Raw genomic sequence first — 144,179 nt, 5'->3', positions numbered from 1 at the left:
AGTGTATGTTTCCAGAAAACTTTCAAAGAAAAGACGCGAAGGAGGTTCGGTGATGTTTTGGGGTTGCTTTACTGGAGTTTACTTAGTACCTGCCTCTGATACTCTGGTACTGGAGTTTACCAAGCGATTTTGTAGCGCAATGTTGAACCCAGTGTCAGAAAACCGTGTCCTGGGTGACCTGAAACACACTAAATAAAAAGCACCCATAAATAGTTCAAAACAAAAGGTTGGACTGTTCTCAAGTGGACAGCAATGATACCAGATCTAAATCCCATTGAAAGCTCGTGGAGAGATCTGAACACAGTGGATGGAAGAAAGCACCCTTAAAATCTCAAAACTAGCGCAGTTATTAAAGCTAGCGTCCCAATAATTTTGTCATTGTCATTTCTCTCTACTTTACGATTCGATATGTTGAGTTCTGAATCAGAAACAAACAAACAAAATTCTCTATACTAAAAGTGAAATAGCAAATTGTGGAGACCAAATGCTTTTGTCAATTCCAATGTATTTTACATGTATTTTTTTCTTAATGCAAGGACACCCATAAGTTCGGCCACAACTTCATCATTACTCAATTAAAATCAATATCACATAGACAGTGGAACTCATGAAAAATGACGTGGTAAGAACATGGCATGTGTTTTGACAGGTTCCAAAAGTTCATGTGATAGGAAGTCAAACTTGGGATCACAAGTTTGAGAGTGTATAATTATACATATTTTATCTTCAGCAAAAACAAATAATACAGTTTAATTTCATATAAGTATGTAATAATTTTATATAAGTGTCATAATAAGTATGCATCTATGTAAAAACCTGTATGTATGTGTGTGTGTGTGTGTGTGTGTGTGTGTGTGTGTGTGTGTGTGTGTGTGTGTGTGTGTGTGTGTTGTGTGTGTGTGTGTGTGTGTGTGTGTGTGTGTGTGTGTGTGTGTGTGTGTGTGAGAAAAGCCGTAAACATGACAAGCCTCTAATAACACTCTTGTATATGTGTTTCTATATGCATTTGTATGCATGTTGACTATGTTTCTGTGTGCACCTGTTTGTGTACAGTTAAAAATTCAGCCTACTGTAAATAGCCAACTACAAAATTAACATTGGAAAATAAATCATAAACTTAAGTAGTGGATACGTTTTTTTAAGAAAAACTAACAAAAAAAAACAAAAAAACAACTACCAACCCAGACAGGGGGAAAAAAATAAAACATGCTGGACCAAATCTATTCACAGTTTTGATTAAAATGTGCATCTGCCGTAGCGGGAACAGTTATCCCTAAAACATTCAACACACCTGTCTAGTCTAGACTTAGAAACTGTTCATCAGGAATTGTGTACTTTATGGTAAAGAATCAAGCAGGCCCCTTTTTTCAGTAAAGATTCTTAAATAAATTATTAACTGGCTAAGCACTGGGCAGAAAATACTGGTCACTGGTTACTGCCTTGTTGTCTACATTCAAGAATTGTCAAGAGGAGAATGCATTCCTTTGACACCACACCCTATGTATTGACTTGATCTTTTTTTTATGTTCCCCGAAATCAAACTGGAGTTCAAGGAAAGAGACTTGGTGAGATTCCAACCATTCATAACATTGCGCAGACAGCACATTAAGGCCCAATAAGTAACATTGGCAACAATGGGTGTGTCAGACCCCATACACTTTCCACCATTTACATCTACAGGTCATTAAGAATCTCCAATTAGCCTGATCTTAGAAGGGGGAGGAATACCATACAAACATGGCGGTAACACGTAAACTCATTGCCTGCAATGAAATTCGAACCCAGCCCTGCGTTACAAATGGTTCGCCCAGCGTACTATGTGACTTCTTATGTGAGTTAAAAGAACAATCGCTTTTCAACACACTACGTCATTATATCACCACGCCACTTCCATTCAGCTCGTTGTTGGCCAAAAATTCCAGCAATGTAATTTCTGGCCATTTCAGAGACAGCATGGGTCGCTGGAGCTGCAAGGGAGCAACATTAAGCATTTAAACCTTTCCAACAACAAAAGAAAAATTTAAATGTACAAGCATTTATTGAAAGGGTTTTCTAACTAACCATTTGTGTGTGGTGATAGGACGGCCGCAACAGGTATGATCCTGATATTAGGGATGCACTGGGATCTCATATTGGTCGGATAGTGTGTGAAAATAAGCTATTGTAATGGAGAATATAAAGATATCAAGAAAATGTGATTGTATGTCAATAACTGGGCGCCTGCAGGGTGTCCCCATTACGCACGCTTAAGCATAGGGCGTTTTTTTGTTTCCTTCCATTCGAAAAAGTGAAATAAATAAATCGACAATAAAAATATATTTTTTATTTGCTTTGTTTGGAAAAAAGAACACTTTGATCGGGGTCGCGGATCAGGCCCTCTGCTGCGGAGCTGCTCCAGCTTGCCTGGGTCTACCGCAAACCGCGATGCTCAGCATAATGCTATGGTCCACTTTAGAGGTGCCTGAAATCGTATTACATTATCTTCCAGGCATGAATATGGGAAAGATATTGTAATGTTTACAATTAAAGGTAAGACAGATATCTAAATGTTTCGATTTTGACCCCCCCCACCTGTTGTTTTTACCTCTTATGGGGGGGTCCAAGTCTTAATTAGTGGGGTCAGACCCCCCCAATCCACCCCGTAATTTCAACCATGGCATCAGATATGGATTTGCTTTTTCAGCACTTAATCACGTGGCACCGTGTTTGCGCTGTGTCCTTTCAGCACCACAATTGCACGGACAAACTTTACGCCGCATATTTTGCATTGGACTGTTTTTTCATGTAGTTTGATGAAATTGTCCCACACCAAACCCATATGCAAAGTTGACCTATTCCAGCACCGAAAGTGAGAAAGCGAAACTCTTGCAGTGCTCCCCCTACGGGCACACACTGTGCACCCCGCATGTGCCGTTAGTTTTTTTATTTTATTTTGCACATTTAATAAAGTTTTTGAATGTTTAAAAAATAAAAAAAGATTTTCGATTTTACTCGTCGACAGATAAGTCGACGCATTTTAACATCCCTAGTATTTGTGGCTGGTTGGTGCACATTGCTGGTTTATCTGTCCTTCGATTAATTTCATGGCTGTTTAGATGTACTTGTGTCTCTTGAAATAATATCAGAATTGTCGGCCAATGGTTTATATTTTACATAATCAAAAAAAGGGTTTGCTAAATTTACAATTTGCAACCGTCCAATCTCACATTTGCCCAAGGATTTAAGGAATGTTATGGTAGCATCATGCACAGTAGCTTCACAGAAATCCTTTTCGCCCAGATACACATATCAGCTGTTCAGCTCTGCAATTTAAAAAAAAAAAAAAAAAAAACATTTTCAGCCGAAATTGCCCCCCCAACCTCATAGTTTTCTTTTTCATGAGACTCGACCCCGATGTCCACAGAACACCGTGGGTTCACGTTCCTTGTCATATCCTCTTTCGATCGCTGCTGTTCTTCCCCTTCTGGCTGTCTTTCTCGGTGCCCAGGCACCTCACCCCTTCCAGGAGCATCGGAGTGCCGTGGTGAGGGTCTGAAAGAGGGAGAGGGGGATAAAAAACAAGGTAGAGTAGGTTAAGTTCCTCCTGGAACAATCTTTCAGAGACTATTTTGAACAAATGTCAGCCAAGCCATCCCTTACTGCAGGGAGGCAAACTCTCTTGTAGGTACCACACTGCTCAAATTATTTTTCACAGACAGTATACTGTGTAAGTCATTTTTCCTATAGCAATTTAAAGCGATAGCTAATAACCATTGAGCTTGTGCGGTTAAAGAAGTCCAAAAGCAGTTTACCATAACCAAAACCTGTATGATTTCATAAAAAAGAAATAGGGGTTCCCTTGCCAAAATTGCCATACAGGCCAAGGGAAATAAATCGGAGGACCCCCATGAAATTTCCATTGTCAAAGCGGCCAAATGTTTTTCTGCACTGTGATCAAGTGAGTTGTAGTTTGCACTAGGTCCACTAGTTGCCGTACAACTTTTGTTTTGTGACTATTAGTTTAATTACAGCACTATCTATTAGTGTAATCGAATCTTACCTTACTGGGCGCTTGTTCAGTGTGACATGGCGAGGCCAGCTGTCTGTGCCTCACAACCTCACCACAGGGGTGCCCCAAGGCTCGGTGCTAGGACCCCTCCTCTTTGCCATATACACCACCTCACTGGGCCCGATCATCCGCTCACATGGCTTTTCATATCACTGCTATGCGGATGATACTCAACTCTATCTGTCCTTCCCGCCCGACGACCCCACTGTCTCGACGCGGATCTCAGATTGTCTCGCTGACATATCCACATGGATGAAGGATTATCATCTTCAACTAAATCTGGCGAAAACGGAACTGCTGGTCTTCCCGGCCAAACAAGGTATTTAACATATTTAACATTGATATTAAAATCGACTCTCTATCTCTTGTTCCTACCAAGGCTGCAAGGAATCTTGGTGTCATTATTGATGACCAACTGACATTCTCGGACCATGTTGCCGCCGTCTCCCGGTCCTGCCGCTTCGCACTACTCAACATCCGAAAAGTCAGGCCGTACCTGACCCAATATGCCACTCAACTGCTGGTACAAACCCTGGTGATGTCCCGTCTCGACTACTGCAACGCCCTCTTAAAAGGCTTGCCGGCCTGTGCGGTGAAGCCACTTCAGATGATACAGAATGCGGCGGCGCGACTGGTGTTCAACCAGCCAAAGAGGGCACGTCACTCCGCTGCTCATCGAGCTCCACTGGTTACCTGTAGCCGCCCGCATCAAGTTCAAGTCTCTTATGCTGGCCTACAGAGTGATTGCTGGGAATGCTCCCGCCTACTTAAATGCTCTTGTAAGAGCACATGTTGCCCCCCGGATGCTGCGCTCGTCAAATGAGCGTCGCCTGGCTCTGCCGGCCATACAGCCACGGCAATCCAGGCTATTCTCATTTGTAGTTCCACGTTGGTGGAACGAGCTGCCAAAAATGACCAGAGCGGGGACCTCCCTCTCTGTCTTTAAGAAGCACTTGAAGACCCAGCTCTTCAGTGAGTACCTCCTGTCCTAACCTACAATTACTTTGCACCACCTTGCAGTATTTATTGTTACACGAATGTTGTTGTTACACTAATCTCTGTCGCAATGTAGCTGAATGTTATTCTCCCTTGTAAGTCGCTTTGGATAAAAGCGTCTGCCAAATGACTAAATGTAATGTAATGTAAATCTATATCACTCTTTTGTGAGTGAGTTTTTTGCAGGTCCTGTTAAAAGATAGATCAATAGATAGATATTGGATAGTAGATGTGCTGATAATTAGACTGGATTCCCAACATGCATCATGATCAGAGATATTTTTCCAGAGGAAATTCAAGGTCGACCCAACTCCCAAATCCCAATTGAACTCCTGCCTACACCTGGCATTAAAAGCGCTTTAAAGAAACGATTGCACGATTCGGTGATTCAGTTTGATTTGTAATGCTATCGGTATATTTCGCATGCTGCAAATTGGATTTGTTCACTGGCCTATGTCTGAAAGCCCACTGCTCCAGATGGCGATCCATAAAATGTGTGCCATTGATGTGCTCCCTTCTGTACACCCACAGACAGAAAAAAACAATGGAGCCATAAACTATGATCACCTCATCTGAGCAGGCTATTCTGTTAGATTGAAAGGGCTGTCATTCCAATGTGTGCTTCCTGCATTGCCTTCACTTTATAGTGAGTGCCTAACTTTGAAATTTCATTTAAAAGGACTATGTGTAATGGAGGTTGACAACAAAACAGAGGTTCATGTTGTTACTACTTTGTACAATCTGTATTTAAAGTGACTCCTCTGTTTGTATAACTACCTATGGATGGAGGTTGGTGTGGTGTTTAGAGTTACTAAATAAATTGATCTCAATAGTGACAATGACATTTCCCTACATATCTAAATGAAATGCAGATCAAGATAGAGGAAGGTAGTGAGAGATATTTGGCACAAAGAGTTTCGGATGTATGTTACAACAGCTGTCATAGGTTATGGTACAACATTTCAGGATGTATTCTGCTATAGTAGAAGTTTAGTACACAATTTAATGTTTTATATTATTGCAGATTACTGGATATGAGCTATAAAGGATGTCAATATGATCTCCATGCATGCATTAATGACCAATGGTGGTGTACAGCTATAAGATCAGTGGGGAGAGGTTGCAGCCTTGGCGGCGGCGCTGGTGCTGATGGTCAAGGGGTCTGAGACGCGCTTCCCAAGCTTCATGTGCTGACATCTGTCAGTTAAGAAGCCAGTGATCCACCTACAGGTAAAATCGGGCACACTAAGCTGGAAGGGCTTGTATTGAAGTCCACCAACTTGATCCTGCCTAGGTGCCAGGAGAGTCCAGGTGATGGATGATGAAGTGGAGAGCCATGTTGACTGCATCATCTACAGACCCGTAGGCTCTGTAGGCAAACTGCAGTTGGTCCAGGAGGTGGTTGGTGATTGACTTAAGTTGATGTACCCCAAGGCGTTCAAAAGTTTTCATCACCACAGAGGTCAGAGCAACGGGTGTGTGATCATTAAGACCAATGGTTAAGACCTTGGCTATTTTGGGACAGGGATGATGGTGGAGGCTTTGAAGCAGGCTGGCACCCTGACAGTACGTGAGGTTTCCCAGTGCAGCGCAGGGAACAGCAAGATACATGCTGTGGACAGTGCTCCACAGCAATGATCTAGCATCTTCTCCTCTCTCGTCGGACAGTTAATAAGCTGCTTGTATTTTGTGAGTTTGTGTCTTAAATTCCCTTTGTTAAAGTCCCCGCAGATGATAACTAGAGAGTCTGTGTGCTTCTCTCCACATCCAGTATCTAGTCAGTGAGCAGCCACTGTGTGTTATGCACATTGGCTTGCGGTGGAATGGAAACATCGAGCAGAATGAAGGATGTGAACTCACGGGGGAATAAAAGGGTTTCCAGTTTGTGATGAAGGATGATGTCCGCAAAATCACTTCTACGTCACTGCACCAGTCATCATTCACGTAGAATCAGATCCCTCCACCTTTAGTTATGCGCGTCAGCTCTGTGTCGCGGTCGGCTCAGAAAAGTTGGAAGCCGGGCAGCTGCAGCGGAGTCCGGAGTAGTTCCACACAGCCACGACTCCGTGAAACACAAAACCAAAGATGGAGAAAAGTCTCTGTATTTTCCCACCATCAGCAGCAGCTTATCCATCCTGTTACACAGTGAGCACACATTGTCGAGGAATATGCACAGGAATGTGCGTAATCCCACGTGCCTGAAGTGCACTGGCGTTTCCGAGTGCTTCCCTCTCCAGCGTCTCACTGCCTGGCCAAAGGCCACAGCTCCATTCACCACATTGTCCAATATTTCCAAGGAAGGAGCAAGAAAATTGGGAATAAATCCAAGGGAGTAGATTCCCTGATTATGGATCTCTGTGAAGACAATCCGTATGCAGTTCCCAAAAAACAACATTTACACAAAAAGCTACCAAAACAGTGAGCACCAATTCAACGTGGCTGCCATTCACGGCGCCATCATGTTGAATAACACAAATATACTTATATATATATATATATATATGTATATGTGTGTGTATATGCATGTATATATATATATATATATATTTATGTTTAAATATATATATGTATATGTGTGTGTATATGCATGTATATATATATATATATATATATATATATATATATATATATATATATTTATGTTTAAATATATATGTGTGTGTGTATAAATATATATATATATATATATATATATATATATATATATATATATATATATTTATGTTTAAATATATATATGTGTGTGTGTATAAATATATATATATATATATATATACATACATATATATATATATATGTATATATATGTGTATATATATGTTTAGATGTATATATACTGTATGTTGTATGTATATATATGTTGAATATATCTCTGGACATGCTGCAACAGTTCTTCATTTTTCATTTTTTCAAGACAGAGTTTTGCTCATTTGGCACATTTAGCTGTAGTGCGCGCGTACCTACCCATGACCCTGGCATGAAGCCTGACCTTCAGACAGCTGTCTTTCCTTCCTCTAGTCACCAGAGTGAGTTCCTCCTGGAGAACCCCCTCCTGTTGAGTCCTGTACTCGCATATCACTTTGATCCCTCCTGAGAGAGAGAAGTTGGACATGGAGAAAAATGGAAAGAGGTGAGAGATAATTGCTTCTATTTTATACATGTTTTGAATGACTTTTCATATTTATTCTGTCCTAGTCTCCCATAGGATTTGTCAACAATGTTATTATGTTTAGAATGCATCAGACTATGCAGTCTAACCTGGCGGTGATGAACAGAGTGGAATTCTGATATTTTCTGGATAGCAGATATGTAGTAAATATCTATTTGTGTGTGATAAAAACCTCTTTTACACCTGAAGGTGTCTTAGACAGGTAAGGATGCATGTCCAGACTGAGACCATGGGCCAGTAACCCAGATTCACTCATTTTAGATATTACCCAGGTATTACTATTAATGGTTCACCAGGCACTAGGACAAATTCTCTAAATTCTCAATAAGGCAAGGTGTCAGGAACTAGGTAAGCTGCAGAAAATGATTAAAGCACAGGATGAAAGGAAGCAAAGGAAGAAAGAAATGAAGCTCATTTTGAACCTGTGCTGAAGCGACAGTAAATGGACCGTCATTGGTTTAAAAGACTACAAAAACAAACTGATTTGCTGAAATATGACAGAAAACTATAACCATGGAATAAACAGACACAACAGACATCAACTAGCTTCAACTTACATAATAGGGACAGATTATGTGTACCCAGTGGTCAGTACACACTTTTCAAAACCTAGACAGATGGAAGGACTGAGTGTGCGCGCATGTGTGTGTGTGTGTGTGTGTGTGTGTGTGTGTGTGTGTGTGTGTGTGTGTGTGTGTGTGTGTGTGTGTGTGCGTGCGTGCGTGCGTGCGTGCGTGCGTGCGTGCGTGTGTGTGGCTGTATGGTGTAACCCGAGTAGACCTATTGATCTATTAAGTCTCCCATGGTAGCTGCCGGCTGGCTGATGATATCAACACTGCTCTGTCCTTCGCGTCCTTGCCTGATTGCTTAAGCTTCTTCTCCCTCTTGTAGACTCACATTTATCCGGCTGTTCCTTTAAAAGAGGAGCTGGGTTCCCTTGATGTGAAGAAACTGCGATTGGTTATATTGGAGGGACAAGCTTGCACTTGAATGTGGAATATTATAATGTCATCGTTGCCTTTGTGTTTGTCTGCTCGACTAAAGTTGCCTCTGCATCATTTTATAACTTTGATCCCAAAGGACTTAAGAGTCTGCTGACCCAAGAGTGGTTAAAGGGCAACTTGCAGGTTGGCATACAGTACCCAGCAAATGAATGTGTGTGGAAATTATGTAACAATTCAATTTAAGAATTATTGTCTTTTTTTCAACTTAGAATTACAGCTGGACTAATTTTTTCTAATGCAATTAGCCACGCCCACCTAAAAGTCTGAAATTGCCAACTCGACTGTGACGTCACATAGGGGAGACGGGAGAGAGCTGGACAATAGTCAAGTCAGTCAACTTGGCAAGTAGAAGAGATGCAGAAAGGCTCAAAGTTTTTATTTTAGATTTAGATTTATTTCCAAGTTTCCTATGTGTATGAAACGAAAAACGTAAAACTCTGCTCCGTAAACATCTGTTCCATCCCACCGGGAGCACAGAGCCCCATCTATCCAGGGAAAGAGTGACTCTCGCGGAGATCACCCCGGATACACGCTCGGTAGCCAAGGAGATCGCCGTGAGAGACGCTGAGAAATACTGTGTTTTTATTTTATTTTAGATTTAGATGTATTTGTTTTCCTTTGTTTCCTATTTAAACGAAATTCTTTGGATTTACTGGGCCCACAGTAGATGGGACTTTTTTTGTGTAACTACAGTACTTACTTACACAGTACTTCCCCATGCTTAATAACCATGAAACAAACTGACTGGCCTGCTGACTGACTTCCACCCCATTACGGCTCTGTGGCAGAGACGACGTCACCGACCAGGATGTAAAAACAAAATGCCTTTTTTACCCGTTAACTTAAAACACCTACATTTCCTGTGTTTTTGCCCTTTCTGTATGTAATTTTTCTTTCAAACCATCGTCTCCATAGGCCCAAGATTGTTAATTCATAAAGAAAATAATAGTTGTTCTCAAAATGATGGCTACCTTTGGACAAAAACACGCTAACCACACAAGCACTTTCAGGAGACACCCTGGACATTAGCTGGTCAGCCAGACAGCGCATTGATAAGTGAGCCAGACACATAACAGATTGATAGACGGTGAGGCTGGTAGCCAGCCAGGCAGTCAGGGATACTTTGTATTAGTCTAGTGTTTCATGTATCTGTATTCAATTACACTCAGATGTGGAGGCAGTTTATCTTTGAAACCATCCACCCTTTACCCTTTTGCCTGCCACCCAGTCCCACCAGCCTGCGTTGGCCAGGTCTCCAGCTAGTGTAAGGATGGACAGATGGTCCAATAAGTGCAGTAGAAGCTCATTCAACAAGCTCATTTATTCAAAACCCAATCGGAATGATAATAGATCGATAGATCCCATACCATAAAGAAAGGTGGAAGTACTGACAAACAGGAACTGAGTGACCTTAGACGACCTACCCTCCAGGGTGGATGTGATGCGGTCGACCTTGAGACTGCCAGGTGCTGAGGAGGGGAGAGAACACAGCTCCTTGCCCAGGGTGGGGACATCAGGGACAGTGAAGACCACCTCGTAGCAGTGGTGGCTCCTCAGGAAGCCCGCCTGGAAAGGTTAGGAGGGAAGGAGGGAGGTCAGCAAAGGAAAACAGGTGAGAAAAATTGATAAAGAGAGAGAGATCCAGCTAAGCCAAGTCACCATCCTACATATTTTGTATGGAATGTAACGGCTGAATGTAATTAATGTAATTAAGTGAAATATTGTCAATCATGCATACATCTGTTGCACATGCGCACGCACGCACACACACACACACACACACACACACACACACACACACACGTAAACACACCTTGACCAGGTAGCCGCCATCCTTCTCAGGGATGGCCATGAGTGTGGAGGGGGACGACTGGTCATCCCGTCGCGTTGGAGAGCCCGGGGGCTCGTCATTGTCCGGGAAACGCACCCCGCTGCCCTTGGATGTTGAACCTGGTTGGTACAAAATATAAAAATAATTTATTTCTTGTATACATTCATAGGTATCACATCTTAAAGAATCCAGTGGAGGTGAACTATATTTAACCTATTTGTGAAGATAAGAAGAGACTAAAATCCTTTTTCAACCAAAGCTCCCTCAAATACTTTAGAAGTATAGTAAGCAATTTCAGGTCTCATAGGTCATAGGCCAGGTCAAGCATGTATCAGAAAGTTCATAAAGCAGTTCACTCCTCAAACCAAAGGACCATGTTAATCACCGCCATCATCTTCTCAGATAAAGGCCAAAATTAGTTTGTTTGTTTCATGACAATATAATACCAGTAAACAACGATGAGTCTGAATAATATGGATTCATTGCTCGGCCCCACCATTAACATGTGCTAACTTGCTTATGGTGGTTCATCGAAACACACAGACACACACACACACACACACACACACACACACAGACACAGTAGGTGAAGTACCCACCTTTTCTGCCTGTTGCCATGGCAGTGCTGTTAAGAATCAGGAAGTGTTGGAGAAACGCTCTGATGATGTCATCACTGTCCTGTTGAAAGCAAGAGAGTTACATAATGCTGCATTTATCTTTGACCTTTCCACCCCCCCATCCTTCTCACTCCCTTTCTCTTACTCTCTCTATTACTTCATCGCTCTCTCTCTCTCTCTCTCTCTCTCTCTCTCTCTCTCTAAGGCTCTGTCCATCTTTCTGACCTGTGCCTTGAGTTTCAATCCCGCGCATGCATTTACACACAGGCGTGAACTGGTTACTATGGTGTGGATAGAAAGCAGTCCAGTGCTGTACTTTCCCCAATGCAACAGGCTTTGTCAAATTGTGCTGAGTTGTAGGCAGTTTCTGTATATTGTGTAATTCATTTATATTCTGAAGAGACCTGCTCCAAATGCCTCATTTTCATCTGCCCTCAAACCCTCCTGTCTTATCCTCTCTGCTTTTGTGGTTCCAGTTTTCGTCATCTTGATACCATTCCAGCGTCAAGCCCAAACAACAGGTGCTTCTGCTCCATCCCATACAATTTAATAGGTTTTGATTTTGAAAATATGCTTATAGTCTGGGCTGAATTTGGTCACATTTAGTCTTAACAAGTGAAAGTTTCTTAGGTGTCTATGATAAGAGTGGAAATCCCCAGGTAATTTGTGATACAATACGATCACAATATATTTCCCACAATAACAATGTTACATAACAACTGAGCTAGTGCATTTTAAAGGGGAATAACAACATATTTTCAGCATTAAATGGCCAAAACTATACCCCGCCTTAGAGCCAGTGTTTTAGGGTAAATCAGGAAATACAGACGCATACGTCACAGCCAAGGTGAAGACAAGGTGAATAGTTTTCAAGATTCAAGATTCAAAAAACATTATTGTCTATCACATGATGACAGAAAATTGTCTTAGGTTAGGGGCTTGCAACAACATAAAAACATGCCCCCATGTAATACTCACATTTGACCATTTTAACACTAAATATTGGTGGTATTCCGCATTAACTGTGGTGCGATTCACAGAATCACAGAATTTTTGCTGGGTAGATAGTAAATAATAAATAATGATAATAGGCAATATATGGCACAATAACAAATCACTAGAGGAAGTACCTAATGCATTGTGCCACAAATGTAATGGTTCAGAGTCAAATGTTTGACTCTGAAACGTGAGTTACATTTCAAGCTGCCGACAGATTCTGTTCCATGCCACAGCATTCAACTATTCCAGCACCTCTCTGCTGTTGCACAGCAATCTCAAGGGCGAGGGATCCCCTTTTCAAAATCGAGTCAATTGTAATTTGAGGCACATTTAAAAACAATTAGTGTTGACGAAAGCGCCGTACAGCATAAAATAATGAAATAAAAATATAACATCTTGGAAAATAACACACTTTGTAAAGGCTTTGTGTATAAGGGATAATGCACAGGATTATTAAGGATAAGAGGCTTAGTGATAAGCACATGAACCTAAGCTGCTGGAAGGGAGGAGAAAGTGTAATTTTTTGATGGTTCGAGCACTCACAGGGCATTGGTTCGAATTTTCAGAAAATTTCCCCCACCCTCGGCGTTGCAAGGTTATGTAAGCTGTTGAATGTGTAACAGTGGAGGGGGTAGAAAGAACAGCCGCAGGATCTGACTGTAGCTCCAGGAACAGCTAAAGAAGTGAAAATTGTAAATGCAGCAAAATTCATGTTATTGTGAATATCTATTGTCGCTGTATGTCTATGGCAGTTAGCCATATCCTTGAATGATATCTGCCTCATTCTAGGCTTGACCAAGGTCCCAGATTTTCGGGGCTTGTCGGAACTAGTTTAACAATACTTCTGTTTCCATATATTCCCAGGGAAATTCTGAGTGGAATTGACAAAACAATTGGCATTGTGATATAGAGTTACATCTGAGACAGTGTTAAAAGTCTCGTGGTCATCATCATCATTGTCAAGACAGGGACGTACTTCAAGAAATTTCGATAACTTCCCCCATCTTTGTGTCATTGCTTTCTTTTTAATTGTCCCCTGACCCTGTTCTGCATTTCATTTATCTTTTTATGTGTAACTGACTGAAAACCTTAAGTACATCCCTCTGTACATCTGATTTACGCTTCTGTTTACTGCTCGCTACTGCCCCCTATTACCGCTTCGTCAAATGCCGTTTGTACCGCCATATTCCACAACTTTACGACTAAATCACCATTAACTGCAACCACCAACTCGACTCTGGCTCTTGTTTAACATCTGCTTTCTCTCCCGAGAGCATCCAATCACTTATAAAATACTGATCACACCAAATCCAGCCCTTTTTTTTGACAAACATGTTGTCAGACAGGGAAGTGCTTAAGTTTGTATTTTTACCTCAAACATACCCAAGATGGCCAGAAAGCACTTTCGTTGTCCATGCTGTTTTTTTCCAATCAATGGGGTCAAATGGGTTAATGGAGGCCGGCGTCCAAAATATTGCAACAAAATAACATTGTTGTCCGATAGTTCGATTGATATTTTGAGCTCGAGAGATAGATAAAAGCGTGCCTTGTTCTGGCTTCTCCATGGTAGATGGGGAAGGCGTGGAAACGAGGTTGGCCCCATTCTATTTCATTCTGGTATGAGTGTAGCAGCCCAAAACCTCTGGGGTTTGTCTAAATTGCTCGTGTTTCAAAGAGGGATTCTCAGATCAGGTTAGGACACAACGATGACTTACACTGTGCAGATAAGTGGGATATGTAAAATGCAGGCTTATGTTTCATACTGCTGGAATGAAGCATTTAGCATGAAAAGGAATACAATTACACACACGCAGACTAGGTGAAGCTGTGGAATCGTATCTGAAAAGACAGGGACTTTTCTTGTTGTACTTGTTATTTTTAAATAGCGTGGTCCTTCTATTAATTGTTATCCACCAGGTCTGGCATCTAGCTCAGCGGACAGAAAGACTTGTAGGCTAGGGTTGTCACGATCCGATTCCAAATCAAAAATTTAATTTTGAACTTTGAAATCAAACACAGGTTTATGATTCTCCCCGTATTTTTGTTGGTAAAATTGTACGACATGGTCGCCATATTGGGGCGGTTAATTTCCCCCGGTAAACAAATGCAGTGTGCGCCAGGCCTTGCGGTCCCCTCCACGGAATCAACTGCGGCTCCTGGCTCCGAACCGACTTTCATGAAGTTTGGTTTGAAGTTGGGCGAGCTGCGGTTGGCTCCACAGAGGGGTCTGCTGCACCACATCCCTCAACACCCACTGCACCCGCCCATATGTGGATCTCGACCGCTCCAATATGGTGGATGCACAGACTCATAAGGTGAGAGTTGAGTCGCTCTTTAGAAAATGTAGAAGATAGACACAGGTAGTAATTTGCCTTTTTACTACCTCTGGCAAAAATAGCCTCTGTTTTTGGTGAGTAACTAAAAAGTAGTGTATAAGTAACTCATTGTTTATTATTCTGAAGTCTAGTTGTTTCAATAATAGTTATTATTCAAGTAAAAGTTACTTATTGAGAAACAAGTGTTTTTCCTTACAAATCATTTAAAAATAAATGTTGCTCTTGGTTAGGGTTAATTTTCAAAATTTGCAATTTGCAGTAATGTTTACTTGGGAGGATTTAAAGCATATAATAAAAAACAATAGCAGGATGAGAAAAAGTCCCTAAACTGGGAAGCCCGGCCTGTTGTCAACCCACAATTTGGGATTTAAGAGCCTACTTAAGCCTACTTATTCATTTATTGCGACAACTTGGCATACAGCTGAGAAATATTTAAAAGGGACCTATAATGCTTTTCCTTATTTTCAGTCATATACAGTATATATATTGTTAGAATGTCAGATGTTTGTATTAAAAGTGGCCAAAGTGTCAAATAATGAGGTAAACTAACCACAAAGTCATCACTGTGAACAAAATGCTGAGGCTTCCGACCCCTCTGAATGCTCGGTTTTCAAAGTTTTTTTGTACTGGATTTCTTTATATGGTCATCTGCTTCATCCGATCCGCTGTGCGTTTCTCCAAACAGAACCAATAAAAATACTGTGTTTTTACTGTGGATGTATTTATTTATTTTCTGACGTTTACATTAAACAAAACATCCCTGTACGTGTATTTTCAGCAAAACACATCAAAAACATGTATTGGGGACCTCTTGGGATATCAATATTAATTTGTGTAAAAAGGAGCATAATAGGTCCATTTTAACATCATTAAATGTAACCTTCTTTTTGGGTTGTTTATTTTATTTAGTAAATAAAAAGGAACCCCAATTTTAAATGATGTCTGTACTTAAAAAAAAAAAAATCATCAACCTCACCCTTCAGTAGCCAATGGGATGCAGTTCAACAACCTTGCATGCATTACAGGTATTCCTCACTTAACGACCTAGCTGTTTAACGACCGTTTGGACTTAGGAACAGCTCTCCGACCAGTCTGTATTGTGTGCTGCGTACAATACTGCTGCGTGCGCGGTGTCTCAGCATCAAGCATCTCATTGTACATCATCCTTTATACACTATACTGTAAATACTATATATACTATATACACTATATACACTATATATACTATGTACGCTATATATAGTATATATGCTATATACGCTATATACACTATATTCGCTATATATACTTTATATACTATATACACTATATATACTATATATACTATATACACTATATACACTATATACGCTTTATGTACTATAAACACTATATATACTATGTACGCTATATATACTATATACGCTATATACACTATATTCACTATATATACTATATATACTATATACACTATATACACTATATACACTATACCCGCTATATATACTATATATACAATATATACAGTACTAAGACTAACCTTAATCTTGTTGTGTTGTTGTGTCTATTGTTGTTGTCTTTTTGCACTTTCATGTTATATGTTGTGTGTTACAAATATTACTTGCACATTTGGAGTATGGGGAAACGCAATTTTGATCCTCTGTATAATTACTTGTTGCATGGTACGTTTGACAATAAAGTACACTTTGAACTTGAACTTTGAACTATACTATATACACTGTATACATCTCATCACCTTTCTCAGTCTCATTCCCGCAGTCTGTCAGTATTCGCTACACTAGCGTTCGCAATGGCCACGCCCCCTTACCGTGAAATAACACGGGTCCTCGCTTAACAACCTGGTCCTAGGAACGGAACTCGGTCGTTAAGTGACGAGTAACTATAATATGCTGCATTCCATCGCAACTGGGAAATCAGTAATTCCGAGTCATTCATTCCCACTTCCGAGCTAGATATGTGCTATTGCCTCTGTTCGGGAAAACAGTAATGCTGCAGTAATTTTTTGTTTGTTTGACACACTTGTGAATTGTACTGGCTACAAAAAATATGTTAAAATAACATTACAAAACGACGGTATTTTCGATCGAAGTTAGACGTGTTTTCAAATGAAAACCCATCCAAAGGGTACATTGCTCGCTGTTAACGATGTGTGTCGCCATGCTGCCATACCGTCAGATTTGTTATCTCGGTGAACTCAAAATCTGCCCCCGGAATTGGGAATTGTAACGTGGAATTTCGATGTAAGAGTGTCCGTTCAACAAGTTGCTTATTTTGTTTCGTCCAATAAGGAACGCAGTAAAATAACAGCGGTGCACAGTTTGCGGGCACTCCATCGCTGGCGCGCCGATGGGATGGGCGTTGAGCGGCCACTGGGCCCCGGTGCAACTGCACACACACACCGGTTCCGCGGACACTGGGCACACGGGGCTTTTTTTTGTTTCGTTCTATTAGCAAAATAGTTAATACGTATAAAATAACAGAAACACACTGTTTTTATTAGTTTCATTTGGAGAAACGGGAAACGAGCATGCGCAGCGGAGCGTAAATGCGTGTTGGAGTCTCCATTTACGCATTTACGCCGCTGCTCTACGCTTGCCTGTTTAACCAATTATCAGTGTTCAATAAATATGCAATTTTAAATCATCGTCGCACAGTAGTTATTTGGATTTAAAGTGTATACATTATTATTACATTGTAGTATTACACTGTAACCAGGCCGGAACAAATTCACTTTAACGTATTTCTGCCTGCAACTCACTCTCTCACTCTCTCTCTCTCTCTCTCTCTCTCTCTCTCTCTCTCTCTCTCTCTCTCTATATATATATATATATATATATATATATAAATATATATATATATATATATATATATATATATATATATATATATATATATATATATATATATATATATATATATATATATATATATATATTTCCCCTCGTTTTGAGTTGACCGGTCCTGAGTCAGGATGGCTTCACTCCCAAGTGCTGGGAGTAAAGCCTGACAACAACAAAAAAAATACAAAAACAATTCCCTGCTTATCATCCTATAAAAAAAATGAAATACAGAAGAAAGAGAAATAAGAAAAACAAAGAAAACCGAGCTCAGTTCCATTGGCTCATTCTAATGTGAAGGACAGCCAGCATGTCCAGTGATGGATGCTGGACGGGAGCGGGGCAGTCACGTTTTTACATCCGATTTCGAGGCGAGATACCGTCCATCACACACCCGCCCATTCCCCATCCCCGAACTCAGGCATTTGAAACGATGTGACGATCAACGAATACTCAAGACTTACCGCTCGCGGAGGTGATCAGCTCAGTGGCCGAGCCTCAGGAGATGCCTCCTTCTTTTTCTCTAGTGCTTTTGTTCACAGCGAGGGGAAGCGTTGCTCCCTCCGGGAAAGGATGGAGACGAGGAGGATTCTATCCAGTGCCGAAGGGTCCGTGGCCAACTGCCCAGAGAGAGAGAGAGGGAGAGAGAGAGAGAGAGAGGGGGGGGGGGGGGCGAGAGAGAGAGAGAGAGAGGGGGGGGGGGGCGAGAGAGAGGGAGAGAGAGAGAGGGGGGGGCGAGAGAGAGAGAGAGAGGGGGGGGGGCGAGAGAGAGGGAGAGAGAGAGAGGGGGGGGCGAGAGAGAGAGAGAGAGAGGGGGAGAGAGAGAGGGGGGGGCGAGAGAGAGGGAGAGAGAGAGGGGGGGGGCGAGAGAGAGAGAGGGGGGGCGAGAGAGAGAGAGAGAGGGGGGGGCGAGAGAGAGGGAGAGAGAGAGAGGGGGGGGCGAGAGAGAGATGGGGGGGGGCGAGAGAGAGAGAGGGGGGGGGGGGCGAGAGAGAGGGAGAGAGAGAGAGGGGGGGGCGAGAGAGAGAGAGGGGGGGCGAGAGAGAGAGGGGGGGGGCGAGAGAGAGAGAGGGGGGGGCGAGAGAGAGGGAGAGAGAGAGAGGGGGGGGCGAGAGAGAGGGAGAGAGAGAGGGGGGGGGCGAGAGAGAGAGAGGGGGGGCGAGAGAGAGAGAGAGAGGGGGGGGCGAGAGAGAGGGAGAGAGAGAGAGGGGGGGGGGCGAGAGAGAGGGAGAGAGAGAGGGGGGGGGCGAGAGAGAGAGAGGGGGGGCGAGAGAGAGAGAGAGAGGGGGGGGCGAGAGAGAGGGAGAGAGAGAGAGGGGGGGGCGAGAGAGAGATGGGGGGGGGCGAGAGAGAGAGAGGGGGGGGGGGGGCGAGAGAGAGGGAGAGAGAGAGAGGGGGGGGCGAGAGAGAGAGAGGGGGGGCGAGAGAGAGAGGGGGGGGGCGAGAGAGAGAGAGGGGGGGGCGAGAGAGAGGGAGAGAGAGAGAGGGGGGGGGGCGAGAGAGAGAGTGGGGGGCGAGAGAGAGAGAGAGGGGGGGGGCGAGAGAGAGGGGGGGGGGCGAGAGAGAGGGAGAGAGAGAGAGAGAGGGGGGGGGGGCGAGAGAGAGAGAGAGAGAGAGGGGGGGGCGAGAGAGAGAGAGAGAGAGGGAGAGAGAGAGAGACGACAGCAACTTCACTGGGAGCCACACCCATTGGAGTTGCCCAGAGCACGATCGATGGATCGATTGTCAGTAGTCGTTTGTTGAAATAGATGGTATATTTTGAAGGGTACCGTATAGTTCTCTGTTCTCTGAGCTTTAACGTCCTACATGATAATAATGATAATTTAAAAAAGTAATAATATTAATTCATATAATAATTATTATGAATAACAAATATTATTATCGTTGTTGTTCATAATAATTATATATATTTATACATATACACACACACACATATATACACACACACACATTTATACATACATATACTGTATACATGATATACAGTATATATACATACTGTATATATATACACTGTATATATACTGTATGTGTATATTTATACTGTATATGTACGTATACCAACTGTATATATGACCTTGACAATTCAGAGTTTGAAACTGTATCCTACATCTCAGAATGCTTCCTGGGTGTGGAAATCGACGATCTACAATTAAAGGTAAACATGCTACATTTCAAGAGTACTTTGACTTCACTGGTTTAAGATGGATAGGATCATCCATCAATGAATACTAAACAGAAAGTTTGTTTTTATTCTCTGTTTATTGGTGACCATTAATATAATAATTATTATTTATAACAAATATTATTATTATTGTTGTTCATAAAAATTTTAAACTGTATACATATAGATAATATACAGTATATATATACAGTATACTGTATGTGTACATATACACTGTGTATGTATATACACTGGATTAAGATGGCTTAGATCATCCATCGATGGATACCAAAGACAAAGTTTGTTTTTATTTTCTGTTTATTGGTGACCAAAATATATGTACGTCAAGATCAGCGCGGGAGATGGGAGTTTGGAAATTTGAGAGGGTGTCATGAACGAGGCAGAAATTACCCAAACGCAGCACACACCACAAGGAAAATATAATGTGTTTATTTACAAAGGGGGAATATAATGATGTGGTAATGGAATAAAGGGCAGGTGGGTCATTCGGGGTCTGGGCGGGCAGGCTGAAGGCACAGGGCTCAGAGTGTGGACCGGCCGGTGGTGAGGAATAGGCAGGCAGGCACAAGGGAGGTTTTCTGGAGACGAGGGGCGGACAGGGTCAGACAAGGCAAGGGGCAACAAATACATACAAATTCACAGCGAGCAGTCTGGAGAATACCATACTAGGTGACAGTACGATCAGATGAGGTCTGGATGAGGAGCTTCTTATGGGGAATGGTGATGAGTGTGATGAGGAACAGCTGTGCCAGCCAGACCTGGAACTAGGAGCCACATCCACTCTGCACTGTCAGGTATAGACATGGACATACTAGATACAAGAGGGAAAGGGAGGAAAGACACCTAAGGAGACCAGGGGACAGAAAGGCATGGCTGGGGCTGTGACAGTACCCCCCCCCCTAACAGGGGAGCCTCCAGGCGATCCACCAGGTCTTCCCGGGAGGGCTGCGTGGAACTCCTGGACGAGGGAAGGGTCTAAGATGGAGCGCTGCAGCACCCATTTCCGTTACTCAGGGCTGTAGCCCTCCCAGTCCACTAGGTACTGGCGGCCCCGGCAGCAGCAGCAGGCGTCGAGGAGCCGGCTGGCGGTGTAGGCGGGGTGGTCCTCAATGATCAGGGCGGGTGGCAGGGGAATGGTCAGGGGGCAGAGGGTGCTGGTGGAGATGGGTTTGACCTGAGAGATGTGGAAGGTTGGGTAGATGGGCATAGTGTGTGGGAGATGGAGCTGGAATGCGATGGGGTTGATTATTGGTTATTTCAAAAGGGCCAAGGAACCGGGGAGACATTTTTTTGCATGTGGATTTCAAAGGGATGTCTCGTGACGAGAGCCAGACCTGTTGACCGGGTGTGTAGTTGGGGGTTCCGCTGGGCAGTCTAAAGCAGAGCAGCCTTGGTGTCCCTCCAAAACTTGCGACAGCGCCGGATGTAGAGCTGCACCGACAGCACTGCCACTTCCTCCTCCTTGGCCGGAAACAACAGGGGCTGGTAACCTATGGAGGACGTGAAGGGAGAGAGACCAGTAGAAGAGGATGAGTGGGAGTTGTGCGCGTACTCCACCCAAGCTAACTGGGAACTCCAAGAGGAGGGGTTGGAGAATACAACACAGTGGAGAGCCGTCTCAGGGTCCTGGTTTGAGCGTTCCTACTGCCCGTTGGTTTGCCGGTGGAAGCCGGATGAGAGGCTGACCGTGGCTCCCAAGGCCTGACAGAACTCCTTCCAGACCTGGGAAATGTACTTGGGGCAACGGTTGGAGACAACATCTAGACATGGCAAGACATGGCAGACCATGAGGTCGGCGGTCTCCCGAGTGGAGGGAAGTTTGGGCAAGGCAACGAAGTGAGTTGCTTTAGAGAAGCTGTCGACCACCGTCAAGATGACTGTGTTTCCGTCAGAGAGGGGCGGGGCCTTACTCTGAGCGCAGATGGTACACACCAGGACATACTCCCGGGGGTCCGTAGCCATGGAGGGCCACCAGAAGCTTCTTCTTAGAAGGGAGAGGGTCTGTCCCTCACTGGGGAGAACCTGGGAATGAATGGAGCCCAGAACAAACAGGCGGTTGGGAGGCCCACCTCCAGGGTCGATTGTGCTCTCTGAGCATCCCGCACCACCGACTCAATCTCCTAAGACAGGGCCCCCAGAACACAAATGGAGGGCAGAATGGTGTCAGAAAAGGATGGAGCCTCTCCGAAGTCAAAAGGCCATCAGGTGGGAGAAGGCGTCAAGCTTGACGTTCTTGGACGTCGCGATTGGCGATACGTGAAGAAAAATTTAATCGTCCAAAAAACAGGGCCCAACAGGCTTGACGTGAGTTCAGTCATTTGGCAGACTGAATATAGGCAAGGTTCTTGGCCTGTACAAACTATGAACGACTGTTCAGCTCCCTCCAGCCAGTGCCTCCACTCCTCCAGGGTGTGCTTAATAGTCAGTTGCTCCCTGTTGCCGACATCATATTTGTGCTCTGCCAGGGAGAGACGACATGAGAAGAAGGCACAGGGATGAAGCTTGGAGTCAGGACCACAGCGCTGGGAGAGAATGGCCTTCATTCCAACGTCGGAGGTGTTAACCTCGATGACGAATTGCCGAGAGGTATTGGGCTGGAACAGAATGGGAGCTGAAATGAAGCTGTGGTGTGGGGATGGTGTGGTTTGATCAGCCACACCTGACCTGGGTCTAGGTAATTGGGGACCCAGGATCAGAGTGGCTGCATACCTCTTGCTCGTTGGTTGGTCTAACGAGCAACAGGTAAAACCCCCACCCCCCCCCCCACACACACACACTCAGGAGAGGAGCCCTTGTCATGACACATGTCCATCTGCTCCTGGGCTAATTCCATATAGCCCGCTCTCTACAATAAACTGTGTGTCTGAAACCACATCGTCTGTGTCTCTATGCTGGATGTCCAGCTACTCCACCCAGCAGCCACTCCCAGGACCATCCAGCAGCCTAGCAGCCAGGCCACCGTTCCAAGCAGCCCCTGCAACAGCCAAGTCCGGCCACGCCTTTACCAGCCAGCATAGTAGCCGAGGCCCCATGCTCCGGAAGGAAGGAGGGGGCAGTCTGTCGTCACCCCGGAGGAAGGAAGCCGGCTTAGGCCAGGTATTCTCCCTGGCCTCAGTTTGGTGTCGGGGGCCAGGATCAGAGTGGCTGCATATCTGTTGCTTGTTGGTTGGTCTAAAGAGAAACAGGTAAAATCCCCATCCCCAGACACACACTCAGGAGAGGAGCCCTTGTCATGACACATGTCCATCTGCTCCTGGGCTAATTCCACCTCGCCCACTTTCTACAATAAGTGTCTGTGTCTCTGTGCTGGAGGTCCCTGAAAACACCACTTGGATGGCATGTGGTAGGTGAAACTGCCACAGAAGCGTTCTCTGAGCCAGCAGAAGGCTTCTTCAGCAGCGGGGATCCAAGCGAAGCGAACCCCTGGGGAGGTGAGTCTGGTGAGAAGGGCTGCAACTTGGCTGTAGTCCCAAATAAAACGGTGGTAGAAGCTGGCGAAGCCCAGGATCTGTTGCAGTTTCTTTTGGGTGGAGGGAATCGGTCATTCAGCGGTTCACGCGGAGTTTCTCCGAGTCCGTCCACGCCTGCCCAGACTCAATGATGAAGCCCAAGAGGCCCACGTGGAACTCGCACTTCTCCACTTTCCCAAAAATGTTATTTTCCAGGAGCCTTTGGAGCACCCGGCGGACATGGAGCTTGTGTTATGACAGGTCATGGGAGAAGATCAGAATGTCGTCTAAGTAGACGAAGACGAAGCAGTTCAGGAAGTCCCTGAGCACGTCATTGACGAGGGCATGGGCCTGGCAGAAAGGCATCACTAAATACTCAATGTGGTCTAGCGGGGTGTTGAATGCCATCTTCCACTCGTCCCCCTCCCGGATGTGGATCAGGTGGTAAGCGTTTAGTAAGTGACAGAGGGAGCTCAATTTTGTTAAAGTTCAGTGGATGGTGGAGTGTAATTGGCCTCATGTTTGACCCTCAGCCGTCTTATTTTTGGTTTGTAGACAGATAGAACAAAGTATTTAAATAGTGAGGAAAATTCCCCAGTATCATCATAATAAACTCTTCCATACTCCCCAGCCGTAGTACAGTTATGTGTATAAAAGTGTGTTGTGTACATAAATACACATATACATACATGCATATGTATATATGTATATATGTTTGTGTGTGTGTGCATATATATATATACTGTATATACACTGTATATATATATATATATATATACAGTGTATATACGTGTGTGTATACAGTATATATTTATATATATATATATACACACAGTATATACTGTATGGATATTATATATACTGTGTATATATATATATATATATATATATACGTATATACACACACACTGTATATACTGTATATATATATATATATATATATTTATACACACACACACACACACACACACACACACACACACACACACACACCAGCCACAACATTACAACCACCACTAATAACCTCTAATATTGTGTCGCTCCCCCTCGTGCCACCCAAACAACTTTGACCCCTTTGAGGCATGGAAGTAGGGACTAGCCACTGCATACTGGGAACACCCCCACAAGACCTGCAGTTTTGGAAATGCTCTGACCCAGTTGCCTAGCCATCACAATGTGTCCCTTGTGAAAGTCACTCAGATCCTTTTGCTTTTCCTGCTTCCAACACATCAACTTCAAGAACCGACTGATCACTTGCTGCCTGATATATCCCACCCCTTGACAGGTGCCATTGGAACGAGATTATCAATGTCATTCACTTCACCTGTCAGTGGTTTTAATGTTGTGGCTGATCTGTATATATATATATACACAGTATATTCTGTAAATATTGTTTATTGAGTATGTATATATACGTATTATATACAGTACAGACCTGCCAACCTTGGGAAAATATTTTGAGTACTACAACAGTGTAACAGGGAGTTTCCGTGGCGTTTGAGTTACTGCAGCTAAATGACTCCATCAGTTATTCATGCTGTAGTCGTCTTGTAACAAGGCCAATCACATCATATGTGAGCTACTACGGCTAACTATATATGCCTTGTGGTATATATAGTAGTATATGATCTTATGAGGATATACTGCTTGAAACGCAACATCTTGTAAAGTTACCGAACATGTTTACCAACTAGAGATGCACCGATTGCAATTTCTTGGCCGATTGCTAAGTCCGATTTCCGATCTGCTGTACGTCATTGAGAAATACATCCCGTGATCTGATCGGGCTCACATTGGACAGCATTGTTTATTATTGTTCATTATTCACTATGGAACAATAATAGAACATGAAACTGTCACTGAGTTCCAATAAAACAGAATATGGGACTGTAACCAAGTTTCCGTATAATTCAAGCTGTAACTCCCACTGACCTTTAGTAGAACACAACATGTAACTAACACGGAAATGTCCAGTCAAACTTCAAATGAGTCTCTTTCACTTAAAGTGCAAATATAGAATTATATTTTATTTATATGGTACTATGCAAATAAATTGCAATCATTACAAAAAAACCCAATAATAATAATAAATCTTCTCGCTCTCGTTCACTGGAAGTCCTCTTTCGCTCACCCTGCATAAAACCAAGTGAATCAAATCGAATGACTCGTTTTACTGAGTGATTTGTCAAGAAGCAAGTCTCAAAAAAAGTCCAAACTTTTCATCACGAGTGGTGCTCCGCTGTGACAGCGGTAGAAACGCAGTTTGTACAATGTTAGAATATTGTCAGGAAAAAATCAAATAATTATCTAATCTTCTTTGTTTATCTTGAAGTACCTCCAATCAGCCGACATTTTCTTTTGCTCTCTTTTTTTAAACATCATTAGGCAACTACATCTCATTAAGTTGGTATCGGGTTTAAGGAACACCTTCAGCATGATAAACTCTCAACACAAACACGAAGACGAGCAAGAAGAATAATAAACCAGCTTCTTTATTTGATATTAGATTATTGCACGCAGGTTTCTAGCCATAAATAACAACCGTAAACACAGTGGCTTCGACATGTGGACAATGAGATAAACGTTAGCTTGTGAGAATACAGAGCTTTCGGCCTTTCTCTCTAATGTACATACACACACAGTGTGCGGAATGATCTGTACAACAAATAGTCACACCTGGGGACGTTACAACACAGGACACACACACATACACACATAAAGGCAGTTAATGGAGGAGTAAGCTATAGAAGCCAGAAAGACAGATATTATTTTTGTCCTTTTTTCTGTGATGCACCATATAGGGAAAGTCAAGTACTCCAAACAGTCCAAAAATAAACCTGTTTCTCTGTTTTGCTCACAAAATGTCCCCCCTTTAAGCCCATCAAATTATATGCATGTAATCATCAGATGCTTGTGCGTGCGCACGCGCGCGCGCGCGCGCGCACACACACACACACACACACACACACACACACACACACACACACACACACACACACACACACACACACACACACACACACACACAAGCTGCTATAAAAATGTAAGTATATCACAAATTTTGTTTAGAAACATTCCCCCGTAGCTACCCTAAATTATAGATTATTAAATAGCAATGAATAAAAAAAACTATAACAGTGTTTTCATGTATGGTTATGTTCCCTGTATTCATACTGTACTGGCACAAGAAAACTCTGGAAACAATTTTATCCTTTGATGTCCCCATATCGAATTTGAATGCACAACCAGGCCAGTCCAGCAGGCCAGTCCAGTATGAATGAGCAGTTACTTACACTATATTTACTGGCAAAGCCCACGGTAGGACATTGTCGTCAAATGTAAGACATTTATTTGATCTCATTCTTTGGCTGACCCAAAATAAATGAAGCTTGAATATTGTTTTTTTTTTTTAGCAAATTTAAAAGACACAGGATCACAATCTATCACAAAATACTCCCTTATCCGGCACAGTAGCAAAAATCCTCATGAAAGGATGTCATGTAGCAATGCTGTGGTACAAGACAGTGCTCAACAAAGTTTTATTAGCCCTGGATGATGCGTTCTTTTTCAGTGTAGATCCAAAACGAAAATAAATGTTGATGCATCAGGGCTACTACCGTAAAGAACAAATTTAATTTGTTTATGAATTTGGTTAAGTATATGTATTCCGCGGTCCTGTTTTTGTTTTATGTTCAGTCTGCTTCAGCTTGGTGGGGTTCACTTGAGTCTTTTCTCTGACTGTCCCTTACTAGTTTGCAATTCTGTTGAGGTGACCCCCCAGAGCATTTCTTTCTAAAACACATTGTTCACGTTGATACATTCACACCGCTTACAGCACACTTGTTGGTTTTCTCGGAATTAGTTTCAAACTGCAGCATAACAACAACTAGCAAAACGCTCGCTTGCGAGAAGCCAAAACTTAGGTGTGACCTTTTGGCTTTTAAGTCTGAGCCTCGGGCAGGGGCAGGCCAGGCTCACATGGCGCCGGCGTGGAGGCCACTACAATTCCGTTCGTGCCGCGGCACAAAAGAGCTTTGGTTGTGGTGGCAGCCGCCGCCGAGGACGAGGCGTTGCTAGCAGCCAGCGAGCCATTGAGGTTGCAGTGCGGTCGTTGCCGCGACAGAGAGACCCTTCGCCACGAAGTGGTGGCAGGCACAGCCGCCGAACCGCGGAGGCACACAGACGGGAAACTCATACCCACCAGGCAGCAGCCAGGACAGGAAATGACCTCGTCTTGCTCCGTCTGGGCTTGGACTGGGCCATGGGGGTCTGAGGCCAGGATTTGGCCACTGCGGTAACCACAAGTCCGCCCCCTGCCAGCTCCCCATTGCACTTGTCGGCCAATTGCACGGGCCAGGCTGTTGTTGTTGTCCAGTCGTGGCAGGGGGGGCAGGGATGGCGGGCCGTTGGAAACCGGGAGGGACCAGCCGTTCGTTCGCAGGGCAGAGAAAGAGGTGGAGGTGAGGAGAGGCATCACTGAGGGCAGGACTCCCTCTGCCGTTTCTGGGGATTTGGTGCAGTCCATGGGTTCTGTCAGGCTCACCTCTTCCTCCTCCTCCTCCTCAAGACGCTCCAGAGACACCATGTCGAGCTCCAGAGGGAGACCAGAGTCCTCCTCCAATGCCCTGACCCCTTGGTCTTCCTCTGCTGTCCCCGTCTCTCGCCTCTCCCTCCACTCATTCTGCGCGGCCTCCGACCTTCCGCCAGTCTCCTGTGTTAAGCAGCAGTCGAACCCGCCTTGAACTTCTACTCCCTCCTCCTCGTCCTCCTCCTGGCCCCTGTCAACGTCTATTGATGCTGTTGCTGTGGTCCGACCCAACTCTGGGGTGCAGGGGAGCGACTGGCACCTCCTGGGGGGAGCTCTGGATGTCCCCGATCCTCGGAAGCTTGGGGAGGTGAGGGGGTTGTGAGGCGCTGGCAGGGTGAAGGTCAGGGAGATGACCGACTTGCTGGGTGTGTCCAAGAGCTTGCAGCGCCCGCCGTTGAGGTCCTGCCTCAGGGAGAAGGGGTTCACGCGAGCTGGGGTCCCGAGTAGGATCGGAGGGGGCAAAACGTCCGACTGGCTCCGCGACAACCGCTGCAGCTGCTGCTGCCGGACGTGATCACCCTGACGATAGGGAGAGCTATGGCACCGATAGGGGCTGGTGTCTACTGCTAAGGGCTCTGTTGAGAGAGAGAAAGAGGGAGTTTTAGTGAGGAAGATCTCCAAAACAGTGAAGTCTCTGGCCTCAGCAAAACTGGCCAAGTGCTGCATCTCTGCCTTTATGTCACAAAAACAGCTACCACTAATGTAATGTCACTCTTCTCCTTGGAACGCTAGATGCCACCCAAGGAGAAGAGTGTCCTTTGAAACAATAGAAGACACTGTTCCAAATCAATGGGAAACCTAAATGTATGACAGAAAAGACTAAGTCTATCATTCGGATGTAGGAGTCTAATAATTGGTAGTCTTTTGCTTTATGTATCATAAATATCCAAATACCCTTGGAACCTTGTGGTTGCCATGCCATCCCGGAAGGGGGAGTCAGGGCTATTTCCTGGCCTACACATTAAAAGAAGAAAGCAAAATCCCTCAATGCCGACCAAGCCATTGTATTCCTATGCCAGCCGCACAGCGCTCAGACCAGGGTGTCCTAGTGCTTCACTTTGAAATTTAAACACATTTGAACTTTGACCCCCGTTAAGTGTAGGACTCTACACCTGTCACGGAGGAGCTACTGGGCGTTGTCCAAATGTCCGAAGCCCTTCGAGACTGAATGCCTTTGCAAATAAACAGAACTTGAGTTGAGGATCTTTCTTTAAGTCCCGCTTTTTGTGAATTTCAGCTATAGAATGCATATGTGGTAGTTCTTGCCAATATGGCCAAAATTGTTATAGCCATTAAATATTACATAACGATATTTATCACAACATATATCAAATTCACAATTTCTGTTTAACGCTAATTTATTTTTAAATGAAGAAGACAGTTGTATGCCATTGTACATTTTTCAAAACTATTTACTTATGGAGTTAACTTGTTCAAAAATGTTATATGTCATCCACTGCCTATTTTAGGGACACATTTCAAAATTTGACACATTTTTTTCAGAAAGTACAGAATCAGAGTTTCAAAACAAGGTATTAATTGTGGGAATCAAGCACATATTTTGGAAGCTATGACATATTAAAGATTAAGGTTTTGGAAACAGAAGTTTTGTGAAATCAGTATGTAACGTTTTAGAAAGGATTTACAGACTTTTTCAGCACAAAATACACATTTAGAAACACAATTAGTGCTTGAAATGGTTACATCTGGATAGTGCTGTATTCCTTCAATGCGATAATGTTGAATGTGTTTTTCTGAAATAATATTTGAATCATTAATTTATAAAAAATATTGGAAAATGCATAATTCAAGTTAATCCTTTAATTATAAGTGTACCTATTTTTTTTTAATTCTAAATGATTGCTCACTGAACTAGCAAGACCCCTCTATTTATTCTGTAAAATCAAAATATTCCCATTTCCTGCATTTTAGTTTTAAAAAAGTGTCCCGTTTCAGATTGCGCACATGATAACCTATCCCAGAACGCAAATGTCTGGAGGATCCCTTTTGCCTTTTGCATTCTGGGTATTCTTGTTCTCTGGGGGCACCCCTCTCCGCCGCCTCCCATTGCCAGCTGCCAGTTCCGCAATATGATTGAGAGCTTCTGCCACCCTCTTCTCATAATCCATAGAAACATTATTATATGTTTTCACAGAGAAGTGAAATTTCTTGCTTCTGGTGTTTATTAGTTCTTATTTGTTTAAACCTTCTTTAGGGAAGTGACTTCAGCTCTTCTTCGTGTCCTCTGAGGCGGCATCAGACCAACATTTTTTTAGTATGCGAAGAAGACCTGGTAGTCATTCAAAAGTAGATACAATGACTTTGTTTTATCAAAATGGTTTTGACATTCTGCCTTAACATCACATGGAATATCAAAGGACGATCTTGATCTGCATGTTTACATTAAAGGGAACCATAAGATCGCTGTTTGTTTAACAATTTGAGTTCAACATCAGTTCAACAATGTGGTGAGTAACTCAACTAATGCTGATAGAGCATGAAGCCGCAACCTTTTAATATTTATGTGATGGTTAGAAATCAAACTGAATTTTGAAATTCAGGTGAGAGAGAGAAAACATATTGAGGAACATAAATCTGCTATAATCTCAATTTTGACCGAGAAAGGAATTGGTGTTTTTCACGTGCAGCCAACCTCCACCGCACTGGGAAATACACCGAGTTAGGATGTGGTGGGTCCAGAGTTTCCATTAACTGGTAATTACCATTTTTTTACTGGGAAAATCTGTTGAAGTCGGACAAATTTAAATCTCTCCGGTCATAATGTGAAAACAATTCCCTCTAAGCACAATTTGAATTAGTGCTGCGTTATAAAACGAAAACGATAATTATCACCATATTTTTTTCCTCGATGTTAAAATAAAATAGACTCGATCATTTCGATAAAAAAATCCGCATACGTGTTCATTTTCGCATTGGCAAGTTGCAACGCAAATCCAATCAATTTGGACGATCTACGTAAAGCTGACCTTCACCTCTAACCAATCACATTTGTCGATATAGAAATAAGGCCCACACCCTCCCCCCTGGACAGGTTGCGCTTGTAAACACACACACGCACACACACACACACACACACACACACACACACCCACACACACACACACACACACACACAGACACACACACACACACACACACACACACACACACACACACACACACACACACACACACACACACACACAGACTGAGCAGCGACAGCCCGCAGTATCCAGAATTCGGAGGTGAAGCAGAAAAATGATGTATCGTTGACAACAGGGACACATATATCCATAGTTTGGCAGGTTTTTTATATGAAAGTTCCAACGCAAAGCAGACGGTAAAAATCCATTGTGTAAAATATGTTGACAAGACGTGCAACACCACAAAGCTTTATTATATATTTAGACCTGCATGCCACATTTATGTGGTTTATGGTTTTGATAAAAATCATATTTAAGTGAAATGTTAATTAAAGCAGCTGCACTTATTACTTATTGATTACGAAAGTAAATTATTCGATTTCAAGGAGCAATATGCGTAATATTTATGTATTTATTTTTAAAATGGTTAACTGTTAACTGCAGTACTTTTTTTATTTTGAATATTCAATAAACAATATTAGAACCCTACATGCGGTCGTGATTTCATTCTTTATATAGTGTGCCTATTGTTTTTAAGCTCAACAAATACTTTTAATTTAATTTAATACAATCATTACTTTTTTCAATTTTTCTAACTGAAACTCTGGGTGGGTCACATATGATTAACATTGCACATCACTCATAATGTAAGAAGAAGTGAACAAGAACTGACAAGTGCAGCTGCTTTAATTAACATTTCACTGAAATATAATTCAGATACAATCAAAAAAATATATATATATGACAAGGAGTCCTAAATCAAAATCTTCGTCGACATGTTTTACAATGGATATTTGCCGTCTGCTTTGAGTCAGAACTTAAATATCTTAATAACACCCCAAACTATTGATGGATGTGGCCCTATTGTCAATAATATGTCATCTTTCTGATTTTCCTTCGAGTCGCTCGCTTTGGACAGTGCCGCTCTGTCACTGCTGCGTTGTGTTCACAAGTGCAACCGATCTAGGAGTTAGAGGGTGGGCTTTCTTCCTATATCGACCAACATGATTGGCTAGGTGTGAAAGGTCAGCTTGAGATAGTTTAAATTGATTGGCATTTCGTTGCCACGTGCCGCTTGTATAAATAAATAAATTCGTGAAAGACAGGAATTATCAAGCTTATTTTATTTCGACAACTAGGAAAAAGTTATCATGACAAGCACAGCCAGTGGTCGGATGCATGTGTGGTTTCCGATCGGATGCTGGTGAGGTTTTTAGCGGATGTACCACTGAAACAGAAAGGTCCCCCGAAGGGTTTGGATATTCTAGACACAATATTTTAAAGTGCGTTTACCTAGCGCGATGGGCTTGTCCTCTTCTGTTTCTTGGTCCATCCCCTCCAGCGTGAACACGGTGTCGGAGAAAGAGGGACGCCTCTCCGCACTCATCTGAGGAAGTACAAGAGAGCAAAATAAGGTGACAGCCCTGTGCAAAGGTTTAAGTATTAGATTATGTGAAACCATCTGTTAAACTATATGGGCAATTAAAACGTTATTAGCTGCAGCTTTTTTTTTCCTGAGCACAGTTTACTTACATTGCAGCAGGTGACAGCCAGGCTGAGAAAGGCCGGTGGACAGTCGCCAACCATGTTCTCAAAGGCCTCGACATCCAGCCCAAAATCCTATACAAACACACACACACAAATATAAGAACTTGACTTGAGGAGGGTGAGAAGTGGGGTTTTAATCAGATCAATGATAAAATATTCACATTCTTGCATTGCCGCAATAGCTCAAGGGAGGTTAGTGACATTATCTGGCTCGATGCTCGCAAGTGCCTAATGATGGGTTTGGGGGCTAACGCTGAGCAAGGATGTCTTTTATCACTGTGCATCAACAGTGTGGTTAAGATTAGTGAAATTGTCTATTTGACCTAAAGTATGAGAAAGATTTTGTGTTGAGCAGAGAAAAGCGAGAAGTCCCACCAGGAGAAAAAAGGGAGTTTAAACAACTGATTCTGCCTTGAAATCGCTTTAAAAATGTACATTTGTTTATTGAATTGAGGCCAGATGCATGGTAGTCTTTTTTAGGGCCGTACATGACTCAGAATTTTTTCAGTCTAATTGGATTTGGCTGTTCAATGCGAATATTCGATTATTGAGCGGGGGGGCACGGAGGAAGAGGGCATGAGCGAGGGTTTAGTACTGACCGACCCGGTATTAAATGGGTCCCGGGGCTAAATTATTAAAGACTGTAGTAGCCATAACTTCCAACGTTACCGGTACTGTTAACGGTATTGGAGAAATTAAGAAAATTGACTTTCTATTCCTTTAGGCTATATAACCCATGTCTAACTTGCAATACGATTAAGATCTTCGTCTAAGAAGCATTTTCACTATTATCAGAACAGACATCTTTCCTCTCTCTGTCTCTCTCCCACTCTATCATCGGAAAGGAGATATGGGATGGGGGCAGCTCCCTCTGCCTGGCTTGCACACACACAAGGAGATGAGGGCGCAGATTGCACCCCCATCGCCCCCCCTCCATGCATAATGCACAGAAAAAGCAGTTTTAATTCTGCTCTTAATTTGTTTCAGTTAGTTTAAGAACGGGATTGATAAGCATTTTCTGTAAGAGTAGTGGTACCGTTAAAATGTTAACGATACCCATCCCTATTTGCGCTCTGTTCCTCTGTGTCCCGTTCCTCCAAATAAAACAACTAAAAATACACTGTTTTTAGTTATTTTATCTGGAGGAACAGGGCATGGCGATAGGTGCACACGGAGAGCTATGTGTGAACGCATAAATATAATACATTAAAATACATTTATGATTCCCCTTATTTATAATTCCTCATTGAAATGTTATCCCTGTGCATCTTGTAAGCTTCTATCTGTTTTATCCTGTTATTGTAATGCATGCCGACTGAAAAAACAAAACAAAAAAAACGACTGCTAGACTTGAAGAATCTCAGTCGACTGACAGGTTTCCAGACCTGCCAACCTTGGAAAAATGACTCAATCAGATATTCACACTGTTGTCGTCTTGCAACAAAGCTAATCACATCGTATGCAAGTTACTACGGCTAACTATATACAGTATACAAATTCATCTCATAATATATTATATATAATGATTATAGATATATATATAATTATACCCCTTGAAATGCATCATCTCGTAATTTTACCGAACATGTTTACCAACTACAGATGCACCAAGCAATTTCCTTGGCTGATTCCTATTTCAGATATTTTAAAAGTCTGACCTGCAGATTCCAATTTCCGATCTGCTGTACGTCGATGACAAATACATCCCGTGCTCTGATCACGCTCACGTGACTGGACAGCTACAAATACACTACTACTACTGCAATTTTCAATTACCTCAATAGTGAGAGTGTTGATTTTGACAGTTTATTATTGTTCATTTTTCACTATGGAACAATAATAGAACATGAAACTGTAATCGAGTTCCAATAAAAAAGTATATGGTACTGTCACCAAGTTTCAGTATAATTCAACCTGCAACTCCCACTGAGCTTAAGTAGGACACAACATATATCTAACATGGAAATGTGAAGTTCAAACTTCAAATGAAAGTCTTTTTCACTTTTAAGATGCAAATATACATTGCAATATGGTAATTGCCATTCCCAAATAAATTGCAATCATTAAAAAAATAAATTAAATAAATGGCCGACTCGTCTCACGTTCACTGGAAGTCTTCCTTCCCTCACAGTGAAATAAACTAACTGAATCAAATCGAATGACTCCGCTGTGACAGTGATAGATACACAGTCTGTACAATGTTAGAATATCTTCAGGCGCTAAATAAATAAATTAATGATGTAATCTTCTTTGTTTACTTGAAGCACCTGCAATCAACCAACATTTTCTTTCTTGCACTCTCTTTTTTGAGCATCAACTAGGCAACTACTATTGGCATGTAAATTTGACCAGCACAGAATCTGTAAATATATCTGACACTGATCGTCCGATCACAAGCCATGGCCGATTTAGCTGAAAACTGGCCGATGCATCTCACGTTCTTTTTTTTTTTTTTTTTTTTTTTTGCGTAGTTTCAGTTGGCATTTTGTACCTGTGTATTTTGACCAAGAATTGCAGGGCTGGGTTTTTGACTGATGATTCAGCCCTAGCCTTTTTGTTTGTTGATATACTTTTTATATGTAGTATTTCTAGGGTATTTCAAGGTCAGACCACTCAGTGAAAGAAATGAGCAAAAATAGCCCTTTATTTAACAAAGAAACCAGGGAGGCGCTTTGGACTGATTAAAATGAAAGGCCGTTTTACTGATGTTTTGATAAGATTAGTTGACTTTTCTAGTAAATCGGGCGTAAAAACATTTTGTGGGCAAAATAAATAATCAGTTTATTTAATACACATGAAACTCTTAAAAATTGTAATTCTATGCTTCAGTAGCTGCACATACAGTATGGATTTTTCATTTTAACATTTCACTGTTGATGGGGCCGGGAGGTAAGTGGGCAGCACACTGACCCGCAAATGGTGATAGTAACTCCTTACCTCAGTTCTGGGTAAAAAGTCCGGATCCGCTTCGATCCTGGCAATAATTTCGCACAAGATGATTCCATATGCAAATACATCCACCTGAGGGGGGGGCAAAAATATTATAGCATTGGGTGTTGGGAGTAGCAACAGTATAACCGCTGACCAGATCGAATTATTGTGAAATTTTGGCATATGAATAATAACAGACAAGCAAAATGGTCACAAGATTTATACATAAGGTCATACATATATGCAGTGATATGCCATGATACCCTGTCATTACGCACAATAAGCTCCAAAAGCTCTAAAAATACTAGAAATACTAAAATGTGCGAGTTCCTGGTCTAATTAGCCAGAAGCCTCAGGGGGAGTTTGTTTGTTTATATTTTTCTGTTCACAATTGAAATATTAATATGATCAATCTGTCATTGCCATTGTGCAGGACACCCCGACCTGCAAAAAGTCACCTTTTCATTATAGAACTCTCCACGGAGAACTTCCGGGGCCATCCAGTAAGGGGAGCCCACGATGGCCAGAGGCTGCTTCTCCACTCCATCACTAAGGTACAGAGGGGACTCAATGAAGAGTTTCAGAATTTAATTCTCATTATACACCATCCCCTCTCCAGCAAGAACTACAGTGAGCGAATGCTCAATATTCGTTGTGAAAAGGTTAATAAGAGGAATTAAAGATTTGTCGAGTCTTCTGGGAAACATTGGGCCATGCTTCGTGCATATCTGAAGTGGTTGAAATAGTCTATGCAGTGCTCTAGATATTCACAGATATTTGTCTTCTGATTTTGCCTCAAGCCTACAAAACTCAGCCAACACAATCAATGGACGCTGCAATCTGTTCTGCGCCCTTGCTTGGTCTTCCACTCCTTTTCTCCATCATTATACACCATTCCATCTCCAGCCACCAACAAAATATTTGTTTGAAAATGGCTCAATTGTCCGAGGGGAATTTGTCAAAACCGAGCATTGAAGACAGTGCATGTGCCCACAATCTCCACAATTATCATGGTAGCTATGATTCAAGAGGTGTATGTGACAAATAAACTTCAATCATAGCAGTGTAATCAGACTTGTAGCTAGCTTGTATCATTACTTATGGGTCCGTTCCTTTTATATATGCCAGTGCTCCATATACTGTTGCTGCTACAGATGCATAATAAATGTTAAAGGATCAGTTGGCTATTTTACAACCCAGAGCAGTTTCTCACTGTCCATTTGAAAAATGTGAAATTCGTGTTACAGTCATACGTGTCTTAGTGTATTTTTGGAACATGTGTTGGATAACAGTCATATCAGCTTTTCTTTAAAACGATTTTTTGGAATTTCCGCAGTACATCCGATGGGTAAGGTGGCCAAAGGTTGCCTTCACTACCGGGGAGAAAAAACAAAGCAGTGAAACTTCCTGTTTCTAGCTAGAGAGAGCGAGAGAATCGCATTTCTCATTTTACCGGCACCCCCATCCACACTACCCACCTGTAGTCCGGAATCTTCTCAGCCAGGCCGAAGTCTCCCACTACGGCAGTGAAGACACCCCCTTCGCAGCGCACCAGGCAGTTCTATGTGAGGGTTAAGGAAGGATGGTGTGCGTGTGAGGGGTTAGTAGGGGTGCAACAGATCACAAAGCTCACAGCTCGGATCGTATCACGGTTTTGGAGACAAATGTAACTTTGCTTTCCATTTATTCTGTAAAACACTTAAATCAAGGAATTTTTTCCCATGGTCTTAAATGAAAATAACATATGAGATGTCCAACGTTTAAATAAAGTCTTAAAATATATAAGATACTACAATACTCAATTGTTAAATTAAAATGAGGCATGCATGATAGGTTCTTCCTTTTAAGTGAATGAAAAAATGTCAGATCCGCCCTCAGTAACTGACTTTATTCCCAATAAGTAACCAGTAATGTAGCAGCAACATGGCGCTTTAGAGAAAAAACAGCGCCCATCTGTCTTGTCTATTTTCTTTCACTACAACTCTGCATCAAGATTTATGGAATTATTACATAAAAAAGTCACAGCAGCAGTAAAACTGAGTTTCACTATGATGGTTGAATTTTGAAATTGATCCTTGGTTCACATGGGAGCTGAACCACGGGGAGCGATCCGTACGGATCACGGATTAACTATGTTCTGTTATACCACTAGGGGTTAGACTTCAGTAGCGGTACTTTGAATAGAGAAAGAACTTGAGGAAAAAGAACCACTGGCTCTGAACACTGCTTTCAGTAAACTTTATAGGAGGTGTACTCCCAATAGTGGCGGAGGAATGAATTGGAACTTTTTCTAACTAACCTAAATTTCCATAATCTACATTGTGACATTTATCTCAGGAAATGTGAGGTGAAGGTGATTCTGCCCTCTGGTATTTAACGTTTATTAAAGATTTTTTGCCACAATATATTCATTGCAGTGCTCTTTTGAAGTATCTCTGTAGAATGTGTGCGCGTGTGTGTGTGTGTGTGTGTGTGTGTGTGTGTGTTTATGTGTGTGCGCGTGTGTGAACTTGGGTGGGTTTGATGATGGCTAGGTTGTACCTTGGAGGTGAGGTCTCTGTGAAATATCCCCTTGCTGTGCAGGTACTGCAGACCCCTCGCGATGTCCAGAGACAGGCCCATCCTAACTCCCCAGGACAGGTACAGATCACTGTCCAACAGCTGCTCCAGGTTGCCACCATTTATATACTGTCAAAGAGAAAAAGAAAGAATGAATTGTGTAAATTGTCTGTGTAAAATAATGCTTTCATTGCCCACTGTAGATATATAATATAGCATCACTACGTCCAGACTTTATTGTGGATTGTTTATGGTGTCGTGGTAAGAAGGCATGTTTTTCCAATGTAGCTGTTGTAGCAAGAACAACCCTGTTTTGATTCCTGAATTCATAATGTGAGATGTTCACATTTGGAGCAGCAGCACTGTTTTTCCTCTGTAAAAATAATAAAGGTGTAAAATAAGACACTCACCAGCAGAAACGTGGACTTTTCATCCCAAGATAACCAAACAAAAGCAAGATGTGTAGATAAAAAATTACTATTTTTATTAATTTAAATATACCCCTTTCCCACCACCGTAAACCTAGTTCTGGTTCTGGACTGATGCTGGTTTAGCAGTTGGTTCAACTTGCGAACCTCCTTAGAACCGGTTTGCTTTTCCACAGGAAAAACGGGCCTGAGAGCCACTTTATTATGTCACTGCACATACGCTGTTACACGCGTTGATGCACGCGCATATGTATGCGCTTATACATGCACCTTATGCGTTTTATTATTATTATTATTATTATTATTATTATTATATGGATTAAATAAATAAAAAATGTATTTTTTATTTTTTTAAAGCAATGACCATAGGGATCCAGCCCTTGCTCAGCATTATTTTATTTTTAATCGCAGTGTTTTTCAGGGTAAAAGGATCTTAAACACGACAATGGCAAAACACACAGACAGGCAGATATTAGTGAAAAACTGTCGTAATTTCATTATTTTCAGGAGCGCGTCGCTCTGTGACACCATCATCCGAAGTTATATAAGTCCAAGCTTTGTCTTTTGGAACCCATTTACCTCCAGCCACTTGCGAGTACGACACAGAGGGTGAATAAGAGTCGTTTACCTTTGTGTAGACCTTGGTGAACGGAGCGTAGCTCTCTGTTCACTGGTTTAGGCCTAGGTCCACAGTGTGCAACTTTTGTATCTTGTGCTGCGTTTTCACAGAATCCAGAAAATTGTAATACGTACATACATTGACTAAACTAGACCCCATGTATTTCTGCCTGCAGCTATATATTTATTATTAATATTATTATTATTATTATTATTATTATATCATTGTTAATAAATTATTATTATTATTATTGCTTATGTTTGGCCATCTTAATATGATCTTTTATGTTGGCATTTCCACCGCTACCAACCTTTTTTTATTGGGCGAGGTAATGAGATGGACAGAACATGGTAAACGTCTATGTAAGTGCTGAAAACAAGTATAATATTATTATTATTTTAATTGTTGGAAATTTGGTTGGGAATGTTGAAAACGGGGGGGGGGGGGGGCATCAGACTAAGGCTGATAGCCTTATGCCATTTATTACTAGTGTCAGAAATTATGTTTTAATAGTTAGTAATTAGAAATAATTGTAACAGTTAAGTAGTCATGAATTGTATGTTTCTGATAGAATGGTTTTGAAAGATGACTGATGTATGAATCATGTGAAGCGCAAGACAGAATCCCAGACGCCCTACCCCCGGAACAGATGGTGGTGGCCCTCGCCACAATGCAGGAAAAACAAGCCCTGCAGTTCCAGGAGATGGCGAGGGTCCACAAGCAGGACCAGGGACTGCCCCCGCCCCCCGTCCCACCCCTACAGAAGATGATGGGGGAGGATGATACCGAGGGGTTCATCGCTAACTTTGATCAAATGGCCACTGGACCAGAGAGGGGCCCAGGGAGGGACTGTCAGGGACCGCCGAGGGGCCCGCGCCTACACACGGGGGACGCAGGAATCGTCGAGGGACCGGCTGGTACCAGCATCGCAGACCTGGCAGCCATCACCATCCTCCCTTCCGGGGCCCACCTCCCATCCCTTCACCCGCCAGAGGAGGGACAACCATCAAAGGGAGACCACCTCCTACCCCGCTCCACTCCCCCGAACAATCACGGGACGATACGCTTTTGCGGGGCCTTTGAGTGGGTAGATAAAATCGATGGCGTGTTAGTGCGTCCAGATGCTGCTCTCACTCACCCGTCTTTTACGGTCATTAGGAATAGATTCTATCGAGTGAACCCTGACGCTCAGTCAGGAGAAGAGGTTACCCAATTGTTAGCCCCTAAAAGCCGTCGGGATTAAGTCTTCCAGGCGTCTCATTATAACCCGATAACCAGTCACCTAGGACACGAGAAAACACTCGAGTGGATAATGGCCCGTTTCTACTGGCCGGGCATCTGGGCGGACGTTCGGCGGCGCTGTGCTGCCTGTCCCGAGTGTCAGCTGGTGAATCCACCGGCTATTCCAAGAGCGCCGTTGAGGCCCCTCCCCTTAGTCGAGACTCCTTTCGAGAGAATGGATTTCATCGGGCCATTAGACCGCAGTGCTCAGGCCTATCGAGTCGTGTTAATCCTAGTGGACTACGCGAGCCGATACCCAGAAGCAGTGTCGTTGCGCAGTAATACGGCCAAAAATGTGGCACAGGTGCTGTTTCAGGTCGTCTCCCGTTTTGGGATTCCGAAGGAAATCCTGACCAACCAGGGCACTTAGTTTATGTCAAGCACACTGCGCAAACTCTATGGGTTACTGGGCGTCCGCTCAATTAGGACTAGCGTTTACCACCCGCAGACAGACAGACAGATGGCCTGGTCGAGCGCTTTAACAAAATGTTGAAAAACATGATATGGAAGTTCGTCCATGATGACAGCCAAAATTGGCACACATGGCTGAACCCCCTGTTGTTCGCGGTGCGGGTGGTTCGCTAGTCCTCCATGGGGTTCTCCACCTTTGAGCTACTGTTCGGCAGGAGACCTTGTGGGGTGCTCGACCAGATTAAGGAAAACTGGCAGGAAGGTCCCAGCACCAGTAAAAATTAGGTCCAGTACATCCTGGACCTGAGAGCAAAGGTATACGCGTTAGAGCAGGAATCACGGGAGAACTTGTTCCAGGCCCATGAACATCAACGCCGTCTGTATGAAAGGGGGGCTCGGTTAAGACAACTCACACCGGGAGACAAGGTGTTAGTACTGCTCCCTAGGTCCAGCTCGAAATTACTGACGAAGTGGCAAGGGCCCTTTGTGGTCACACGACACGTGGGGGAGGTCGATTATAAACGGAATATAGTGCAAGCGGAATTAGAAGCCATCCTGGACATGGAGGTAATAGAGGAATCTACGAGTGAATGGCCCAGCCCCATCGTTCTAGTGGGTAAGCCCGGTGGGTAAATGCAGTTCTGCGTAGATTGCCAGAAGGTGAATGCGGTGTCAAAGTTCGATGCTTACTCGATGCCCTGCGTTGATAAGCTACTCGACCGGTTAGGTACGGCTTGTTTATGTGTTTACGACGCAGGATTTAACAAAGGGCTACTGGCAGATTCCCATGTCCAAGCAGTCCAAGGAAAATCAGCCTCCTCCACTCAGCCCTTACCAGTTCCGAGTGCTTCCATTCGGGTTGTTTGGTGCCCCCGTGACCTTTCAGAGACTCATGGGGGCGTGCGGGGCTCACCGCCAAACCAAAGAAGTGCGCGGTTGGGCGGAGGGAGGTACGGTATCTGGGGTACCACTTGGGGGAGGGCCTGCTCCGACTGCAGGTTGATAAAACCGCCAGGGTTGTGAACAAGCCTAGACCTAAGACTAAGAAGGAGGTAAAGCAGTTCTTGGGACTGGCCGGATACTATAGGAGGTTTGTGCCGGAATTTGCGGCACTGTCCAGCCCCTTGACCGACTTAACTCAAAAAGGTGCTCTCTGGTCCAGTAGTCAAGGTACAAGTCTCCGCTGATTCGTCCGATCCCAAAACAGGAAGGAATAAATGTTTGGTTGACCCCGCAGTGAGACTCGGCGTGCCTGCGAGTCCGATGGCACAGGGCGAGTTCAGGCCGACGGGCAAGCTGCCGGACAGACAGCGGGAGATCAGAAAGCGGTGATCTGCATTGTCTATTTACATATTGGCCTGCGAGCCCCTGAGGTTTTCCTTTTGGCACACGAGCCACCGTTTGATTATAGATGAATTTTATTCTACATTCTGCCACAACCTCAGTAGAACACAGGAGCCACTGTACCCTGAAGTGAAATCGCCACAACTCGTAGCAGGCAGAAGGTCAGAACCTCATCGGCTCGGTGGACCATCCTGGTTTGCCTGGGAAGCAACTAGGGCTGAACGATTAATCGAATTGAAACCGCAAATCGCAATTTAACAGAATGCAGTTTTCAAATCAAATAAAAAAATATATATAAATAAATTACACAATCTAACTAATAGGGCTGTCCCTCGGTCTTCCTATAGGCGAGATAGGATATATTAATTTAATGAGCCTAAAGCTGTCATACACAGAGTGCACAGAGCGGCACTCCCTGTATGTGGACGTATGCCTGCAACATTTTTAGAAAAAATAATACATTTCTGCTGAAACACTGCATATTTTTTGAATGTTAATTTTCAGGTTCAAATTACAAGGCTTGAAGTTAAATCAATCAATCAATATTCTACTGTGATTGAAGGATTTTCTTTTTACAATTCAATATTTAAATAAAGATATGTGATTCATATCAATTCATCTCATTCCATAACACATAGGCCTGGCCTACAGGAAAGAGCAGTTTACTGTATATGTTGACTGTATCCAATGTTGTGTCGGTCATACTATAGAACGATTTATTGCTTGTGTTTAGTGAACAATATAGAATAGAATTTTATTTTTAATTTTTTTTAATTGCATTTTTCAAAATCATTCAGCCCTAGAAGCAACCGACAGCTGGACTCTCACCACCAGCAGACAAGCCGCCAGTTCAATAAGCAGCCGCAATGGACACAAAACTGTTCACAAACTTTGGGGAAGACAGTTGAAACATTCCACCTCTGACTCTGCAACAAATAAGGCAAAGGCTTCCAATCTGCTTCATGCTATGAGTTTGACATCAAATTAAATTAATTTCCCCTTTAGAGAAGTTAGCCTGCGTCTCACCGTTATTGTTTTGATGAGTCACGTAAATTTTTACCTCACCATTGACCCTGAGCTAAAGTTGTGTCACCTCTTTAAAATATTGTATTAATTTGCTTATTTTCTTTATCATATATTTTACTATTTTTTCATTTATTCAGTTATTTAGCATGATAAAATGAATCCCATTTATCAGAAAGAAGTTTGTTATGATAATTGAATAGTTTACTAAACCATATAACGCTATGATACCCAGTGTAAGGGGAGTGCAATTTTTAATTTCTAAAGTAGTTACGCTACACTATAGTTTGTATACGGCTTCCATTAGTGCTCCATTATTACTAAACTGGTCTCCTTTAATATAACGATTGACTTTATAAAGATTTGGCTGCATTGCACTGTCCATGTGGAGATCACTTTGTGAGTCTGTTGGAATCTTTAATCATTATATTCTTATTATTTATTTATGGACATTTATTCAGCAGAGGACTCTCAATATATCAATTTTGTAAATGACTCTCCTGACTGGGCACGGTGTCATTTAGACCGCCTGCTTTGGAACATGCAACTAATCACTTGACGGACGTAGAAACAGTACAATTTGTTTTGTGGGATTTTGCTCAATTCCAGACGGCTTCAAATATTTTTCCTCTCATTCCAAATGTTGTTTCTGATGTGAATCTAGGACCTAACGCCTTCTAGGGTAGGATTTCAATTGAGGCTCACCTGCAAAGACCTATGAGACATTCACACATTCAATTCACCACCGATACAACTGCAAATTTTCCAGTTGACGAATAGATACCAGCAAAATTTGATTCTCGATATCTATATATATATCTATATATATATATATATATACACTAGAAAATTCCAGGATGTGATGCACACAGATAAACACATCAACACACTTGAATGAATCACGTGTTGACAGCTCACAGTGAGTAAAAGCTCATCAATCATACATCGCTGTTGGCAGACTATCCTGATCCCTCCTGTCAGCTGTCTGACTAGTCAGATGCTGTTCCCATGGTTACCGCCGTCTCCCAGATGGAAAAAAGGGGGTTGGTGTGTAATTCCATCCAGAACGAGAGAAAGATAAGGGAAAAATACAGAAAGTACAAGAAAATACAATAGGGTGCCATTAACAAGGCGCAAACTGCCCACCCCCCACTCACAAGATAAAAGATGGAATGAGACAGAAAATAAAGGAATCACAACGTCATTTTATGATAGAGTTGGAATTAGTGGTGGGTGATACGGCCAAAATCTCTAGTAAAGATTTATGAAATATAATGTAACTGTATTTATTATATTGGAGTATTTTTTCTGTAAATTCAGTTTTGGCCAAACCACACCAATGCAACACAGTTCCATTTCGGAAACGTGGTTCTGTTCTGGAAGGGCTTAGAACGTGAAATTGTTTATCTTGAATAGTTGCCATGGGCAACATCTCTATAGAAAATATACAAAAAAACCCCACAAAATATTACATATTCATATCTATATACAACTTTCTTTAAATACAAAAGTTAATTTCCATTAAAATATGTACGTTATGATGATGTCATTGTTAATGCCAACTCTACACATCTATTTACACAAGAATGGCATAATTTACCAACTTTATATTTTTTGTTTTTGTTTACATTTTTAGGAACTACATTTTAATAAACCCGATTTTATTAAGCCTTTAAAAAGCGCATACGTCCTAGGATCCAGTCCAGGATCCAGTCCGTGCATCCACTCAAACCACACTCCCACATCACTTCCGGTTTTATTTCTTAAACATTTCTCCCAATAAAAACTAATTCAAATATATTTAAATATGCACAAGTGATGCTAGATTTATTTGGTGATGGAGAGATACTGTATATTTATCTTTTTGCGTTTTTGCATTTAAAAATGGAAATACAGACTTGCGGATTGCGGAGATACATTTGTCTTTTTGTGGGTTTTTTGTCATTCACAAAGAATGCCTTCCATGCCTCTCTGGTCTGTTTTAATGGCAGATATTGTGTTTTTATAGCCGCTTGGGTTTGGTGAAAAGATGTAAGTATGTTAATAGGTCAAACATTTCCACTTATATTAAAGTAACCAATAGACTGCTGGAAAGGCTGTTATGGTGGTGAATATTGCAGTGATTCAGAGGATATTTTAATAATAATAATAAAAAGGGGCCCTTTGTAGACAGAAAGACAGACAGACGTGGCTTTTACCTCAGTCAAAGCATGTAGTTGACCTTCATGGACACACACCCCAAGGAACCTGTGCAAGTGATAAGAGAAGATGAAATGTTATAATTTTATTCTGGAGCAGCGAGAAAAGAAGAGAGATAACAAAGCGATAAAAGACACAATGGTGAAAAAGCAGATATTTAATATCTGTGTGATCTTGTTTTTTTCTTGGTTCTATTACATTTGGTTATTTGTATTTCTATACTACTGTATATACTATATCTATGATGTAATATCTTTATTATCTATAATATTATATTACTATTATAATTTATTATTTTTTCTGACCAGCAAAACTTGAGATTTTGATCCAGTTTGAACTTTGCAAACTCAATGGTGATTTGTGAATGATTTATGCATTTTTGTGATTTTTTAATTTTAAAGATTATAATTATTGTATTGAAAATATGAATTTGTATGGATATGATTTGGTTTGTCACATCAAAGACACGATAATAATGTTAAATGGAACATGGTGCTGTGATATGATGAGTAGAATTAGGAAAAAAGTCTGATTAGAGAAGTTACAGAGCGGACACGGACGCAACACAGTGGGCAGAGGAGAAGAGACGCAGTAGTGTTGAAAAGTTTGTCTCTTTTCAGTGAGCCGGATTTTGTTTATATTTATTCAACTACAAAACATTAACATTATTTATGATGATTTGATGTGACTGGACTGCGACTTTTCTTTACAAATCAAGACTCGATATTCTAACAATAGCATAGCTGTCAGTGCTGGAAAAAAATACATGTTTAAAATGGAAATCAAATTGTGACCTTAAAATCGAAAGACAAATCAAATTGTGGATTTGGACAATCGTGAAAAACCTACTCTCTATTGTCTCTATTATGTTTAAGATATTACCTCTGAAATGGTAGGGCTGTTTTACTGCCTTTTATCATTTTCAGTTTGATATTAAGTCCTGCATTCCTCTACTTGGTCGTTACACACAGTTGTCTGGTATTCTTGACGTCTCATTCTGATTAATTTCATCCCGTTTTTTCAAAATGTTTCCGCTTCTGTGTGCATCATAATAGGAAACCACAACAAATAAAGCATAGGAATAAAAAAATATGGCTATATTTCCACTGGAAAGCATCCCTCTAAATGACACAAGAGGTTGAAAACAACATTGTTTTATTCTGGTTCTTTGAGACCAATGCAAACTCTCTGGGTGGTTCTCACGGTGGAAATAATTAATTGCGAAGGAGGGTTTTAACGGTACTGAAGGCACATTGGCTTCATGACTGAAGGGCACATCAAGGCCCTCTGCGGCTAATAAGATAATTTGCCTTCCAGGCGATGTCCGTGCCATAACACAACATGCCTGAGTATATTCGGGTGGCAGAGTCTGTTCATCAGCTGTACTTCTCGCAGCATATTGGCCTTGTTGCTGGCCAGCGTGTTCATTTTCAGCGCCATCACCTGCCCCGTGATCCTGTGCTGCACCTGGATGAGACGCAGACAGAATACGTCAAAATATTAGAACTTGAGAGAGTAATGAGAATGCAACACATCACATCACAACTTTGCAAAAGATTTTAACATCCTGATTTAAAAAAACAAAATAACATATATATTGTGTATCGAAAAGGTCAATGTCTATGCCAGGAAAACCAAGATGGAGATGTTCTATGCACTCTTCAGTACAAACAAAGGGAAACCATTGAGGAGCAAATACACAAACGAACCAGCTGACGACTTGAGTCATCTCTGGGAACTCTGACACAAAGCCTCACACTTTGGGTGTGTAAAAGTAGAACTTACTATCCTTAAAATGTTTATGGCCCTTTAAGCACCACTGACACATTATTAAAAATGAATCATTATTTTTGCTTAACTAAAGAAAGAAGGTGGAATAAATAATCTCTTCAGCCCAGCACTAATTCTAGCTAGTTTGAATTGTTCTTTTCATACAATTTCTATATTTACTTTTATTTACAAAAGATTGTATTCAATTTTTTTTACTTGATTTTATTATTTGAACGCTTCTATAATTCTAGTTTGCCTTTATATTATACTCATAGGAAGTTTGAGCATCCCATCCCAACAAGAGCAGGAGACTCTGACAGCATAATTTAACCTGCATTAGCAGAGGAATCTTTGAAAATCATTCGCTGAGGAATGACCTTGATCTTTCTGTCTCCGTCTAAAGTGATGAGTAACATTGGACAATTACCGACAAATACTGCTAAAGGAAGCCTTATACCAAAATCAGCGGGTAAATCTGCAAAAATAGGTAATTGACACCCATCCCATTGCCAAGAGAAATGCCATTTTTTTCTGGTGCGTCACATTCAACATCATGAACATGTGGGAAAAGGGGTGTGTCATGGTTCCAGTGTGATTGGAAATAAAACAGTAGAAACAGCAACTTAAACAAACAATGACATAAAACTGTAAAACTGCCGTTCAAAAGAATCAGATCATTAATGAACGACCCAACACTACAGTAGAAGCAGAATGGAGCGCATACTCGCACGATAGTCCATGCTGCCCGTGTGTGAGTGCTGGTGTGACTTGGAGCAATTAGCGTGTCGACCCAGGTGTCCTGTTCATATCAGAGTCGATCGGAGGTGGAGCCGATTATAAATGATTTAGGAACTGGTATCAAAAATTAGATATTTTATGGACATTTTTTTTTAACAATCCACAGACCTTGGTTAATTTGTCCCACAGCTTGGCACTAAGCGCTTAACACACCGATCGGTCATGTGCGTTTGTGTGTGTGCATGTGTATGTATATGTGTGTGTGTGTGTGTTTGTGTGTGTGTGTGTGTGGGGGGGGTCATTGACTGGTAATTTGTGCATACAGAGTTCAACAAGTGTCTGGAACTGTGCATCTGTGTGTGTGTTTGTGTGAATATATTAATAGCAGCGAGGCCCTAATAGGCTTTTGGGATTTCCCATCTCTTCTCCTGATCTGCGTAAATCCACTTGCCCATCACGTGACATCACATCGAGAGCAGACTAGCGTGTGCTAAACACCCACATCTTCTCAACGTAGTCTGGTTAATCAATGTCACATATGCCTATATATCATCATATCACATATGCATACAAAGCCTATGAGGAAGGGATGACATTTTACAATTTTACATTTTGATATCCTATTAAGTCTTTATATTGTATATTTCATATCAAATCATTGTGTATTTTTGTGACTACATCGATGAAAATTGGAGATTCCCTCATCAGTTTCTTTACAGAGTAGAGGGAGGTAGAGTCCTAAATGTACAGTGTCACTGAGAGACAACCCCTGAACAATGAAATCCTCAGTGTCCACACACACCGTACACTGTAAGATTACGTTACATTTCATTTAGCAGACGCTTTTATCCAAAGCGACTTACAATTTGGGCACAGATCGATGGGCACCAATAGTTTGTAAGACGGTCACCCCAAGGCCACATTCAGCCAATAAACACCCTGCTTTCCCACTTAGAGTGAGTAATTCATTATCACATATGACTGAAGTATTGCAGTGATCCAGGCTAACTTTTTCACTGGTAGAACTGGCGCACCCAACTTTCTAAATTTGTCGTACCAGCACATAATTTGGTCGCACCCTTTTATTTTTGTTTTATTATTTTTTTCGGCAAATAATGAGAATTTCCTGTTTTAATGATACGGCAGAAACACCCGAAGGAGGAAAACGTTCCAGCGCTCACACAGTATCATAGTTCTACTTTTAGCAGACGCAGTAGTGAGGCTCTTGATGAGCTGCAAACAGAGTGTTGTGCCTACACCCGAGCAATAAGGCACAGGGGTAGGCACAACACTTGGCTAAAAGCCAGGTCAATACAGGGGAGTGAAAGTGAAAGTCTCGACCACAAGATAGCGTTAAACGTTAAAATGAAGGTGTTCATAAATGTTAGCAGGGAAATCATTAATGATGACATTTATTCCCGTGCAGTTCAATTATTTACAATTAAGTAACAAGGGTGTTCAATGGTTAGTACTGTTGGCTGACACCAAAAAGGTTCTTAGGTATGAACCCAATTGGGGCTGGGTTATGGGAGGATCTTCCTATGCGGACTTTGCATGTAGGTCCTGGGTTTGAACGAGGCCTTCACGATATGAGCTAAATCTGTGATGTGCAATAACATTGTTAAATATTGCGATGACAAAAGAACTTGCGATGAATAAACAAATAGTGAAGTGTGTCCATTAGCTATACAGTTCCTATATCACTTAACTAAAATAAAGTCTGTTTGAACCGTTTATATAATTAACTCAAATAACAGTAACACAAATGATTAATTATCATGAAGAGCATTGGACCTCTGTCCAGTGTCCTGTATGGCATAGTACACACAAGTTTATTGAGCAAATCTTAAATGAAAAAAGTAAAAAAGTAAATTTTATTTTACATTTTTGAAGTATATATTTTTTCATCATTCAACTGAATTTGTTACCATTGTATTTTTGCCTGTCTTTTCAAAACAATTCCAGGACAGATCTGGTAAAGACCGGTCCCTGTCGCTTTAAGACATTGCCTTGTGGGTAATGTAGGAGCCCTGTTGACCCATGGCTAGAGGAGGATTTACATGACGGAGATATCACCGATGAGAGCCGATACACTTGTTGAGTGTTATTACTTTATTCTAAAAGTTAGAACATAGTTGTCAACTACAGCACCTGTCCTCAAATAAAGGCAAGTCCAAAGAGTCCTGCCTCACGGTGACTCTGTGGAAGGAAATCACTCATTGTTGGTAATTCAACAACAAGGTTCCATTCAAACTGACTAAACACTGCACGTGAAAGCCCTCAGAGACATTTCATCAATTTTATCAACTTTTGGGACGAAAATTAAACAGACACAATTCAGAGCCGTTGCTCTGTTGCTGCAAGTGAACTCCATGCATGAGGAAACAAACACAGAATGAATAAGGAATGTCAAAATTTTAATTCCGCTAGCTTACCATCGGCATTGACAATCCTTTAAGGATATTATATGATTATTAAAAAAATAATAATTGGAATTTGAAAATGGATTTTGAATCTGAATTATTACATGAATCAATTGTTTTCCCGCTCCCCTAACAACGGTGGTGGTTGTTGTTGTGGCATTGTCCCGTGTTAATAAAATTATTGTTCTTATTCATAGCGTTTCAGGCAGTCTTTTGCGCACGTGTGTTTATATTACGATGACAATGAAAATTTGATTTATCGTTAGTACTAGTTTAACCAAATTGGGGCTGGGTTGGACGATGGGTGGCCTTTCTATGTGGATTTTGCATCTAGCTCATGGGTTTTACCGGAATTGTGGCTGGGTAGGTGAACAGAGGACCTTTTTATGTGGACTTTGCATGTAGGTCCTGGGTTTGAACCCAATAAGGGCTGGGTTAGTCAAGGGGGGTTTTTGCACCAAATAGTTCTGGGGACTCCCTGAGGGGAACTGGGGAGGTCCCCCGAGAACTAAATACCGTTAATGGCTTCTTTTCTGGTTGTATTTGCACTGCACTGGAACTCTAAAGTGACGCTCAAGTGACGTTAGCCAACGGGGTTTCAGTGAGAGTTCCGTGTTGTATTTACTCTTTAATTTTCACTTATTTCACCTGATCAGTCCACTAAAATCTGTTGCTGAACAAATTAGAGGTGAGAAATAAGCAATCCAGTTGCTGGACCTTCACTCATATTAGATCTACGTAAGTTCCGACTTTCCTAAGTGACGGGGTCGCATCGGTACATTTCACGGGGATTATGGGGCGTACATTAATTCATTCAATTAACGCCAGAAAATAAAATAAATCAAATAAATACATCTACAATAAAACTACTTTGGTTATTTTTTTATGACCGTTGAGTGTACTTGGGCTGGTCTGCACCAAGAGTGATGCTACTCGACCGAGCGGATTGTCCTTAGTGCGCCAGGGGTGCGGGACCGTGCACTTACTTTGGACCAATTACTGTGCACTTACATCACTGATGGTTTCTCTTGTGCTGGTTAGTCCCTGCCCTGGAGTAGGAGCTAAAAAAGACCATTAAAAAACAGCATTCTAAAAACCACGATCATTCCTAGTTCCTGCGGACAAAAGGGAGGGTTTCTGCAAAAGGTTCTTAGAACTATGTAAAGTTCCGGTGCGAAAACTTCCACCTTATGTGGATTTTGTATGTTCTCCGTCCTGTTCATGCAGGTTTCCAACCAAGGCACTGGAGTTGGGGGCCAGATTATGCCTTGAGGAGGACAAAGTAAAATGTAAAATGTACTTGGATAATAACATATTTATTTTATTTTTAACAACCAGTCTTGTTATCATTATACTGGGATGGGTCACACTATAAGTCATTCTGAGATTCCTTATCTTGAAAATGTAATTCAGAGAGCAAACACATTTTGAGGTTGGGCTGTTTGCTCCCTATGTAAAGAGGATAGAGGAGACTGCACCTGTAACAGGTAAAACTGTATCATTGTTTCCAGATGAAACATCAAACTTTAATCTTTGTCTTTGACACTTGATCTCTAAAAACAAATTTATAACTCAGAATCAAAACTATATTGTAGTGCTGGATTGTGGGTGACGGTACAACTCAACTTAAGGGACGACAATATTCAACCTGAAATTTAAAATGTGTGTGATGATGATGGCCTCTGAATGGCCACACTGGTGTTTCATGGGCAAAGTTGTTCACTTAAAATTACATTACTGCATATTTCCTTTCCACGACAGTTGGTTCTCTTCCTCCTGAATAGAACAGAAACGCCTAGGTCAAAATAAACCCTGATAGGCCAACCCAGGCATTAAATCATTCTTTGCTGACATCTGACTTTATTGTAATTTCCTTGTCATTAAAGATAAGAGCTAAAGAATGTGTTTTCAAATTCACTTCAAATGAATACTCACCCTGAGCAAACACAACAAAACAGTGATTGTAAATGCCTTGAAATGGTCAGTAACTTTTACTGCAAGTGTGGGTGCGGAAAGGTAATACTTAATCTGGGGCAACAGCATACTCTGAGTCAACATTTTCAATAGGTTTGGTATTCAGCACTTGCAAACAGTATTCTTCTTATCTTGGGGCGACTGGGGCAGTCCAAGCATTAGAGGCAAATGGTGATTTATATTCTCACTAACTTACATTAATATCCAACCTAACTAACTGGTTCATATTGCAGTGTGTACAAAGTAACAGGATATACCTTTGTCAACTAGGAAAGTTACAGAATTCCCAACTTCATCCACCATTAAAAAAAAAGGTTTAAAAGGGTACCCTTTTTTATCTGCAAAGTATGGTAGATTGTGAGTGTCATAACCTGTGTTAAAGCAGGGATTACAATGCAGCTGGTACACATTAACAGTTGAACACTTCTAATGACTGTCTACTAACATCAGTCACAGCCACACAAAATATATTTTGTAAGATGCATACCAGTTTCAGTTCTAATTGTAATGCCCTTATGAAAAGAGTATGAAGAAAAATAAAAAATACATGCTATCCTTACTATATTAACAACTATTAGTTCAACTTAAAGTGTTGGTGGTCAAGCTTTGGTTGGCATAATCAGTTTTTCACATATTGTTGGTAGTAATGGAGAGCAGATGTAATGGAGAAAGCCTCTGAGAGGAAGAGGTTAAAGTATACATATTTAGTACCTAAAGCAAGAGATATCTCTATTGCCGCTAATTTGACAGATAGAGATATGGGTTAGGGCAGTGATTCCCAACCTATGGGCCGAGGGTATTGTAAGTGGGATGCCAAACAGGGGCCGTGGGCAAAAGAGATAGATTTTATCAAAAAAATAATGAAATAAATAAAAATAAATAACAAATTAATAAAAAATAAATAACAAATTATTAATTACAAACATGTTTTTAAATGTAAAAAAAAAACTTTTTCTTTAAAACCTTCAAAAATGCATCATCATTGATAGATAGGAACTTATGTGAGGGCGTACTATGTTCAAGCCGGACCACAATCGACATGCACCTGTACATTTTTGAACTTGCGGTGATAATCAAAATGGATGGTTAGCTAGCATCAGGCACATTGAAAAGGAAAGAAGCCATTGGTTCATCATCCACAAGGAAAGTCCCGGCAGGACATCAGACAGGCGGGACAGTCCCGCCTCTCAAACAAAAAAGAAAGGTTCGGAGAAAGTATAGTGCTGAATATTTATCATTGGGATTTTTTTGGACAGGCATGGAAGACGAACCGTTACCGCTGTGCGTGGTGTGTTCCAAGATTTTATCAAACGAAGCTCTGAAACCATGTAAACTGTGCCGTCACCTCGAGACAAAACACCAGGACCTAACACAGTACATGTCCAACCCGCTTCAATTTTTCGATAATAAACTCAAGGAGTATCAGGGCAAGAAGAAAGTAATTGAAACATCGTGTATGGGCACTGAGAAATCCCAAAGGGTCCAACAGAGCTGTTTAATTTCTGATGTCTTTCCCGACGACATCTCTGTAAAACTTGTTACTTTTCGGCGCTTGTGGCATTGAAGACGAAATACAGTGAACAAACTGAATGTTGAGCCAGATCTTTGCCTGAGACTGTCATCCCTTAAGCCAGACATCAAGCATTTGGTGTCTGCCATGCAACATCAGCCTTCTCATGAGGTGAGTTAATATTAATGTGCTCCTTATTGTTAGTTTTATCAGCGCCTGTATGAGGCGTGAGTTTTAAGCCACCTCTTTTTTTGATTTACCACTACTGCACTAACCTTAACCTTAAAAACGATATGGCTGGACCCATGTATGAAACACTAGAAGGCTTTTAATTTGAAACAAATTGTAACAAAAATAAATGTTCAGTCTTCTTGCTAGTCGTCCCAACTCATTCAGAAGAATAATTACAGCTTTGATGGTTTTGCCGGTTATTATGACGCGGGCTGCGTCATGTGTGCGCGTTGCGCAGCGCTTGTAAATTGAATGTATATTTTCAGCGTTCTAAGTTACTGTGTTGGTGTTACTGATAAATTAACAAAATGTTCAGTCCTCTTGCTGGTTGTTCCGACACATTCAGAATAGGGATGTTCCTAACGACTAATTTCTCTGACGTTTTAAACTTAGACTAGTCAACTTGTCTAAAAGTCAGAAAAAAATTGCGTGTATTATAAGAGCCATTTGAAACCGTTAATCACACTCTTCAATAACCAAATTGTATTTTAAATGCCTCGACGGACCGGGTGGATGCGGGCCGGAGGTGTGCCCGAAGCCTGGGTGGCCGGCGACGGGGAAGGTGCTGCGAGTGTGGGTCTGCGGCCCCGGGAAATACGGCCGACGAGGGGTCCCTAACGAGGGGGTGCCGACACCAGAAAAACGATTTCCGTATGCCACATTTCAGTGTAAATTATGTCAATATGTAATTTACATGTGTACCTGATAATATATAATAGAGCTGAATAAATTTAACAGGTGTCATGTTTAAATACATATTTTAAAGGGTCACTACATTTTGAATGAATTAAAATAATATCATAAACGTGTGACGATTAGTCGACTAATGGCTTGAGCTGATGACTAGTAGTCGACTAGGAAGATCTTTAGTCGGGGGCAGCCCTACCCACAAATAAAAGTAAGTCTTTTACATATACATTGTGGTCCACAGATATGCTTGTACATCCCACAGCCAACCAGAGGCAGAGCTGTGCGCACCAAATTAAAAGAGTGTAGTCCCCAAGTGCTACTTGTCAATTGTAAAAAAAAAAAGCAAGAGTATATAGGCTCAAATCCAAACAGACAAAACACATGCTGATGCACACACCAACACATGCATGCACAGGTGTTGTGTAGGTAATCTACTTAAGGCTGGCCAATGTGAGAAACATCCTGTGAGATCAACCTGTTACCTTATAAACATGCATAGCTCACCACAAAGGTAAGAAAGGAAATAAACCATGTTTAAACGATGTATTCAACAGGCTAAAAAATGGTAACCAAGTGCACATGTAGCACATGCACTCTGCATATGGCAGGCTGTAGATGACACATAAACACAAAACAGTCAACAAGCGCAGCTGGGAAATAACAGTCATATAGAATTAATTCACAGAATGTGAATGTGATTTATTATGGCTACCCAAATCTATTGCAATTGGATTACAAATGTGTTTTGATTACCAAAGGTTACATTCAAACACATTTCCAACTTGGCATATCATCAATTACAAATTTTCACAGTAAAAAAAATGTAAGTTGAAATAGATTTTGCTTTGGAAGCATGTTGCCTGATAGAAATAAATTCACTGGATGGAAATACAGCAGACATTTGCTGCTCCAAACAGAAAGGTGTACAGTGTTTCACTGATAGTGAAATTGCAAAGGAATCCATGTCCAATTAGAGGGAACATCTGCAAGTTAGCCAAATAATGTTTTGTTTGCTATAAATCTGTTACCGTTTTTTAACCCACTGTATTTTCTTGCCACATAGATGCTTGCTTTTTTGTGTGTTGATCAAAAAGATTTGCAATCAAAGGGTAATCAGTCAATGCCGCTGAAATGCAGAAATCAAAAGATTATCTCACTAATGACAATTTTAAGAAGGTAATCAGTAATTTATAAAGGATTACATTAAAGTAGCACCCATTCCAACCCTTTGGACGAGGTAAAATATTATTATATGCATGAATCGATTTTATATATATATATATATATATATATATATATATATAATTGATGTGATGAGCTCAATATCGCGGTGACGTCACGGAATGGCGGTTAATGTGGTTATCATCACAGCTCTAGCTGATGTGGGTTTAGACTGTGACCAAGCTGTCAGTGCAGGCACATTACAAAATGGCTTCCCCACCAGGAAATATTGTGGAATACAAACACTGCACATTTCACTTGCAAGCATATAACACTGTGAGCACAAGACACCGATGTGGAGTTGTCATCAACCCGAAACTTGCTGAAAGGAAGTGATGCAGCTATATGAAGACGTAGTACATAGAAGCCTTCGCCATTTTTACTCACACACTTAAGTGTACCCCCCTTTCCTCCTTCTCAGTGTTTCATTGGCTGGCGAAAATTTGGCCTTCACATACCTTGAAGACCTCTGAGAAGAAACCGGAGCCGATCTTCTCACAAAAGAAGTCATCGATGCGGGCCAGGCTGGACACGGCACTCCGAAGGGCTCGGTATGAGGAGGGACGAATCCTGTTCGGCGCATGGACGCCATGGAGGGATGGTTCCTCCGAGCCGCCGTCCCCCTCCTCTGGATCACAGAAGCAGCAGTCGGTATGGTGGTCCATCACGTTGGAAGTGGGGGGGGGGGGTCTAACTCAAATAAAAAGGTACTAAATATGGTGTAAATGTCCTACTGTGTCTGAGTTAACGGTGGCTCTCGTCTACGTGGTATTATGAAAAGAAATTCCATCTTCTCGTCCCAATGGCAATAAATGATTTATAAACTGTTCTGCTTGCAGAGCTGGTGGTGTTGGCTGTCCAGTTGCCAGCTTGTCCACTCCTGAGATGGAGGCTGAACGTCAGTAGTATTTTTCTTTTTTAAACCGAGTAACTCAAATCTTTTGTCCACCACTCATGTTAGGACAAGGCATGCGTGTGTAGAAGCCACTGCAGGTATCTCCAAAAGGATGGGATGCAGCAGCGTCACTACAATGCAGAAAACCTGGTGGAGGTTTCAGGTACAGCCAGGTGTTGCCAGGTGCCCCTTCACTTCATTCGCTGTTGACTTTAAAAGGGTTGCAGAAAGTTCTGTCTGGATTTTTCTTCAAACCTCTTTCTCATCAGCCTATAGGCCTGTCCACGGTGGCACCGCTGTCTGTCAAATGCTGCAACAGTTTATTCCGTGTTCTAGAATGCATACAACAAAACAAGAGATCCAGCTTCAGTTACACAAACAATGCAAAGCATAATGTAATGAATAACAGTATTGCAATGTATGACGGTATAGCAATACAACAGCACCATATATCCAGCTCACTGTCTTCAGAATGTTCACTGAACCAAGTCCATTTTCATATACTACATACAAAATCCATATGGGTAAAAAAAAAAGCTAAGCACTCAAAAAAAAAACCCAATATATACTTGATGCACCTTATAAAGATAAATGACAAAAAAGGCTATAACAGGGGCTGAGTGGTAGTAAGTATGAAAATATTGCCTGGATATAAATATTAATATGACTTTCGTTTGGATATTTTTTTCATGATGAATAATATGTATACAACGCTATGGGCACTTGCAAATTGTAGTGTCTATTACAGTGTCCAATCATTACGGTCGTGCTTATTACAGTGTTATTGCAATATATTGCACATGAAATTGTTCTATAATAAGGCCAAAACGAATTTATTCATACTGGATAGGAGGTTACCATCTAGGAGAGTAAATCACCTTGCAGTGCGATAAGCCACAACCTCGGCAGAATAAACAGATCACAGGGGGGAAGCCGCTCAATAAGACAGTGTAGGCTTATAGTAAGTATTACAGGCCTAACGCGCGGTATTTTGTTTTGTTTTGTTTTCCAAAATCGATTTACAATTCAGCAGAAGCGATAATCTGAAACCAACTTCAGACCCAAACACGGGGTCGTCCCGCTGTTGGTTGTATGAAATTAAAATTAAATCCTACCCCGGAACGAAGCAGAATGACAGGAACACATTCGACGGCTTACCTCTTAATTATATCTTTTTTTCTCCGCGCACTGAATTGATTCACCTGGACGCCGACCCGGTTTCGTTTGGAAGCTGAAGAGAAGATTTACTCTGTGACGATTCGCTGCGTGGTACGTGCGGAATTCCGGGCTCGTCGGTCCGTTCCCCTGGATTCCTGACACGGCCCGCGAGGATGGCGACCATAATAAAGTAGCCTCGGACCGCGAGCTACGCTCGGCAATGATTGGCTGAGATGTAAAAGGGGCGGTGCCAATGGGTGAGCCACGCGCCGATCCCAGACCAGCGTCAAGCCTCGCGTCCCCCGTTCCGTGACAGCAGTTGAAGAATCCAACGAACCGTCCCCAGACCAGGGGCTTTTTACTCCAGCGCGAAACGGAAGTCGCGCGCGGACAGTGGCACACCTCTGGTGTTCTCGGCGGTTCCTCGCACTGTCCACCCACTCACGACGCTGCATTGCGTGGATGTCGGAACTCGGGGAAAATCCGACTTCCTATGTGCAACGGTGCGCAGGGACGGCGATTTCAGTCCGAAATCCATTTCGGGGCGGTCCGAGTTTACTGAAATTTCACGGCAACGCAGAAGCACACAGCGCTTATAATGAAGTGCGACGATCCCTTCGCGTGGGTTATGTTTTTGAAAGCACTTCTGACTTCTATCGAACATACTCTGTAGTTTGAGCTCCTGCGCAGACTTCTACAGTTTACAAACACATTTTCCGCGGGCGCCCATTGTTTCCTGTGCCTTCCCTTGGAAGTGGGAATTACGGACTCGCAAAGTAAAACGATTTCCGAGTTTCACTCGAACTCGAACGCAGCATAAGCCCAGCGTCCAGCGTACACCCTGACACTGTTTTCTTGTGCACGTTGGCGAAAGTGACGCGGGAACGCAGCCTTTTCAGGATGTCGGCGCGTCCGTGGTGGGAGTAGCAGAAAATTAAATAAAGAGTAAATTGAGACGTTATAGCACATCCCAAAAGCGATACAATAGTTGCCACCTTCATAAATTCATTATTAATAAAACATAATAAATCATAAAATAACAATGGCTGAATACTAATTTAAAAATCATATAAAAATAAGATAGATAATAATATAATAATAAAACGAATGCTATCACCATCACTATCAGATGTACAGTATACCACATGTATGGCACAAGCCCTCTGTAAATGTAATTATAAATCGTACATCTACGGGGATCGGATTAAACTGGAACGTCAATTATTCCGATTAAATGCACCACTTAATTATCTTCGATTATATAGCACACCTCGATTCGGGTGTGCTATTGGGCAGGATGAGGATAGTCAGCACTCACTTGTGTGGTAGGGGACGACATCATTTGGTTGCGTCAGAGTGCGCAAGAGATAAATCACAACCGTTGACGTCACTGCATGCTCATCTATTCAGTCCTTTAATCTAAATCATCAAGTAAAAAAAACGATTTGAAGGGGCATTGTTATTGATAAAAAAAAGTATAATGTCATATCACAGAGACCTATGGTGAAATTAATCTGAAATATGTTTTCTTTCTCAATACTATAGAAAGTCTCAAACTTTGAGTTACTCAGAATTGCCCATCATTGCCTATGCGTTGTTTCGAGTTATTAATACGTCTCTACCGTGTTACGATTCAGTAAATTCTAAATTGATTTAAGCAAAATTATATCGTATCATTATATTCCATGCCCCAATCAATTTCTATAGGTGTATGCAGACAATTAATGTGCAGAATACATAGAAAATTATTCAAGTTCATACAAATGTTATGTTATATCAAGTCTTCAATATTTTCTGTTTTAATTGGTTTGCGAGATGATACTGTATGCGTATCATTTGTTGGTCATATGTACAGTATATATTTACGATCCAGGTCAAATCAAACAACGGGATGATTTCATAATTCTATAATCTCTAAAACATTTAGGATTTTATGAAGTCATGTACTAAACGTCCATAAAGAGCAGTAAATCTCAAAGTGTCCGGGGACCCTCAGGGGTCTGTGGGACTTAGCCAGGGGGTCCATGAAAAGGTTTTTGAGGAAAAAAAACTTTACGTTTTCTTTTAGAAATATAATATTTTCATGCAATATATACATATATACAGTAATTATCTCCTTTTAGATTAACAAATCCAGCCATGTGCACCTCCATAGTACATTTCTCTTGATGCGTGTTATGTGTGATATTTTGTGTAGCTACCTTTTTACTTGTTAATTTAATCGTCAACCGAATTTAAACCATTGGTTTTATATTGTGTATTTTGAAATTGTGCAATACATATATCTTTAATACATTTACCTTGAATTTTTTTCCACACGTAGTAGTGTGAAAAATAGGCCTAATATGATTTTTTTTTTGAGGACATACGTGAGGGGGTCCTCGGTGATGATGATGATGAAAACAATGTTTTCTGATGCCGCTTGATCTGGTTGTTTTACACTGCTTTTAAATGTGGGTCATATTTGACCGCGGTTAAATATGTTAATATTGTTTATGTGACGTTGCTATGTGTTTGCAGTTTCTTCTCAACCGAAGGGTGGCAGTAGTTACTGTTTTTAATTCCGCAAAGGCAGAGGAAAAGGAAAAAAACTCATGCTCAGTCGTATTATTGTTATTTGTATGTATTTCTTTTTATGTTAACGTATGTGTATATATGCGCGCGTGTATATTGTTACTACTACTACTACTACTACTAGTTATTTATTCATGACTAGAATCTTTATTCCGAATTGATGTTTATTTCGTCTTCCACCGACAGGTGACAGCAATGCTCAAAACGGTGGGTTTCCCATCCGCCATTAAAACAGACGAATAAGTAATGTTATCGTCGTAGTCAGTTTCGTTTTGAAAGAACGGAGGGAAGAGAAGGAAGAAAAGGGGGAAAGCACAATAAATCAACGTTTAAAAAAGTCAAAATACAGCTTCTATCCGAGCAGGGTAGGCCAATTTTAGGTTGTAGAAATGTAAATGGTCGTCGATCGCTTGATCTTTACATGCTTCAAAAAAGTGTAAAAAGCAGAAATCAGCACCTGTAATGTAACCTCGATATTTTCGTAATTTAACCAAATAAATGTCTTAATATTTACCCTTTTATATAGCTATATTAAACACTGCTGGTTAGCTTAGATTGTGGTGCGTCTAGGCAGCTTTATGTGATGAAAAGAACAGGATGATGTTTTGCATGTATACAGTATGGGGCGTGCAGTGAATCTCCTCGCAACGCATCTTGGGTTATGGCGTAAAAGAAAAGATTCAGACTGAAACATTATGCACATTTCTGAGGTACAGTTTTAGGAGTAGGATAATTGAGCCATGAAAATGCACTGATGTTACATTAAATATGTATGCAAGCTCGCGCAATTTAGATAGATACATAATGAAGTGATATTGGAGATTTTGTCTCATGTTTTAGTTATTTTTTATGTTTATTGTGTATTGACATTATTTCTCTTTTTAGTTATTGTTTGGGTTTATTGCATATTGGCAATTTATTTAAATACTTTTATTGTTATCACTTTATTATCTATCTATCTATCTATCTATTTATCTATCTGTCTATCTATCATTGAATGTATCTCCAACCATCCATCCACCCATCTTTCCAACCATCAACCCATCCATCTATCTATTATCAACTTATACCTTTCTATCTATCTTATCAAGTTTTCTAAATTGGGCCCGACCGATATGGATTTTTTTTGTCACGGATACTGATTTTAGGGGGCAAGAAATTGAGATAACCGATATTATCTGCTGATATTTTTTAGAAATTTTTTGATTTTTGCAGAAATAAATGTCTTATTGAACAAAAGAACATGAATGTGTATGAATAAAATTGATTGTATAATATCAAAATAAGTATTTTCAATAATAACTTACTTGAAATAATATAATTTTAAACTGTTTATTTAATGGATGTACAGAGGCCATATCTATACCGATATGAGGTTTCCTGTCAGAGTAATAAGTCCCCAAATACCTGTTTTTACTCGCCGTAGGCGTTCCAACGCAGATCCCTTGTTGGTGACACAAGAAGTCTTCCTACACGTCACTTCGTTGGAGCTTGTTACGCTACTGACAGAGTAGGACACTGCTTCCATACTCATAAGGTTCCAACGCAGCTGAGGGCTCGACAGTGGGAAAATGTAGATTTCCTCACTGTAGAGTGGGGGCAGTGTTCGGCGTTCACCCACAGTAGTCCGTTGAAGACTGGAAAATCAGTTTTATCCAATCTCCGGATCCTTAGGAGTATTACTCCAGAGTATTACTCCATCATAAACGGTCACCACCTCCACTTGACTGGTGACTTGGCAAAACCATGAAATTCTCGTCCCAGTCAGGTTGTTAGTAGTCCGGTCTAATGAGACAATATTCCTGAATCATAAGGAGGGCGCCTTCTGTCAGGAATGTGTTGTGGGGTTGAAAGGGATCCATCTGAATGGTGAGGTGCCTGGATCACTTCCCGGTGAGTTTTGTAACCACGAGTTTGAAGTCAGTCCAAACATTGAATTATTTGTTTTGGGCCCAGGTCATAACTACTTGGTTTTCTCCATAGTTCCATCCTCTACATGTTTTTCCCATTTTCTGCCGGGTCACCAGGCTTCTCAGTACAGGGATACAACAGCAGGAAATTAGCCCCACTGCCAGCAGGCAGATTCCCACTGCTGCTAATATCTTTAACAAGGCGGCCACCCATCATGTAAAGTTCAGTTCTACCCAGGTGAAACAGTCTTAATCGGATGTTCCTCATTCTCTGCTTCTTCTGTGGCCTGAACATAGTGGTTTAAGTGATTCCACCTTGGCGATCCCTGCACTTTTAACAGTTTAAGAATCTCTTCATGTTGTTGTATGGGTGAACCATCAGCCCTCTTGAACCCCCGAGCTTTCTGTGTGGCGCCAAAAAGGTGATTTGTAGGAAGCGGAACCTTATCTGCTGGGTTCTTAATCCTGCAGATGGATATTGTGACGTTGGGGTATTGTATTTAACGGTTGTAGTCATTTTTCCTTTAGCCAGTACGAACAAACGTGCCTTTTTCTATTAGGTTCACGAGTTTATGATGGGTAAGTATCTCAATGGGATAGCCCATGGTCAATGTGGATGCCTTTTCGTATATTAGGTGCGCTGCCGCTAATATCCTGTAACAGTCACTGAAACCTGTCTCCATCGGGGAGAGTGCCATGGAGTAGTAGGCTATTGGCTGTGCGTGGTGTCTTGTTCCTGTCTTTTGAGTTAACACTCCACATGCTTGTTCTTGTCTATGGGAGACAAACAGTTGGAAATGCTTAGGGTAGTCTGATAACGCCAGAGCTGGTGCTTGTTGCAGGGCAGTCTTTACTGTTTTGAATGCTATGTGTCCTTCTTAACTCCATTCTCAAGTACCCTGTAGGTTTCCTGCGCCTTGTGCTTAGATCCTTGCCCTCACTGGGGCTACCATAGTGGAGTAATTCTCCATCCAGTCTGAACTATACCCTTTCACCCCCAAAAAGGTCATCATGTCCCTTTCTGTGCCTGGTTTTGGGGCTTTGAAGATTCCTTCCAACTGAGGGGGAGATACTTGTTTATGTCCCTTTTCTATAAGTCATCCTAGATATTCTACCTTATCCCGGCATTATTATCATTTCGTCAACAAATCTTTATGCCCTTGTTGTGCCAAAAGAGTCAACAGAGTTTTTGAGTCTTTGTGGCATGTGTCCAGGTCAGATCTACACAAGATGATATCATCTACATACTGTAGATGATATCATCATCTACAGACTTGTGATTTTATCAGGCAAATCCTCTAAATCTTCCTTCAGTGCTTTGTTAAAAATGTGGGAACTATGCTTAAAGTCCTGTGGCACCCTTTTGTATGTATAGAACTGGTTGTGAATGTGAATAGATGACTACTTGAAGGGCTAAGGGGCATGCTAAAGAATGCTGAACAAAGATCAATTACTGTAAACCATTTGGCATCCAGGCGAACATCTAAAAGCAGTGTGTGTGGGTTCGGTACTTCTGATTGATAATCTTCTACCACTTTATTTACTGCTCTTAGGTCATGCACTAATCGGTACTTGTCTGCATTGAGGATTGGAAGTATAAGGGTGTTGTTGGGTGTAGGGGTGGGGTTCAAGTCTAAGCACTCCAGCTCTCAAAAGTACCTCTATTGTTTTAGCAATTCCTTCCTCGGCTTGTGGTTTAAGGGGGTACTGCATTTTCCATGGTGGTCTACAGCCTGGTTTAACTTGATTTCAACAGGTTCTGCGAATTTAATTTATTCTACATCCGTGTCATGTTGTGACCATAGGTTAGCAGGCACAGAAGCCATTATTTCGTCTTCCAAATTCAAGGTTTGGTTTGAACATTCAGAAACTTGTGGAAGCCTTACCACTTGGGGCTGTACTGAGCCTGATGCAGAAATCATTCTCTTGATATAATTCCCATCCACGCTGTGCCATATTTGTTTATTCTGAGTTGGTTTTATGTAGTCTGAGAGGCTCCTTTTATAATTGGGCCCAAATGTTTTGGTTCGTATCCTGGGTTTACTTAAATAGTAATGTGTGGACTACTATTCTTGATGTGGAAATCCTTCATCAAATAAGGAGTTTTCTACGACCATGGCTGCTCCTTGTTAACCCATTATAATGGAGCTGGTCACTAGCTGTACCTCCTTGGGTTGGTTTGCTTACCACAGTTCTGGTTAGTCCTCGCGTCATTCTTGAAATACCATAGAGTGTAGTGAAGAGGATCGCTGGGTGGTACTGCTTGAGGGAGATTTGCTTGTATAAACCTGTCCCATTTGTATATTTCTTCAGCAAATTGTTGATGTGTGTTCCCCAACCAATACACAATGCCCCCTTTGTCTTTTCCCATAGGATGCTGCTTATCTACATAAGACCTTGCAGGGTACATAGAATGGTACAGCCCAATTTACATAAAGCATCTCTTACGAGGACGATCAAAGGTGTTTGGTCGGATATCAGTACAGGTAAGGTCATAGTCTTATCTTTATTTCTTGAAAGAAACTGGTCTGGAGGTGTCGTGTCCAATATTTCCAATCTGGAATGATGCGATGAAACTGGAACTTTGAGCTTAGGAGAGTTTATTGGACAGTTTGAGAATCTACCATAAAACCTCGTTTACCTGTCACCCAGTGACTTCGCGATTTTCTTTGTACGTCGACATAGTGAGTTCTAAGCTGCGTGTCTCCTCTAGCAGACAGTTCACCAAGAAGTCTGTCAAACATTTTCTGCTATTTCCTTTTTTTACTATGCTGCTATTATCCATCCCCCAAGTATCTAGTTTCAGACTCACAGCTGTGTGTGTGTGCCAGATTAACCGTTTCAGTGCCTGTTTGGAACTGGCTTCGTAGTTATACGCAGTGTCTTTATACATGTTTCTTTTTGGCTCTGACTCGAGGCCTGATCAATGAAGCTGTATTTCATGATTACTCACAATATGAATGATAGTAATGTTTATAAATACATTCATTTAATACATACTGTTATATACACACATAGTTTTGCTGTCGAGGATTAGTTCAATCTGTAATGTTATATATATATATATATACAGTGGGGCAAAAAAGTATTTAGTCAGCCACCAATTGTGCAAGTTCTCCCACTTAAAAAGATGAGAGAGGCCTGTTATTTTCATCAGAGGTATACCTCAACTATGAGAGACAAAATGAGAAAAGAAATCCAGAAAATCACATTGTCTGATTTTTAAAGAATTTATTTGCAAATTATAGTGGAAAATAAGTATTTGGTCAATAACAAAAGTTCATCTCAATACTTTGTTATATACCCTTTGTTTGCAATGACAGAGGTCAAACCTTTTCTGTAAGTCTTCACAAGGTTTTCACACACTGTTGCTGGTATTTTGGCCCATTCCTCCATGCAGATCTCCTCTAGAGCAGTGATGTTTTGGGGCTGTCGCTGGGCAACACGGACTTTCAACTCCCTCCAAAGATTTTCTATGGGGTTGAGATCTGGATACTGGCTTGGCCACTCCAGGACCTTGAAATGCTTCTTACGAAGCCACTCCTTTGTTGCCCGGGCGGTGTGTTTGGGATCATTGTCATGCTGAAAGACCCAGCCATGTTTCATCTTCAATGCCCTTGCTGATGGAAGGAGGTTTTCACTCAAAATCTCACGATACATGGCCCCATTCATTCTTTCCTTTACACGGATCAGTTGTCCTGGTCCCTTTGCAGAAAAACATCCCCAAAGCATGACGTTTCTACCCCCATGCTTCACAGTAGGTATGGTGTTCTTTGGATGCAACTCAGCTTTCTTTCTCCTCCAAACACGACAAGTTGAGTTTTTACCAAAAAGTTTTATTTTGGTTTCATCTGACCATATGACATTCTCCCAATCCTCTTATGGATCATCCAAATGCTCTCTAGCAAACTTCAGACGGGCCTGGACATGTACTGGCTTAAGCAGGGGGACACGTCTGGCACTGCAGGATTTGAGTCCCTGGCGGCGTAGTGTGTTACTGATGGTAGCCTTTGTTACTTGTTACTACGTGCGGTTCTGGGATGTTTGCTCACCTTTCTTGTGATCATTTTGACCCCACGGGGTGAGATCTTGCGTGGAGCCCCACATCGAGGGAGATTATCAGTGGTCTTGTATGTCTTTCATTTTCTAATAATGGCTCCCACAGTTGATTTCTTCACAACAAGCTGCTTACCTATTGCAGATTCAGTCTTCCTAGCCTGGTGCAGGTCTACAGTTTTGTTTCGGGTGTCCTTTGACAGCTCTTTGGTCTTGGCCATAGTGGAATTTGGAGTGTGACTGTTTGAGGTTGTGGACAGGTGTCTTTTATACTGATAACGAGTTTAAACAGGTGCCATTAATACAGGTAACGAGTGGAGGACAGAGGAGCCTTTTAAAGAAAAAGTTACAGGTCTGTGAAAGCCAGAAATCTTGCTTGTTTGTAGGTGACCAAATACTTATTTTACCGAGGAATTTACCAATTAATTCATTAAAAATCCTACAATGGGATTTCCTGGATTCTTTCCCCCCATTCTGTCTCTCATAGTCGAAGTGTACCTATGATTGAAATTACAGGCCTCTCTCATCTTTTTAAGTGGGAGAACTTGCACAATTGGTGGCTAACTAAATACTTTTTTGCCCCACTGTATATAAATATATATATATATATATATATTTACTCACATTCCCTCCTTGGACACCGTCAGGTGTCCACAAGAAAATATATAAAATACAATAAAACATCCTGCTTAGCATAATGTGCACAGTGCATGGCTCCAGGAGTGATTGGCAACGGAAAAGCCCATTTGTCTCAGCGGGAAAACCTACCAACATCCGTATTATTGTACGTGCGGACGGCATTCACTCACCACCTCAACCATTTACAATAAAAGAGCAAACAAGCACAGTGTAATTTCTTAGGAGCAGTGTCTCCCTGGGTGTGCTACTGGATCTCGCAGCTTTTTAGCTCTGACTTCGCCATTGTGTCTTTCTGACTTGAACCCTGGTCAACTAGATGCAGTCATCGTGGATGAAGACATCGGGGTCCTGGCACTGGGGAAGGGGGTCCATACCTACAGCAACATAGGTGTTGCCACCTTCCTCCTGTCTCAATGCCATGTCCGCTTGTATTTCTGGTTTTCCCAACGCAGTCATGATGCATTTGTCCAAGAGAGTACGAATGCATGGTATACAACAACATCCACATACAATTAACAGAGCGGCAATGATAGCAACGCTGATTAAGCATAATAAAATGAGGCCTTTCCATTTGGAAAACATGGAATCGAACCAACCAGTGATGTGATCTTCTATTCCTGCATTTTCTTTTATTTCTACGCTCAGTGAGCGAAAACCCTCTAGGGCTTTTGTAAGTGATCCGTCAGGGGCAGTATTATTTGGTATAAACGTACAACAAGAAGTTCCAAACATGTGGCAAACGCCACTTTTTTCCGTAAGTAGCATGTCTAGGGCCAATCTTTTTTGCCAGGCCATAAGAATTAAGGCCGACAATTTACCATGTATACCATCTATCACGTTTCTGGTGTAATTGACGAATCGTTGTTGATTATAATAGATGTAATTGATCCAGTCTACGTTTTTGTTTATCGTGATGAAGGGGAATAGGGAGGATAGACCGGCCAAAATCTGATTTTTTGCTTTGAATTTGTTTGGGACGCCACGTGGGACTCCTATCGCATCTATGGTTACTGACTGGTCGAATGATCCACCGGGAATGTCTCTTTTGCCGTGGTGGGAATCACACAGGGCGGCTAGGTGAAAGAGTGTTTGGGAGTCAGGGGGTGTACATACACAGGATTGATTAGTTTTACCAGGGCGCATGTTCCTTCCCAATTAAAGGGAAGAGTGGGCCACAATACTTTTGTTCCACACCACCACCACAAATCAGCGAGCGATGTGTTTTGGCAATGGGACAAGTGGGCTGCAGTGGTGTGTTCTACAGTGGTACACCAGGTTGGGTCTATGTGTCCTACATTCTGGGTTGCGCTATGTAGTTCTCCCGAGGTGTGAAGGCACGTGAAATTGTTGTGGGTCATTAGGAACACAGGAGGAGTAGTTTCTATCGTCGGAGGCTACCGGTAGTGATAAGGTTTGCAAGATTCATTTACCGGGGGATTAGATGTTGTGAACAGGAAGAGGAGACAGTGGAAGTGGAGGGAGGAGGTGCTATTTGTGGCGGGGGCCGGGGTCGATGTAGGGCAGGCAGTCGCGCATAACATGCCGTCTCGTCCCGGGAGGGTCGATGCTACCGTGTATTGGGCCCATTGGAGCCACAGATTAGTTTCACCTACGCCTGTTTCTATGTTAAAACGCTTGGGCATGGACTGTTCAGTTATGTACTTTACGGTGGGGCCCATCATTGAGTCTGTGTTTCCGGAAATGGAGATGTGTTATGTCGGTGGCATTTTTAGTAACATTGATATAAATCCAGCCCAGCGGGTTGGACCCAGTTGCGTAGGCTAGAACGGGATACAAAGAGGTGTCAGCAACCGATGCTTCATGGAGCACGAACATGAAGGAGTTACATTGGCCGGGGGAACAGGTGGCTGGGGTGGTTTGCTTAGCTATGGTTAGTCGTGCAGCTAACAAGGTGGCGTTGGGGCCAAAGATACCTGAGTCAAAACAATTCCACCTACTGGTTCCTGTGTTTATAAGCACATTACCCCATGCCCCACAATCAATATGGGTACCTCTAACATTGTCCAGCCACCAGTCACTCGCTAGTCTGGGGAAGGAGGAACACACATATTTCTCATTCCACTGGTACTGCTCCTGCCCTGTGGAATCACACTTTATTATGGAGCATAAATCAACCTTGAATGCCAGGATTTGTCCTTCATAGACCTAAATGACGGGAACTGTTTCTGTCGTTCTGCCCCACTCTGCGACCTTTGTCATATACTGTTCATACGATAATTGGAGTCCCATTACGAGGGCAAACAAGAAAAACAATTTCCACATGGCTAATTACAGAATGTTTGTGTCTTTCAGCTGGATCATCGTTTCTGTGAGAGTTCTTGCGGGTTGGGTGGCAGGGGCGCAGTGGGAGCGGTGGTGCCAGAGAGCACCAGTTTTACCTTTGACCTTTACTGCATGTGAGGTGGTCAACACTACCTCCCAGGGTCCAGTCCACCGTGGCTCGGGCCACTTCCGCTTGTGGACCTTGATGTGGACGCAGTCTCTGGGGCTGACCACTATGCATATTTCTCTGAAGGGGTAGGGGGGCACTGGGAATGTTCCCAAAGTTCTTTGGTAGACTGTCTTCTTATTTAGCCCGTGACAGACTACGCATTCTGCAATATGGTTTGCCACCATTTCCTCCAGGTAGGGTTGCCACCAGTCATGTTTGAGCCTGTTGGTGGTTCTTGAGGAGTGAGGCTGGTGCTCCTGGTACCATTTCGCTTCTTTCTGCACCTCTTTCAGGTGTTCCTCTGACAGATTGACGGTGTTGTCCTCGTTAGTACAATCATCAATGCTGTGCTTTCTTTTAGGTACCCTCCTGCTTCTTTTGCTGCTGTGTCTGCTGCGTTATTGCCAGTGGTGACGTTAGAATTTCCTTTGGAGTGTCCTTTGCATTTGATGATCTGGATTTTTCGGGGGAGATGTATGGCTTCCAGGAGGGGGAGTACGAGGTCTCTGTGTTTTACCGGGGCTCCTGCTGACGTTTGGAGTCCTCTCTTCATCCATATGGCTACATCCACGTGGGCTGCAGCGTGTGCGTATGCTGAGTTGGTAAATATGTTAGCGTTTTTGTTTTTTGCAATCTTTAATGCTTCCACTAGGGCGTGGAGTTCTGCTTTTTGTGCTGATGCTGGTTGTTTTATGACCCCACTTCTAGGGTGACGTGGTGTCCATGAATTTGTTGAATGACTGCGTATGATGCTCTATTTCCCTCTTCTCCTTTGAAACAACAACCATCTATAAACAGGACAATTTCTGCATCGGGGACAGGTGTTCCATACAGGTCTGGGCGACATTTTGCTTCCAGTTTCATTAGTTGTACGCAGTCATGGGTGCCATCTGCATACTGTAGTCTGTGGGCCATGTTGATTCTGCTTTGATAATTCCTTGCTTTCCCGTGATGTCCAAATGGAACGAGGAAGAGTAGTCTGGGGCGCACAGGTGTTCAGGAAGGCCGGGAGGTTCGGGAGGTTGTTTGAATCCCAAACACCATGAGTTGTTTGAATCTTACGAAAGCTTCCTCCGCCCTTGAGATCCAGTTGAGTGATGCCTTGAGGTTCCGATGGCCAGCTTCCCCAATGAGTTTGCGTAGGGGAAAAGAGTGGTCCACATAATCAGCTATGTGGTGTCTGCTATAGCCAGTGAGTCCCAGGAATGCTAGCATTTGCTGCACAGTGGTGGGTTTAGGGTACTGGAGCATTGCCTATTGTCTTTTTGGGTTGATGTATCTCTTATTCCCGCTTTTTCCACGGAATACCACTTCTGGGTGGCAGACCTGTGCTTTTCCTTCTTGATTTTGTAGCTGCATTTTGCGATGTGCCGTAGCAGGGATTCGGTGGCCATGAGGCAATCTTCAACTGTGGTGGTGGCCAGGATGATGTTGTCGACATACTGGATGAGGACGGTATCTGGTGGGAGTGGGAGTTCCTTGAGATCGGCCTCAGGCAGGTGTTGAATATGGTTGGCGTGCATGTGAATCCTTGTGGCATTCATGTGTAGGTGTAAGAGCATATTTCAAATGTGAATGCAAACATGTCTTGACTTTCTTTGGCCAGGGGGAGGCAGAAGAATGCGTTGGCCAGGTCGATGGTGGTGAAAACTTGATGACTCGGGGAGACTGCGTGCAAACTGGGTTGGGCACTCTTTAAGTAATAGGCTGATTACTGTTTGATACATCGCAGATCGTGGACCAGGCACCATGAGTGTCCTCCGGCCTTGGGTACTGGTAGAATTGTTGTGTTCCACGGTGAATCCGCTGGTCGTAGAACTCCTGCTTGTCAGAGGCCTTCAATGGTGCAGGCTATTCCAGCGGCTGCCTCGGGCTTGACCTTGTACTGACCTTGCCAAATGGGCACAGTGTTGGGTTTCACTTTGATATGTATATTGTGGTGTGGTGTGCGGCCAACGTCATAGGGGCAAGTGGTCCAGAGGGTTGGTGATAGTTGAGCTAACATTTCTGCTGCCAGGGGGTGGTCTTCGACGCTTCCTTGATACCTTGTGGCGTTTGCATGTTCTCCCCGTGCTCACATGGGGTTTCCTCCACCTCACGTCAGTAAGCACCCCCACCAAAAACATGCACTCATCATTGTCTGACCAGCAATGGACATTTATCACCTGGTCCCCGGGCGCGTCCACGTATGCTGCCCACTGCTCCTGGCTGTTCCCCCAGAGGAAGGACAAGCCAGGATGGGTCAAAAGCAGAGAATCCATTTCACCGGCCATCATCAAAGCATGTGCATGTGTGTGTGTGCAAGCATGTGTTGTAGTGTGGTGTGTTGCGTGATGAATAAAGACTGTTTCTTTCTTCTTTCTTTCTTCTTCTATTCTCCAGAGCGATTTGTCTGGTGTGTGTTGCAACAGGGGGTTCGTTGTGGGGACCCAGGTGAGTTGGGCGAGGGCACTTTTGACCATGGGGCCCAACTATTTGGCTGCATGGTTGGCTTCTACGGCTAGGGTCACATGTGGGACTTCGGTGTCGTGATGTAGATACCAGTATTGTTGGTCTGGTGTAAGGTGGACCGCTGCTGCAGCTCCTTCGTGGCCCAGATAGATGTCTGTTGTCTGGAGTTGTTCTTGTCGTCCCTCCTTTTCCGCTTCCCAGCCTTCCTCATAGATGTCATCACGGTGGCGTGTGAAACAGAGAGTGCAGTGTAGGGGATCAGCGGGGGGTCCATAGCGTCCTTGCGCCATGATCCACTTCTTCCAGAGTTGGTAGGTTTCAAAAATGCCACCAGCCGGTGACTTTGTAGGCAGAAACCTAGTCCAGTAGACGAGTGGTGGGTCGGGGGTGGTTTCAGGAGTTCCGCCTAGGAGGAGTATACGTTCAAGGGGTATTAGCTCTACTTTTGGCTCAAGAGAAATTACCTTCCAGACCTTGGGGGTTACAAACTACAGATGCTCCTGTTCGTCAGAGTAGGTCCCTTCCCATGAGGTTGATGGGGCAGTCTGGTGAGTAGAGGTATTGGTGTCTGACTTTGTGAGGGCCTATCTTGGTAGGGAGGGATGCGGTGAAGGGTTGGACTTGTGTCATCCCAGAGAATCCAACAGTCCGTAGTTTCTGAGTGGATAGTGGGGATGTGTTACCGGCCAGGTCCTTCAAGCAAGACACGGCTGCGCCAGTATCTACCATGAGCTTGACAGTAATTCCTTGGATCGTACATGGCACTACTGGTTCAGCATTTCATTTTGTCTCTACCACCACTTTGATGTCCCCTGGGCGCCTCTTTGCTCTGTGCCATTCCTCCATTCCATAAACTGGCCCTTGGGGGGCGGGGCGTCCATGCGGTGTCCTCCTCTTCCTCTCGAGGAAGCGCCTCTTCCTCTCTGAGGGGGGCGGTAGGATCCTTTGTATGAACCATTGTCGTTGGTTCTGGGGGCATTTCCTTGCCCAGTGGTCACTCTGGCCGCAGGTGAAGCATCTTGTATTTTGTGCGGGTCCTCCCCATCTTCTAGAGGATCGGAATCGTCCTCTCCCTCTTGGTTGCTGCCATTGGGGTGGCCGTTGGGGGTAGGAGGGTGCGGGGGCTCCTTGATACTGCTGCTGGGGATATTCATATGAAGTCCAGGACAGGCCATTAGGGTACGTGCTGGGCTGGTGGGTAGGCAGGGGTTGCAGTCGGGGACTGTGGTCCTGTCCATTCTGGTGGCGCAGTTTGGGGCAAGGCTTGTGCTTCAGGGGTGGTGACTACTGCTTGCACAGTTGCTTTCTTCTTTTTGTCCGTATTGACTTCGTTTTTTTAGTTTTTTCACATGCATTTTGAGTAGTCTGGTTTGTATGGAATCTTTCTCCAGGAATTCGTCTTCTTGCTTTTTGATGTGTCTTTCCAGGTAATGGATGAGATGGCTCTCCCACTGTCTCTCGGTCATGTCTCTCGGCTTCAGCCTGACATCTCCTGGGAGGCCATTTTGGACCATCTGCATGTACATGGAGGTGTGGGTGTGGGCTGGCTGCAGGTCTTTTATTTTTCTTTGGGTTGTCGTTTGGCTCTAGAGTCGACAGGGGGCGCTATGTGATGAACATGGGTTGTGTTGGCGTCCTCTGGTGGTGGGCCACGTCGTCCAGTCAGTGTGACAGCTGCGCAGCTAACCATAGTGGCATGTTTCTCTTTCCCTTTCCTGATGCCTTTTTGTGGTTTGTAGAACTGGCAGGTGGATTCATCATCCTCTGTATCGGAGGAGAGAAACTCTTCGTTGTCCGGATCGGTAGGGAGCGATATGTGATCATCATCCTTGTTTTCACTGTCAGATGAGTTTGGGGAAGGCTGTACTTGCATTACCAATACGGTTGCTTGTGTTGCTGGCGAGGGTGGGGTGGCTATCTTCTGGTCGCTCAGCACTCTTCCTTCATCGGCCAGCAGGGGGAGGTAGAGGGACGGGGTGGTGTGTGGTTGGAATGGGGCGTGACCTTGGGGGTTGGGTCCGGGGAGGGGCGGTAACTTGTCTTGTTGTGGGGGGCAGGGTTCTTCTCCGGTTTCTACCATTGCCATGATTGAGACATCTCTGACTCTATTGTTACTTTCGACATTCATTTCACTGCATATATGTATGGAAGTATGTATATGTATGTGACAAATAAAAAATCTTGAATCTTGAATCTTGAATCATTTCCGCTTGTTTCCATGCCATCAGTATGCGCTGAACCTGCACCCATCGTGCACACTGCTTGTCGAACTTGCGCTTTCCTGCCCCAATCAATCCAGGGTTGATTTTTGCATCTACTTCCGCTTCAGCCAGCAGTCTTTTTTCTTCCTCTACCACCTTGCCGCGGTTTTCTGCTGTTGGGGTAGTGTTTTTCGGCCACCACCCTGCTTTAATCCATTTTCGTTCATATTTATCGAATTTCCCAGATTCTCGAGCATGGAACTTTGGCTCTGTTCTGGCCTTGAGCACAGCTGCAGGTTCATTACGAAGCTCAATGGTGCTTGGTAATGAGGGGGGGATGGGGTGTGGGGGATGGGGTGTTTGCCATTAGTCCTTATAATGGCAGGAGAACAGAAAACAGGGGAAAAAAACAAACTCAGATGTTCGGGTCTCAATCCATTTCTGGTGCAGCTGCACCAATAGTGGTTGTATATATAGGTTATCACATGCAAACCTTCTTTCTTTATTTTAATTTTATTTATTTTATTTTTATTTTTATTATTTTTTCTCAACCCCCCCCCTTTTGTCTAAAGCTAATTGAGGAGATTTTCATACACACACACACAAACTCTCTCACTCACGTACAGACTCTCACACCCACACAGACTCTCACATACACACACACACACACACACACACACACACACACACACACACACACACACACACACACACACACACACACACACACACACAGCAATAACATTTTATGCTTGGTCACTTGAACCAGGCCTTTCACCCTAAAATGCTTGGTTGCTTGAACCGGGCCTTTCATCCTTAAATGCTTGGTTTCTTGAACCGGGCCTTTCACCCTTAAATGCTTGGTTTCTTGAACCGGGCCTTTCACCCTTAAATGCTTGGTTTCTTGAACCGGGCCTTTCACCCTTAAATGCTTGGTTCTCTAGAACCGGGCCTTTCACCCTTAAATTAAACAGAATGGGTTTTCTAAACAAACGGCCTAAACGGGACTTGAAACTAGTTAGAGAGCTAGCACACAGCCGCTTCGAGGGGGCGGGGGGGGGGGGTGGCTGGCCCGTTCTTTTAACTTCCTTTACTTGTTCTCATCAAACATTCCAATTTCTTCTCTCCACAATATTTAACAATTATTATTCATGCATCATTCAACAATACATCCCACAAAACCACAAAGTTGTTCGTCCGCCTTAAACAGTAATCTAATCTATGCAGACTTCATGAAATGGCTCTGCTCACCTTTTAGCGGGTACCCATGGAAGTATTGCAACCATTTAGGCTTTCGGAACTCCTCTGCAGTCTTGTAATGAGATCACGTCGGGGTTACCATTTTGTCGTGTCCAATATTTCCAATCTGGAATGATGCGATGAAACTGGAACTTTGAGATAAGGAGAGTTTTTTGGACAGTTTGAGAATCTACCATAAAACCTTGTTTACCTGTCACCCAGCGATTTCCTTTATACGTCGACGTAGTGAATTCTAAGCTGCGTGTCTCCTTTAGCAGACAGTTCACCAAGAAGTCCGTTGAACTTTTCCCGCCATATCCTTTTGTTACAAACGACACGCCCTGTTTTGCGAGGCAGTCCCTCCTTTCAGTTATTTCCCATCCCCCAAGTATCTAGTTTCAGACTCCCCGCTGTGTGTGTGCCAGATTATCCATTTCAATGCCTGTTTTGAACTGGGTTCGTAGTTAGAGGCAGTGTCTTTATACATTGTTCTTTTTGGCTCCGACTCGCGCCCTGATCAATGAAGCTGTATTTCATGATTACTCACAATGAATGAATGAATGAAAGATAGTAATGTATATAAATCCATTCATGTAATATATACTGTAATATACACACATATAGTTTTGCTGTTGAGGATTAGTTTAATCTGTAATGTTATATAGAGTATACAGTGGTACCTTGATTTACGAGTGCACTAAGATAGAAGTTTTCTGAGTTACGAGCCGTTGTTCCGTCGATTTTTTGTATTGATTTGTGAGCAAAAATGTGAGTTACGAGGAGCGAGCTTCAGGTACGCCGCCGCTAATTGGCATGGCAAGCGAATCCGGCCAGCATCCCGCGTCTCACTCGTTCTCTTCACGTGGTTACCTGACCGTGGAAGCATCTCTTTTGTGTTTTGTGCTCACTTTTTGTGCAGTTTTTTCGCCCCAAAAAAAAAATTCTAACCATGGGTCCTAAGAAAGTCAGAGCTGAGAAGAAGAAGAGGATGATGTAGATTAAATTAAAGTATGAAATCATAGCGAAAGTGAAGTGAAAAAAAAAATGTCGCAATTAAATTCAGTAATAAAGTGTAGCAAAAAACGAAAGCGACCGAAAAAGCGCAAAACAAAACAAAGTCCTCCAACCAACTCCGCCTATCTCCTCCACCCTCCACCTCCGGCAGCATCTTCCGTTAGTCCGAGTCGTCTGACCTCCAAGGTGGGGTTCTGATTTTGTTCACGTTTCCAGGACAAAAACCTGTAAGTTCAATAACCAGCCTTAATATTACCTATTAACTTCCAGACCCAAACAGGCCTGAGGTTAACCTTTGAACCTTTCTAGTGGCACGCAGACAATACATAACCACTAGTCTTATCTCTCTTTGGCGGGCTACAGACCTTCACTCTCTGTTTACAGTGGTATCCACAGCAAAATGTCTTATGTCCTAAATCCATTTGCTATCTGTACAGACCTGTAAAAGCATTTAATAGCAGCTGTTTTTCCCCTTCTTACCTTGGCTATTTTGGTAAAAAAAAAATAATGTTTTTTTCCTTTATCTTTTTCTGTTGTTTTAATATTTTATTTTAGTAGTACCTCTTCTCCATTGCTTTTGTTCTTTGTCTGGAGTGCCAAATTGATTCTGGTCTTACCCGTATCATCAGGGGAAAAAACAGCAGATTCCTTGCCAAAATGGAAATGAAATAATCAAAACACTTGCCTTGGCCAATTTTTTCCAATCTGCGGGAAGGATCGCCGCCCCAACTACACTGGTGCCTGGAGAAATGTCCTCCTTTTTGCTCTTTTTCCAATCTTGTTCCTGACGCCAAATATGTGGTGGAAAAAAATCACCTCGGAGAAGAGGTCCTTTAATTTAAGATCATTTATTATAAAAATATCTGAGTTTGTCTCTGCAGAGGACAAGACTGGCTAAATACACAGATGCATACCCTTTTATAGTATCTACTTGCAGAGTGTGTTCTTAGCAGAATATTCCAACAATTTTTCTGATTAAATACTACTGTCTACCAGACTGACTTATTTCATAGGAGTGGCATTGATCGAGAAGGCTATGCTCAAACCACTATTTCAATAGCCCAAACAATGTGTTGTGCTAAGCACATTCTGTAACCTTTCAGCTACATTTTCAAAGGACTTGGGGGTGAGTAAGGAATGTCCGCAGTCTCCGCTAGCTTACTCTTGACACTGACAATCCTTTAATGGTTATTTACAGTTTTAATGGTTATTTATTTGCCCTATTTCTGATATGGTTCAGTCAAAATCGAATCCTTTGCAATCAATGCATAGAACAAACAACCCATTTGCAAATCGGATTCCGTATCATGAGTGGCATTATTATCATTATTCCTACATAGTGAAATGCCCACAAATGGTTTGTTGTTTATTTTTGTTGGTTTCTGAAACGTATTTATTGATGAAGTCTGTGTGCTTGTGCATTCACTGTACACGTTTCAGATTCTTAACCACCCTTATGGCGACCAAACATCGGCTGATCACGGACTCGTTCAAGGTGATGAAGGAAGCACGGCGAGGTGGCAAGCGAGAGAAGCAAGATCCAACTCCACCTGCCCCTCCACCTCACCAAGGTGATCAGCACGCCCATTGTTTATTCATTTAAAACACTATGGGGCAGTTTCACAGATAGCAGCAGCAGTAAACTAATCCTACTTCAATGAATCCAGAATTTTAAAAATTACTTAATCTAAGATTAATTAGTTCTAGAACAGGAATTCCTAGACTAAGGTCATGAAGGACTAGCCAGCTCCTTCTGTCTGGTCTCGGTGCTGGTCTTAGTCAAGTTCAACCTTGTCAATTCACCATTTATTTGACTTTGGTTGAATTTGAGCTGATGGTAAGATTTATAATGCGGCATCTAGTAAGTGTACCCCGTAAGTGTATCTAGTGTACGTCAGATGTTCAAAAGACCGTTTCAGATCTAAATGTAGATTAAAAAAATAAGTGTGAGGAGGACTATCTAACCCAGGGGTCGAGAACATTTTTGGCTGGGAGAGCCATAAAAGCCTAATATTTCTAAATGTATTTCCTTGTGAGCCATATAATATTTAATAAAATTGAATGCAACTTAATGCGTGCATTTTTTAAGTAAGGCATCCATTTTTAATGTATAGCACATCTCTGAGTACTTAAAAAAGCGCTATATATAATACATTTCTCTTTATTCTTCTTAATAATTTTTTTGTTATACTGTAGCTAACCAATAATAAATGAAATACTTTTTACCATTAATGTGACTTGTGGTGCTGCATGGTTTTGCTGATGGCCTTGTAGTCTGCTTCATACGTAGTGAGATTAAGCTTCATGCAGGTGTTGAGACTTCCATCAGTTAAACGTGAGCGTAGGTTGTTCTTAATGTTTCTCAGATGCGAGAAAGACTGCTCACTTGCGTATGTAGAGCCACCAAACATGGTCAATACGCCAGTACTCACGCTGCATTGTGTGGTATGTGACGGGAAGCTCGTTCCAAGTTTTAAGAATCAGCTGGTCTTCAGGTTCAAGTTCAAGTTTTAAGTTCAAGATTATTTGTCACATACATATTGTATTTTTTTCCATTTCTGTCCACTTGTGTTCAGCTGATTGGTCCGACTGGAGGCAGGGAGTTTTCTTAATGTTTGTCTGCCTTACAGAGGGGATCGGCGCACGGGTAAGCACTCGTAAGCAGCCTAGCAGTGGAAGGCCATTCCTCCTGCACCCAAGAGGATCATTATTATCCACAATTAATATAATAATCCTCAGTGATATATATAATTGTGGCCTGCGTGCCGCATATTGAAATGAACAATAAAACTCTTGCAATGTGGGCACACCACGGCCAGAAAGACTCCATCTCCCTCCCTAAACCCTTAGCTGTGGGCAGAGACTCCCACAAGTGGCGCCTGAGCAGAGACTCGGGAGGGGTAGGGCACCGAGTAAAAGGCCATAGCAGAACCACCAAACTGAGGAGGATTGTGATCACACTGTGGCCACACCGACACCGGCACTGCTGCTGTCTCATCCTTCCATCATTCGATGCCATTCATCCTTCCACCCATCCATCCATCCATCCTTCCATCCATCCATCCATCCGTCCATCCACCCATCCATGCATCTATCCACCTGACAGGAATTGTGTACACAACTGCAAAGTCCTGAGATGCCTGCGCAAAGTCGTAAAACTGATAACAATACCTTCTATATTATTTAAACACAAGTATCTCCCAATGTTTCAAACCCAAACAAAAAAAACTGGATTAAATAAATGCTAACAGGCAGGACATGTTTGCTTCCATGAAATCGAGAGCTCGAGTAGGAATGAGGGCTTCTCACAGGATCACAATCAAAACAGACCAGAATTTTTTTTCCATGAAAACTTATTTTGTTAATTTGGTAAAACAGGGCACTTTTTTTCTCAACTGAATGCATTTTGCTTCTGTACTAACCTAGTACCTAAACAGATATTTTTTTTAAATCTCATGCCACAATTTACCTGAACTCTACCATTTATAAGCGTAAACCTAAAGTTAACAACCTCCAACCCAGATTTTTCAAAACTTGGGGTCGCCTCATATGCAAATGAGTTGCAAAAAAATTTTGGTAAAAAGAGTTTGACCCGAAGGCACCTGTTCTACTTTCACTTTCTATGTTTGAATAACAGAGAAAGGTGCGACACCAGCGTTTATATTAAGCATCTCCTGACACGCTCCTTTTCAGTAACGTCACCTGGAAATCTCCCCATTTCTACAGATATTTAACAGATTTTGTCCTTCATGTCCGTAACTCACAAGCAGAGTGGCTGCTTGCTTACACAGAATGAATGCAGTGGTGATTTATGCTGAGAGCTGTTGTTACGCACATGTCATTTTAATGACATGCTTGTTTGTCTCAGTGCAAAGGAAAAGGAGAATGATAGCGGCTTGTTTATGACGAATATGCCATTCAATACATTTTGATGAAGATTATTTTGTATTTCTGTTCTCAATAATCAAACCATAGTCTGGCTATACAGTGGGGCAAAAAAGTATTTAGTCAGCCACCAATTGTGCAAGTTCTCCCACTTAAAAAAATGAGAGAGGCCTGTAATTTTCATCATAGGTAAACTTCGACTATGAAAGACAGAATGGGGGGAAAGAATCCAGGAAATCACATTGTAGGATTTTTAATGAATTAATTGGTAAATTCCTCGGTAAAATAAGTATTTGGTCACCTACAAACAAGCAAGATTTCTGGCTTTCACAGACCTGTTACTTTTTCTTTAAGAGGCTCCTCTGTCCTCCACTCGTTACCTGTATTAATGGCACCTGTTTGAACTCGTTATCAGTATAAAAGACACCTGTACACAACCTCAAACAGTCACACTCCAAACTCCACTATGGCCAAGACCAAAGAGCTGTCAAAGGACACCAGAAACAAAATTGTAGACCTGCACCAGGCTGGGAAGACTGAATCTGCAATAGGTAAGCAGCTTGTTGTGAAGAAATCAACTGTGGGAGCAATTATTAGAAAATGGAAGACATACAAGACCACTGATAATTTCCCTCGATCTGGGGCTCCACGCAAGATCGCACCCCGTGGGGTCGAAATGATCACAAGAACAGTGAGCAAACATCCCAGAACCACAGGGGGGGACCTAGTGAATGACCTGCAGAGAGCTGGGACCAAAGTAACAAAGGCTACCATCAGTAACACACTACGCCACCAGGGACTCAAATCCTGCAGTGCCAGACGTGTCCCCCTGCTTAAGCCAGTACATGTCCAGGCCCGTCTGAAATTTGCTAGAGAGCATTTGGGTGATCCAGAAGAGGATTGGGAGAATGTCATATGGTCAGATGAAACCAAAATAGAACTTTTTGGTAAAAACTCAACTTGTCATGTTTGGAGGAAAAGAAAGCTGAGTTGCATCCAAAGAACACCATACCTACTGTGAAGCATGGGGGTGGAAACATCATGCTTTGGGGTTGTTTTTCTGCAAAGGGACCAGGACGACTGATCTGTGTTAAGAAAAGAATGATTGGGGCCATGTATCGTGAGATTTTGAGTGAAAACCTCCTTCCATCAGCAAGGGCATTGAAGATGAAACGTGGCTGGGTCTTTCAGCATGACAATGATCCCAAACACACCGCCCGGGCAACGAAGGAGTGGCTTCGTAAGAAGCATTTCAAGGTCCTGGAGTGGCCTAGCCAGTCTCCAGATCTCAACCCCATAGAAAATCTTTGGAGGGAGTTGAAAGTCCGTGTTGCCCAGCGACAGCCCCAAAACATCACTGCTCTAGAGGAGATCTGCATGGAGGAATGGGCCAAAATACCAGCTACAGTGTGTGAAAACCTTGTGAAGACTTACAGAAAACGTTTGACCTCTGTAATTGCAAACAAAGGGTATATAACAAAGTATTGAGATGAACTTTTGTTATTGACCAAATACTTATTTTCCACCATAATTTGCAAATAAATTCTTTAAAAATCAGACAATGTGATTTTCTGGATTTTCTTTCTCATTTTGTCTCTCATAGTTGAGGTATACCTCTGGTGAAAATAACAGGCCTCTCTCATCTTTTTAAGTGGGAGAATTTGCACAATTGGTGGCTGACTAAATACTTTTTTGCCCCACTGTAGCTCTCTGGCTTAAATAGAAAAATATTTATTTCAGGTCAAATTTGAGTAACTAGGTAAAAAAAATTGATAAATTGCACCAATATCATGGGATTAATCATGATTAATGCAGTGCAACTCACAATTGCAAACATCTCATTATTTATGGCGAGTTCAAATGAACATTTGTGCCAATATATTGTGCTTGGATTGACTATTTGATTGTGGCTTGTGGAGATTGTAGACTAAAATGTTCAGTCATATGTAATTAAATATTAGTGATTTTTTTAAATCTTGAGCCTGAATCCTGAGTCCTGAGCAAAGAAAAGGTTGGGAACCCCTGCTCTACTCTAATACCTAAACGGAACCTCTTTTCACCATTTGCCTCAAGTCAGCAAATATTGGCGGTCAACATACTACATACAACAAAAGTCCCACGAGAGATTCAGATTAATTTTATGTATCGCCTATTGGTGGCAGTTTAAATTGAGGTTTCCTTTCCATTTTTTCTTCAATCAGAGGCCGAGAACAACTCTGACACAAGCAGCGACAAGGAGCAAGTGGCATTAAGGCAGTTTGATCTGGACTGGCGATTTGGGCCTTGCACAGGTAACACGATCAATGAAACAATTCACTATTCCATCTACAGTATCTATCTATCTATCTATCTATCGATCTATCGATCTATCGATCTATCGCCATCCATCTATCTATATCAGTTGATCCTTCCATCCCTCCCTAACTCCAGGTATCAGTAGACTCGAGAGGTGGAAGAGGGCACAGCTTCACGGGCTAGACCCACCCAAGGAGATTAGAGAGCTGCTCATGCATACAAACACACATCCCCAGTACAACCAGAGGTACTGTACCAACACACACACACACACACACACACAAACACACACACACACACACACACACACACACACACACACACACATACACACACACACACACATACACTGATCAGCCGCAACATTAAAACCACTGACAGGTGAAGTAAATAACATTGCTGATCTTGTTACAATGGCACCTGTCAAGGTATATATAAGATATATTTGGCAGCAAGTGAACAGTCAGTTATTGAAGTTGATGTGTTGGAAGCAGGAAAAATGGGCAAGCTTAAGGACCTGAGCAACTTTGACGAGGGCCAAATTCTGATGGCTAGACGACTGGGTCAGAGCATCTCCAAAACAGCAGATCTTGTCGGGTGTTCCCAGTACCTACCAAAAGTGGTCCAAGGAAGGACAATCAGTAAACCAGTGACAGGGTCATAGGCGCCTATGGGTTCATTGATGCACGTGGGGCGTGAAGTCTAGCCCTTCTGGTCTGATCCCACAGAAGAGCTACTGTAGCACAAATTGCTGAAAAAGTTCAGGCTGGCTATGATAGAAAGGTGTCAGAACACACAGTGCAATGCAGCTTACTAAGTATAGGCCTGCGTAGCCGCAGACCGGTCAGGGTGCTGACGCCTGTCCGCCACCGAAAGTGCCTACAATGGACACGTGAGCATCAGAACTGGACGATGGAGCAATGGAAGAAGGTGGCCTGGTCTGATGAATCACATTTTTTCTCTCTATCATGTGGCTGGCCAAGGTTAGGGTCCAATCCGATCGAGCATTGGTGGGATGTGCTGGAACAATAAGCCCGATCCATGGAGGCCCCACCTTGCAACCTACAGGACTTAAAGGATGCTGCTAACGTCTTGGTGCCAGATACCACAGGACACCTTCAGAGGTCTTGTGGAGTCCATACCTGGACTGGTCAGAGCTCTTTTGGCAGCACGAGGTGGAACGACACAATATTAGTTGTGGTTTTAATGTTGTGGCTGATTGGTGTATAAATATATTTCTCTGTTAACCTAAGCAAACATGCACACACATTTATGTATAGAGATAAATATTAACACAGTATATTGAAGTGTAATTATTCTGTCTTGTTGACTTTCAGCTTATGGAGCGACTACCCCTTGTGAGGTTGAGGATGTGAAGATGGTGGGCACACAAGAGAAAAAGAAAGCGCTGCAGATGACAAAATAATTCCCATCGTTCTCTTGTATTTAATCACATGTTCTCTTGCATTTGTACTCCACTCTTAAGATTTTATTAAAATGTCCCCTTTTTTTAAACAACACTACACCACACTACTCTCTGTGTTTTGTCTTATCTGTTTGCCTCGGTATGATTGGCTCACAAACATTTTTATTACATTACATTACATTTAGCAGACGCTTTTATCCAAAGCGACTTACAATTATTCAAACACCGACGGACGCAGCCATCAGGAGCAATGAGGAGTTAAGTGTCTTGCTCAAGGACACTACAGCATGCTAGCAGTAGGAGCCTGGGATCGAACCAGCAACCTTTGGATTACTAGACGACCAGCTCTACCTCCTGAGCTACCATTTTCAAACCTTTTGTAGACATTTTATACAAAACTAAAAGTTTTGAATTGGATGGAAATCATTTGGAAACATAAGCTAAAAGGCAGGGTCCAACCAATATGGAGGTTTTGCACATCTGACTGTATGAACAAAGGCGGAGACATCCCATGCATGTACAGTATATCAAAAAATGATTCTGTAGCACACAACGGAGGGTATCAGTCATCAATGAAGGGAGTATTTCTCACCTCCACGATGACTTATCCTGTAGATCGATTTGTCCCAGCAATGCACCATTGATCCCAGAAGCTTCTCGTGAAAGTGAGTGTCTGTATATGGACGTATATAGAGGTAAGCAGGGCTGGACTGGGACAAGAAATTGGCCCTGGTATTTTTTGAATAAAATCAATGGGCTGCTGTCCCTGCTTTATGGGCAGGCTGTTGGACTTTTTATTTTCTATTTCTATTTTCTATTCTAAATGCTCAGTATGCAAGATTACCAGTCCACCCCTGGCGGTAAGGAACACAGGTAGCTGCTAGCAGGCTGAAGTTCCTTTGAGCAAGATACTTAACGCCAATTGCCCCCTGATGGCTACGTCCATCAGTGTGTGAATAATTGTATGTCCCTTTGGACAAAAGCACCTGCTAAATGACGATGTAATAGTAAAAGTAATGACTAATACAGTCAAATGTTCTACAAAACTTCCATATTGCTTTAAACATACACAGTTGTTATGGTAAAAGATTTGAAAAAGGGGGGAAAGGCTTATTGTACGTCTTTTTTGTGGCTATTGTTTACATATTAAAGTGAAATCCATCTGTGTTGGGTGGATTACATGACAAGTACCACGATTACATAAAAAAACTTCAAATCAACCTCATTCAGTGCATTCTTGACATGAAAGGCGGATCAATAATGTAGATGGCACATACTGTGGACAAGCACATTCACAACACAAATACATTAAATGACTGTTTCAATGTGATTTAATGTGTGATTTTCGTACATTACTATTTTCATCATATTTTCCTCATAAACTTGCAATTTGGTTACCGACATACCCTTTATTAAATGTTGAAAATATAGAGGAGTAGCCCAGGAATAGTCAGCTATAAGTACCAGGGAAAACCAGCAATGCAGAAATAGTGATACGCCCACTGCATACCTGCGACAAGTCAACAGAAACCTGAAGAAATAGTCGTAATTCTGGAAAGATGACCAATTATGTAGAAGAATGTAACCTTTAAAATCGTATGCATTCAGAAAGAGACGAGAGACAGATGGGCGTCAGAAGGAGAAGACGGCCGCTGTCCACATTGTCGCTTGTAAAAAAGAAAAAAGTACTATCCCGCCTCCATTTCCTCAGTAGCGTCTCGATTGGTTCAAAGCGCCGCCAATCCCGCCAGATGTGGACTGTGATTGGCTCTCAACTCAATCGGACGCGTGATAGTAGACGCACAACGCAACGAATGGCTAAGATTCGCCAGGGAGGCGGGACTGCCTGGAGAACAGACCCCCCTCTGGAGGGCGGGACTAAAGACAATTCCCGACCTCCCATTGGCCCTCTCACCGCGTCAATGGAATTCTCTCAGTTCCGATTGGTTTGAGCGCCCTCGAATTGCTGCAACGACGGGGAAAGGCAAATACCGTCCGCTAATCACTTCCATTCTGTGGCCTGGGTGCAGCGAGCAGCCGTAGTTTCTTTGCAATTAGATCAGGAATTATTACAACTAGATCAGTCCTGAACGTTAATAATAGGCCTGAATCAATACCTTACTTTGCTTCAGTCTGAATCTGGTCACCGACGCGGATTTCAAATTTTTGGGCGTAAAAATCGGATTCGTTTTCAATAACCACCTTGGAGATTCCTCACTCATCATGATGTACAGCCCGCTTTGAAGAGGATTCCTATATTTTTGGGGGAAGAAAGAACATAACGGTGTTTAACCGCCCAGAACCACATGGTGCTTTGATCGTCTGATTTATGCAACCGTGGTGATAGTAGGACGCGGCAGTTGCATCGGTAAGCGGCGGCAGGATCGAGGTTGGAGCTGAACAACCTGTTCGGCTGCGAAAGGATTATTGTTATTATTATTATTATTATTATTATTATTATTATTATTATTATTATTATTATTATTATTATTACACTGCCAGTTATCATAGACAAGCTACATGCTATTATGTTATTAGCTATGATTCAGCACTACAGCCTATACTGACCACTTTATCCAGATATCATCGCAGTGAGCATTTTTTTTATGGGATTATCAATTTGGCATACGTCTGATTTAGTCATTTCACAACCCCTAACCTGCTTTGCTTCTGGTGTTTAGCAAGGCTTTTTTAATGCGTACACGCCACATTTTTTGACCAGTTTCATTACAACTGTTATAATCACAGTCAAGCATCAGTGTGTAACCTCTGTTATAACGCTAGTGGCAAGCATCTTCCTGCTGTAGAGTTGAGAAGGCCTATTTGAAGAATTATATTCTATGGAGATATATATATATGCATATATATGTTTTTTCTGCATTATTATTATTATTATTATATATTATTATTATATATTATTAACAGGGGTTCAGCCCGCAGAGTTGTTGTTGTTCAGATTTTTATGAATTATTAATCTCCATGGCATTTTTCGGGCTTAAAGTGCGGAACACGACAACCGCTGGAACCACGAACACGGTTGAGGTCCCGTTAGAACAGGGACGCCTCAGAAATCTTGTGATTCAAGTTTCATCCATGTTGATCTACATTCGGAGCTGGAATTAGTGAAAAAGTGAGAACATTTGACCGGAAGTAGAGCACATTCGCGCATCGCTCACACGTCAAGGTTCAAAAACTTCCGGTCGGGTAATGGAGTGAGATGAGTTTGTGGAGAAGGACGCTTTGTGACATCATCATCAAATTCATTATATATGGGCAGGTTGTGGCTCCGAACGCACGTTCACATCATGCTATCTGTTTAGTGTAGATTCCATTGCTCTGTAGTGGTTACAAACTGTGCGTGCGTAGGTGTCTGTGTATCGTTTTACCTGCTTGTTGTCGATGGGGCTGTTCGATTTGATATTTTAACTATTTTGGTATCTTTGTAAATGAAGGCATTCTGTTCGCATCTAATCCCGTGTTAGATGCGGCGTTGTGTCCTATCCTTACTTTGCAGGATTCAAGGAAGTTGTAAGATACAAACTGTGGCAGTCCATGATTGGTTTCATTTACTCGAAACGTATCGGTAAACTAGGACCCAGAAAATTATAAATTATCACAGAAAGTTGTCACCGCGTCATTACGTCACTCCGTCATAGTTGCCCCACAGGGCATCAAAGAGTCACCTGTCCGTCATTGAGCGGGCAGCTCTATTTCCACAGACCGCACAGTGAGACAACAGACTGGGTAGCTGATGCAATGTTCAATGTGAACTTTGAAAATTGTGCTGCGTTTCAGAGAAAACTACAGAAACAGGAAACTGTAATACTTATTAAACACAATTGGACAAACTGTACCCTGGTTATTATTATTATTATTATTATTATTATTATTAATAATTAGGGGTCCAGCCCACAGACCTGCAACCCTATTGTTTTCGTTCAGATTTTTATTTTCATTTTTCTCCTTGGCATTTTTCCAGTTGAAAGTGTCTGGCACACAGCAACTGCAGAACCCACGGACATGAATGAAGTATCACTGGATTCGGGGCAGTTCAGACATTTTGTGGTCCAAATCTGATCCGCCTATATTTTAAGCAGGAATTAGTGAAAACAAATTCTCTGAAGGACTCGAGGCCGACATACTCGTTGCCCCTCGTAGCTGAACGAAGGGACCTGGGTTGGTGGAGTGGGCGCTTTGTGACATCAACATACAGTTTGTTATATTTGTTCAGGGTGTGGCTCTGGGAGGGCTTTCGCATGGGGCAAGGTGCGCGGTGTAGACTCATTGGTGTGTGTTGGTTACTTCGTGCAGGATCTGTGTCGGGTCGAGACAAGAGACAGCAGTAGCCTTTCATGCATTCCATGGGAACTCGGAAAATTGTAACTCGTGTTTGTAAGAAATAAGACTGCGTTTCACAAGAACTCGGAAAACTGTAATTGGTCACAGAGTCGTCACCATTGTGTCATCATCGCCCGACATGGCACCAAATGGTCACATGAAAACCTTGTAGAGTATTGATTGGGCACAGACAATTGCCACTCCGTCATTGCACTACTGCGTCATCATTGCGCGACACGGCACACAAGGGAATTTAGGACACAAACTCCCAAATTATAAACAGTTTATAAACTGTCCGATCAGAGAGGATTGATTGGTTGCTCCAAACTCCGACAGCAGGAACTGATGCTGCATTCCATGGGAACTCGGAAAATTGTAATTTGTGTCGGGAGGAAGTGCAACTGCGTTTCACAGTGTGGGAGTGTCTACCCACAGGTAAAGGTTTAGGGGGGGAGACAAGTCTTTTTGCCGGTGGGGCACCAATATGGTGTGGGGATGGTAGCTCAGGAGGTAGAGCTGGTCGTCTAGTAATCTCAAGGTTGCTGGTTGGATCCCAGGCTCCTCCTGCTAGCATGCTGTAGTGTCCTTGAGCAAGACACTTAACCCCTAATTGCTCCTGATGGCTGCGTCCATCAGTTTTTGAATAATTGTAAGTCGCTTTGGATAAAAGCGTCTGCTAAATGTAATGTGAGTCTTCATTCATTCTTGCAACAAAAAGTCTCGCCGGCCAAAATGGGAACATAAAACAGCAATGAAACAATCGGCGTCAGGGCCTGTGTTGCTGGATCTGGTCCCCGGGGTCTCGTCTCCTACACCACGCGATCCTCACTACAAGACAAACACATAAGAAAGCTCTTCCAGCTGGGTCCGACCAATCACATAAATTCATGAGTTTAATTTATAATATAGTCTGATACAGAGTCCGTATTCCTCTTCCTCTTACCTACAAAGAATAAAACATAAATAGCCAATCGTACAGCAGAGAAACAAACCTGTGACACGAGCAGCCAATTGTACAGCAGGAGTGCCGGGCTTCCTTCGCTCTCTGCAGCCGGGCAGCGCGCAGCGGTGATGAGGCCCCTGGAGCTGATTCGGCGGATCTTCGTAAAACACCAATTTGAACTCGAACTCACCCTTCCCATCCCGAGCCCGGCATGGCCCCCATCCCCACAAAAGGAGATAGAATAAAGAAAGAATCCGTGATTTTCAGCGACGGCTGGTCTGACACAGTCAGAGTCCCCTGATCCGCTCCAAATGTTTCCTCATAATCACAGAGCGCAGATTCTGGAACATTTTGGACTGTTCTCAGACGACAATTATGATTATATGATATATTTAAATGTATATAATATATATATATATTATTTATTCAATCTATTTTTTGTTAACATTTTTTTTATTTTATTTATTCAGTGTTTAACTTAATGCCATGAGAATACCCTTAAAACTGTAAATTCAGCATAATTATTATTTAATATATATTGTGATAATCATCTACATCGATCAATATAAAAAAAAACATAATAAACAATATTTTAGGCCATATCGTCCAGCCCTAGGGGGGAACTGTCCTTTTCTTTTGTGTTAATTTACAGAACCTCAGAAATCTGTAATTTGTACCTCACTTGACTAAACTGGACCCTGTGTATGGCTGCCTGCAGCTATATTTATTATTACTGTTACTATTTGATTGTCTTCTAATAGTGTACAGCACATTGAGTTGCATATTGTGTATAAAGGGTGCTATACAAATAAAGATTATTATGGTCAATTACCAATATACTGTATATTTATATTTGCATGGCATTGTTGATTATTTATTCCAAATTACCAACGTGATAGAGGGTTTTTAATGGGGACGGTTTTGTCTCAAGGTACTGGGCTTGGTTTGTTTGGTTGCCTGGCTATGCTGTTAACCCCCCCTCCCATTCTCCAGTGAATAAGTGCTATAATTAAGTGCAATTTTCATGTCAGGGTGCAAAGAGGTGCAGCTCTTTGGAGGATCGAGAACCTTTATAAATACACATTTCCTGAATGCAATTAATGTGTTTTGAATTGTAAATATGTCAAGATACAGGTGTCTCTTATTAATTGTGTCGTGTCAAGATATTTATGCTGTTTCTCATATAACAACCCTCTCCTCTATTTCATGCATTGTCATCCATTCACCCCATTGCTATCATGCACACACACACACACACACACAAACACAGACACACAGAAACACATATTTGTTGCATAAATTATATACAACTCCCCCCACCTCTGTAGGGACAATGGACAACGCACATACAAAGACGGTGGAAGAGGCTCTGGGCTTCTTCTCTGTCAACGAGTCAACGGGCCTGAGCTGTGAGCAACTGAGGAAGAGCCGGGAGAGATGGGGACCCAACGGTATGGCCTCCCAGGAGTGTGTGTGTGTGTGTGTGTGTGTGTGTGTGTGTGTGTGTGTGTGTGTGTGTGTGTGTGTGTGTGTGTGTGTGTGTGTGTGTGTGTGTGTGTGTGTGTGTGTGTGTGTGTGTGTGTGTGTGCTTGTGTGTGATTGCATGTTGTTTGTGTTGGAGACAGCAGTTGGCAGGGGACCTGCCCAATCTCATACTATAACAATTCTGAATTGTCTGAGCAATCAAGTTCAACGTATGTATTGCGATGCAATTCTGCAATTATTCAGACAAGAGCTTTTACCTTTTCAATCACTTTGACACTGAAAATTGTGGAATTGATCTCTGGATCAGATGTAAGTTGGGTACGAGGGTTAACCGCAATATTTAGTAAAAAAATAAGTGGGCTGTCATTTTTATATTTTCTTTTCACCCCAAAATGTCTTTTCTGCTTTGGCTATTTAAATTATCATGCCAAAACATAATTTGTGAGCATTTTCGATGTTTACCATTGAAACTAGGTCATTCCTTTTAAATATGGGTGGGGGAAAAAGTGTACATTTTCTTTTTTTACCCACTTTGCCAAACACCCGGTGTAGAAAAAACCCACAAATGTCATTTCTTGAATCTAAATGTCCCTCAAAACAGCTGAGTAACAACATCGGACCATCACGCCAACCACAATGGAAAAATGCGATTCCAGTGTAATAACATATCACCTTTTCTCCTTTTCCCCTCCCCCACATTTCCTGTCTATATTTCCAACTCTTCCGTTCACCTCCAGAGTTGCCGGCGGAAGAAGGTGAGATATGTTTATCCCTCGCCAGCACCTCGCTTTCAGTCTCTTTGTTTATCTCACTTTTCTAAACCTCCAGTTTTTTTTCCCCTTTCACTTGATGGTTACCAGGCATTGCCAACCTCCAAACGCACTGTTATTCATTTCATTCATTATTCTGATATTTATTTCATATTCATATTCATTCAGTTTAAATAAACCACTTGAATGAATTCATTTTTTTTATCTATTTATAGTCATTTGTGCTTCGTCATTTCTTTCTATCTTTCTCTTTCTATCGCTCTGGTTCTATCTCACCCCAGGCAAATCCCTCTGGGAGCTGGTCATGGAACAGTTTGAGGATCTCTTGGTCCGAATTTTGCTGTTGGCCGCATGCATCTCGTTCGTAAGCAAACTTGCTAATCTTCGCACACACACACACACTCACACACATGCACAATCCTGGGTGTTGGCAAGGGCTGGTCAGTAGAATAATCTGTAGCCAAGCGCATACGTACCAGAAATCAATGCGTGAAGAGGGTTGATTCTTATTTGAAGTTCTGTATTTCCTCCTATCACTCCATGGACTTGGAGTGGATCTGCACGTTATCTGACAAACCAACCAGAAGGGGAGACTAACACAAACAAAATATAATAATGCGCTAAACTGCCACATTGAATACCAACTTTGCGTTTTAACTTTTGGCATAATGTCTCACAAAGCCCCTTTCACAATAGTCGGGGTTCTTGACTAGGTTACAACCTTAAGGGATACTCCAGTCAGTCGGGAAATTCACTTTTTTGGCTATCTTGAAGATATAAGAATGTATTCTTATTCTAAAACAACTAAGATCTTGCTTTTATGACGCAAGATGTATCGCATAAATTTCCCTAATTCCACAGGAGCTATGCTTGTTGATTCCCAAATTCCACAGGAGCTAGGCTAGTTGATTCCCTAATTCCATGGGAACTAGGCTTGTTGATTCCCAAATTCCACAAGAGCTAGGCTAGTTGATTCCCTAATTCCATGGGAACTAGGCTTGTTGATTCCCAAATTCCACAAGAGCTAGGCTAGTTGATTCCCTAATTCCATGGGAACTAGGCTTGTTGATTCCCAAATTCCACAAGAGCTAGGCTAGTTGATTCCCTAATTCCATGGGAACTAGGCTTGTTGATTCCCAAATTCCACAAGAGCTAGGCTAGTTGATTCCCTAATTCCATGGGAACTAGGCTTGTTGATTCCCAAATTCCACAGGAGTGAGGCTAGTTGATTCTCTAATTCCACAGGAGCTAGGCTAGTTGATTCTCTAATTCCACACAAGCTAGGCTAGTTGATTCCCTAATTCCACGGGAACTAGGCTTGTTGATTCCCTAACTCCACAGGAGCTAGGCTAGTTGATTCCCTAATTCCACAGGAGCTAGGCTAGTTGATTCCCTCTGTGGCCTTGCATTGTGCTAACACAGTTAACATGCAGCCTGTCCCGATCTTGGTACTGACACACAAGGATGAAATAAGTATCAACCTTCTCGTCCGAATCTAGGTATAATAGACATAAATGAAAAGGTAATTCTCCTCAATAAACTGAAGTATACTCCTTATACAAAACCTAACAAATGCAATAACGTCCAGCTCATACCACAATGGCTCTGATTGAACCCCGGGCGTGTGCACACATAATTGTAAGACGCCTTCAATGAACAGCCAACTGAGGGGCACGAGGAGGGGGGAGAGCCATTTTTTTAATGTTAGAATGTATGGCTCTCCCAGTTTACACTTTTTCGTGTTTATAGTTACAAAAATGTATCTATTGAGTCATGTTGGCAAGTTGTCCGACTTTTTTCATTCTACAGAGACAGAACGAAACTAATTAAACTAATTAAAACAGAACCAATTAATTTGAATGGAAAGATTTTTTCATGCCAATAATGGGACATTCTCAGACTTTTTTCATGCTGGACTGAAGGACATTTAAACCAATACATTTAAATTGGGAGATTTTCTCCAATTTAAGAATTGGAAAAATCTGAGTATCCATGATACACCGCATTTACCGTTTGTTACATTTGTTTATATACAGTTAAATTTGATGTATAAATAACTAGAGGGTGCACTGTATGTACCCCCCCTCCCCAGTGAAGGCAGAGGACTTTTATTTTTTCAAGACATTTCCATTATAAATTGATACAGATAAGGCACAAATTGGTACATAGAAGTTCACCAGAATGCACTAAATAGAGTGTTTCCGACATGAATTTCCTGAGGGAATACCCCACGCTTAATGTATGCCCCCAAATGTAACGAATTTCCGGTTTCTAACTAAACCTACACCATTGCCCTCCCCTTCTAAAGTCAAAGAAAATCTCCCGATTTAATTGTATTGGTTTGAATGTCGTTCAGTCCACCAAGGAAGAAATCAGAGAAAATCTCCCCATTCAAATGAATTTGTTTAAATTTAATTCTGTTTAGCACGAAAAAAGTCAGACATTATGCTGCGGGACACAATTCAATAGATACATTTGTGACTATGAGCACGAAAAAGCGCGATACCGATGTGGCAGTTCTGCCTACCACACGCCACCCAAGTGGCATTTTCAGGGCCCTCCGGCACAGAGACACAGAAGATGATGGGTTGTAGCCACCAGTTCATTGTAGAGGGGAGGCTAGGTGGAATTAGCCAGGAGCAGATAGACATGTGTCATGACAGGGCTCCTATCCTGAGTGTGTGGGGATGGCAGTTTTACCTGCTGCTCATGAGCCCAATCAACTAGCAACAGGTATGCAGCCACTCTGATCCCAAACACCTAGATCCAGGTCAGGTGTGGCTGCTCAACCAGACCATCCCCTCACCACAACTGGGTTGCGTCGTAAAATGCAGTATATCGCTGTTGCCTATGCGTAGACCTTACGACTTGCTTCTGCTGCTTCCCGTTTCTTCTGTCCAAATGAAAATATTTCAGACCCTGGCGTGGTTTGAGGAAGGACAGGGGACCATCACAGCCTTTGTGGAACCCTTCGTCATCCTCCTCATCCTCATCGCCAACGCCATCGTCGGAGTGTGGCAGGTGAATACATTTTTGCCTGTGTGGGTCTAAGAACCGTATGTGTGTGTGTGTGTGTGTGTTTGTGTGTGTGTGTGTGTGTGTGTGTGTGTGTGTGTGTGTGTGTCTATGCGTGTGTTGAGGGAGAATTTATTGAGTTATAATTAGCAACAAATGCACTCATTAACAACTGGATTTCACTCCATGTCCATGTTGAGGTAATTCATTTGGAATTGAGTTGACGCTTGTGTGTGAATGTGTGTGTGTGTGTGTGTGTCTGTCTGTCTGTCTGTCTGTCTGTCTGTCTGTCCGTGTGTCTTGTCTGTGTGTGTGTGTGTGTATTGCATAGTAGCCGTTATATGAAACATATGCAAATGTACTTCTTTGAACTCTCCGTTACACTTGTGTCTCAGCACATACACAATACATACAGTGTTGAGTGCGTGCCTCTTTTTTGTTAGAGGAGAGACACTCCACTAAGAATTTTTTAAATATATTATGAAATATATATATAATACAATATAATGAGGAATAAATACATTTTTGTTTTGGTCATAATTCCACCATTAGCAGTTAAACTTCAAAATGTACTTTGCAGCATTCAGTGTAATGACCTCTGTTCCTCCATGTATAAACATATGTTTTTTTTGGTTAGTCGCAATGAATGACAAATCGAAAGTTAAATTATCTCACATTTAAACTCCACCAAAATCTAGTCAAACCTTCATGGAATAATTTATCCTCCAATTCTAGGTGAAATGGAGTCTTGATGAAAAAATGACATCAAGTGGACAACAGTTGACCCAACATTAGTGCCTTGAACATCAGCATGTTTGACTTTCAAACGATTAGTTACGGCGAGACATAAGAAACTGTAATTCTGTGATATTTGATATATGTTTTGACCAGCACACAGACTACACATTATGGCCATTTGTATAAATACTTTTGAACTGTAAGCATCCATTACGTACTCGCCATTTCGAGGCCAGTTTGACTGTGTACAGTAAGATGCAACTATAGGTACTGGAGAAGTGCCGAAGCCGCCGGATGAGTTCCTACTCATCCGGTGGCATGTGTGTATGTGTACGTGTCTCCAGGAGCGTAACGCAGAGAACGCCATCGAGGCCCTGAAGGAGTACGAGCCCGAGATGGGAAAGGTCTATCGACAGGACAAGAAGAGCGTCCAGAGAGTCCGAGCCAGGGACATCGTACCTGGGGACATCGTGGAAGTAGCTGGTAAACTGTTCATCCAACGGAAAACAATACCTTCAATAAATGCCTGTTCTCATATTTTATATTTTTTCTACGTTCCCTTTTGCTCTCCATTGTTATGGCTAGCAAGCTTTTTATCATGGGATTCCATTGATTACCAACCTAATTGTTCATGGAAATTCAGTGATCGACCACACCCCGATTATTAGTATTTGGAGAAAACTTGAACTTGAGATGGGTAACAAGGACGTGAAATTGTCTGGAAGTGACCTTTAAACACTACAGATACCCTCTTTGACTGCCCATTTCATATATCGGAGGCAGAAATTCACAGTGAAAACAGCAATAGGCAGTAGACTCCATTCAGTGATCAGAAGCTATTAAATTAAGTGGAAAAGAAGGTGGAACACGATTTATTTCTTTTTCTCAATAGGTTCTGTTCTGTTTTGAATATGCTGTCACCTAGAGATTCACAATATATAACAAACAATTATGACAATATGAAATAGATGACAAAACAAGAAAATCCCAAGTCAGGGGAAGATTTGCGCCAAGCAGAAACACACTGGCAACCAGCTCGGGTTGGACTGTCCTTGTAAATATTTGGGGTTTATCGGGTTAAGGAGCTCAACTTAAAAAAACAAAACAAAAAAAATGCAGGCATCCCCCAGATTGATGTCGCAGCTCACCCCGGATAATCCTTCACCCAACCATCTCACAGTGTCACACAGGGAGCAGATTTTGGCATTTTGGAGAGCCTCCTCCCACTACCCCTTTTGGAAACCCAACAGCAGGTTTCCATCAGGAGCAGGCGTTGTTTTGACACGGTTGGAATAACACTCTGGCCTTTCTCTGTTTTAACTCTTTCCGGACAAGCATCTCGAACCTCCCGCCCACCCCTGGGTTTCTCTCTCGTTCTCTCTCTCACTCTCTCTCTGCTGCTGTCAGGGTTACCCATGTCTAATTCAAGGGCATTACAAAGCCCAAAATCTTTTTTCAGTTTGGTAGATCGAGGTCTTTGAAATCGTTTTGTACATTGGATTTTCTTCTCATCTTGTTATATATTACACACAGGACCAAGCAAGAGAGAAAGAAAAGGTTAATGGGTCCAAATAAAAAAATGTATAAAGCAGCACGGCCTTTTCCAATAGAAGAATTCCGCTTGGTGGATTAGAGCGAGTCACCGTGAGACATTCTTTCGTATGTGAACAAACATGGCAAAGGGTTAGTTATTTCCGCTGATGCATATCAGTCCGCTCAGCGGCCCGTCGCGGTCACACACACACACACACATACAGTACACACACACACTCCCTTTTCCAGCTTTGCCTAGAGGGTTTCCAAATGAAATGTCAACACACCAGGCCCATTCGCCTTGGCCTCGTAGGAAAACTTGTTGAATCCTCTAGAAACTCACTGCTATTTTTGGGCTGCTGCACATAAAAAATAATTAAATAAAAAACAGAGTTAGTGTGTCTTAGCCATGTGATACTGCATGCATGTGTGCATGGGTGTGTTAGAGTGGGTGTGTATTTACTGGTTCATAGATCATATATGCGAGGGATCTGTGTGGGAATGAGCATTCAGAGCTTGGTGGAAAAACTAAACTAGTAGACTTTTCAGAGTGGAACTGTTGCACAAATTGGGCACGTGTGTGACGGTGATGAAGTCCCGTTTCCTCTGAGCAGCCGGGTTTGGCTTCTCTCAGAGCATGGGAACTGGGTGACACGAGTCACCACTAGTACAACAACAGGAAAAGAGCCGGGGTTAGGTTTACTTGTCGTCACCCTAACCCGTTACTTTGACTTTTTTCCCAAGCCCGAGAATAAGTGTTTTGGAGCTGACGGCCCCATGCAGAAAGTTCTACTGTTCTACTGTAGTTAACTTCTCAATTAAAAAAAATATTTTATTTTAACAACAGGTAATATTTTCCAGCCACAAGTGAGTAGAAAAAAAAAGTCAGGCCTGGTAAAATGAAAGCAATTGACAGATTGAATGGGTAGAAGGAAACAGAATAAAGAATAAGGCATCAATAGATTAAAGATGTTATATTGTCACATACATATACATATGAGCATACATATAGTGAAATGAGATTGCAACGCACCCAAGGATTATGCACAATAAGTAATAACTGGCACAGTAGCTAGCTAATTAACTGACTAAACTCACTGAACTAACTGTTTCCTAAAACATAATTCAGTTAGTAAAAATGGTAATATATTAAGTGGGAATACAAAATATAAATAAATGGAATAGACTATAGTGTATACGGATTATGTGCAGTTAATGGCGTGAGAATAAAGTGAGGTAGTGCGTGTTTAGATATACAGTACAGTAACATGGAACAGCAATACAGCACAGTATGCTATACGCAAGTACAGTGATACAGGGGCAGAATAAAGTACACCATAGAGTACTCTATGCAACATAGAGTACAGTAAGGCAGTGGGGCCTATGTGTGTGTCTTAGTGAAGGCCCCTGGTGAGTTCAGCGTTCACAGTCCTTATGGCTTGAGGGAAGAAACTCCCATCCCAGGTGCTTGCCCGACAGCAGCAGCTGGAACAGTCCGTTGTTGGGGTGGTGAGGATCCTTCATGATCCTGCGGGCTCTGCTAGTACACCTCCTGGTGTGTAAGTCCTGCAGGGAGGGGAGGGTAGTTCCAGTGATATTTTCAGCTGAACGCACCATCCTCTGCAAGGCCTGCCTCTCCTGAGCAGTACATTTCCAAAACCAGGCAGTGATGTTGCCCATCAGGATGCTCTCCGCTGCTCCAGAGTAGAAGGACTTGATGATCCTCACCTAGACCCTGAATTTCTTCAGCTGTCTGCGGTGGTAAAGACGCTGGCTCGCCTTTCTCACCAGAGTGTCTGTATGTATAGTCCATGTTAAGTCCTCCATGATGTGGACACCCAGGTACTTGAAGCTGCTTACCCTGTCGACAGAAGTCCCATTTATCATCAACGGCGCATCCGTCCTCGGTTGTAATCCTCTCCTAAAGTCCATAGTCAGCTCCTTAGTTTTGCTGACGTTCAGGAGAAGGCTGTTGTCCTGGCACCAGAGTGACAGATTAACCACCTCCTCATGGTAGGCCTTCTCGTCATCGTCTGTGATCAGCCCCACCCTGACGGTATCGTCGGCAAACTCTATAATGGTGTTGGTGCTGGACCTCGCCACACAGTCATGTGTGTACAGGGAGTACAGTAGGGGGCTGAGGATGCAGCCCTGGGGGGATCCTGTGTTCAGGGTGAGGGAGCTGGATGTCTGCCTCCCCACCCTAACCACCTGTGGCTTGGTTGTAAGGCAGTCCAGGATCCCGGCACACAGCAGAGTGTCCAGTCCTAGCTCCCTCAGCTTGACAGCCAGTCTCGTGGGGACTATGGTACTGAAAGCTGAACTGTCAATGGACAGCAATCTCACATAGCTCCCCTTCTGGCCATCCAGGTGCATGAACGTGGGGTGCAGTACCTGGGAGACCACATTGTCTGGAAATCTGTTTGGCCGGTATGCGAACTGCAGCGGGTCAATGATGCGGGGGAGGGAGGTCAGATGTAATCCTTAATCAGTCTCTCAAAGCACTTCATGACCACTGAGGAGAGGGCCACCGGACGATAGTCATTCAAGCAGGCTGGAGAGGCCATCTTCAGCACAGGGATGATGGTGGACCTCTTGAAGCAGGACGGGACTACCGACTCGGCCTGGGAGGCGTTGAATATTCTAATGAGTACAGGGGCTAGCTGATTAGCACAGGTCTTCAGTACTCGCCCAGTTATGCCATCTTTCCTGGTGTTCACACGCATCAAAGCCCTCCTGACGTCATGTGTTCAATTTTTTGGCTAGGGATGCGTACACACTTGTGGCTGGGGAGAAGCTGCTCTTGTAGTTAGTAATACTCCACAGCCCCTGCCACAAGAGTCTGGTGTCCCATTGCTCCATCTGTAGCTCCACTGTGTTCCTGTATGTCCGTTCAGCGTCCTTCACCGCCCTTTGTAGTTTTTAAGATTAAACTGGACAAGCCTTAGCTTGTCTTTCATTATCACACCCACACCACAACACATGCATTACGTGCAGCTACGGCTGACTCACACACACATGCAGGCTGTGAAATGGCTTCTCTGCATTTTTCCCATTAAGGCTTGTCCTTCCTCCGGGGGCAGGCCACAAACAGTTGGCAGCCTACAACGCCCGGGGACCAACTTCAACCGCTGGTCAGACGATGTTTCTTGTGCATGTTTTTAGTGGGGGTTCTTATATGTTATATGGAGGAAACCCTATGTGAGCATTGGGAGAACACGCCAACTCCGCACAGAAAGGCCCCTATTCTGTGTGTGTAATTCACGGTACACACACAGCATATGTTAAGGATGAGGTCAAGATAAACCCAAACGCAGGACACACAGTTTTAGGAGTTTATACAGGGGTTTAATGAGTAGACAGGCAAGAATCAGGAACAGGCGACAGAAGGGGGATCAGGACCGGCAGGGACTTGTGACGGGGAAGGCAGGGACTCACGCACAGGTAGGGACTCAGGACCCTGGAACCAGGAGCAGAGGAGCCAGTGGAGGATCAGGAATCGGGGCACACACCCAGGGAAACAGGCAGGAACAAAGACGCTGAAGACATGCGTGAAACACATGCAGAAACACGAAGGAGGAAACAAAAAGAAGTAGGCACCCCTCAGGCGGACGGTCAGGGAGCTGGAACCCTGCTCAGGCAGGTAGGCGGAGGCCTTCTGGAGGGCAACCAGGGGGCCGGGTCCGGGAGCCGGGCCGCTCAGGGGGGTCGTCCCGGACTGGGATGATGCCACAGGCGGAGATGGGGGGGGCATGTAATTTCCACCGGTTGAAGGCAAGCATCTGGCAGAAATCAGGATCCTCTTCCCAGGAGACCGTGAGTATCTGGAGGAAAGCAGGCTCCTCCTTTTCCAACACCTCCTTCGACACTCCAAAGTCCTGGCAGGTACAGGCAAGGGGGGCAGCGGGGACAGGGGAGCTTCGGGCTGCGGAGACAGGGGAATGGCGGGTTCGGGGAGACAGGGGAGCGCCGGGCCGCGGAGACACATGCAACGAACTGACACTGAAAGAGTGAATGGGACCAGGTTAAATACAAAAGGAGTGATGAGGAAGGTGAAGAGAGGTGGTGAGATTACTGACTGGGGACAGGTGTGCATTGACAGGGATGTGATGTGATGTGACACAGACACAGACAGGGGGAGCCAGAGAGGGACAGACGGACCTAGAGACAGAGGGAGCCAGAGAGGGACAGAGGGACCCAGAGACAGACAGGGAATCAAGGCAGAAGAGGATCGTGACAGCATAATCATTTCCCATTAAATTACTTGGAATTAAAGATTGTATTCTGCACTTCCTTTTTGAGTTGAGTTAATCTAGTCAGTCTTGATTTCACCCCTTGGTGAAACCAGCCTCTATGAGGGTGATCTTTTGGAGCAAATTCAATCCATTTAAATGCAGTTGCCAGGATCAGTGTATTCACTTCCAACAGCAAAGTGTAGTTACTGCATTGGAGTAGAGTTCAACATTGATGAACTTGAACACATGACTCTGTGTGTCAACTAAAAGCAAAGTTATGGCTGGAGATTCCAAAAATAGAGTAAGATACCATTGAAGCTGCAACGACATGCAAAGCAGTCTCGCACTGCCAATATCTGGTGTTACAGAGTCTTAGTGTTCAATATACAGTGGGGCAAAAAAGTATTTAGTCAGCCACCAATTGTGCAAGTTCTCCCACTTAAAATGATGAGAGAGGCCTGTTATTTTCATCATAGGTAAACCTCAACTACGAGAGACAAAATGAGAAAAAAAATCCAGAAAAATCACATTGTCTGATTTTTAAAGAATTTATTTGCAAATTATGGTGGAAAATAAGTATTTGGTCAATAACAAAAGTTCATCTCAATACTTTGTTATATATCCTTTGTTTGCAATGACAGAGGTCAAACGTTTTCTGTAAGTCTTCACAAGGTTTTCACACACTGTAGCTGGTATTTTGGCCCATTCCTCCATGCAGATCTCCTCTAGAGCAGTGATGTTTTGGGGCTGTCGCTGGGCAACACGGACTTTCAACTCCCTCCAAAGATTTTCTATGGGGTTGAGATCTGGAGACTGGCTAGGCCACTCCAGGACCTTGAAATGCTTCTTACCAAGCCACTCCTTCGTTGCCCGGGCGGTGTGTTTTAGTTCATTGTCATGCTGAAAGACCCAGCCACGTTTCATCTTCAATGCCCTTGCTGATGGAAGGAGGTTTTCACTCAAAATCTCATGGATACATGGCCCCATTCATTCTTTCCTTTACACGGATCAGTCGTCCTGGTCCCTTTGCAGAAAAACAGCCCCAAAGCATGATGCTTCCACCCCCATGCTTCACAGTAGGTATGGTGTTCTTTGGATGCAACTCAGCTTTTTCTCTCCTTCAAACAAGACAAGTTGAGTTTTTACCAAAAAGTTATATTTTGGTTTCATCTGACCATATGACATTCTCCCAATCCTCTTCTGGATCATCCAAATGCTCTCTAGCAAACTTCAGACGGGCCTGGACATGTACACTGGCTTAAGCAGAGGGACACGTCTGGCACTGCAGGATTTGAGTCCCTGGCGGCGTAGTGTGTTACTGATGGTAGCCTTTGTTACTTTGGTCCCAGCTCTCTGCAGGTCATTCACTAGGTCCCCCCATGTGGTTCTGAGATATTTGCTCACCGTTCTTGTGATCATTTCGACCCCACGGGGTGAGATCTTGCGTGGAGCCCCAGATCGAGGGAGATTATCAGTGGTCTTGTATGTCTTCCATTTTCTAATAATTGCTCCCACAGTTGATTTCTTCACAACAAGCTGCTTACCTATTGCAGATTCAGTCTTCCCAGCCTGGTGCAGGTCTACAATTTTGTTTCTGGTGTCTTTTGACAGCTCTTTGGTCTTGGCCATAGTGGAGTTTGGAGTGTGACTGTTTGAGGTTGTGGACAGGTGTCTTTTATGCTGATAACGAGTTCAAACAGGTGCCATTAATACAGGTAACGAGTGGATGACAGAGGAGCCTCTTAAAGAAAAAGTTAGAGGTCTGTGAAAGCCAGAAATCTTGCTTGTTTGTAGGTGACCAAATACTTATTTTACCGAGGAATTTACCAATTAATTCATAAAAAATCCTACAATGTGATTTCCTGGATTCTTTCCTCCCATTCTGTCTCTCATAGTCGAAGTGTACCTATGATGAAAATTACAGGCCTCATCTTTTTAAGTGGGAGAACGTGCACAATTGGCGGCTGACTAAATACCTTTTTGCCCCACTGTAATCCCAGGAGAACCATTACCTCTAAGGCTTCAGTTCGTATCCTGGATTGGAAACCACCCACTGGCTACTTCCTTGTTTCCTTGAGGCTTGTTTTTAGGTTGTCATCAGGCAAGGTATTCTATGGTGCTTCCAGTATGTGTGTGTGTGTGTGTGTGTGTGTGTGTGTGTGTGTGTGTGTGTGTGTGTGTGTGTGTGTGTGTGTGTATATATATATATATATATATATATATATATATATATAGTGTGTATATATATATATACTGTGTGTATATATATATAGTGTATATATACTGTATATTAGAAACGGTGTTCAGCCAAGGCCCAGGGAATGAGCGAGGGAAGGCAGGCGAAGGCCAAACAGCGCCAATTGACGTGTATTTATTAAAATTTTAAACAAAAAGATGGCTTTTGGGCCAAAGGGAAAATCATACACTCGCTGGCAAATAGGTGCCGCCAGATCGTGTCCAGTCTGCTGCGCTAGCGCCCTTGATGTCGAGTCTGATCACGTGTCTCGAAAACACGCACCTTCCTCAATGCGGGGAAAAAACAAACCTAAATTAGTTTCTGGTCTGGGATTCGGGTAATTCAGCGGAGCCCCTCCGTTGATTCGCCAATCCCCAGCAGCTAAGCGTTCCCGGGACGGGAGCCTGCACCGCCTGTCTGCAGCGGTGGCTGCCACACCCCCTTGGATGTGATTCCTGGCGTGGGGCTTTGCTCTCAGCTCCAGGACGTACTGGACCATGTTTTTACTGGTGCTGGGACCTTCCTGCCAGTTTTCCTTAATCAGGTCCAGCACCCCACGAGGGCTCATGTCAAACAGAAGCTCAAAGGGGAAAAACCATGTGAAGGACTGGGGAACCTCCCGCACCGTGAACCACAGGGGGTTCAGCCATGAGTCCCAATTCCGGCTGTCATTGTGGACGAACTTCCGTCTGCGGGTGGTAAACGCTGCTTTGAATTGAGCAGACGCCCAGTGACCCATACAGTTCGTGCAGTGTGCCAGACATGAACGAGGTGCCCTAGTCAGTCAGGATTTCTTTTCGAATCCTGGCCTGGGAGATGACCTGAAACAGCGCCTGAGCCACATCTTTGGCCATGATACTGCGCAGCGGCACTGCTTTGGGGTATCGGGTTGTGTAGTCCACTAGGACTAACACGAATCAATAGCCCCGAGCACTGTGGTCTAATGGCCTGAGATCCATAGCGATTCTCTCAAGCGGCGTCTCGATTAAGGGGAGGGGCCTCAATGGCGCTCTGGGAATAGCCGGTGGATTCACCAGCTGACACCCGGAACAGGTGGCACAGCGCCACTGCACGTCCGCCCAGATGCCTAGCTAATAGAAACGGGCCTTTATCCGCTCAAGTAATTGGCTAACCTCTTCTCCCGACTAAGCGTCACAGTTCACTCTATAGTATCTATCCCCAGTCACCGTGAAATGTGGTCGAGTTTTATCTACCCGGTCAAAGGCCCCGGGAAGGGTTCCAAAGGAAAATCCTCCATGGGATGGACTGGGGGGTCCAGATAAGTTCCCACCTGGGGCTCCTCCTCACCCGCTCTGGTGACCCCCATCGGCGCAACGTCCGCAACACCACGGGCCCGGCAACACTCACATATCCCTACAGACCGTGAGTGCAACCCCCTCGGGCCCCTCGGCAGTCCCAGCGGTCGTTGTCCCGTGCGCTGCCGGGAGAGGACATGAATGGCCTGCTGGCTATCCGGAACGCCTCCCGGTCCCGCTCCCGTCTGCCAGGGAGGAAGGCATCCAGGACTCTGCCTCGCACTGCTCCATGTTGTTCAGGCGCCACTTGTAAATGGGTGTTCTGGCCCAGGGCCAGGGAATGAGCGAGGGGAGGCAGGTGAAGGCAAAACAGCGCTGGTTGGTGTGTATTTATTACAGTTTTAAACAAAAAGCTGGCTCGTGGGCCAAAGTGAAAATCATACGCTCGCTGGCAAATAGTGAGAGAGTCTAGAGCCTCTGTGCTTATGCGCACTTCCGCCGTAACGTGTCCGCTCTGCTGCGCTTAGCGCCCATTGTTGCCGTGTTGGTGTGTTGAAAACACACACCCTCCTCACTGCGAGGAAAAACAAAACCTAAATGACTTCCTGGCCCTGGATAGGACGAATCAGCGGAGCCCCTCCGTTCATTTGCCTGATCCCAGCAGCCGAGTGGCTCCGTGATGGGAGCCTGCACCACCTGTCTGCAGGTCTGAGGGTGAATGTATTCTGTTTATGGCATTTTGCCAGATTCGTCAGTCAGTTGTATATCCAGATCCTCTTTCCACTGATTTTTTGCTAAGGTCAAAGGAGTATATTATGCCAATAAAGTACTTTGATTAAGGATTGAGTTCTAGAATACAATCTAAAAAATAATTGGGCTGTAGAGATGGAAAATGGGTGGAGAACGAAGAAAAAAATCCCAAAGCTGCAAAAATTCATAGAAGTAAGAATGAATTTTTGATATATTGAATATTGATATCAATTTTTTGTGACATTTGTTCAAAAGACATAGTTATTATTAGCATATATATCTTTGAATGGGTTAATCCCTTTATTTTTCCGTATGTTATAACCTTTTCTATGATAGAGGGTACAAACATGTTATTTCTTACTATAGGGGCTTGAATTGAGAATTGTTCAAGTGAAAATGATTGTCTGAACTGTGCCCAAATCTTAAAATAATGTTTCACAGTTGGATTTAAAGACTAACTGGATATGGGTTGTGGAGGTTTTGAACAAAGCAGAGCATGAAATGAGGCAGGACTTCAAAACAAGTTCTCTAACAATAACAATTTAGGAGCACTAAAGTCAGATGGAGAATTAATCCAAAATAGCAATCTGGATATTCACCCAGTAGTAGTATTGGAATTTGGGTAATGCTAACCCTCCGTCTTGGTGGTGTCGCTGTAGTATGCCTTGCGTTTTCTGGATTTTTACTTTTTCCAAATGAATGAGCATACCAGTTTGTCTATAAAATAAAAAATGATCTTGTCAATAAGATGGTGAGACATAACTACAGTATAAAGGAAGGAATCTCATGTATGTATATATGTATATCCCTCGGTTATCTTTGCAACCGTTTATTTGATCTACTTCACAGTTGGCGGGTGTATTGCTGGGGACCCAAGGAAGTGCAGTGTTGAATTTGGTGCAATTTGGACATGTGACGTGTAATTAACAAACAATTAACAAACTTTCAATAAACAGCGAAAAGTGAGCCAGCGAGGGGCGTGGCTACCCGTGAAAGCAAGCAGCCCATTCCGAACACTTTCGGTGCAGACACGCGACATGTGTGTAATATTAATAAACCTTGGATAAACAAGTCATGTTTTGAACGGGCACTGCACTAGTCTAAATAAATATATAAATCTAGGTAAAACGTTCATTTTTACAGTTTTAATAATGCCTCCTCATGATAGTGGTTATAAGTCCAGCGTTTAAAGTCTTTCTACAAACAAGTTATAAGTGGGGAAAAGTTGGCTTTATAAAGATCTTTAAAATGATGCGTAATCCAGATTCCTAACTATTTCTATTTATGTACACTTACTTTGAAGGGAAATTGTGTGAATATAATGTGTTGTGCCACTGGGTTCACAGGCATTAGTTCGCTTTTTTGTAAATTAACTTTATATCCAGATATTTTGCCAAAGTAATTTAGTAAGTTAAGCACTTGTGGTACAATAACTAAGGCATCACACAAATTTAAAAGCATATCGTCTGTGTATAGGGATACCCTATGCTCAGAAGTTCCTCTTTGTACATATTAATGGTGGTCTCACCAGCAGCTGCCAATGGCCCAATTTCTCCAGAAATTAAAAGCTGTGACAACGGGCAGCCCTGCCTGGTGTCGCGATAAAGTGCAAGGAAAGAGGAAAGATTGCTATTTGTACAAACAGCTGCCATAGGAGAAGTATAGATAACCCTAATCCAAGAACTGTATTCCAAATCGTTTGAGTGTGTAAAAAAGTCCCACTCCCTCCACTCAAATGCCTTTCAGCATCAAGTGATATTTATACCTCTCGGTATCGTAAGGAGTGGGATCATACAGAAAATTATATACTCGTCGTAAGTTGAAACACGAATCAAGACTTTTAGTAAATCCAGTCTGATCATCGGATACGATAGAGGGTAATACAGTGTCTAGTCAGCGAGCTCACATCTTGGCTAGTCGTTTACTATCCATATTCAGGAGAGAAAATGGGTGAAAATTAGCTGCATTCCAAAGGGTTTTTGGAATATAAGGGGGATACAACTGTCCGTCACATAGTTTGGGGTAGTAAACCACAAGTTAATGATTCTTCAAAAAACAGAAATCAAGGTTGTGGCAAGGTTATTGGCAATTTTCTTCAAGATTTCACTGGAAAATTTCGTCGGTACCCGAGGATTCCCCATTTTGCATGGACTTCGCGGTGGCAAGTTCTTCTACAGAGAATGATCTCTCGAAATCAGTTGCTGTCTCCTCATCAATACTGGGAATACGTATATCTTATCAAAAAAAGTCAAACAAAGACTCCTATGTGAGAAGTGTACAGTTTTGCATAAAAATTTGTGAGAACACAATGTGCCTGATGCCTGTTTAATCATTAATCTCGGGTATGGACTGGTTTGCAGTCTTTTGACGCGCATTGGTCAGCAAGAATTTTTCCAATCTTTTCACCGTATTCATACATTTTGTGCCATGTTTTATTGATAAGATTTTCTGCCTGAAGAAGAAGAATCTTTAATTGTCACACAACACAGCACACCACACCACACATCCACGCACACACACGCACGCACATGCTTTGGATGGTGGCCGGTGAAATGAGGCCTCTGCATTTAACCCATCCTTAGCTTGTCCTTCCTCCGGGGACACAGCCAGGAGCAGTGGGCAGCATTTGTGGACACGCCTGGGGACCTGGTGACGAGTGTCCATTGCTGGTCAGATGATGATGTGTGCACGTTTTTGGTGGGGGTCCTTACTGATGTTAGGTGGAGGAAATCCCATGTGAGCACGAGGAGAACATGCAAACTCCACACAGTGCATTGCACTGCGCCACTGCTGCCGCCCCTGTGTTGTTGATAGGAGGTAGAATTCTGTTTGGAGTGTCAGTTGCTGCTTAAATGGGCAATTTAACCTATCATAATGAACTAAATGTTGATTGCACAATGTAATGGGCCATAGCTACAGAATAATGACATCATCAGCGTTTAGATTTGTTCCCTATAAGCCTCGATATCAGTATGCATTTGGACTGTCACCGGGTACGAATCTTCGAGAAAATTATAATTTATGGCATTGCGTCACAGGAAGTGCATCAACCACTGCGCAACCATTCATTGAAGTTGGTTGAGAAATGTAACGTTTTTGTGCTTTTTATCCAGAAAAACCTCAGCTCCCCCATTTACTTGTATTTGTTTACAGGCCAGTATTGCCAGCAAAATGACTTAGACAATATCTAATTTAAGGTGCAGTTTCTCGGTGTGACTAAACAGCTTTTAGAAAGAAACTTTAATTGTCTGAGCCTCGCGGTGCTGCGGGTTCCAGATTAGATAGGATGGGATTAATGGATGAAGAGATCCGCAGCGAAGTGCTCTTTGCCCAGGTGGAGGAACGGGGTTCGGGCAGGGAGGTGCACTAAGCCCATACCTGTCAAAATTGGATTTAAAATTTAGGGGGTGTAACTGACAAGGTGTCCCTGCTACAGACGGTTACGCACAGTGTTTTCATTTCATTCAATTAGATACATCTACAATAAAAAAAAACGGGTTGATTAATTCTTTAAAATCATTCTTTATTTTAAATCAGTCGCTGTCATGTTCCAGCTGCCCTCTGCTTTTTGTCATGTAGAGCGGTAACCTCAGACTGGAGTTTGTGTACAGTAGTTTGCAATGATGCTACGTTCGTCCCAGCATGTAGAAAGGCTGTGTTCCATTTCAGACCACTTCCTCCCTAACAGCCTTTAGTTCGGTTTTGATTATATCGAATTGCTCTGCCAGTACTGTTTTTTGTTCCAACCTGAGAAGCGTTGCAATCGCTGTGTTCAGTGACAAAATACTGTAATGTTGGCCTTCAGATCCGCCATAATCTTGTTGGTCCATAGCATTCCCTGTGTACTTGTACTTGTACTTCACAGTTTAGAAGCCATTCACATAACGCTATCAGAGCAAAAATGCTGAATTATGAACTCAGTAAAATATTCTATAGCTTTTACGGTTATGAAGTGCCAAAAAGTAGTTTTTAAATCCAATTATCAGCAGAGCTCACTAAAACCTGACTAACTCCATTGCCTATTCGCTAGCGGCCCTCGTCCAGCTGTAATTCTAAGTAAAAAATATATATTGTTTAAGAAATGAAAAAAATATTAAGAAAATAATTCTTCAATCGAATTACAACATCATCATTATCACATTAATTCACTGGTATATCCCAACTTGCAAGTTGCCCTGCAACACACAGAGACACCATGCATGTTCTCTTCAGCCGACTACTTGTGACATGAAATATTCCTCTTTCACCCTTTTCCCTCTCCAGTTGGTGACAAGGTACCTGCCGACATAAGGCTTACGTCCATTCGCTCCACCACGCTGCGGGTAGACCAGTCCATTCTGACGGGGGAGTCTGTCTCGGTTCTAAAGCACACAGACCCAGTGCCGGACCCCCGCGCTGTCAACCAGGACAAGAAGAACATGCTGTTCTCTGTGAGTTGGCGTCACCAATACTAGTTGTGGTATGCAGTGTGTGCGCTTGTACATATATCTCACTAGTGCCTACATTATAGTATGTGTAGGCGCATGTCGTCCAAAGAAGTGGGGTTGAAGGTGGCTGTGTTTGTATGCAAGAGAGTACATTATGCGAAATACACAAGTAATCTTTTGGGATAAGCCCAATATAATAAGTCTGTCTGTGCGTGTGTGTGTGTGTGTGTGTGTGTGTGTTTTGTTGGGTGCTATCTGTGTTCCATTATCTCTGGCTTACCTTAAAAGGCGCTTAGACGCTAAGTGGTCTCTGGTCAGACATCAACAGCCAGTGATGTTTTATTTAATACACGAATACACTGAGTCACACTTGAGACCTGCAGGATATCTTCGTCTTGAGCGGTTGGCAGTGTATTGTTTATTGATGACGACAGTGTTTGAACACAGCGTTGTGGACAGGGATGAAAGACTCTGAACTTCACCGAACATGCCATCCATCTAATAGCCAGCAAATGACATCAAGCAAGGGTTGGTTTTAGGCCTGTCGTGATAATTACTTTATCGACTTAGCGTACGATATATGGACATGACCTCGATCATTTTTCTGACCTTGATAATTGCCCATTGTGTTTGCATGCGTGTTTGTTGACATAAGAATTTCACCAACATTTTAGCCAACGTGATGCCAGAATTAACTGCAGAGTTTTCCCTACCATTATAACACTTGGGCGCAGCACCAAGTGTTTTCTCATAGCGCCAGGCAATGGCGCTGCTCCTCCGAGTATCGTAGCGTAATGTGTAACGTGACAAAACCTAAACAGTATCTCTGCAACATTGGGATCTCAGCCTTATCTTTTGGAGTTTTTACAGTGACCACGATCATAGTTCCTGACTTAGTTTTATCAACGCTTGAATCCTCAGTGGACTCTCTGTCACTGTTACTCCTACAGATGCTGCGTTCAAGTCATGTGGGAATTTACGATCAAAACGACTTGCTGCTTTCTGCTGCTTAAAATGACAATAATATCGTCTATCGCAATTATTTCTGGGACAATATATCGTCCAACAAAAGCAAAAGTAGTTATCGTGACAGGTCTAGTGGGTTTTGCTCAGGTTCATGAATTGGAAGTTTCCTTGGGGTTCAAGTCGGGAAGTGCAGCCATTCTCTGCTAAACTGCAATCGCCGTGAATCACAATACAAATTGGCCCAATGACTCAATCTGGGAAAGGCAAGGCGGATTTCAGATAGACCTTTTCAAATCTTGCGACAACCTGACCCTGGAATTGTGTGTGACTTTCTCTCTGTCTATCACAACTATTCTACCTATTGCCTTTGTCAGGGTACCAATATAGCGGCCGGGCGGGCCATTGGCGTTGTCGTGGCAACAGGGGTGCAGACAGAGATCGGAAAAATCCGGGACGAGATGGCCGCCACCGACCCCGAGAGGACACCGCTGCAGCAGAAACTGGACCAGTTTGGCGAGCAGCTGTCTAAGGTTAGAGAACTATCTGGAGCAAAGGATCCATCTATCTATCTATCTATCTATCTATCTATCTATCTATCTATCTATCTATCTATCTATCTATTAGGGATGCACAGATTGTGAAATCCTGGACCGATACCGATGTTTTTTTTGCTTGTTTATATGTTATTTATTCCCCCTTTTGTGCCAGGGAAACAAAGAAATCTTCATGAACTGTTGTAAAGTCTGTCTTTAAATGAGCACAAATTCATTCATACAAATGTATGAAACAACCTTTAATATAACCTTCTTTCACATGACAAAGATTATTTTTGTGAAAAATAACTGTTTCAAAGTTTTTAGACTGCTAAACAACAACTTACTCAAAAACATTTTTTCAGTACTTACACAGCCCAACAAAAATTATTTTTGGGAAATATAGATTGAATCTTGTGGCAGTTTCGCCTACCACGCGCCATTCAAGTGGCTTGTTCAGGGACCTCCGGCACAGATACAAAGAAGACAGGGTTATAGACACCAGTTTATTGTAGAGAGTTGTAATTGGCCCAGGAGCAGATACAGTAGAAACATGTATCGTGACACGGGCTCCTCTCCTCAGTGTGTGTGGGGATGGGGGTTTTGCCTGCTGCTTCTTAGACCAACCAACGAGCAACAGGTATGCAGCCACTCTTGACCCCAATTACCTAGATCGAGGTCAGGTGTGGCTGCTAAAACCACACCATCCCCACACCACATACCCCGACACCAAACTGAGGCCAGGGAGAAGTCCTGGCTGAAGCATAGTCCCCTCCCCCCACCAAACAGAAAAACAGACTTTGAAACAGGGTTGCTATACCTGAAACTGACAGACTCTGACGCAGGGTTCCTATACCTTAAAATAATAGAGCAGCATGGTCCACCGGCATGGTCCACCAGACTGCCCCCTCCTCCCTTCCGGAGCGTGGGGCCTGGCTGCTGTGCTGACTGGTGAAGGCGTGGCCGGACTTGGCTGTTGCGGGGGCTGCTTGGAGGGGTGGCCTGGCTGCTGGACTGCTGGATGGTCCTGGCGGTCGCTGCTGGGCAGAGTAGTTAGCTGCAGGCAGTTACCCGTGGTGGTTGCTGCTTCTCACCCGGTCCTTTCGCTTATCATGCGCCACCCAAGTGGCGTGTTCAAGGACCTCCAGCACAGAGACACAGAAGACGGGGTTCGAGACACCAGTTTATTGTAGAGAGAGCGCTGGTTCTTTGTGGCCCAGGAGCAGATAGAAACAGGAGCTGCTGCTTGTTAGACCAACCAACAAGCAACAGGTATGCAGCCACTCTGACCCCAATTACCTAGATCGAGGTCAGGTGTGGCTGCTCAAACCACACCATCCCCACACCACAAATGTAATTAAATGCGGAGGCGAATATAAAAGCAACAAAGTTAAAATAATCAAACTTTTTGCCCACCTCCGAATTACAGCTGGATGTGACGTAGCTTACTTACAGACATGGAGAAAGCGAGGAGCTGACTCTACTGCACATTTCTGCTGTGGCCGCTGTAGTTTATGGAGCTATGGGGATGCTGTTTTGTCCGGAATATCGCAAAATTGAAGATTTAAACTTTAATTCACCCTATGTTGCCGGTGTGTTGTAGCAGGCGGCTAAATGTTGTAATATCCATCCATTGAGTAATTCCCCAAAGCGCTGCATTCCGCCATCTTTGTTTACACTTGCTCCCATGGCACGCAAATAATGAAAAGCACCGCGTCATAAAATATTGGTGTAAAGCAGTTCTGCTGTTGAGACTTCTCATGTTCCCAGACTTCCCATGGTAAAGACTTCCCAGTCTTTATCATGTGTTTTTCTTTTTTTAATATAAACTATGAATTGAATACCCAGAAAACAAAGGAATTTGGAGTATTTTGCAGTATACATCTCCCCGCCCCTCTCAGGCAGACTCCGTTCCCTCCGTTGACGGAGCGGGGACAGAGCCCCTGTCCTCGGACGCAATAGCCCTAACCCAATGTTATTAAATGAGTGTGATCATTTTCAACCTGTCCAACACTCTCTGCCTCCGGGGAAAGAACATTCTCCACCCGTTCTACTTCTCTCTGTCCGCTCGTTCCCCATCCGGCTCCTCGCTCCCCGGCGCACTCGGCATGCACGCAAATCGATAGTGCCTGATGTCCCAGCACCACACCCCTTACTCTAAAAGACACATCTAGGGTCTGAGTGGCATTTTCAAGAAGAAAAATAATAAGATGTAAGAATATAAAGACCTGTCTCCGTTGAGACTGACCGTGTTTCAGTTTTGTTTTTTTGGAGCCGAGCGCCACAATTCGGATCTGACTCGCCATTTTTTTCAATTGTTTTTTTTTTTCCCATAAAATAAATAACTTCTGAATTATATGCACAAATTAAATATTCGTATAAAAAGAACTATTTGTGCTTTCAGTGTATTCGGATTTGGCTCCAACCCTACTTTACATGCTTGTCCGGGCAATGTTACTGCTTCCATTCACACAGACTTCCATTCACAGCTGTAACGTCATTTTCCCGGAAATGATCTGTGCTAGGTCAAGAGTGGGGAAATTAACGGAACGGCTTTTACGGAACATTACGGAACACCGACCCCTTTACCATATTACGCCAATATGAAACATTGACAGTGGATTTACAGCTTTCATTCCATGTGGAAAAGGGGCTTTATACCTACCATGCATACCATACATACTTACAATACCCCATGTCTTGGTTAGAGAAGTACTTAACCATAGCATCCATCACAGTATTCTCCAGTCCTCATCAACCCCCCTGTCTTCCTAAGTTTTTGTTCCAACTCTTTTCTTGCATTCAGGTGTGCAAGAGTAGACAAAAAGTGAAAATGATTCACTCATTTTGACCCCCGTCTTTCTCTCAGCATGTTTCCTTCGATTCTGCTCTGTATATGAAATGGGCATAGAATTAAAGCCCTATCATCAATCTGTGTTTTGTCTCCATAATTCCTCTCCTTCACCCTCTCTTTCTCTTCTACAGGTGATCAGTGTGATCTGCGTGGCGGTGTGGGCCATCAATGTGGGCCATTTCAATGACCCCGTGCACGGGGGCAGCTGGCTGCGGGGCGCCGTCTACTACTTCAAGATCGCTGTGGCACTGGCTGTGGCAGCCATACCAGAAGGTTCCCTGTCCTTTAACATAACTTTTTATCTGTCTGTCCATCTTCAATTCCTGCAAATTCTGCATCACCTCATAGCCCTTTGTGTGTGTGTGTGTGTGTGTGTGTGTGTGTGTGTGTGTGTGTGTGTGTGTGTGTGTGTGTGTGTGTGTGTGTGTGTGTGTGTGTGTGTGTGTGTGTGTGTGTGTGTGTGTGTGTGTGTGTGTGTGTTTTGATGTCCCTCTCACGCAGGCCTGCCCGCAGTCATCACCACCTGCCTGGCCCTGGGCACAAGGCGCATGGCCCGGAAGAATGCCATCGTCAGGTCCTTGCCCTCCGTGGAGACCCTAGGCTGCACCTCAGTCATCTGCTCTGACAAGACGGGCACCCTCACCACCAATCAGATGTCTGTCTGCAGGGTAAGAGGGCGGGAAGGCCCAAATGACCCTTCGCAAAACAACAATTGTCTGCTGCTACTTCCAACTGTATTAGATACCATCAGGAAATAACCTACTACTAATTCTTCAAAAATAATCAAGAAAATTAACAATTAAACAAAGATATTTGGGAAGCTGGGTTTACTGAAGACAAAGAGAAACCTGTCTTCTGTAGTTTTTCTATTAGAAGACATTAAAATACGTAGTATAGCCTCACCATGCATTCATCAGTTAATCAAGGGAAATATTTTAATGATCGGATTGTTGTAGAGGCTGAAGAAATATGTTCATTGGATTTCTCACAGAAAAAAAACTAATGGTGCTAAGAAATGACTTAGAGCCAATGTTGGGCTTTAAATGAGCTGAAAGCATTTTATAGGACCAATATGATATTATACTCTTATTCGTCTTAGCTTTGGAGTGGGCGTAATGCATTTGGTAAAGTGTTGGCCACAATGTACTCTAAAGATTTGCTGAGTGTACATTGCTCAGTCACAATGTCAGTCAATATTTTGTGCCTTGTAAATGGGTTATGTGAGCATTTTTAAACAGCTGAAGAGAAATAGAAAGTTTGAAATAAACAGGAAATTGCCAGCAGCTAAGATGTTTGATACTAGATCTACTGTATGGGCTAGGTCACAATGTGTTCTTGCCATATTGCTGTATTTGGCAAGATTTATGCAGGTTTTACAAAACACCTCTTTATGAAACATTATTGTTATTTTTCTATAAAATTAACTAACCATTATCTATTAGGATGAAGTTACGTAATCTAATCAAGTCACTGCGAGTACGGATGCCTAGTGCTGACAATAGGCATGCCTGGTAATGCTAACATTCCAGCAACTAAAGCTTGTTCTAAATGTTCTAATCATAATGATTAACTAACTGCTAGTTGTGTGTGTGTGTGTGTGTGTGTGTGTGCGTGCGTGCGTGCGTGCGTGCGTGCGTGCGTGCGTGCGTGCGTGCGTGTGCAGATATTTGTGGTAGACAGCTTGTCCGGAGAGCGTTGTCGCCTGAGTGAATTCACAGTCACCGGATCCACTTACGCCCCAGAAGGGGAAGTGTGAGTGACCTTTAACCTTTTAACCCCCTGCTATGCTCCTAACCTTTTTAATGTGACCCCCTACCCACTTTACTACTCATCAGACTTGGGATACTGATGATTGATTGATATTTATCCTTTAGTGTTCTTTCTTTATGTGAGATGTGGTTTTGAAAATAAACACAATACTATCTAGTTGTATCCTCCCTACCAAGCCTACAGTTTGCTTAGATGCCTTCACTGTGTGAGAAAAATGAAGGATGATGCCCGGCCGTTGGCTATTTTTGTCTAGTCATTTTGCCATCTCTACTCTGGAATCATTTTTGAGTACTGAATTCTGAAATCAAGAGGTCTAATTTCTCTTTGTACTCCGGCCTCCTTCTCTCCAGTTACAAGGACGGTGCAGCAGTGAGGTGTAGCCAGTACGAGGGCCTGGTGGAGATGGCCTCCATCTGTGCGCTGTGCAACGACTCCTCCCTCGACTACAATGAGGTGTGCCGGGGGGCTCCAGAGAACAGGGCCGTGGGTCAGGTCGAAGCTGCTCAGCCACACTTATGTAGGAACACCACCTCTGTCTGACTGTTCTGGCTGAGTCACTGATAATTGGCTCAAGAAAAAAAGGAAAACTGGGGAAACTGATTAAATGTGGCCTTTTTTTCCTCCTGCTGTGACTAATCTCGCTCCCAAACTTAGAAATGAGGGCCTTTTGAAGGTGACCTCGATCAGACGTTGCTCCAGCCAGAGCTTATTAGGTGTAATTGCACCTAACAACATTATTAGTGCTGGTCATTGGGTTTTTATAACAAATTGCCAGGTTTCTGTAAAAGTTCACAACCTATAACTATAGTTTTTTCATTATAGAAAACGTTACATTTCTTGTTTTCCCATCATTATATTTTAGTCTTCGTCTTGCAATTGTGACCACTAGTAGGACATGGTAGGATTCCCTGATATAGTACAATTCATAAGGCAGTTGTACGGTGACCCTGAGAGCTCAACACACTGCAACTTAAGAAAAACACATGCACAGCATTTTGAAAACACACTATAAATTGAGACGTGTCGAACGAACTGCGTACCAAAACGCTTCACAAATTCAAAAACCATAACCGCATTAACGGAAAAACACAATGGCAAAAGCCACATTACGGAAGTGAGCCACCGCGGATGCACCGATTTATCTGCAATAAAATATATTAAACTAAATTATATTGCGTCTGTAATTATATAAGTATATAAGAATTTCTGTAAGTAACAACCTGGAGCCACGACTATCACCGACCAATCGTGCCACACGAGATCACCATATCAAAATCCACCATTTGCTTCAACAACTTTTATATCAACCCAGGTTTTTATTTAAGCCATTTTTAGTGTTATTCCAGAGAAAACAACATCTACCGGCTCTGTGATAGTGTTGTGTTGTTCGCGAACGATTCAAATCTTTTGGCTGAAAAAGGGGATTCACTCACTTGTGAGTGCATCCCTGCGAACGAATCTGTGATTCACTGATTCAGTGATTACTTTGCAGGGATACACTCACTCACAGAGTGATTCAGAATCACGTTCACTCCCCCAACTGACTGAGAGCTCAACTGAACTGACTGATGAACAGATCGTTTCAGGAAGGATTCAGCTCAGTTTGTTGGCCCAAAAGATTTTAATCATTCGCAAACTTCACGACTCTGTGCCTTCTTTTTTGGAATATGGCACTTAAATGGCTTAAATAATTACCGTGGATTGATATAAAAATCATTTTTCCGATTTATTAATTGCATGGAGGAACAGATGGAGGATTTGGACTCGTGTGGTCTGATTGGTCTGTGATAGTTGCGGCTCCAGGTTATTACTTTTATAAATGTTTTAATAATTACAGACACAAAATAATTTTGTTTAAATATTTTATTGCAAATAAATGCATGATAGATGCATGCAATGCATCCGCGGTGGCTCACTTCTATAATGGTGTGGCTAACTTTAATGTGGCTTTTTCTGTTAATACGGTTGTTTTTCGCATTTGCAAAGCGTTTTGGTATGCAGTTCGTTCGACACGTCAGGATTTGCAGCGTGTTTTCTAAATGCTGTGCATGTGTTGTCATAATGGTGAAGATATTTTCTTAATTTGCTTGTGTTTTGTCTGTTTGTATGTGTTTTCTTAGGTAACAGTTATGTTGTGGCTTTTGCATTTGTGTTTTGTCTATTCGAAGGCGTTTTCTTAAGCTGCAATGTGTTGTGCTCTTTGTGAACGCAAGTCATAATGGGTCCCTCTGCTGGTCGCATTTCAAAGTACAGGCATAAAAAGCCTGACTACATACGCTGTAATACTGTTTTACACCAAAATTAGCGCGTAAATGCAGTTTTTTTAAACGCCGGTAAACCCATTTAAAAATAGGCGATAGGCGACTCCTTTCCCACTGCCAGTAGACAACTATGCCTTTCTTTTTTCTTCTGGTGTGTCATGTTCGACATACGTACACGCAGGAAAGGGGGCGTGTCATGTTTCCAGTGTCGTGTTTCCAGCACACTCAAAACATTTCATGGTCCCCGAATGTGGGAAAAAAAGTCAATAACTTCTGAGTTTGATTTTGGATTCTGAATTGGCTATTAAAAGGGTCGAATGAAAAACAGATATTCCTGCCAATTTACACGCCAACGTCCGGAATCTCAATGCGCGTTATAGCATCCACCGGCAAAGGGGCGAAAATTAGCATGTCTACCCGGGGGTCATGATCCATCACTGCCGATCGAAGCCGGAGCCAGGGACGGACTCGGACTTAAAAATAGCCATGGACTTTTTTACCCAGACCAGCCCACCACAACCAGCCTGCGTATACTCCACCACCCCAGCCCCATCGACACACATACAGACACACCAGCCCGTGGATACTGCCATTCATAAGCATAATAGATGGATACTCTAGGCTACTGTAACACTAAAACACATATTTGAAGAGCAAGTGAAAGGTTTGTCGCCAGCAGGCCATAAGTGTGAGGATCCAATGATAGATTCAGGCAGTTAATGTTTCATGAATGTCTATATTTTAACAGGCTGTATAATCTATTTCAACACAGGAAAGAAGTCAGATTATGCCATTGTCAATTTGATCACTTTAACCTTGAAACTTGAAGGACTTACTCTTAAGGGCAGGTATATATACAATAAGTTACTACAAACAACAGGTACTGACTGTACACATTTGTTCTTCTAAAGTGCAGTTAAACAATCAATAATAGTTAAATAAACAAACATACTCTAGATAATATCTAAAATTGGGGGGGGGGGGGGGGGTGGTTATGAGGGCTGGTGCATAATCAAAGCTGGCCGTTGACACGGAGCTCTCTGATCGCTCTCGCTCTTGTTTTTGTATAATGGGCTGCTCAGGCGGCCCACAGAGCAACCGGCCCACTGGGATTTGTTCCAATGACCAGTCCAACTATGGCTAGAGCCGATAAATACCTGTGTCTACTGCAGAGTCATTTGGGCTTTTTGTGCAGTGTGAAAAGGCTATACGTTTGACATAATATTGTGTGCCCTCCATGCTCAAAAAAGGATTTGTCTGAAGCGACCTCCCCAAATGGATATTTCTATGGGAGAAAAAATGAATGTTGTTTTCACATAATCTTTGTATGTTTTTACAAGTCTACTTACAACTTGTTCATTTTTTAGTAACCTTTCGTTTCTGTGTCTATGCTCTCCAGTCGAAAGGTGTGTTTGAGAAAGTCGGGGAAGCAACGGAAACTGCTCTTTGCTGTCTGGTGGAGAAAATGAACGTGTTTGACACAGACCTGAGAGGACTCACCCCCTCTGAAAGGGCAACAGCCTGCTGCTCTGTAAGTGTGTGTGTGTGTGTGTGTGTGTGTGTGTGTGTGTGTGTGTGTGTGTGTGTGTGTGTGTGTGTGTGTGTGTGTGTGTGTGTGTGTGTGTGTGTGTGTGTGTCGAGGTATACTGTACCTATTTAGACCTACTCACAAACACCTAGTTGCTTTTGTAGTCCACACAAGGAACACATTGTCGTCAAGATGTGCAGAACACATCTTGACGACAATGGCAAAGAAACAAATAGATCAAGTTGTCATGGCAATTAGAGTAGAGTTAGGGACAGTAGAGGTAGACTAGAGAGTGGTAGAGTCGATAGTGGTAGAGTAGGGTAGAGTAGAGGGACGTACAGTAGATGCGGAGTTGAGGGATGCAGAGTAGAGGGAGTTAAAGTGGTACAGTGACCTCTGGAGGTACAGTAGAGGAAGGTAGAGCAGAGTAATAATATTGGAACCGGAAGTGTTGTGTCCTCTGCCTGACGGAGACATGGCTGAACCCGCTGGTGCTGGACCACGCCATACGTCCAGCTGACAGGAGTCCGGGAAATCCAAGGGTGGAGGCGTATGATAAGCAACAGCTGGTGTAACTCATACAACATCAAGACTCTCCCGCTCCTGCTCACCGAACCTGGAACAGCAGTCTACCTGTATGATGTGTTGTGCGGACTTCAAAACAAACATCCCGAAGGGGCTGTGGTGGCTGGGGATTTTAACAGGGCAAACTTAAAAAAACTTCTGCCTAATTTCCACCAACACATCACGTGTGCCACCAGGGGAGCTAGAACTCTGGACCGCTGCTATACAGCGTACAAGAACAGATACAAAACCATCTCGCTCTCTGCTTTCGGGAAATCAGACCATGCCGTCATCTTGTTATTTCCTGCTAACAGGCCATGCATCGTACGTGGAAAGGTAGTGACGAGGGACGTAAAGCGGTGGTCGGATCAATCAGAGGGGGTAGATAAATCCATCCGTGGCGCTCTGAGTGCTTGCACGGCTGCTTACAACGAACGTCTTTTACAACATAGACAAGTTCAGCATCGACAGTTCAGCTTTCAATACCATAGTCCCCACCAGACTGGCTGTCAAGCTGAGGGAGCTAGGACTGAACACTCTGCTGTTGCCTGGATCCTGGACTTCCTCTCAGCCCTGCCCCAGGTGGTCAGGGTGGGGAGGCACATGTCCAGCTCCCTCACTCTGACACAGGATCCCCCCAGGGCGGTGTCCTCAGCCCCCTACTGTACTCCCTGTACACACATGACTGTGTGGCAAGGTCCAGCTCCAACACCATCAAGTTTCTGACGACACCGTTGTGGTGGGTCTGATCACCGACGACGACAAGAAGGCCTACCAAGAGGAGGTGGCTGATTTGTCACTCTGGTGTCAGGACAACAACCTCTTCCTGAACGTCAGCAAAACTAAGGAGCTGATTGTGGACTTTATGTGAGGATTACAACCAAGGATGGATGCGCCTTTGATGATTAATGGGACTTGTTTTTTTTATTTTTTATTTTTTATTTTTTTTATTTATTCCCCTCCGATTAATGGGTCCTCTGTCGACAGGGAGAGGAGCTTTAAGTACCTGAGTGTCCACATCACGGAGGACTTTACATGGACTTTACACACAGACACTCAGGTGAGAAAGGCGAGGCAGCGTCTTTACCACCTCAGGCAGCTGAAGAAATTCAGGGTCTCGGTGAGGATCCTCAAGTCCTTCTACTCTGGAGCAGTGGAGAGCATCCTGACAGGCAACATCACTGCCTGGTTTGGGAACTTAACTGCTCAGGACAGGCAGGCCCTGCAGAGGGTGGTGCGTTCAGCCAAACGTACCACTGGAAGCAGAGCCCGCAGGTTCATGAAGGAGCCTCAATACCCCAACAACAGACTGTTGCGGTCTGTTGGGCTCTCACTGAGACACACACATAGGCCCCCACTGCATTACTGTAATGTATGTTGCACATATTACTGAATACTGTACTGTTACTGTATTGCTGTGTCATACTGTGGTATACTGTACTGTATATCTCAACACACGCTACCTCACTTTACTGCACATATCTGTATATATATAAATAGTCTATTCCTCTTATTTCTATTTTGCATCCCTGATCAGTATATTCCCTTTATATGCTTATTTTATTCCATTTATTAACTGAATTACATTTTGTGAATCAGTTGGTTCAGTTAATTGAGTTACTTAATTACTTAATTACTTCGCTATTGTGTCCTTGTACTTATTAGTTCAGTAAGCTTAGTCAGTTAATTAATTACTCAATTACTTAGCTATTGTGTCTTTGTACTTATTGTGCATAATCTCCGGGTGTGTTGCAATTATTCAAGATTCAAGATTCAAGATTCAAGAGGTTTATTCATCACATATATATACATACTTTCATACATATATGCAGTGAAATGTAATGCAACGCACCCGGTGATAACACACAATATGTCCTAGGAAAAATTTCTTTCTAATAGACCAACTAACTGACTCCTAAAACGTAATACAGTAAGTCGAATACTTATAGAATAGAATAAAAATATATAGAATAAAATAAAATACAATAAAATAAAATGAAATAAAATGGAATAGATAGAGGGAATAGACTATTATGTATATACAGATATGTGCCTCGGAGTTCAGTATGATACCCTGTGCGTCCTTTACCTGGACTGCCTTCTGTTGGGGGCCTGATTTCACTCGCCTTAGGGTTCGATACACTTGGGTGAAGTTGTTATTTTCGGCGGCAGACTCCAGGCATTCTGCTTCTCCTTGCCAGAATCTCTCCCTGTTTTCTTGTATCGCAGTGTTGCCTATGCGATTTAGGCGACGGTATTCAGTCATGTCGCCCCTAAGACGTGCTGCTCTACGGAGCTCTATGATTTCTAGCGTTGTTGGTGTTATCCAGGGGCGCCTGGGTGTATGGTGAGGGCGTCGGATGGAGTCAGCAGCTGCCTGGTTAATTGTGGACACGAAAAGGTTCCAGTTGGTGAGGTCTTCTTTGGCCAGGGCATTATACCGGTTGGAGATGGAGCGGGTAAACACTGAGGTGATGGTTGGATCCTGGAGATGAGAGGATCTCAGTCGAGGTGGTGCCCGTGATGATGGAACAGCCTTTAACTTCAGTCTCAACTGGGCAACCAGTTGGTCCGTAATCGGTCCGTGTTGCCTAGCTGGGCTCCACGATACACACGGCAGTTGGTAACACTGGATTTCTAGCGACTGGAGATGATGATGTGATCTAAGGCACTGCGGGTTTTGCCATCATTGCTATACCATGTCCATTTGTGTATGTTCTTCCTGGGGAACCACGTGTCTACAATAGATAGGGCCCCAGCACTGCATAGATGCTGGAGGCGGTCACCGTTGTTGTTGGTGATGGGACCTGGAGATTCTGGGCCAATAATGTTTTTGGTCTGCGAGTCTCGTGAAGCAGAGGAGACGGTGGCGTTGAAGTCTGCTAGCACAATAGTGATGTCATGAGGGGGTATCTACTGGATGACCAGATGTAGTTGATCAAGGAAAGCGTTCTTTGCCTGGTCGTCTGCGACCTCTGTTGGTGCATAGGCAACAATGACTGTTAACTTGCCGTGTTGGTGGTGGAAACGGGCGGTTAGCAGCCGTTCGCTGACAGGGGTCCATCCTATAAGGGATTTCCTAACATGGCATGGCATTGCTAGGGCGACACTATATAGCCCTCTGTTATCATTTGAGCCGCTCCAGATGTAGCCGTGGTCTCCCTCTTTCTTCTCACCACTATCGCGCCAGCGTGATTCGCAGAGTCCCGTGATGGAGATGTTGTAACGAGACAGTTCACTAGACAGAAGAGTAGCGTGTCCTGTGCGTTGAAGTGTTTGCACATTCCATGTAGCAACAGGGAAGGGATTTCGGAGATTGATTGTTCGTGAGTCAGGGGCGTGCAAGGGTCGATACCAAGGGTCAGTCCGGCTATTTCTGATTGGTTTCGTAACAAGGAGAGGTTCTCTGGAGTAGGTTGTTAGCCCACTGCCAGATAGCCAGCTGGCAGTGGCTGCCCCTTTAGGGCCTGCTGGCCTGCCCTAAACCGTTCTTCGTCAGGCCCCTCGCCTGAGACCAGTTTGCCATTGGAAACCCTACCAGGAGCACAAGGCTCCAGACAACCTAGCTCCCAGGGTCACGGGGACGCACAAACCTCTCCACCACGGTAAGGTGATGGTTCCCGGAGAGGGCATGAATGCATCAGCCGCTGGAAGGAGCATTTCAGTGACCTTCTGCATCACCCCGCACCCCAAATCGACCCCACTCTCACCATTTCATCTGTAAATGCCAGTGCAAATGACAACTGCAGCATAGACCGTGTCACCAAAGTAGAGGTCGTGCAAGCTCTGACCAAACTGAGACATCACACTCCTGTCTATCCCAGGCAAGATCTTCACCCGCATACTTCTCACCCGGGCCCTTCCGGCTATTAGAAGCGAAAGATGCCCCCAACAGGCGGGCTTCATGCCAAACCGCTCCACAACGGACCAGATCTCTGCCCTCCGCCTCATCATTGAGAAGGTACACGAGTTCCGCCAAAACAGACACCTCTACATTGCCTTTCTTGATCTTAAGGCAGCTTTTGACACTGTGGACCACTCCTCCCTCTGGAAGATCCTCACTATCCTTGGAGCTCCAAGAAAGATTACCTCTCTCTTCCAAAAGCTCTACAGCGATGCTGAAAGCTGTGTGCGTGTCAATGGCACAAACTCTACCTGGTTCCCAATCAACAGCGGAGTGAGGCAGGGATGCGTAGCTGCACCAGACCTTTTTAACTGCATCATCGACCACCTGATGGAACGGATATGTGCACGTATTCCTGGGGTTAAACTAGGCAGTTACACCCTTACAGATCTGGTACGCGGACGACACCATACCATCTGCTCCACTCTTGATCAGTTAAAAGAAGCCTTGGAAACCTACCAAGAGGAAGCAAACAAACTGGGTCTGAAGGTCAGCTGGCCCAAAACAAAATTAATGCACATTGGGGGTGTCGCCCCCCCTCCGCTGCATATCAGTGGAGAGGAGGTTGAGTTTGTGACCTCCTTCACCTACCTCGGGTCCATCATCACCAACGATGGCAATATTTCACCAGAAATAAACCGGAGACGTGCCCTGGCAGCCAGTGCCATGAAAGCACTTTGGAAGCCTCTGTGGAGACACCACTCCATATCAAGAGCGACCAAACTAAGGACACCTCAGTCCTCTCCATCCTCCTCTACGGAGCAGAAACCTGGCCTCTTAACAAGACCTTGGCTGCCAGAATCGATGGCTTTGACACCAGAGCACTGCGCTCAATAGAGGGGATAAAATGGCAAGATAGGGTTTCCAACATCATGCTGTGGGAACGCACCCAACAGCCCCCTGCGTCCCACCTGGCAGCACAGCGTCGGATGCGCTGGTATGGCCATGTCAAAAGGCTCCCCTCGGATCACCCTACTCACGCTATCCTCCACTTCCAACCTAAAGCTGCCGGCTGGAAACACCCCCGCAGTGCCCCCCGCACCCGATTGATTGATGCCGTCACTAGGGACCTAAACCAAATGGACCTGTCGCTTGTTGAAGCCGAGTCCCTAGCACTGGACCGACAAATGGAGGAGATTGGTGGAACTGATTGGCTCTACGCATGGCGTCGCCCCCGTCGCCGAGCAAGAGACCTGATGATGATGATGAGATATGTGCATTAAAGTGGCCTGTTAATTAAAGTGGCATGTGAATAAAGTGAGGTAGTGTTTGGGATAATTCAGCACAGTATACAACAGTACAGCGCAGCAATACGGCATCATGAACTACCCTGAACAGTGACACAGTATGCGGTACAGTATGCTACATGTAGTACAGTAAGGTAGTGGAGCCTATGTGTGTGGCTCAGTGAGGACCCCTGGTGAGGTCAGCATTGACAGTTCTAATGGCTTGAGGGAAAAAACTCAGTCTCAGTCTCTGTTCTCGCTGTGTGACTGCGGAGGCGCTTGCCTGACCGCAGCAGCTGAAACAGTCGTTGTTGGGGTGATGAGGATCCTTCATGATCCTACGGGCTCTGCTACTACACCTCCTGGTGTATAACTCCTGCAAGGGGGGGAGGGTAGTTCCAGTGGTACATTCAGCTGAACGCACCACCCTCTGCAGGGCCCGCCTGTTCTGAGCAGTACATGTATGTATATGTATATGTATAAGTATTTGATAAATAAACATCTTGAATCTTGAGGTACAGTTGAGGTAGAATAGAGGTAAAGCAAGAGTAAATAAAATATAGTAGGCGTAGAGTAGAAGTAGAATAGAGGGAGGTAGAGTAGACCCCCTTGTCCCTCTCCTGGAGGAACAACAGATATTGTGGGTGGGTGAGGAGAATTTTGTGAATCATTGAGAACTACACTTAAAAAGAAACTGTTCACTTACCCTCTCCCCCTGCTCGCAGGTGATCAAGCAACTGATGAGCAAAGAGCTGACTTTGGAATTCTCAAGAGACAGGAAGTCCATGTCTGTATTCTGCTCGCCCAATAAACTGACCAGGTCAGCCACGGGAGCCAAGATGTTTGTTAAGGTCAGGCCTCATCGCTTTCTTTCCTTCTCTCGGTCTGTTTTGTTTGTTCTTTGTTTCTTTCCCTCCTTCCTTCATACCTACAGGTTTTCACGCTCATCTTCTTCCTCCTCGTCAGGGTGCCCCGGAGAGCGTGCTAGAGCGATGCACTCACATCCGGGTGGGTGGCTCTGCCTCCGGCTTCGGGTCCGCCCGGGTCGCCCTGAGCCCTGCCGCCCGTGAGCAGCTCCTGGCCACCGTTCGGGAGTGGACCTCCGGCCGTGACACACTGCGATGCCTCGCCATGGCTACCAGGGACACGCCCCCCGACCCCCACACCCTCTACCTGGAGAATTCGGCTACCTTCGCTGATTATGAGGTGGAGGAGACAGGATGGTCATAGACGGTCGCCTGGTTGTGATTATATAATAACAGAGGCAATGCCACAATAATAACTCTACCTCTGCAGTATAGAGGTAAAGTAGGGGAAAACGAACTTCTGCACTTTGAAACAAATTCAACTTCAATTTAAGTGAATGTGATTCTCCAGATAACATATTGTTACTTACTTACCAGTTTCTTTGAGTTAATTCAAGCGAATCTTTGTACAATAGCATGAAGTTTCCAAATATGCTAAATAAGTTTTGTTATTAGGGTTTAGTTAGTCTTAAGTTAAAAGCCACACTCCTAATTTTCTCATTTCTAATGTATGCCCCCCCCCCCAGTCGGACCTGACCTTCGTGGGCTGCGTAGGCATGTTGGACCCCCCCAGGAAAGAGGTGCTGGGTGCCGTCAGAATGTGCCGGCAGGCCGGCATCCGAGTCATCATGATCACAGGTAGATTGCATCACTATGGATATTGTAGATATCATTGTAGATGTAGATGATATTATCGCAAGGTTTTTGCAGCCTTTTTGTAGAATAAATATATGATGATTGATGATTGAAGCAATACATTATTGTGTGTATGTATTATTTTGAAACGAGAACAGACAATTGGTTTCCAAAAATCATTTATATTTAGCCATTTAGTCAAACTTACTATGGTGAATGTGTTCTGAGATTTAGCATTAAATAAAAACAACCCGTTTACATCAGCCCCGTTCCCACATGGAATGAAAGCTGAAAAATCCACTGGCAATGATCCGTTTTGGTGTAATGTAGATAAAGTAGCCAGTGTCAATGTTCTGTAAAAGTTGTTCCATAAAGCCTGGTTTATAGTCACCGCAGCCATAGTGTCATTTAGTGTGCACACCATAAATCAGGCATGTCCAAAACCGGCCCGTGTCTAAATTTCCACCGGCCACATATATATAAAATATATATGTGGCCCGCCAGCACGTACAAAAAAAAGCAATTTTATAAATCACCAGAGGATGGCAGAGGACTTGTGGCCACATGACATCTGTGTGAACTTTTACAACTGTGGTATATTTTTAGCCCATTTCTAAAATGGCAACTGGAACTAACAAAAGGAAAGTTGACAACGAGGGCCGCCGTTTCCAGGACAAGTGGAAATCGGAGTATTCTTTCACTGACATGCGAAACAACTGTGTGTGCTTAATTTGTCAAGAGACTGTGGCTGTTTTCAAGGAATTCAATATTAAGCGGCACTATCAGACGAAACATGCTAACTACGATAAGCTAACAGCAAACGAACGCACCGAAAAACTTAAGCAACTTGAAGCGGTTTTAATGGCACAGCAGCGATTTTTCAAAAGAGCCCGTGACTCAAATGAAAATTCTACAAAGGCGAGCTACGAGGTGGCAATGCTGATTGCCAAGCACTGCAAACCTTTTACTGAGGGTGAGTTTATTAAAGACTGTGTGATGAAAATGGTGGAGAAAATTTGTCCTGAAAAAAAACAAGCGTTTGCCAATGTTTGCCTGGCTCTTAGCACTGTGGCACGGAGGATTGAAGAAATTTCATCTGATATCAAGAGACAGAGGCAAAAGGAGAAGAAAAGAAACAGAAAGAAACAGTCTTTATTTATCACGCAACACAGCACACTACAACACATGCTTGCACACACACACATGCTTTAATGGTGGCCGGTGAAATGGATTCTCTGCTTTTGACCCATCCTTGGCTTGTCCTTCCTCCGGGGGCACAGCCAGGAGCAGTGGGCAGCATACATGGACGCGCCCGGGGACCAGATGATAAATGTCCATCGCTGGTCAGACGATGATGGGTGCATGTTTTTAGTGGGGGTCCTTACTGACGTGAGGTGGAGGAAACCCCATGTGAGCACGGGGAGAACATGCAAACTCCACACAGAAAGGCTCCTATTTGGGAGATAACCCGCCGGAGCACGGTGCCAACAGCGCCCCAGGCGGGAATCGAACCCAGGACCTTCTTGCTGTGAGGCAGCAGTGCAATGCACTGCGCCACCGTGAGTGGAGTTTGACTTTTTTTTCATGAGCCTGCGACGAATGCACGGATGCATCTAACACCGCTCAGCCACTGATTTTTTTGAGAGGAGTGGACAATGAAATGAACTTGAATGAAGAGAGACTTAACCTCCAGAGCCTTAAGGACCAAACAACAGGAATACATTTGTTTGCTTCTGTTTGTTCCGCCGTAGATGACATGAAACTACAGTGGAATAAAATCACTGGGATTATTACGGATGGCGCACCTGCCATGGTTGGTGAGCAAAGTGGGCCTACCCTAGTTTACCCTAGTCTGTAAAAAAGTCAGCGAAGAAGGAGGCAAAGCTATAAAACTCCATTGTATTATTCACCAACAAGTTCTATGTGCCAAACATCTGAAATATGATCACGTTATGAAACCGGTGATGGAGGCTATTAATTATATTTGCTCCAGAGCCCTGTGTCACCGCCAGTTTCAACAGTTTCTGATCGACATCCACACTGAATATGGAGATGTTGTGTATCATAATGACATAAGACGGCTCAGTCGGGGGTCTGCACTGCAGCGATTCTACTCTCCCAGAAAGGAAATCGGACAATTCTTGGCACAAGAAAGACAACCGATCCCAGAACTCTCCAATCCTGTTTGGCTGGCTGATTTTGGATGTCTAGTTGACATAATAGGACATCTGAACGCGCTGAACACGAGCCTTCAGGGGAAAAATGCAGTGGTAAGCCAGTTGTATTCACACATCAAAGCTTAGGGACAAAGCTGCTACCTTTCCAAAGGTACCGGTCACAAACGCAGCTCAATACCACACATTTCCCATCGCTGCAGGAAATGATGAGTTTGATGAGTTTTCCAGCAAACAATGTCACTGCACAAATGAGGAGGTATGCAGCAAACATCTCATCTCTGGCTGAGGAGTTTCAACAGCGTTTCAGGAATTTTGCAGCTATTGAAAAGGAGATCACACTTTTTTCCTCTCCTTTTTCCATGGATCCTAATGACACTCCAGCCCACCTGCAGCTGGAGCTCATTGAGCTGCAGTGTGACGTGGAGTGTCACAGTCAGCACCAGCAACTCCCTCTTGTAAACTTTTACCGCCGGCTGGACAAAGACAGGTTCCAAGAGATTCGAACATTTGCTCAGAAAATGCTGAGCTTGTTTGGCTCGGCATACTTGAGCGAGAAGACGTTCTCGGTTATGAACATTAACAAGAACCGCGTGAAGACAAGACTAAGTGACTCTCACCTGCGTGACATCTTGCGCATCAAAACCACTGTTTGAGCCAGACCTGCCCTGTCGAGATCTGCAGTCGAGATCTCAGTATCACCCTTTATCATCAATCAATGATATCATCAATGTAGGTCAATAATTTTTTTTATTCTTCTGAGGAGAATAAAAGTCTCAGTGAATTAATTTTTTGCGATGATCAAAATCACATTGTCATATTTCAGTCATTTCATTTGACTATACTATCCTTTGTCAAAATGCACTTTGATGTGATTTGTTAAAAAAAAATCAATAAATAGATGTTACTAAAAAAGATTCGGAGTCAGATTTCATAAAATAGTTCATTTGCATTTAATTTATTATTATTTTAACCTTTATCTATCCTGATAAGGCAATTGACAACAGATTCTCATTTGCAATGTCAACCTAGCTGCGGACAGCAGAGTAAAACAAAGCAAAATAAAAGCAAATTCAAATAAACACGTATACAACAAACTGTACAAAGTGATATAGTTACATGTTTACATGTTAATTTACAATGGTAATGGTTCAAAGAATGTCAGGCTGAATGGTTGGCCCCCATACATTTTCACCTCACCAAATCTGGCCCTCTTTGCAAAAAGTTTGGACACCCCTGCCATAAATGATGTCATTGATGAGCTTGCGACCTCCCAATTTCTGGAACTTCGCGCTGTGCAGTCCATCCGTGCATGACTACAAAAATAACCAGATGCCGCTTAATTCATGGAAGGAGATAGCGCCGTCTCTGTCCAAAGATATGGACTATTTTAATACCTCGGGACTTCTTTGTAATGTTTACACTGTCAATTTGCACAAACTCACGTCTATATATTTTGAAAAAACCTGCACTGACTACAATAAATATACATACATTTAACACTTTCTTTTTTAATTGTACTGCTCTTTTCAGTTATTCAGATCCTTCAGGACTTCTTTGTGATGTTTACAGCGTTTCTTTCAGTTTCCCCTGGTGGTTTGTGCACAGCGCCCCCTGTCATTCAGGAGAATATCGCCGCAGCAACACACAACTACAGTATATGCTCCTGCTCTCTGGTAGTGCACGTGCCATGAGCAACAAGGCTCACTTGCAGCAACTATAATAGAGCCTTATCGCCCCACTCTCGACCTTGTATCCTTTCCTGAAAAACGGTGGTACAGCTGTGATTGGAAGCAGTAACATTGATGGGGCAAGCGCGAGGAAAAAAAAAAACTGTAAAAAAATGTCACTGTAGTGCTGCGAAGACGAGAAACTGAAACAAACACGTCCTGGCTCTAAGGAGACAGATATTCTTAAATTTTAATATTTTTCTTCTTAAAAATGCCGCTCAGACCCTAGATGTGTCTTTTAGAGTTAGGGGTGCGGCAGGGCGACATCGGGCACAAGCGCTTTGCTTGCCCCCTGGCTATACCGGAGCTCAGAGAGGGAAGTGGAGAGAGTGGACAGGGAGAGGTAGAACAGGTGGAGAACGTTCTTCTCCGGAGGCAGAGAGTGTAGGACAGGTTGAAAATGGTCACACTGATTTAATAGCATTGGGTTGGGGCGTCCGGGGATGGGGCTCTATCCCCGCTCCGTCAGCGGAGGGAACAAAGTACGTCCGGGAGGGGCCGGGAGACAGGAAGCAAAGCGCTGGTCCCTGAGCCAGGAAAAAAACAAAAGAGATTTAGACTGTCCAAACGATCGCATCTATGCTAGATATAATGTACTAACCCTCACCCATTACCTACTGTGTCCGTAACAGTCATCTAATGTGGGAACAGACTCCATACGGAACTTTTCCTTAAAGGAGGCCAATGTGGGAATGACTAACTACTGCCTTTTCCAGATATTCTTTATGCAGCAATGTTATGGATTCCACGTTGGAAAGGGGCTTTACTGTATGGTTTGGAATCGGTTGGTCATGAAGCTACTAACTTTATATTGTTAATGATGAATATACTGTATATGCAAATAAGGCCATCTCCAGTCATGCCATCCATAGTTACATTTACAGTGTAACACCTATTTTTGTGTGCCTTGGCTGTGTGATTTATGATAGTGTATCAACTTTTTTTTAAATCAAATTTAGATATAGCCAATTAGTTTAGGGAAAACATGATGCTGAGAAGATATAAACAAAAAAAACACAGTTTGGCGTCTAGAATATGACAACGCTGTTTTATTTGGAAAGCTATCATTTTGGTCTGATGCAATATTTGTCAACCCACCATGACCAGATTTTGAATTCATAAACATATATTGTGGGATGCGTTGATGTGTTGTTAAATGTGCTCTGAAGAGAATGGTGAAATTCTTTGGCTGTTACCCAGCCCTAACATGCTCCCACGTCTCCTTTGTTCAAGGTGACAACAAGGGCACAGCCCTGTCCATCTGCCGCCGGGTGGGCATCATCACAGAGCAGGAGGAGGAGGAGGGCGGCGTGGCCGGCGCAGGTTCCCCCTTTGGAGGGGGGCTGACGGGGCGCGAGTTCGACGAGCTGCCCCCTCACCTCCAGCGGCAGGCCTGCAGCACGGCGAGATGCTTCGCCCGTGTGGAACCAGCACATAAGAGTCGCATCGTGGAGTACCTTCAGAGCCTCAGCGACATCACTGCCATGGTGAGTGGAGGCTCCTCCTGCCATCTGTCTAAAACATAGAATGCTAGATACATTTACATTACATTACATTACATTTAGTCATTTAGCAGACGCTTTTATCCAAAGCGACTTACAATTATTCAAACACCGACGGACGCAGCCATCAGGAGCAATTAGGGGTTAAGTGTCTTGCTCAAGGACACTACAGCATGCTAGCAGGAGGAGCCTGGGATCGAACCAGGAACCTTTAGATTACTAGACCACCAGCTCTACCTCCTGAGCTACCGCCCCCGTGTAGATAGATGCCTTAACTGTCTGTTTACTATTTCCCCATGACTTGTGATTTCTCATTATAAATACTTACTACTAGTACTCACCTACTGTAAAAATTATTATGTGAATCCAGATAAACTGCGAGCTATCTAGCTTATCTAGCTGGCTAGCAGTCTACTGTACTCAGATGATTTCCTATTCTAACCCACAGTAATTGAAACGTTTCAAATGTCTAAAAGTTATGATGGCTTATCTTGCAGTCTACTTTTTGCTTTTATGCAGATGATTTATTTTCATAAATCACAGTAATGACAAACTTCATTTCTGTCCATAAAAATGGTAACACAAATCCAGATCAATTAACTTTGGAACACATAATTAACAGAGTTGGTACAAGGTTTGAAAGCTGTTGCTTTTTTGTTTTTTTGCCCGATTGAGAGAGAGAGAGAGAGAGAAACTGATCTGTGCTCAATGAACGTCAGACAGGTGATGGAGTCAACGACGCACCGGCGCTGAAGAAGGCCGAGATCGGCATCGCCATGGGCAGTGGCACAGCCGTGGCCAAGTCGGCCTCAGAGATGATCCTGGCTGATGACAACTTCTCCACCATCGTGGCCGCTGTAGAGGAGGGAAGGGCCATTTACAACAACATGAAGCAGTTCATCAGATACCTGATATCTTCCAACATCGGCGAGGTGGTCTGGTATGTTGCTGAATAAACGCTGCTTTTTGTAACTAGCTAGGTTCCTTACATGAAGCTCTCTTTTATTTTCACTGTAGAAGCCAATGTGAAGGAATCATTTATGCTCCTATCTGCCATATCTCCCCCTCCCTCCTTTTTTCTTCCTCCTCCCATCCATCCTCTCCCGTTTGTCCTCAGTATTTTCTTGACGGCGGCATTGGGCATGCCCGAAGCGCTGATCCCCGTCCAGTTGCTATGGGTCAACCTGGTCACCGACGGTTTCCCGGCGACAGCCCTGGGCTTCAACCCCCCCGACCTGGACATCATGTCTAGGCCCCCTCGCTCACCCAAGGAGCCGCTCATTTCTGGATGGCTCTTCTGTCGCTACCTCATCATTGGATGTGAGTCCTGTTCAAAGGTTTCGTAATCCAGCACAGGGGACCCACATTTAAATAAGGGTGGGAAAGAAGAAAATATATACCTAGAATTTGAAAGAAAACTATTCTTTTCATTCACATTATTTTTTATGGCAAATGTTAAACAGTAGCATAATATTGACCATATTTTAGATATTGTAGGATAGGTATACTAATATATGCGAGCTAAGCCTTTGTCTATTTACCCTGTGAAATTGATACCAAGTTTAGACAATTAGTAAAGCATTTGATGAAGCATACCAAGGTGCCGTCAACATAGTGGAACCCGATTGGCTCATAAAAGGAAGCTGTTGTGAAGCTAATAGGAACATGACTAGCTTAAAACAATGCTCAAACTAATTTGTTTAAATCAGCTCTGAGCATGTATTTTTGTGGCAGCAAACAATATCCCAGAATGCAGTAGCATGGCGACTTAAACTGCTTAAAGGTTTTCTAAAGTCAGACCAGGACTATTTATCAGTCACCCCTTTTCACTCGTTCTGCCCAGGCTATGTAGGAGCGGCCACAGTGGGAGCTGCTGCCTGGTGGTTCATGGCAGCCCACGACGGTCCAAAACTCTCCTTCTACCAACTGGTAAGCACACATCTGTTTATTTATACACACATGCCACTGTACAGTATTCACTGCCCTTCTGAATCCATGACCCAACTTCTGTTTAATTCAGTATTCTTCATCGACCATGGCTTAAGCTTTAGGGTGTATGGAAGGATTTATTACAATACTATGCTGGCGAGCGTATCCCACAATGCATTGTGATAGCTGCAACAAAGTTTGATTTCAGGGGACAACAACGTCAACATCTCCCAATATCCCCTGTCTCCTCTGACTCTTGTCCTCTGTCCCCTCTCCTACTCCCACAGTCCCACTACCTGCAGTGCAGCGAGGGCCACATGGAGTTCGCTGGTGTACAGTGCTCTGTGTTTGAGTCACCCTACCCCATGACCATGGCCCTGTCCGTCCTGGTCACCATAGAGATGTGCAACGCCCTCAACAGGTATGTGGGTGGGGGGCGGTGTCACAAATCACACACTACCAAGGTTGTTTTAATACCTCTTCCATCATTGACCGTCCATGAGCTGTAGATGAGCTGCCATGCACAAGGCCTATCACTTGGTCTTACATTATACAGGGTTCGTACCAGGCTCTTGAGGTGCTTGAAGTACTTGAATTGAATCCTCAGAAATGTAAGTGCTGGAATACCTTGAAAATAGCCCATTTTGTGCTGAAGTGCATGAAAAATCCGAAAAGTCATTGAAAACCTGTGATATTCCCCCTTTTTTTTTTAATTCAAATTGTTACATTTCCAGAATCGCTTTTACAACATAGTTTATATCAGGGAAATGTACATTTAATCCAGCATGGCTGGAAAGACATTTATAATGGTTGATAGCAATGACATAAATGCTATATATATATATATATATATATATATATATATATAGATACCAATGTAGTATTATGTTTAATAGTATGTAATAGTCCATGAGACTAAGATTATACTATATTTGAATTAACAAAGATCACATTGAAAATTGATTATATTTGTTTTGTGTGAAGTCCTTGAACATGTAAAAAATAGCACTTATAAAAGTATTTGAAAGTCCTTGAATTTCATTTTGCAATGCCAAAATGAACCCTGATTACAACATGTTTAACAACCTCATAGAGGATGGGCTCAGGGTGAAATTTCCTTTTGAAAGCTTCTTTTGAGCAAGCGTGTTCCGCTCCCTCCGCAGTCTGTCGGAGAACCAGTCCCTGCTGAAGATGCCTCCCTGGTCCAACCCCTGGCTGGTGGGAGCTATCTGTCTTTCTATGGCTCTGCACTTCCTCATTCTATATGTCGACCCACTGCCTGTGAGTCACACCCTAGTACAGAATATTATGTTGTATTATATTACATGTTTGTGTGTATGTGAGAGTACTACAGTAAGTGATGTATTTGGGTGACACCTAATTATAGAAAATATCTTTGCTCTACTTTCCGTATTAACTCTTGGAATTTATAATGAAATTGCACAGATACAGCAATAACGCTTATTGAATGGCAGTGGATGTGCCATATGAAGCTGTCATTTTCAGATCTGGCCAAAAAAAATCCACAAGAACAATGCAAATTCTCTGTCAAATTCTCAATTAGTGGTGATGAAAAAAATACCAATGAAGACAAACCTCATAATTTTTCTGCACTCCCATTCTTATATATAAGGCTGTTGGGGATAAGTCCATCACAGGTGTATCTGCATCAATTTTACATTTCTGTGGCAAGAGACTCTTGGCATACTTAAAAAATATATACATATATACACATAAAAAAATGTTTGGCTGGGGACCACCTGCAATTATTTTACAGACCCCTAGAGGGCTACAGAGTACCCCGTTTGGGAACCCAAGTGCTATACCGCTGTGCTTGAAACAAGGTTTATTGCTTTTCAAATCCCTCCCTGACCTCCTGCTCGTCACTTCCTCTTCCTCTCATGCCGAACCACCCAGGTGATTTTCCAGATCCGCCCCCTGTCGTGGCCCCAGTGGGTTGTGGTGTTGAAGATGTCGCTGCCAGTGATCCTGATGGACGAGGCCCTCAAGTTCCTGGCGCGCAACTACATCGAACCTGGCAACCAGCCGCAGGTCAGAGAGTAGAATGTCGTTGGGGTTGAGATTTCTTGTGCTGGAAATTTCATTAGCTTGATCAGTTCTAGTAGCTTGATTGATAACATCTAAGCATTGTCTGGGATTTTGGTTATCGTAATATTGCACTATAGTAAAATGTTGTCTTTGAAAGGCTGCAATACAGTAAAGTTATGTTCTATATATTGTTTAAAATTATGGATATAAAATATTTTTGCTGGGGGGGCCCTGCAATTCCTTTGTGGACCCCTAGAGGGCCTGTTCTTGTTGTTCTAATTGCGCTTGAGTTAGAAGCGTCTGATGTCATGATATCCACATTACTAACTTCCCAACGATTCTCTCTCAAATATTTGTTGTGTGTAAATATCTCTCGTGTGTAAAGGTACCAATAGTCGTCCCTAAAATATTGTAAAATGGTGAATCGTAAGGTTTGGATATTTGGAACATATGGAACTTAGGATATTTGATTTCTGTCGAGTATTGCTAACTCCAATCTAGGTACAGATCAGCCTATCAGCTACTTAACATCACCGCATTATGTGTCTGTAACCCCGTGTCACGTATCTCTCGTGCAAATCAAATCGCAACGGAAGCAGGACGAACAAGAGGAGGAAGCCCAACGAAGGAGGCGGGCAGGCGGCAACCTGATGGAAGCCATGGTGACCAGGGTGAGCCGGCCGATGAGGGGCGTCTCCTGGTCCTTCGTCCTGATCTCGGCACCGCTCCTGTTCTGGATCTACAGCCTGGACTCTGACATCACCAACATCTTTTGGGAGTGAGCGAGGAGGACAGTGTGTGTAGGGGAGTGGGGATGGGCTGGAGGGGGCAGGTACGGGGTGGGGAGGCGAGCGATAGCTGGGAGAAAAGGGAAAAGGAAGGAGGAAGAAAATGCGCTTTCGGCCGCTCACCGAACAGATTTGTGAAAGTTGAGGAAGAAGGCAAACAAGGTGAGAAAATTCAATTTTAAAAAATATGTGTAAAGGGTGATATGTTCAAGGCCTCGGTCACACCAGCATCTGCACACACCGATATTTGCACCCAATTGAAGTAATTTAGATGCAATTACTGCTTTGAGGGGATTATCTTCCGATAGCAAAATTAAGTCGACGAGTGGCGTTAGTTGTGTCAAACCTCAGAAGCCTCGGGCTGTCGGGAGAGTCCAAAATGGAGAAGGCTGACACTGTGGCTTTTGATAAAAAAAATCGTATTTTCAAGAACTCTGCATAAATGGTCTAAATATATGTTTCACTGTTTCAAGGTTTAAAGGAGCTCGATAGCCTTCTAACGAATGTGTACGGCTCTTGCGCTGGTACCGCCCCAAAATCTCACACAGCCACTTCCTGGTGTGGCCAAGGCCTTTTAACGGACAATCAGGAGGAGGGGAGGCCGCCCTGTTCACCGGCGAATAGATGGAGAGAGATGGGCCGCCATCAAAACATCTAGGGAGGGGGAGTTTACATATGAGCACACACGCAGTGATGCATATTTACACCGACATACAGAGACATTCCCAGCAGTTTTACGGATTATAATTAAACCAGTAATAAACTACAGTTGTAGTCCTATTCAGTAATTAGTAGCAGACAGTGTGATACAAATGAACCTCGATTATCCCAGCCGAGCTGGTCGCTCTACCAAACAGTAACATAATCGAAAACGCAGCAACGCCAAAAAAAAAAGGAGATGTAGAATACAAAATGATATATGCATTGATGCTGGGATCTCTTTGTAAATATATAAATACACTGGGTTTTTTTTCTTTTTGAACAAAAAAGCATTAACCCTATAAATAAAAAAGCGGTAGAGAGAAGACAACGGAGTGCATGCCAACGCATGTTGCACATTTTCAAGCAAGTTTCTGCAGAATCTGCCTCTTTTGGGTGTAACTGTTTGATAGCGCCGCCACACAAGCTTCAGGGATAATCCAGGTTTCGGCTGTACGCGCGAAGGAGCCTCAACATTAGACACCCAGCGGCCTGACATTTACCAGGTTTAGCATTTTGCCGGAGCTGGATTTGAAGCCTTCAGACCAAACCAAACACCTTAGCTCTGTTTTTATTTTATTTTTTTCATTTTATTCGATTTTAGGATTCTTTTTAAATTATTTTTCTTATGCAGTAGGCAAGTGTATTATGTGTCACGTAAATTACTTTGTCATCGATTTGAAATAACAGCCTAAATGTACAGTAAGTGGATTGGCCATTTATTAAGCCTCCAACATGGACCATTATAAATGTATTGTATTGTGGCAATGCTGAAGTTGGTGATTTGTGTATGAGTTTATTTCTTATTTAGTGTATTTATTTTCTTGCAAGATGTTTTTTCTTCTCCTCTCCATGCGTATTTGTTTTCGCAAACACAAAACGAGTCTGCGTAAGTATGACGTAAAATTAGCGGAGAACCTAGTTTTCTTTTTTTCTTTTTGACAAGATTCTGGCCTGAAGCCTTTGCTTCAGTTATGCGCTTTAGTTTTGAGTTTATAGGTGATTCTAACAGGAAATACTTCTACCGACCAACCAGTCCGCTCTGTTTTCTCCCCTAATGCCCCATAGAGCTATCTGGTAAGCTCGTAAGCTCTATTAATGCCATATGGGCTGAAAATAATTTTGAATAAATGGCAGTGGAAAAAACATTGCAACTCCTTATAAATAGCTTTTAAAAATACTATATTTGTCATGTTATTTTCCTGTACCTACCAGAGACCCTTCAATGTTATTAAATCAAGGGAGCTGCCAGTAAATGGGGCCAATGCATCGCCAGCCATTCCGTGGTATAAAATGAAGATTAGAGATTAGAAAAAGGCTTATAAGAGAATGAATACCTTTGGCATGCTGTCTTATTTGTCATACAAAAAAATAAGTTGGAATCTAAACACAACTTTTTTTCCCACCGCCCCAGGTGGACAATTTTTATTTCCAAAATTGTATTATCATTTTATTTTGTGGGCAGTATCATGACTGCCCCTTGGCTGGAAGTGACTTCAGTTTGTATTTACCAATGCACTAAATCTGTTTAAGCTCTGGTTTGTTCATCTTTAGGATTATTTTCATTTGGCTAATATTATTATTCCAATCCCAACATTGTGTAGGCAATACCTAGAGAAGGGCTACGCCCTGTAGTTAAAAGGAAAAGACTCCGTTGGAAGGGCATGAGGAAAAAAAAATAAAGAAAGGGAAATACAAGCAGAGTTGACCGGGTCTCCTGCCTCTTGGCACACTGTCTTATATGTACAGAGGTGTTCCTGATTGACTTTGCTGCTTAAACAAAGGTTGAACTAATTAAAATGAAAAGTGAGAACTTCACACAAATGACTATTTCTGTTTTTTGATTCTTTGTCTTGTTTCTTGGCTCACTTATCTTCTTTGCTTATACTTAGACCAGCTCCATATATTCCCTTGCTCAATATCAAATGTTGAACTATCTATGTGACTTGAAAACTGTGGGAGCAGTAGCGCGAAAACATTTGGCAATAAGTTAAATATTATTATTATTATTATTATTATTATTATTATTATTAATAATAATAGTATCATGACTGTTGCTATCGGCCCGAACACATCTCCAAGCAGTGTCCCCTGATGGAGGTGGGACAAGTGATCCACGTTGTCGGCAAGCCAGCCCCCTCACCCTGTCCAGAAGGGAGGTATAGTCTACCCTGGTGCCGCAGATGGATCACTAGACCCTGATCCACCAGCGCCTGGTTCGGTCAGGGGCCCTCGTAGAGGCATCATGGGTGGAGATAAGGTGTGTGCATGGGAATATTCACAAGTTAAGTATCCAGTGGTACCGATGGTTATTCACTTTCAGAGGAAATTTGGGACTGACCGGGGTTTCACGGACCAATTAGGGATGTAGTGGGGGTGCTCAATGCAGGGTGTGTCGTGACAGACAGAGGATGAGGTTACGCTCGTAGCATCTCGAGAATGCTCTGGAGCCTGCAGATTTATTTTTATCTCTCGGAATCACTAAAAGGCCAGCATGTTGTGAGCATAAGGCTCACGATGGTACATAAGGTATCACTAAATCAGTAAGATTGGATGGTGCTAGGCTGTTTAGTAATTTATAAGTAAGTAGCAAAATCTTAAAGTCACATCTGAGGTAAACCCGGAGCCAGAGCAAGGTAGCCAATATTGGGGTAATATGTTTAAACTTTCTAATCCTGGTCAAGATTCAGCGTTTTGTACTAACTGAATGCTTTTAATACTAGAAATGGGAAGACCACAGACCAACCCATCACACTTATCTAGGTGGGATGTTACAGATGCATGGACTATGGTCTCCGCATCGCTCATCGATAGAATAGGCCCTATCTGAGCAATATTGCAAAGGTGAAAGGATGCAGTTCTGGTAACGCTCTTAATATGCAGTTGAAAGGAGAGTGTGGGATCAAATAGATTGCTTACATTTTTTGCTGAGCTACTTTGGGTAATAGTACAGCTATCAAAATTCAGAGTGGTATCCTTAAACAGGTTCCTGCGCCTAGCAGGAATTACCAGCATCTCAGTTTTCTCAGAGTTGAGAAGCAAGAAATGACAAGACAAGATATCCACTGTTTAATTTAAAGCGAGACATGCAGTCGTAGCCAAAAAGGGCCAGACCTGGGCCATGAAGTCTGCATCTCTGGACGACACTTTATATATTCTCGTCTCAAAAACTTGGAAGAAAAACAAAGGAACCTTGCAGAGTCTGATGTGAAGAGGCTTATTGTGTATCTGAGAGTCAAGTACAGCAATAAACAATGAGTAGGCTCTGGAGGCTGACTGAAGAACTCAAGTCATGGTCCTTCCTAATATCCTTATATTCCTTATTAACATCCCAAGATGTTCCCTTCTTCTGGTCCATGCCCTGCCCCTTTTGGTACAAGGAACCAATCACTGCCTTTTGGGGTTTACCCATTTCGGTACAAGAAGCCAATCACAGTATTTTGGGATGCGTCCATTTTTCTAGCAATCCTTCAATGTTTCTGAAGTACTGGTGTCTTATCTGGGCATGTCCGAGCATATTCTGCAGGGGAGTGAGTTCTTCTGACATTCACTTGACACCAGTATTTTTGGGATTTCCTAGCATACATTTTACAGTTTTTTTGTGATGTGGGGGTTACTAATCAACCACAACATTTCCCCCCTATGTGACTTATAAAGTCACACACTAACAGAATAGCGAGGGTAACAAGATTGTGAGCAAGCATATATAGATCATAGAAATATACAGTATATGTGAGCAAATGCACAACACAACAATTGTAGTGAATGCACGGATAATATAGGCATACATAAAAGTCTAATAATACAGTGGGTGATGGGTCAGCGACTGCAGTGTAGGTGGACGTGGTGTGTGTGTGTCAGTGTCTGGAGAGTGGAGGGGCTGAGTTGCTGCGTCTTCAGCTCCCATACTCAGCACCTGCCACCGCAAAGTGAAGATGAGTAAATTATGTGAGAAGTTAAAGTATTTTGTCTGTGTCTATGCGGTAAAAAAATTTCATGCACAGTTGTATTTGATTATCAGAAAAAACAGTTTATACTCAATATCTGTGATGGATAAGTATATGCAAAACCATCTTTTCTGTGGTATAAATAGAAAAATATTACCAAATATCAACCTTAATACAATAGTTATATAATAAATCAATTATCAGCGATGGCATTTGGCTGTGAAGTTCACCAAATTCCCTTTCGCTGCTGCTGAACCCGCAGAAGTTGCTGATTGAGGATGGCCAAACGGTGACGTAGATTGTCGACGATGTCTTTGAACGTGTCCACTCTGTCTTTGTATGATGTCTGCTCAGCGAGATGGGCCTTAACTTCCTGGCGGGCCCTTAGTGACCGGAGCCACCATTGTTCCCTGACACAGATCTTGCACAGGGGGACGGATGTAGCTTGTGGGACCCTGACCAGTAGGGATCAGAAACCAGGCCAAGACATAGCTACCACGGTGGCAGGGTGGGCAAAAAACAGGCTTGCAGTCATGTCCGTCGTGGTGCCCGGGCGCCACGACGGACATGACTGCAAGCGGCGGGCGGACAATACAGACTGGTCAGAGAGCTGGTCGTAAGTCATTAAACAGCTAGGTCGTTTAGTGAGGAGTACCTGTATGTATATATATATATATATATATATATACTTTAATTAATTAATGTCTGAGTTGCGCTGTGCCGCGGGTTCCGGATCAGATAGGATGGGATTGATGGATGAATAGATCCACAGCGAAGTGCTCTTCGCCCTGGTGGAGGAGCAGGGTTTGGGCAGGGAGGTGTGTAAAGCCCATACCTGTCAAAATTGGGATTTGAAAATAAGGGGGAGTGTGGTGTGGGGAGGGTGTGGTGAGCAGCCACACCTGACCTGGATCTAGGTGACTGGGATAGAGTGGCTGCATACCTATTACCCGTTGGTTGGTCTAACAAGCAACAGGTTAAAACCCCCATCCTCACACTCACACAGGATAGGAGCCTGTGTCATGACATGTTCTATCTTCCCCTGGGCTAATTCCAGCTAGCCCACTCTCTACAATGTATTGGTTTTTACAACCCCCCTCCTCTGTGTCTTGGTCCCTGAACATTCCACCCTGCGTGTGGTGGCTAAACTACCTGAACAGAGACTCTCCGGCACGGGGAAGAGACACAGAAGGGCCATCTGACGATGACCTAGAGCCACCAGCGGTTCAACGGGCCGCCCTAGCATCAACCCTCTTCCGACTGGCAGCAGCAGCACCCAGGGGTACCAGCGGAGGACCGAAGGAGAAGCAGATGCAGCAACCACCACAAGTAACTGCTGGCAGCTAGATTCTCCAGCCAGCATCCAGCAGCCCAGCAGCCAGGCCACCCCTCCAAGCAGCCCCCCGCGACAGCCAAGACCGGCCATGTCTTTACCTGCCAACACACCAGCTCAAGGTCCCACGCTCCAGAAGAGATGAGGGGAGACTGCATTGTCGCTCTGGGGAAAGGAAGCCGGTCGACCGTGGTGGGAACCTGGTCCTCTGGAAGGGGGCCAGTTACATTTTTTTTGTTTAGGGTATGGAAACCCTGTTTCAGAGTCCGGTGTTTTTAGTATCTTAGGTATAGTAACCCTATGTCAGAGTCTGTATTTATTTATATTTTTTTCTGTTCTCTGCTTGGTGGGAGGGAGTAGGCTTCGGCTAGGTAGGTTGGCCCTCCACCAACCCCGGCACCTGCCGCAGAGAAGCCACAAAGTGGGATCAAAGGCCAACAGCTGCCCCCCACACCCCAACCCACACCCTCAACAGCAAGCAGCCCCCCAAGGGGCCCTGTAAGGCACCAGGCTGCGCTCTCCGCACCCCGCTGGGTTACAGTACACCTTAAGTCACAAGGGTCAAGCCGCCAGGACTCGAGCAGAGCCGGCCGGGGGTCTATGAGGCCATCCTGCGGCCAACCACGCCCCCACACCTCGCGCCAGCGATCCGCCACTCCGGAAAACCCCAGTGCTCAATTAGTGCTGTTGGAAATTGCAGTTAAAATTGTGGGGTATGCATGCGAGTCCTTCAGGCAA

At 43.2% G+C, this 144,179-nt stretch overlaps 4 protein-coding genes across 8 annotated transcripts; 2 read left to right on the top strand and 2 right to left on the bottom strand.

Moving 5' to 3' along the window:
- Positions 1 to 3,427: 3,427 nt before the first annotated feature.
- On the bottom strand, positions 3,428 to 11,666 carry adisspa (adipose secreted signaling protein a; the record flags this gene model as incomplete). The annotated part of the gene is made up of 5 exons (XM_079999551.1): positions 3,428 to 3,531; positions 8,009 to 8,134; positions 10,642 to 10,783; positions 11,031 to 11,167; positions 11,648 to 11,666. The coding sequence occupies 5 exons, from the start codon at positions 11,664 to 11,666 to the stop codon at positions 3,428 to 3,430; spliced, it is 528 nt and encodes a 175-aa protein (XP_079855677.1).
- Positions 11,667 to 25,942: 14,276 nt separating this feature from the next.
- Positions 25,943 to 56,767, bottom strand: LOC307229055 (dual specificity testis-specific protein kinase 2-like; the record flags this gene model as incomplete). Its single annotated transcript, XM_079998928.1, has 10 exons — positions 25,943 to 28,634; positions 32,496 to 32,589; positions 32,736 to 32,822; positions 35,688 to 35,771; positions 36,140 to 36,230; positions 37,160 to 37,242; positions 38,223 to 38,369; positions 45,545 to 45,593; positions 46,891 to 47,012; positions 56,561 to 56,767. The coding sequence occupies 10 exons, from the start codon at positions 56,765 to 56,767 to the stop codon at positions 27,412 to 27,414; spliced, it is 2,187 nt and encodes a 728-aa protein (XP_079855054.1). The 3' UTR covers positions 25,943 to 27,411.
- Positions 56,768 to 60,975: 4,208 nt separating this feature from the next.
- On the top strand, positions 60,976 to 84,389 carry pold4 (DNA polymerase delta 4, accessory subunit). Of its 5 annotated transcripts, XM_079999075.1 has the most exons (7): positions 61,025 to 61,094; positions 61,349 to 61,439; positions 65,013 to 65,125; positions 78,132 to 78,262; positions 82,778 to 82,867; positions 83,007 to 83,118; positions 84,209 to 84,389. In XM_079999075.1, the coding sequence occupies exons 4-7, from the start codon at positions 78,148 to 78,150 to the stop codon at positions 84,231 to 84,233; spliced, it is 342 nt and encodes a 113-aa protein (XP_079855201.1). In that variant the 5' UTR covers positions 61,025 to 61,094; positions 61,349 to 61,439; positions 65,013 to 65,125; positions 78,132 to 78,147; the 3' UTR covers positions 84,234 to 84,389. The 5 variants fall into 5 exon arrangements, with proteins under 5 accessions (XP_079855199.1, XP_079855202.1, XP_079855201.1 ...); XM_079999076.1 differs by lacking the exon at positions 65,013 to 65,125 and having other exon boundaries at positions 60,996 to 61,094; positions 61,326 to 61,439; XM_079999074.1 differs by lacking the exon at positions 65,013 to 65,125.
- Positions 84,390 to 86,391: 2,002 nt separating this feature from the next.
- Positions 86,392 to 137,456, top strand: LOC307228780 (sarcoplasmic/endoplasmic reticulum calcium ATPase 2; the record flags this gene model as incomplete). Its single annotated transcript, XM_079998574.1, has 23 exons — positions 86,392 to 86,665; positions 90,907 to 91,047; positions 92,115 to 92,197; positions 94,750 to 94,854; positions 95,931 to 96,069; positions 109,860 to 110,026; positions 111,364 to 111,519; positions 114,508 to 114,649; positions 114,878 to 115,044; positions 116,040 to 116,128; positions 116,497 to 116,599; positions 119,807 to 119,938; positions 126,355 to 126,480; positions 126,596 to 126,835; positions 127,182 to 127,293; positions 132,428 to 132,681; positions 133,416 to 133,636; positions 133,814 to 134,016; positions 134,540 to 134,625; positions 134,913 to 135,046; positions 135,789 to 135,906; positions 136,543 to 136,677; positions 137,271 to 137,456. Exons 2-23 carry the CDS (start codon positions 90,912 to 90,914, stop codon positions 137,454 to 137,456), a joined length of 3,234 nt encoding a protein of 1,077 aa, XP_079854700.1. The 5' UTR covers positions 86,392 to 86,665; positions 90,907 to 90,911.
- Between the last annotated feature and the right edge of the window lie 6,723 nt (positions 137,457 to 144,179).

Source organism: Zeus faber, assembly GCF_960531495.2.
Source record: "Zeus faber genome assembly, chromosome: 4".
NCBI lineage: Eukaryota > Metazoa > Chordata > Actinopteri > Zeiformes > Zeidae > Zeus > Zeus faber.
The sequence above is the reverse complement of the archived record's forward strand: the minus strand, read 5'-3'. Positions and strand labels throughout refer to the sequence as shown.

Coding starts and splice junctions, on each gene's coding strand:
- pold4 (XM_079999073.1), top strand. CDS start 78,148: ATGGCGACCAAACATCGGCTGATCACGGACTCGTTCAAGGTGATGAAG. Junction 78,263..82,777: donor TGCCCCTCCACCTCACCAAG/GTGATCAGCACG, acceptor TTCTTCAATCAG/AGGCCGAGAACAACTCTGAC. Junction 82,868..83,006: donor GCGATTTGGGCCTTGCACAG/GTAACACGATCA, acceptor CCCTAACTCCAG/GTATCAGTAGACTCGAGAGG.